The sequence below is a fragment of the Solea senegalensis genome, linkage group LG4, assembly GCF_019176455.1.
Source record: "Solea senegalensis isolate Sse05_10M linkage group LG4, IFAPA_SoseM_1, whole genome shotgun sequence".
NCBI classification, from domain to species: Eukaryota; Metazoa; Chordata; class Actinopteri; order Pleuronectiformes; family Soleidae; genus Solea; species Solea senegalensis.
In genome coordinates this window covers 26422238-26538282 of record NC_058024.1, presented here as the reverse complement: position 1 = coordinate 26538282, position 116045 = coordinate 26422238, and the positions used below count along the sequence as shown (strand labels likewise).

General features: G+C 40.5%; 10 protein-coding genes and 1 long non-coding RNA gene across 13 annotated transcripts in view; 7 read left to right on the top strand and 4 right to left on the bottom strand.

Moving 5' to 3' along the window:
- psmf1 (proteasome inhibitor subunit 1) overlaps positions 1-2811 on the bottom strand; it is a 6242-nt gene extending 3431 nt beyond the window's left edge. Inside the window, exons 1-3 of the mRNA XM_044023403.1 lie at positions 2554-2811; positions 1322-1474; positions 753-835 (exon numbers count right to left, since the gene is read on the bottom strand). Of these exons, the coding sequence (XP_043879338.1) occupies positions 753-835; positions 1322-1474; positions 2554-2682 (365 nt within the window). The 5' untranslated portion in view covers positions 2683-2811. The remainder of the gene's footprint in view (positions 1-752; positions 836-1321; positions 1475-2553) is intronic.
- Positions 2812-3660: 849 nt separating this feature from the next.
- pigu (phosphatidylinositol glycan anchor biosynthesis, class U) lies at positions 3661-15737 on the top strand. The gene is made up of 12 exons (XM_044023402.1): positions 3661-3809; positions 6898-6962; positions 7919-7978; positions 8169-8231; positions 8321-8430; positions 8608-8708; positions 8878-8975; positions 9071-9225; positions 9905-10048; positions 10144-10268; positions 11177-11319; positions 12543-15737. Exons 1-12 carry the CDS (start codon positions 3680-3682, stop codon positions 12654-12656), a joined length of 1308 nt encoding a protein of 435 aa, XP_043879337.1. The 5' UTR covers positions 3661-3679; the 3' UTR covers positions 12657-15737.
- A 647-nt stretch (positions 15738-16384) lies between these two features.
- On the top strand, positions 16385-18808 carry manf (mesencephalic astrocyte-derived neurotrophic factor). The gene is made up of 4 exons (XM_044023404.1): positions 16385-16598; positions 17412-17539; positions 18337-18478; positions 18594-18808. Exons 1-4 carry the CDS (start codon positions 16511-16513, stop codon positions 18776-18778), a joined length of 543 nt encoding a protein of 180 aa, XP_043879339.1. The 5' UTR covers positions 16385-16510; the 3' UTR covers positions 18779-18808.
- Positions 18809-22523: 3715 nt separating this feature from the next.
- Positions 22524-29038, top strand: thoc7 (THO complex 7). 2 transcript variants are annotated; one of them, XM_044024850.1, is made up of 8 exons: positions 22524-22579; positions 25687-25807; positions 25888-26009; positions 26927-27013; positions 27940-27997; positions 28118-28184; positions 28707-28776; positions 28896-29038. In XM_044024850.1, exons 1-8 carry the CDS (start codon positions 22561-22563, stop codon positions 28952-28954), a joined length of 603 nt encoding a protein of 200 aa, XP_043880785.1. In that variant the 5' UTR covers positions 22524-22560; the 3' UTR covers positions 28955-29038. The 2 variants fall into 2 exon arrangements, with proteins under 2 accessions (XP_043880785.1, XP_043880784.1); XM_044024849.1 differs by lacking the exons at positions 25687-25807; positions 25888-26009; positions 26927-27013; ... (2 more) ...; positions 28707-28776; positions 28896-29038 and adding exons at positions 23296-24574; positions 24716-25578 and having other exon boundaries at positions 22529-22579.
- Positions 29039-36457: 7419 nt separating this feature from the next.
- On the top strand, positions 36458-62222 carry LOC122767977 (ataxin-7-like). Its single transcript, XM_044023557.1, has 6 exons — positions 36458-36762; positions 36984-37052; positions 51439-51543; positions 59967-60237; positions 61540-61916; positions 62047-62222. Exons 1-6 carry the CDS (start codon positions 36552-36554, stop codon positions 62220-62222), a joined length of 1209 nt encoding a protein of 402 aa, XP_043879492.1. The 5' UTR covers positions 36458-36551.
- A 599-nt stretch (positions 62223-62821) lies between these two features.
- LOC122768794 lies at positions 62822-65873 on the bottom strand. Its single transcript, XR_006360358.1, has 3 exons — positions 65650-65873; positions 63251-63308; positions 62822-63142 (listed from the first exon to the last, which is right to left on the bottom strand). It is a non-coding gene; the product is annotated as an uncharacterized LOC122768794 (long non-coding RNA).
- Positions 65874-66031: 158 nt separating this feature from the next.
- Positions 66032-75956, top strand: LOC122768793 (uncharacterized protein C6orf132-like). The gene is made up of 5 exons (XM_044025023.1): positions 66032-66110; positions 69638-69726; positions 72425-72512; positions 72800-74747; positions 74860-75956. The coding sequence occupies exons 1-5, from the start codon at positions 66032-66034 to the stop codon at positions 74951-74953; spliced, it is 2298 nt and encodes a 765-aa protein (XP_043880958.1). The 3' UTR covers positions 74954-75956.
- Positions 75957-76660: 704 nt separating this feature from the next.
- LOC122768029 (methylosome protein 50-like) lies at positions 76661-81945 on the bottom strand. The gene is made up of 10 exons (XM_044023687.1): positions 81572-81945; positions 80218-80403; positions 79987-80128; positions 79741-79790; positions 79059-79129; positions 78853-78910; positions 78688-78759; positions 78499-78607; positions 78349-78417; positions 76661-77854 (listed from the first exon to the last, which is right to left on the bottom strand). The coding sequence occupies exons 1-10, from the start codon at positions 81678-81680 to the stop codon at positions 77707-77709; spliced, it is 1014 nt and encodes a 337-aa protein (XP_043879622.1). The 5' UTR covers positions 81681-81945; the 3' UTR covers positions 76661-77706.
- Positions 81946-83461: 1516 nt separating this feature from the next.
- On the top strand, positions 83462-98329 carry pbrm1 (polybromo 1). Of its 2 annotated transcripts, XM_044023685.1 has the most exons (30): positions 83462-83557; positions 85395-85543; positions 85677-85774; positions 85877-86024; positions 86134-86286; positions 86799-86918; positions 87010-87078; positions 87153-87251; positions 87337-87422; positions 87504-87589; positions 87671-87887; positions 89080-89221; positions 89389-89483; positions 89599-89878; positions 89972-90077; positions 90200-90839; positions 90938-91149; positions 91247-91432; positions 91879-92036; positions 92133-92384; positions 92460-92605; positions 92789-92946; positions 93043-93226; positions 93319-93520; positions 93625-93826; positions 93915-94067; positions 94486-94647; positions 94988-95037; positions 95167-95380; positions 97927-98329. In XM_044023685.1, exons 2-30 carry the CDS (start codon positions 85403-85405, stop codon positions 98088-98090), a joined length of 4923 nt encoding a protein of 1640 aa, XP_043879620.1. In that variant the 5' UTR covers positions 83462-83557; positions 85395-85402; the 3' UTR covers positions 98091-98329. The 2 variants fall into 2 exon arrangements, with proteins under 2 accessions (XP_043879620.1, XP_043879621.1); XM_044023686.1 differs by lacking the exon at positions 94486-94647 and having other exon boundaries at positions 93915-93983.
- A 765-nt stretch (positions 98330-99094) lies between these two features.
- On the top strand, positions 99095-108674 carry cse1l (CSE1 chromosome segregation 1-like (yeast)). The gene is made up of 25 exons (XM_044024537.1): positions 99095-99194; positions 99910-100002; positions 100577-100719; positions 101066-101167; positions 101862-102007; positions 102102-102192; positions 102307-102414; positions 102723-102815; positions 102892-103059; positions 103146-103275; positions 103416-103481; positions 103686-103888; positions 103980-104064; positions 104368-104429; positions 104531-104667; positions 105013-105116; positions 105214-105311; positions 105418-105568; positions 105757-105965; positions 106057-106154; positions 106235-106320; positions 106562-106643; positions 106804-106950; positions 107345-107576; positions 108005-108674. The coding sequence occupies exons 2-25, from the start codon at positions 99918-99920 to the stop codon at positions 108092-108094; spliced, it is 2916 nt and encodes a 971-aa protein (XP_043880472.1). The 5' UTR covers positions 99095-99194; positions 99910-99917; the 3' UTR covers positions 108095-108674.
- Positions 108419-111758, bottom strand: LOC122768488 (retinol dehydrogenase 10-B-like). Its single transcript, XM_044024538.1, has 5 exons — positions 111198-111758; positions 109811-109909; positions 109547-109692; positions 109336-109467; positions 108419-109250 (listed from the first exon to the last, which is right to left on the bottom strand). Exons 1-5 carry the CDS (start codon positions 111645-111647, stop codon positions 109130-109132), a joined length of 948 nt encoding a protein of 315 aa, XP_043880473.1. The 5' UTR covers positions 111648-111758; the 3' UTR covers positions 108419-109129.
- Between the last annotated feature and the right edge of the window lie 4287 nt (positions 111759-116045).

Below are 116045 nucleotides of genomic sequence, written 5' to 3'. Positions count from 1 at the left end.
TGTGAAAATGTACGTATATATATATATATATATATATATGTTAACAAATAACCACCCTGTCCTACAGCTGCATGTTTAAAGGGATAGTTCAGGTCAGTTTAAGGACTAATAAGGACTAGTTTACCTTATTGTTCGATACCTTCGATACCAACAGGAAACTGAAGTTTGTGTCACTTTGTTAAAGCGCCCTCTCTCCCACAGAGAAAATCAACATTTTTACAACATGTCACACAGAAGTCTTTGTTTCACCGTTATTTTGTGACTCTGACGTTTGAAAACCTTCAGTGTGATTGACCTCAGTGACACAAATGAAGCAGCTTGACCAGTATGAGCTGAAAACACTGATTTTTCTCTAACTTCTCGAACTGGACTTTGGTGCGGGAGAGTGAGAGATTTACAAACTTCAGTTTCTGACAAAACAAAGCAAACAGCTGAAGATGAAGCAGAGAACATATTATTGTTAAGATGCTGTAGACTTAAACTGACTTAGAATGTATCATGTCCAGCTTTTGCACCACCATGCACAATATGTCACTTAAAAACACCCTGAACTTTCCCTTTAATGAAAGATTATATCTTTACTTTTTCAAGTGTGGCCCAAATAACACAGACACACACACACACACACACACACACACACACACACACACACACACACACACACACACACACACACACACACACACACACACACACACACACACACACACACACACACACACACACACACACACACACACACACACACCAACCTGTCAAATGTGTGCAACTGATCAGCGTTCACGTGATCGCTCATGTTCACCGTCAAGTCTGACACCTGCTGCGTGCTGAGGTTCTACACACACACACACACACACACACATTAAAATGACATACACTTTAAAAACTACCACACATTTGTTTATCAAAAATTAAACATGATTTAAGTCTCATTTGGTCAGAAATAGTGTTTTTTATTACAACAAATGAACGGATCTAAAACGTTTCAGACATTTCAGATGTTGTCTTTGCTGACATCTAGTGGTAAGTACAAGTTCTCACTTTGCTGTGAAAAAGTTAAATAAGAAAAAGGCAGATTATACGGGCTAGAAACACAGTAAGAATGTGTTATTTTCATTTGTTCTAATGTCACATTAATGTACTGAGAATACTCAGTTATTTCATTGTGTTTTCAACCAAATTTGACATATTAAACAATTTATATAATCAATCAACTTTGGCTGAATGATTAATGAGACATTTTCAAAGCTCTTGTTGAAGCTGGTGGTGTCTGCAGTGTGTGTGTGTGTGTGTGTGTGTGTGTGTGTGTGTGTGTGTTTACCATCAGGTTGAAGATCAAACTGGAGTCGACGACCATGGCTTTGAGCAGCAGTTGTGCGTTGCTGTCATTTGCTTGGTATCTCAGGCTGTATATCTCTCTGTTGCTGCTCCAGTCTGAAGGCAGCATCTCCGACTTCTTATCAGAGCCACTGGGCTGCAGGTTTAACAGAGAAAAGAGCAGCATGTTACATTAAACACAGATAAACTCATATGACACTGACAAAAATCAGTGATATACAGCCTATAATGGAGTCATGACTATCTTTACACTCAATATCTATTTCTGATATGAAATAGCACATGAGCTTGCTAAACATGGCATCACACAACAGATTACTGAGTTAAATACACCTTTTGTTTTAGAAATTCAATATTATTTCACCCACATTCTCGTTGCTGCCTTTCCTTCAAACTCATGTCCCACATTTCTTATTTTGAGGGTGATTTTCTATCACAATTCAGTTAAATTATGTTATTGTTTTATTATATTTATTTGAGTAGATAGTGATTATTTTTCACATACCTTGTAAAGGTGATATCTAATCAAGACAGGTTGTCTGATTGACAAAAGAAAGCTATCTCCATGTATGCAGGTGGGTGGTGAATGCAGAATCTCGTTAAAGAAATCTCAAATTAAGTTCTGTTTTGAAGAAAATGGTTCAATATATATTCACTAAAGCAGACAGAACTGTTCACATGTCTGTTGTAAGCTTTCTTCTTCTATTCGGCGCATAAATCAATGACAATGTTGTGTGGTTATTTAGATGTTCGACTCCACGACTTTCAACGTTGTACAAACTGGTTCAACGCAGCATTAAAATGCAGCAGTGTTTTGACTGGAGTTTGATTCGATCACATGTAGCTAGTGAATAAAGACGTTCACATATGATATTCTCACTGTGTCTCCGGTGTCGACACTTCGTCCGTTTTTTCCATATATAAATGCACATAATGCACGCTGATCTATGCAGGAGCTTTGTTATATGCACAATCTCGTTAAAGAAACTCTCAATTTAAGTTCTGTTTTCAAGAAAATGTGTCAATATATTCACTAAAGTAAACAAAAATGTGTACGTGTATGCTGTAAGAATCAATCGTCTATTCGAGGTTCACCCGGAACCAATGTCATACAAACCGGTTCAAAAATGCGTCAGTATTTGACAGGAGTTTGTTTCGAGGCGTCACATCACATATGTCTGGTGAATAAAAGGGTTCAGATAATGGTGTTCTCACCGTGTCTCCGGAGCCGACACACCGGTATCCGCTCTTGATCATTTCCCAGTGCACGAAGCAAACCACGGCGTCGTGTGCTGACCTAATGTTGTCAGACACGCAGGTGAACAAAACCTCCAAACCTGCCATGTTTCCTCTTAAGTGTGTACGCGCCCGTCCAACAACTACAACCTCAACAACCTCAACAACCTCAACGACAGAGCAGTTTCTGTAGAAGCGAAAACGAAAGCGTCAATCAGTCACCGGTAACCGCAACGGTCATTTTTTCCTGTCTGAGCCTTTCAGAGTAAAAGCACAACAGCTGCGCCTATCTTTGGATGACGTAATAAAGTGGTTATTTCTTTTCTTTTTAAGGAGTAAAAAAAAGAGAATACAATAACAATTTTTGAATTACAAAATTAAAACTGAAAATAACAACTGTATGCACTTGTAAGCACTACCCCGTATTTACATTATGTTACATTAAATTGAACAGTATCACCAGTGCACCTTATACTAGAACCGATACGTCTATACTGAGCATCAGTTAAGCTGAATTAAGAAATGATAATAATATATTTCAATCAGAAAAACGCATTAAATAAATAATAAATACAATATATCATAATATATGCATATAAATATAAACGCACAATCATTAACGGAAAACAGTGTACAGTATTTCTAACTTGACAGACCTTTGTTCGGCGTGTTTTGATCCAACGCATAAAGAGTCCGACAGTGAAACAGTTCTCGTGCTTCTTGGTTCCGCTATCTACTAAAGCGGGGAAAAAACATGATCCACAAAAACCCCCAACATGAATAATAACGATAAAGTATTACAATGCCGTTAAAGTCCATCTCTAAACAGATACATTATTTGTAGAAAAATACGTCGCACAAATTCAATGCCAATTCTTTGATGATGACTAATCATTTTTTAGTTTTAGAAAACTACTACTACTACGTATAGTAATAATATGAATATTAATGCTAATCCTTATTTGAAACACTAATCTAATTTTGTCCAGAGTGGCGTTATTATTGTTATTATTCGGGTTGTTTTCGTCGGTACAGTGTACTACAGGGATACTACATTTCCCGTCGTCCCTCTCGCAGGGTGGACAGCTTCAGCTTCCCTGTCAAGATGGCGGCTCCGTTGACTCTGCTCCTGCTTGTGGCCGTCACTATCCGCGCTGCTCTCTTCAGGTCCTGTTTAACGGACTTAATTGCGGAGAGGGTGGAGGTGGTGTCGCCACTGACCGCCTGGAAGAGAGGTAAGCGGACCTTCGGCGGCTTTTTGGGGCTGTTTTTGTCGCTTAAACGCGGCTGCGGTTGCCTCCTCACCGCGGCGCTGTTACCCGGTGACGTCAAACCGGTTTAGCTAACCCGCGGCTTCAGACACTTCAATGAAAGTACCAAATAACACTTCAATTAGTATATTCCCCTGATATTAATTATGTTCGCTGTGTTGTCTTGGGGCTCTCTGTTGTTGCATCAACCGGCGACACCGGAGGCTTCACTGGGGCTGAGAGCAGGTGTACCCGCTGCTGTGTCCGGTTCCTCATCAACCTTTTCAAAGTCTGGTCTCCAACCTCAGCCGGTTCAATCTCTGTGATTGTCTACCCAGGGATGTTAACGAAATCAAAATCTCACGATACTGTAATACCGCGGTAACACCGTCGATTGCATCGATTGGCAGATGCGTTGCTCATTCTTCTTTATCCTCATCATCTTCTTTCTTACACTTACCTTCTGAGAGCACTTTTGAGGGCCTTGTCATGTCCTGAAAACTACATCCTTTTAGGGTGATGGGTGACTGAATTATGCAGAATTTTAATTGGAACTTGGAATTGCAGAGTTCATGGAGCATTCCTGTTCAAGATTCAAGATTCTTTATTGTTATTATGCAAGCATAACAAAATTTCACTTCATTATGACTGGGGTCAGGGCGACAGGACGGAAGTCACTGAGACAGGTGACAGTGGATTTTTTTGGGCACAGGCACAATAATGGAGGACTTCAGGCAGACAGGGACCGAGGAGAGCTGCAGCGACATGTTGAAAATGTCCAGAAAACCTGCTGCTAGCTGATCCGCACATGACTTCAGTGTCCGACCTGACACCTTATCTGGGCCTGCCGCCTTGTTGGTGTTAATCCTCCTCAGGGTGGACGTCACCTGGTGCAGCTGCAGGGTGAGAGGCTGGTGCTGCACCTCTGGCTGAGGAACTACTTTATGCTGGTGTTTTTGAGTGGACAGCAAAGTAAGAATTTCATTGTACAGGGAAACGTGTTTCTTTACTGTGCATATGACAATAAACACTTTGAATTTGAATTTGAATTTGAAGGAAGATGTACAGTCCTTCTGCTGCTCGGAAAGTCGAAGCGTGTGAAGAAGCTGTTTAAGGTTTCAGGGTGTGTGTGAGTGGGGTCGTGGCTGGCCTGCTGCTCACTACGCTTGTAGTCAGTGATGGTCCTGATGCCTTTCCACATGCTGTGGGTGTTGTTGTCACGGAAATGTTCCTCAATGCGTCGCCTGTACCGGTGTTTCGCCAGCTGGATGCCCGTCTTCAGTTCTTTTCAGGCCCTGCTATAAGCCAGTTTGTCTCCTGCTCTGTAGGCTGCATCCCAGGCTTTTAGCAGGGACCGCACTGTGCCGTCCACCCATGGCTTCTGGTTGGGAAAAAACGTGATTGTTTTTGTGGGTAGAACAGTGTCGGTGCAGAAGTGAATGTAGGACAGCACAGATGACGTGTAATCCTCTAGGTCTGCATCCCTTTTGAACACCTCCCAGTTTGTCTGTTCAAAGCAGTCCTGTAAGGCTGCAGAGGCCTCCTCAGTCCAACCCTGGATGGTCCTAGTGGTGGGTTTGGTCCTGCAGATCAGAGGTCTGTAGGACCAAACCCACTTGTACATCTTCAAGGAAGACCTTGTTTTGTTTTAAAGCAAAGATGTGGATTATTTTTTTCTGTTGTTGGAGGAAACACGGGATAGTCCTTGTTCTGTGGATTAGACCCTGTTCTACTCACACACACTCACAGGCAAGCCACAGCGATGCACCTCTACTCATGAATTATTCACTAAGCAGCTGCAGCAGGAAGTTGCATCATTAAAATAAAAGCTGTCGCTGCTTGTTTTTAGCAGAGGGGGGTGTGTGACGACTGATGCTGTCGTTAAAGAAACTCTCAATTTAAGTTCTGTTTTCAAGAAAATGTGTCAATATATTCACTAAAGTAAACAAAAATGTGTACGTGTATGCTGTAAGAATCAATTGTCTAATCGGCGTATAAATTCATTACAAGCAGTGGTTATTTGGATGGAAATTTAGTTCAGCGCCCACGACTTTCGAGGTTTACCCGGAACCAATGTCATACAAACCGGTTCAAAAATGCGTCAGTATTTGACTGGAGTTTGTTTCGAGGCGTCACATCACATATGTCTGGTGAATAAAAGGGTTCAGATAATGGTGTTCTCACCGTGTCTCCGGAGCCGACACGCCGGTATCCGGAGGAAGAGCGGTATTATGTCAACGCGGAGGGACAAGTGTGCTGTTGGTGGCTGCACAGTGGAGCACAGTGTTTTACAGAGGATTTTATATATGAAGCTAATGTGCCGGATAAAGTCAGCAAACGTGTGTTTGCACCACTTCACATCAGTATTTAGTCAGCGACGTACAAACACACACATTGTTAAGAAAAGGTCACACAGAGGTCATAACTGACCATTCTGACACGTCCTAATTAAACATATTTGTTCAGTACGTCCTCCATGACCAGAGCACAGACTCAGTCTGATACAGTCACATACAAAGGTCAGCGGTGGATCAGTGGTGCTGTCCCTAAGTGTTTGTAACTGATTTACAGTTGGACAGTGTTCGGCTCCATCCTTATGTAGGACGTCTCTTCCTGTGACGCACGCTGCCATGTTGATATTGTCAGAGAACTAGTGGAGGGAGGGGGAGAGGAATGGAGCAGAGGGAACAGGAGCTGAGTGAGTGAGCGCTGTAAAGAGGACAAATCAGAAACACCCTGGAAGAAGTGGGCGTGTGTTTGCCTGTGTCTCATTTGCATATAAAGGGACCATGCACGAAAACCGAGTTCTGCGTTCTGAAAGGGGCGGGTTTAGCAGGGTTATTGAACTGCTATGATGCTTCATCCTTATGGTATTTGACCAAAGCATGTCACTGACATGTTCATTAGGACACCAGGGAACTATTTTAATGGGGGAAATAGGGTATAATATGTCTCCTTTAATGTTCATACCAACAGTGTCCAACCTACGTTGTTATATTTAAATGAACTGTAATTGGTTTGTTATTGTATTTTGCACAAACAAACCTTTGTAAGTCTTTTTGTTTGTTTGCAGTGGTTGAAGGTTTGGCTCTGCTTGATCTGGGAGTGTCACCATACTCTGGAGATGTTTTCCATGAGGTGAGAGACACACATACAGACATTATCAATGCTCATTTTTGAACGATTTTAATGAAATATAACTAAATGTGAAAAAAGAGTGGCCACATGGTTGGTGTAGTGGTTAGCACTCTTGCCTTTGCAACAAGAAGAGTGTGTGTGTGGGTCCAAAAACATGCAATATGGGAATTAGGCAAATTGGACACTCTAAATGGACTGTAGGTGAGAGTGGGTAGTTGTCTGTCTCTATGTGACCCTGCGATGGACCGGTGAGTTGTCCAGGGTGTGACCCCACCTATCACCCTATGTCAGCTGAGATTGGCACAACAGGGATGAAAATGTGTAGATTATATTGTTGTTATAACTACTATAACAAAAGGTAACGAGCAAAGTTGTATTTTATTTTGTTAAGTTGTTAGAATAAACAACGAAAAAGATAATATAAAACATGTATTTTATTTGGGGAGAATAACTACTCAAATGAAAGATAATATAAACATTTATTTTATTTAATAAAATAAACAATTGCTAAAATGAAAAAGGTAACATAAAAACAAACAACATCTTATTGAGTAGGAAAATCACTAGTGAAACATAAGATAACATGAAAATAAGTATTTTTATTTTGTAAGAGTCACTACTAAGACAAAAGGTAAAAAAGTGTCACTTATTTTGTAACAATAACTACTAACTTGAAAAAATAAAATCAACAAATGCATTTTATCTTCAGGAATAACTTTTTAAATGAAATAACATTAAAAACATTTTTTTATTATTATTATTTATATTCAAATATATGCCTTTTATTTTCTAAGAATAACTATAAATAAAAGATAATTTTCTAAGAATTACAACTTAAACGCAAAATACAACATTATTCTCTCTGAAATCCCTGAAACAGCTGTAAATGATCTTGACAGGAAGCAGCTTTAGTTTGCACATGTGCAGAACATCCTTTTCTTTTCTCTTTTCTTCAGACTCCTCTCATCATTTACCTCTTTCACTTTGTGGTGGACTACGCCGAGGTGACATTTATGGTGAGTGGGACGATGAAAACATGTGCCTCATGCGTTTGTTTGTTTTCCTTATGATTCGTTTTATATTAATATAAGTGTTTGGTGGTGAAATTGAATACAGTATAATGTAATTAATACCACATTCATGTGATTAAATGGAAGAATACTATTTTCTTCTGGTGCTTATTACTTGTTGTCGTGTGTTTTCTAGTTGGCAGATGTGATCACTGCGGTGGCGCTCTACATGGCCGTGAAGGACTACAACAAACAAGTGGTGAGAAAATCGGAGATTGTGCAGATAAATGTGTCTTATGCTTATTTTTCCGCCGGAATTTAGACTTACTGCGTTGTCATTGATTTCAGTTCAGAAAGCAGAAATTTGCCTTGGAGGCCGACCGCTACCCCCTCGACTGTCTGGAGCTCATCAGAAGCCCCAAAGAAATGTACTACATCCCTCTGAAAGTAGCCATGTTGTAAGTACTTATTGAAAACACAGAAACATCCACTTTACCTGTCTACTTTAGTCCTATCTCCCATGATGCATTGTGTGAGCTATGGGCTCTGTCCTGTCGCTGAAGCAGAACCAGCCTTCATCATTGAGAACCGGCTTTCTGTATTAATTGTAATTCTTATGTTTTTCTTCGCCACAGTTATCTGTTGAACCCGTTCACCATCCTGTCCTGTGTCGCCAAGTCGACCTGCGGTCTGAACAACGCCGTCATCGCCCTCTTCATCCTCTCTACAATAAGGGGTACGTCCAGATTTTAACAACTTAAGTTTTTGCACCTGGAATTGTGTTGACGATTTTGAAGTCTTGTCGGTCCAGTGTGTAAGAACTAGTGACACCTAAAGGTGAGACTGCAGATTGCAGTTTACCGTTAAAACTTCTGTTGTAACTGTTAACTGTGTTTGTGTTGCAGGAAATGTTTTGCTCAGTGCCGTGTTTCTGTCCTTGTCCACGTATCAGTCCATCTACCCTCTCACTCTGTGTGCTCCAGCGCTGCTCTACTTGATGCAGGTATGTTTGTACATGAATGGAAACTTCAGACTAAATCTGACAGCAAATTTACTTGTTGTAAAAAACTTGAACTTGTGTCTGTCGTTGTCTCCCAGCGTCAGTACATTCCCGTGAACTTCCGTCGCGCCAGTTTCTGGTGGTTCATCACGGAGTACGCCTTCATGTACCTGGGCAGCCTCTCCGTCATCGTCTGTCTCTCTTTTTTCCTGCTCGGCTCCTGGGATTACCTGCCCTCAGTCTACGGCTTCATGTGAGTGGTGACCAATTACCTGAACAGGAGGTCATTTATAGCTTGTTGCTTAACAAAAGTCCCACCTATTGAAAGAGTCTTAAGATTTGTTTTTCAAATAAATCTTCTCTGACTGGAAAAACTAAGATTTTAAACTGCTCACCGCCTGCAACAAAGTGCACAGAGAAAATCAGTGATTTTCACATCACAACTCACAGGAGCTGTTGATCGACTGCTGCCTCCATCAGTAAGTTCAAAATGTGTTATTTTGGGACTTCAATGTTTGAAATCCCTTGATCAGATTTAGCTCAGTGACACAAACTGACCACACGGGGCAGCAGTGGAGCAGGAGCTCCTTTGTTCCCGTGAGCTTAAAAGCACTGATTTTCTCTATGGACTTTGGTGTGGAAGAGTGAGCTGTTTATAAACTTCTGCTTCCCGGGAGAAAAGCCTGTGTAATGGTGACAAAAAAGACTCAACGGTGTTCTGAAGATAAAGTAGACTTAAGTAGCAACGGATATTAAGTGTGAAGTGAGTCTTTGCTTAAGTGGCTAAAATCAGTTTCCCTTACTTCCTCTGTAAGCGTCCATGTGTCAATAAAAGCTGCTGTAAATATAAACTTTACTGACGTGAGAGTAAAAGTCTCCCGCTCTGTTGTCATCCTCACTGTGACTGTGTCTGTTCTCCGTCTCCCCTCCAGTCTCTCCGTACCTGACCTGACCCCCAACATCGGCCTCTTCTGGTATTTCTTCGCCGAGATGTTTGAACACTTCCGCCTCTTCTTCCTCTGCGTTTTCCAGATCAATGTTTTCTTCTACACCATCCCTCTGTCCATCAAACTCAAGTATGTCCTCACTCCCACTCTGACCACTGTCCCCCAAGCTGCTCATTCTTCTCTTTATTCTGAGTCGGCCTAATGTACGTGTGTGTGTGTTTCAGAGAGCATCCGGTGTTCCTGATATTCATGCAGTTGGCTGTCATCTCCATCTTTAAGTCTTATCCCACAGTAGGAGACATCGCTCTCTACATGTCCTTCCTTCCTGTGTGGAGTCACCTGCACAGATGTGAGTTTATAAAAACTGTGATCACAGCGTTTTTGCACAGAGATTAATATGTTTACACTTATCATGTATATGTACAGCATGGGGTCTAAATCTCAAATGACCCGAGGAAAAAAAACAGCTCTCCAGATTCAAATGTAATCACGTTATACTGCTAAAATGACATTTGTGATGATATGTCACAGAATTTCAAAATAGATGTGTTTGTTTTGATATGGAGTAACAAATAGTTTACAATAAAATATGTATTTATGATGCAAAATGAATCTTTAAATAAAAAAACCCACAGAAATAACTGATTATAACTTGGTATTTAATGAAAGGGCTGCATTAAATTCTCCTGTAGATTATACTACAACACATATCTAGAAAGAAATCATACTTTCTCATAATCTTTGGCAATTTCTGTTCACAATATTAACCAACATTATCACCGTAATACAGAGTAGTGGCTATAAAATCACAATACTTAGGGCAGCCCGTGGCCAAGTGGAAAGGGAACTTGACTTGTAAGCAGAGGGTCGCCGGTTCAAATGGCACTACTCAGTGTGGCAGCCCACTGCTCCTAATTCTAGGGTTAGGGTCAAAATGCAGAGGAATACTTTCCCTAAGGCGATTAATAAAAACTAACTAAATAGTCTTCACTTGCCTCCTGTAGATTATACTACGTCAAAATAAATATATACTTTTTGGTCATTAGAAAGAAGAAATTCACTGTCAGACATGTTGGAATTATAACCTGCTAATGGAGCCATTACAGGAGCATGCATTGAATGTGTAGATTGAATTTACGCTATGCTAATCTACGAAGACATTTCTCCCTGGATTAAAGAAGTTTAATTGATATGTAATGTGTTCCATGTCATGTTATTTTGATTAAGTAACTCTCCCTGGTTTCTCTCCTCATTCAGTCTTGAGGAACATCTTCCTGGTGTCCTGCGTTCTGTTGGCGTGTTCCGCTCTGTTCCCGGTTCTCTGGCACCTCTGGATCTACGCCGGCAGCGCCAACTCCAACTTCTACTACGCCATAACGTTGCTGTTCAATGTGGCTCAGGTAGGGACACCCGAGTGTGTGCGTGCATGCGTCACTAATAGTCTAACTAACAGCTAGTTCATGTTTTTGACATATGTGTGTCGCTTTGTAAGCCTCTCACTCTCCTGCACCAAATTCCATTGAGAAAGTCAGTGTTTTTAGTTGCCTCATGTGGTAAGTTTTTGTCACTTGGGTAAATTTAAACAAAGCATTTTAAACCCATAAGTTGAAAAAAAGACATATTTCAACTTTATGATGGAGGCAGCAGTGGATCAACAACCCCTGTGAGGTGTAGTGTGGAAATGTGATCTTTTTTAATTGAGGATGTAGCGCTGTTATATCATGCCACTGTAAGACACTGGCTTTTCCAACAGGAAAATCAAGTTTGTTAACCACTCACTCTCCTTCTGCACCAGACTTTTTCTCAATGGAGAAGCTGCTTTTCTCCTGCTGCTTTGTTTGTTATGTTTGTGTCGTTTAAGTTGGTTCGTACGCAGGATTCACAGAACAACACGTTTGAAGTCGCTGGTGGAGGCAGCAGTGGATCAGCAAGTGTGCTGTGATGTTAAAATTGCTCACATTCTCTATGGAGTTTGGTGTGTGGGGCATGAACATGAACAAACGCTTGTTTCCAGTTGTAAAAGTCGGTCTTACAGCGAGAGGCATGTATTTCATATTCCTGGTGTTGCTGCTGGTAGCCATGTTTTCTCTGAGAGTCAGCTCTGGCTCAGTGTCAGTAACTTATTATTATCATTATTATCATTATTATCATTATTAATATGGAGCACCTTGGTTTTTTGTCTGTTTGTAAATAGATTGATGTACTTGATTGATCTAAAAAAAACAGCTTTTAAATATAAGAAATAAAAAATATGATATAAAAGCACATGTGAGTGAAATAACCTAAATTGTTAGAGAAAACATAGATTTTATGATTTGATTCAGGTCTGGAACGATTAATCGTTTATTAATTAAGGACCAAAATGAATTGGTTTTCTTTTAGCCTCTTTTAAATGGATACATTTTAGTTTGTTGACAAAATAAGACGTTTGAGAACGTCATCATTTCCAGGTCTGTTCAACATTTTACAACATTTTCTGATGAGAAAATAGTCTACAGATTAATCGACTATGAGAATAACCAGTATTTGCAGCAATAATAAGCTCATACCATAATTTACTGTGTGATTACACATGTTCCTGTTATCATTCAATGTGAAGTGACTCTAAACTGTGTCCTCTCAGATCCTGTTGGTGTCGGATTATTTCTACGCCTTCCTGAGGAGAGAACACCACCTCACCTATGGACTGTACCTGAAGAGGAAAGACGGCTCTGAGGCAACACTCATTCTGAAATAAAAACACCCTTACACACACATACACACTCCTACAGCCTCCACCAGGAAGCAGGAAGCTCCTCGAGTTCTCACTTTGTCTCAAAGTGAACAAACACAAACTGTGGAGGTGAGCTGACGAGAGTCTGGTGCAACTTCATATGCAAACAAACCCACGTCACACAAAACTAAGGTGGCGGAGGCTGCTTTTGTTTTGAAGATGCCTCTTTTTTCCTCACAGCCACTCCTGGAGACTTTTGTTTTCAAGTCCCCCCTCAGTGCTTTTATTTTGAAGCCCACACACATTGACATTTTTTTTCTCACATTCTCTCAGACTAACGTTTGTGTTGACACTGGCTCGTGTAGCAGCAGCAGCAGCAGCAGCAGCAGCAGCAGCAGCAGGATCAAAGAAATCTGTTGTTTTTGACCCATTTTATTTTGTCATTAAAGCTGCAGTAGGCAGGATGTCGACGATTCTCATCTCCAGGTTGTTAAAAAATAAGTTTTTCAAGATGGGAGTCTCTCCTTCCACCAGACAAACAAGGACAGTTCATTGTCCGACTCTGTTTTAGACGCCTTTTCCTTGGCAGTTTTAAACCCAATGTTGAATTTGTGACTTTACACTTGAAGGTACGTGCGTGCACAGCTAGTAGTAGAACGGCCAATAGGGGGCGCCTTCTCCGCCTCTGAAGTGATCTGTGATTCAAGTCAAAGTCTTCCGTTACGAGCCAGGTTTCTCCAAGGCTGGAAACTCTAGGAGTCTCGAAGAAGGTAAGCGCTGAACAAGTAAATATCTCACAACAAGTGAGCTGCAGCTCAACTTCTTTTCACAACTGATTCTTTTTCCTGATGAATTCATTTTTCTGGGCCAGTAAATGTTAGAACATGATGAAAAACATTGATCAGTGTTTCCCAAACCGCACTTTTAATGATTTCTTCTGTTACACGGAGCAGAGAAACATTCACATTTAACAAGCTGTAAAAATCAAGTAAGTTGAAGTTCAGTGATGGATTATTGATCAGTTCATTACTGCAGCCTTTTTCTCACAGATATCGCAACTGTGTCTTTTCCAAACACAGCTTTCACCTCAGTACTTCTGGCGTTTAAGATTTAAAATAAACATTAACTGACACACTCTGATAAAAAGGATGAGAATCTAAAGATGGAATTAGATTCAATCATGTATGCATTCCACTCAACAATCATGTTTTTCATTTTTTTTACCCTAATTAATCAGATTTGAAAAGGCTTTTTACATGACGTTAAAAGCCACTTAATAAATTATTATTTATTAAGTGGCCATTTATTACAAATGATGCATTTTCTGTTCATAGAAACTAAAACATGTATTAAATATTGAGTTTCGACGTTATTTTAATAAACAATAATGTAGATTGGTGAGACAGAACATTAGTCTCGTACAATAAGTGTTTGCTGAAGTTAAGACTTAAATCTTTTGGTATTTGTTACGGTTTTATTTTATCAGACGGTAAAAAGAGAAAACCGACCCATCGGTCGATCTCAACTTTAAAGCTTTTTATGGAATTATCGATCGCCGACCACGCGTCGCCTACTGCAGCTTTAACGACCGCACTCCATGACATCAGTGTTGCATCATAAGTGAAAACCAGTTGTAACCTCATCACAGTAACAGTAACATTATAGAACACTAACTGCTAAAGAAAGAGTTATGATCCTGACCCATGAGCCTCACAGATTCTCTCCCTACTGAACGGAGAGTGTTGGGACAAAAAAGACGACGACAACAGTGAATGTGTTTTTAATTTAAGTCAAATTCAGAGGCCTTATTTTTCTTTTTCTTTGTTTGTTTGTTTTTGTCGGGTTTCTGAGTTGGAAAATCCGAGTTCCGGGTCCGTTCCTTGACCTTGGAAATTGGAAATGTTATGGGAAACTGGAAGAGTTCCATTGGATCCTGAGACTGAAAGAAGCGTGTCAGATTAGATTAGAATATGAAGCTATCTAACGCAGATTACTGACAGCAGTTCTACAGTCGACACAACCTTAACACCTCAAAAACGTCGCCATGGCTATTTTCCACCACTTAATCCACCCTTGTCAGGTTCTTGGTTGACAGTGTGCTGTCAGAGTCGGCACTGCCTGAAATGTGTGCGCAAGTTAAAACTGACTTTTTTATGTATACTAGGTGAGTCTTTGATAACATTGTTGCCTGTTAACGTCTATGATACAGTAAGAATGCCTTTGCTGCTTTATCTCGCTGTTAGACGACCTTCTTCAACAGGAAACGCATGTTTTGTAAACCAGTCACTGTCCTGCACCAAAGTCCATAGAGAAAATCACGGGGCCGCTGGTTTTCACCCACGGTTTACAAGGTGGCACACACTTCAGTTTTCAGTCAAGAAGAGCTGCCAAACGGTGAGATAAAGCAACAGACACATGCTTACGATATCATAGACTTAAACGGGCGTACATTGTATCAGGTGAGCCTTTTTGGTCAGCGTACGCTGCAGTTTTGTAGGCACAGAGGGCGACTTTGTGTCGATAACTGACTCATCAATTTTCAGTTATTTGTCAATTTGCAATAGATAGTGTTGTATCGCCTTTTTTCAACACTTCACTCTGTCATGCTTATAACCCCCACTAATCAGTATAAGTATAATAAGTTTTTTTAGTTTGGATACGACCAATTACACACAGATCTAAGTTATTGTCAACCTTATTTTTTAAGTTTAAACTTCCTTTGAATACAAGAAAAATAAAGTTGTTGATCGGCGTCTGTGTGAAACTGGGCATGGAATCAGTGATAAAACAGCCAAACATGGACTTTTCACTCATAAACAGTCTGTCCATCTGCATTCTTCAGTCTGCGTTTAAGTTTTATTTTAACCGCTCGGATGAAGTCAAGTTTTGATACCAATGAGTCCTATTTATTTATTTTCTGCACTGAAAACTTTGCAAAGAGATTTAATGTTTGTGTTTGTCTTTATTTTTTTTTCTCCTGTTGTCTCAGAGGAAACATCCCTTCTGATTTTGATACTGTACATAGAAAAGGTGATTTGTTTTGTTACAGATAATAAAGTGGAGGGGTTTGAATGAGTGAAAATGTTATTAAATGACGATTATTAATTTTGAGTTTTTTTCTTTTCTTCAACATCAAATATTGTATTTTTGGTGTCATTTTTTTTTGTTATTTTATGTTTAAATTACAATTCTTCATTTTTTATTTATTCATGTGTGTAAACGCATTCAAATTATATTTTGAAATTCAATCTTCAACAATAAATTTGTTTATTTTTATTCAAATTTATTAATTAGATTTTAGATCTCTAACAATTAAAGGAAAAGAATTCTGAGATTAAAGTCATCATATATTACATACATTTTGCTTCCAATTATTACTTTTAATTATTATTTTTACATGTGGCCCTAATACTCAAAAAATAATTATATGAACTATTATGAAACAATAGGTTTTTGTTATTCGTTATCAAATTGTTTGTTTTTCTTCTACTTTCATTAATTTTAGTTCGCTTTTTAATTTTATTGAAAATATTTATTTTGCATTACTTTTTCGCCGCTTTTCATCACATGTAAATCCGCGATGAGGGCTCGCGGCGGCCGTGGACCAATCACACGGCGCCAACTGGACGTTGTTCCCGGAGTGCTCTGCTCCTGTCCAATCAGAGGAGAGTGCGTGGAGGAACCCGGAAACCGTTGAACTTTCTGACCAATAGGGTCTCGCTGTAAGTGTGACGTGTCACCGGGAAGCCTGTGGAACGATCCCACTTTTACCGGCGTCCGTAGTGAAAGCGGCAGCGGCGGCTCATGAGCCTCACATAAGCGGACTGTCCCTCCTCCAGCAGCGACCTTTTAGCACGTTTTTCTCCCCGCGCCGAATCATGTTGACTCTAAGCGGGTTGTCAGTGGCTCTCGCTCTCGCTCTGGTGCTGGGTGCCGCCGGAGCTCTGAAAGACGGAGAGTGTGAAGGTACGTCCGGCTGTTAGCTCCAATTAGCATCCAGTTAGCATCGCCAGAATGGCTGCCAGCAACTTTGTAAAGATGATGAAAATGACGGAAACCGCCGCAAAAAAAGGCTAGACCTTTTAAGCGATTAATCGGTCAACCGAGCTCTGTTTGTACAACCCTTTTCAGACACGGTGGTTCTCAAAGTGACTCAATTAACACACAATTTAGCGATATACTAACCTGCCACTTTATTAGGTACACCTGTTCAACGCTCGTCCACTACTTGTGTGTCACATTTACATAGTTAGCATTACATTAACGTACTACACACTCGTTTGTTCATAATCTCTTTTAAAATAACACTAATAGTGTAGTAATAATACTAGTCGTTTATTAGGGCTGCATAATTAGACGAAGATAAAAATCCAAAGAAATAAACACAATTTTGCTCCTTTTGACGAGAAAATGTTTTGTTTCTTTGTTTTGGGAGAAAATTGTTGTTACGATAATAGTCAGGTGTTAAAATGATCCGTCGTACCTATTATGAATAATGTCACAGTTGCAGTACAAGCTCTGAAGGCAAAAGTGAGTGCAACCCGGTTCTTAGAAGGTGTGCCTAATAAAGTGGACATGTTACAATACCATTCTAAATCAATGAGACGAGAAAACGCCCCAAAAACAATTTTACCAGTCTGAACATGAGTCAGAGTTCAAGAGAAAGAGAGAAATAATTTAAAATATTACTTAAATCCAACGTGAGAATAGATGGATAAGAATGAGGGTGAATTGTTTGACTTGGTTAAAATGAAAGTACTATTTTCCTTTCCGTTCCAGTGTGCGTCACGTTCCTCGGGAAGTTCTACCAGTCGCTCAGTGACAACAATGTGAAGTTCAACAGCGTGGACATCGAGAAGGCTCTCGTGAAGACCTGCAAGGACGCGAGAGGCAAAGAGAACCGCTTTGTGAGTAAACTTCAATTCTGAATTTGTTAGCGTGCGTCTGTAGTCGGAACTCGGAATTTTCCTGTTGAAGGAACAAACGCCTCCGGAACTTGGATTTCCAGCTCGGAAACTCGGCACAAACTCAACTTGAACCCCCGACACGGGATTCCACACAAACACTGTGAATTTTACTGTTGATATTATCTATTATTATTATTATTATTATTATTATTATTATTATTATTAGAATATATTATCGCCTCTGTTCTGATAATTCAAATTAATAGTTTCTCAGATGTGAATATCTTCTGGTTTCTTTTCATATAACAAAGAAAAGTGTTTTGTCCACAAACAAAAATGATTCAAACGTTGAGGTTTAGTAAACACAATCAACACAATCAACACTTTCTATTTCTTTCTGTTTTGTTCACTGCAGAGACCTGAGATCCTGTTGTACATTTATATGTCTTTCCTATGTTTTCATGCACCTTCTGTTCATTATAAATATTTTTAAAATCCTCTAAGTATTGTGTTTCTTCTTGTACCTCGTGTCCAGGCTGCTATGACTTCTTCATTTCTCTGGGGAATTAATAATCTATCGTTCTATCTCTCTATCGAACACCATCTATCTCGTTTGTTATCAATTGTTCAATCTATCCATCTGTCTATCATTCAGTCTGTCTATCATTCAGTCTGTCTATCAATCGCTAGATCTGTCTGTCGGTCAGTCTGTGTATTGTCTGTCTGTTTGTCGTTCGGTCTGTATTTTCTGTCTGTCGTCCGGTCACAAACCTTCTTTCTTTTGTCTTCCTGTCCAGTGTTACTACATCGGGGCGACGTCTGACGCAGCCACTAAGATAATCAACGAGGTTTCTCGGCCGCTCAGCTCCCACATCCCCGTGGAGAGGATCTGCGAGAAACTCAAGAAGAAGGACGGACAGATCTGTGAACTCAAATACGGTAAGAAAAAACAAAACAAAACAAACTTGAGTGCATTTATTTGCAAACACTGCTCAGGTAGTCAGTGTGTGTGTGTGTGTGTGTGTGACGACTTTGTGTCCTTTGTCCCGCGCAGACAAACAGCTGGACCTGAGCACGGTGGACCTGAAGAAGCTCAAAGTGAAGGACCTGAAGAAGATCTTGGAGGAGTGGGGCGAGTCCTGCAAAGGATGTGCCGAAAAGTCCGACTTCATCCGCAAAATCACGGAGCTCATGCCCAAATATGCGCCAGTGGCCGCCAAAGCACGGACAGACTTGTAACACAACAACAAAAACACACAGACGCACAACTTTGGACTCAGTTTGGACCGGACTGCTGTCAGTGAGGACCACGAGCACCTGACCTCTGTCTGTTTATGTTTGTTTTTTAAAGGGTTACAGGTTTAGACGTGTACATGTTGGTAAACACAGAAGAACATCCAGTAGAGAAGAGAATCCATTTATTTAATATTCATTGTACTCTGAAACCTTTTTGTAAAAAAATAAAAATACAATTAAGTCAATAGAAATATAGGCCTAAATATCAATCTGGAAACCTTTCACGGACGACTCCATGTTCTTCTGTTAAAGGTACAGTGTGTAAAATGTAGGGTTTTTTCTTTTCTTTTTTCGTTTGGCACAAATATTGAGATAAAGGTGTTATACTTCATTTTTTGTGTACTAACCCGTGATTGTATGATTTGTTCTCTTTCATTACCTCAGAATTTGCTCTCTTGTTTTTATGATTACTAGTGCAGAACCCGTACCCGATAGCTCTTCGTAGGCAAAATCATACGATGCTTTTCCATTAGTAATAGGATCAGAGTTTCCAAGCTCGCTGAGTCGATACTAAAAATGTGACGTCGACAAACTGCCGGTCACTGACTGACAGAGTGTCGTCACTGGAAGAGTCATGAGCTCGACATCCGACACAAGAATCGGACCGAACAATGCCGAACTGTACATCAGTTAATAAGACTTAAAAATCCCCGTGCACTAATCTCCTAATGTTTCTGTAGAATCACGACCCAACGTTCAGTGACTGTACTCCACTCGTGCAGGAAGTACTGAACATTTCTGTGAACAGATTTTATTCTTTAATCAACTGATTCTAACAATTCAGTCAATAGTTTGTCGCGTATAAAACAAACAACAAGGCACATTTGTGCAGCCGCTGCTATGATAGGTCCCTCGTGAAGGGGGCGGGGCGTTGGGGGCAAATTTTTCTAAAATAAATGATGTCAAAATCGTAATTGAGTCGCTGCCTCTCAACCAAACTATCGGACAGTTATATGGTTGGCATTTATAGACCGATATCAGGAGGTGGATCAGCTCTACGGACCAGGTCTTGTACGAAGTTTCAACAACACTTGGAAGTGAAAACTGAGGTAAATGGTTTCTAAGTTTTACACACTGTACCTTTTTCTTTTTTTCTTCTCTCAACGGTGTGTGAGCCGTCAGTGGGCGTCGGCTCGGATTTAAAGGATCTTATTTCGTCACTCGCATGTTTCTGAGATTGTTGAGTTGTTTAGTACCGTCACGGTAAAATCTTTTGACATTCTGTGGGAAAACCTGCCGAGAGTTGGATAAGAAGTTTCCTCTCTCGCTCTCAGGTCTTTAACTGCCAATTAGCTTAGCTTAGCATAAGGTTTGAGTGATTGATCTGGTTCTGGGAGAAGCAGAACAAAATCCATCTGGTGTTTTGCCATAGGATTGTTTTTTTTGCTTTTTGTAAAATAACACAATCCTCAAATATTCCACTCTTCTGTTCCACAGATGAGCACTAGGGGGCAGTATTGTCCCAGTGTCAACACTGATTAGCTTTTCCTGACGTAACGGAAAGCAAATGTTTGTTTCACTCCAGATTAAAAATTTGAACCATCTCGTTACTCGAACACAAAGTATCTCGCGTCACGTTACGCTAATGATGCGGAGAACTTGTTGACCTCGCATGTAATCATTTCACGCCAAACGCATTTTTAATGAACATGCGTTCTATGGGTAGGATTAACGAGAATCTACGGGGATGAATAATGTAATCTAATCTTCGTAATTATGTTTAAATGTATGTTTATGTTTAGCTTAGAAACCAAATGCTGCCTCTGGAGAGTGCTCTGGAGAGTGCTTGTCAATTGGTTGCTATATCCAACTTCACCACTAGGGGGCAGTATTTCTCACACACTGATTTTAAAATACATGTACTTTTTTTAAACATTATTTTGAGACCCACTCTCACAAACGTTCACATATTTCATTTTTCTTGTTGCACGTTTTAAGCATTTTATTTATACATTTTTGTCAGAAATGTTTAATAATTTGCTTCTAATTCTAGAAAAATGAAACGATCCAACACAAAAGGGAGTCCACAGTCACGATGGACCATCATTGAAATCTAATAAATCGTAGATTTCAAAACACAAAGTGACGACAAACTGACATTTAAATGACATTATACATGACATGGGAACAGCAGAGTTAGAGGAATGGTTATTAGATATTTATTCAGGTTTTTCTTGTTTTCTTTTAAGATGCTTTCCAGGATTTTTTCGTTGTATTATTTTTGTCTGTTTACGTTGCAGACGGTTTCTGTGCTGTAGCTTTAAATGAAGGGAACGTGTGTGTGTGTGTGTGTGGGGATATGTGACATTTCAAAATAAACACGTGAAAATCCACCAGACAGTGACTTTTGTTTTTTTGATCCCACCACCCGAACTTTCCCTCAGCCACAGACGCATCAATATTCCATTGTTAGACATACAAATAATAATAACGTATGCGTCACATCTCGTTGATGTTGATGATAATGTATGTTATGATTTGGCGCTATACAAATAAAATTGAATTGAAAAAAGTAACTGGTGATTGATGTGATTGATGAGCTGAGTCGAGGCGTCATAAGTGGAATTTGTGTCAACACATATTCAGACGTCGTGAAAATATTGACACAAATCTAATCCCATGCATAACTGTAATTTCTTCTTTTTTAACATATTAAAGAAATCTAGACACCTTCAGATATATTTGATTTAAATAGTGTATTTGGTTTTATTTTGTAGTTGAAAATCAATTTTAAAAACCAAAAGCCATGAAACAATCAACTTGTGCTTGGGCCCCATATAGGCTGGGTCCGGCTCTGCACACATACATAAATACATAAATCTGAACTAAAACCCCGACACTCTGTGGGTCATGACCCAGTCTTTGGGAACCACTGGTTTAGATAACTCTGGTTCACACCAAGTTTATTATATTTCATGGAAACTGAATGAAAATTAAAATTGATCAAAATAAGATATATTTTTTTAACTGAAATACAAATAAAAACTAAAGTTTATTTTAAAAAAGGGGAAAAAAAAGACAACTAACTGACACTAAAATTGTAGAACTTAAATTCATGTCAATTAATTTCACCAGAGAGACCAGGTTAGTTTCAGGCAATCAGTCAGTCATCATCTAACCGCTTTATCCTCCACCAGAGGGTCGCGGGGGGTGCTGTGCCAATCTCAGCTACATGGGGCGATAGGCGGGGTCACACCCTGGACAGTTGGCCAGTCCATCGCAGGGCCACACACAACTAGAGACAAACAACCATTCACTCTCACACTCACTCCTTTAGAGTGTCCAATTCACCTAATCCCCACATTGCATGTTTTTAGACTGTGGGAGGAAGCCGGAGAACCCGGAGAGAACCCACGCACACACGGGGAGAACATGCAAACTCCATGCAGAAAGACCCTTGTTCCAACCGGGGATCGAACCCGGGTCTTCTCGCTGCAAGGCGAGAGTGCTGAACAGAGACATTCAAAAACAAAACATCACTACAAAAGACAAACTAGTCACAAACAAAACAACATGACAAAAAGATAATAAAGAAGTCAACATGTAATATAGGTTATAGGTAAACGTTCATTGATCCAGTTCTCATGACGGTCACTAAGAGCTTCGAACTGTAGAGGGCAGCATTACGCCGGAAATTGTTGAATGACTTGGCTCCATCGTTTGCTTTGTTCACTTCCTGTTGCTCAATAAAGTTTTTTTTTTTTCATCACCTGGGTAAACGCGACATGGGTGCAGTTACAGACGGTGAGTTACTGTTTAATTTAACTCTAGAAAAGGCCACGAGTATAAACATGTACTATTTTACATAGTACACAAATGTTGAATGTGCGAAAATAAAGTCATTGTTCACTCGTAGGTGTAAGTTTGCTCTGTAATAACAGCTAATTCCACAACAATAGCCACGTTAGCTCGCTGGCTAACCGTTAGCTCGGCGTCTCTTTTTGAACTTATCCCGAGTATTTTTTCCACTTTCCCGCGGGTTTAAATACAACTAGACACGGATTCGTGAAAGCAGAGGCTCATGTTCGTGTTCTCAAATGATTGTATTATATAGAGCAGACACAATTACTCGGATCAATCAATTAATCAATTCATTGTTTAATTGATTGATCCGAGTAATTGTGTCTTGAATGGATAATCAATTCAGTGGTTAAAGTGTTTTAAACAAGCTCATGTGCCTTTTCAGCCTCTTAAATGTGAGTGTTTTCTGATTTCTAAAAAAATAAATTAAAGTGACTAATTTAAAAAAAAGAAGACTTTGGAACGCCGTCATTTTTTTCCCGTGGTTTTCTGACATTTTGTGAACCTAACGGTTACTCGATAATTGTATAAAGAGAGAAAAAATGAAACTTTACAGCAAAGTGTCAAGTCATTTGGCTGTGCTTTTTAATGACACAATATAGTCATACAAGTAAGTTAATTACAAGAGGCATCAAGAATAAAGACATACCTGAATTCAGGTGGAGGTACTGGAGGTACTACACCACTGAAGAGGCACTTGAAAAGATCATGGAGCCAGATCCCGAACCCACGGAGCGCCACCCTGTAACGTCGGATGAGGACACCGACACAGACGATGAAGATGAAGACTACCTTCCAGGGGCTGACTCCTCCTCCACCAGCTCATCCGACTTATCTGATAGCGGGGAAGGGGAGACGCTACTGGACCTGTCATGGAGGTCCAAAAACGGAGAGATCCACTGGGCACCCACAAATTCCACGACGCTCCAGTTTAAATCTCCACGTCCAGGACTGACCCCAGGACCCTCCCGCTATGCCGTGGCCAGAGTTGGCGAGCTGATTGACAGTTTTGATTCATATTTCACTGCGAAGATCACAAACCTTGTCACTGAATATACCAACCTGCATGGGAGAAGGACGGTCCCCGAGTGGAAGGACCTCGATGTCACCACCGTGCGGTCTTACTTTGGACTCCTTCTTTTAGCCGGTGTCTATCGGTCCCACAGGGAACCAACCTGCAGCCTGTGGGATGACCAGACGGGCCGGCATATCTTTCGGGCGACCATGTCTCTCAAAACTTTTGTGTTGATTGGTAGAATCCTGCGCTTTGATGACCCGCTGTCCAGACCACACCGCCGGGAAGCAGATAAACTGGCTGCTGTCCGGGAAATCTGGGACCTATGGACGGCCCAGCTCCCTCGAATGTTCAATCCAGGTGTAGACATTCGACTGGACGAGCAACTCGTGCCATACCGGGGACGTTGTGAATTCCGGCAACGCGTTCCCAGGAAGCCATCCAAGTATGGCTTAAAAATGTGGGTCACCTGTGACGCACAAACATCATACGCATGGAGGGTTTGCGTTTACACCGGCCAATCAGCTGATGCGCCGGCCGAACAAAACCAAGGACGGAGGGTCATGTTGGACATGATGAAGGGGCTGAGAGGGGTGACTATGATGTGTGGTCGTTTCTTTTCCTCCTGCGGGCTGGCAGAGGAGCTACTCCGAAAAAAGATCACCATGGTTGGCACAATGCGCAAAAACCGACCTGAGCTTCCCCCTGAGCTCCTGAGGGTACAGGACAGAGAGGTCTTCTCCTCCATTTTCGCATTCACTCCAACTCACACCCTGGTTTCCTACATCCCAAGGGGGGGCAAAAACATTGTCCTGCTCAGCACCAAACACCAGGCGCCGGAGATCAGCAGCGAAGCCAGAAGGAAGCCCCAGATCCTACTTGATTATAACCGCTGCAAAGGACGAGTGGATAACATGGATGAGGTATGTTTACACCTCCATAAACATGTACACGTATGCACATGGTTTTTCAGGAATGTATGTGCTTGTCTGACTATTCAGCGTTTCTTATCATGTAAAAACATGTTTCATCATCTTTGTCTCTTGTCCTTTTTTGTTTTGCAGATGATCTCTGCCTTCAGCTGCAGGAGGGGGACCAAACGGTGGCCCATGGCCCTCTTTTTTAACATGCTGGACATCAGTGCCCTCAACGCCTACATTGTGTGGACGGCCATTGATCCAGCATGGCATCAGGGAAAGTCCCACAGCAGGAGGCTGTTCCTGGAGGAGCTGGGAAAGAAACTGGTCACCCCACAGATGGCCCGCAGACAATGCCACACACCGACAGCAGGGGACGCCAGCCTCGTCTCAGAAGCTCAGGCTGATCTGGATAACCCCACCACAGACTCCACCCACACCACCACACCCAGCTGCACACCCGCCGCCCGTGTGAGGAGGCAGTGTGCGCTCTGCCGTCCACGGAGAATTGTGCACTGCACCTGCAAAAAATGTGGAAAATACGTTTGCAAGGATCATTACACTGCACTCTGCAGCTCCTGCCCCCCCTGAACTGTTCACATAAGACACTGTTCGCTTATGTTGTTCTTGTTATTCAGGTTATGTTCATTTACAGATCGTGTTCTTGCTCTGTTTTAGGGTTTATGTTGTTATAATAGGTGCAAATGTTAGAAAGAATAGGCGAAATTCTTTGTCACAGCACAAAGAATAATAAATATATTAGGACTTAAAAACAAAAATCAAGAAAATAATGTGAGTATTAATGTGAGTATTTGACATTGAGCAAAAAATAATAAATTAAATCAAATTAAAAGTAGAAAACATGCATCTTCTTGTTTTTTTTGATGTGGCAAATGGAGAAAATACCTGCGTTTCCTGATGGAGGGCACTTGCACTTTGATGTGCTGGGAAAGGTCTTGTCCTGAATGTTTGTGTTGCAGATTACTACAAATAAAGCAACTACAAAGTCAGGATGGACTGATGATCTGATTAGGTCAAGCCTGGATTTCTCTGTAACCCTTGATTTCCTCATTTTGCCTTTTGTAAAAACAACGTCTCGTCTTTTGTTCCCGTCCTAGATGAAGTCATCCGCAAACGTCTTCTCATCGACGGGGACGGAGCTGGTGATGACCGCCGCATCAACGTGCTGCTGAAGAGTTTCACTAAATGGTGCAGCTCGCCCGGTCCACCGGAGGAAGGGTGAGTGAGGAGGAGGAAGCTGCTGTGACGAGCTACTTCTCTATTTTATCTCACAAACCTCCTTCTTGTTCTGTTGAAAGCTTCACACAGAGGATGTTGGGGACACTGGCCCAGTGCGAGTTCTCCATGGGAAAGACGATGATGGTTTACAATATGAATTTACGGGAAATGGAGAATTATGAGGACATCTACCGGAACATAGGTGAGTTACAAAAATAACAGGCTTTTACGTTTTTTTAAAATGTCCCTAAACAGACCTGAGTCATTAAAAGTGCTTGAATGTTGTGCAAGAGAGAAGTGAAGTTGATATTTAGGTAAATGTCTCCCTTGTTTGTTACAACGCCACCTACTGTTTCATGCCCTGCGTTGCTTGATGTACGTAGACTAGGCCTACACAGGACAAACTCATAATCACTCGTGGTGTTGTGGACACTGTCCACTGTCTCTCTCTCCGCCCGTTGACGTGAGATTCCGTGCAGAACAATGAGCGAGTAAAGCAACATATAATGTGTGAAAAGGAGAATATTAGCCTCTTGTCTTCAGGCCCGTGTCCAGCTCAGTGTATTAACTGTTGTGATCACTGACCTGGTACTTTTAGGAAGTCTTTTAATACCCAGTTGTTGATGTTACTGTATGTTTTGTTCTTTGCACTTTGGGCACCTTGGTTGACTGACTGAGTGCTTTAACGGGTCAAGTTTATAAACAGCTTACTTTCTCATACCAAATCCAAAATGCCACACATGAACCTGTAAAAGTTGGCAGCAGTGGATCAACAACTCCTGAGCGATGTGATGTAAAATTACTAATTTTCTCTATGGACTTTGGTGTGAGTGAGCGTGCAGTTCACAAAGTTAAGTTTCCAGTCAGAAAAGAGTGAGATAAAAACAGTGACTGTGAGATATTGTTGTCTTGAGCAGCTTACAACCAGTATTTTCACTAAAGCTGCTCTCTGCAGCAGAGAATAGGACACATTTTATAACACAAGTTTATATCCAAGTTGTTGATTACTCAACATAAACACACTTCATATATGTCTATGCAGTCACATACGAGTCTGTCTGCTTCTCATAGCCATTTTTAACACAATCACCCCGTGACCTGTTTTTGTTTGCTCCGCAGAACAAAATATCACGTCTGCACATGAGAAGATCGCAGATTGCAAAAAGGAAATCCAGAGGGCAAAGAGGATACGGAAGAATCGCCAAGGTGAAACTGTTTCCTGGGCTCTCAACTGTCCAAACCCGAGTGTTTGTTTCTCATATACAGTTTACTGACATGTTTGTTTGTGTTCCGGTAAAGAAACAAAATATATTGAACCTAAATGTCAGTTACTTCAGTCGATGAAACAAATACAGGCCTGTGTGTGTCTGTTGCTGGAAAACAGCCTGAGACACTAAAACATGAAAACGTCAAAAAGACTACTTAAGCCCCTTGTCCACCTGTGGTCCCAGCTCACCTCACTCACCCAGTACTGAACAGAAATACAGCAGCAGTGTTTGTGATGCAGTGCTGTCGCTAAATACACCAGAATCCTCTGTTAAATATTGACATTTTAGACATTTCTCTGGTAATTGTTGGAGATTAACCTACGTTTTTAGGATTGTTAAGTCTTTTTAACTGATCTACAGTTTGCCATTGTTCGGACGTCTCTTCCTGTGACGGCACTCTGACCAATCAGAGTGGCTGGCAGTCTGGCGACGTCACGCATGGTATCGCCTCAGCATGCTTGGAACCAAAATAACCATGCCGCGCTGAGGCGAGTCCCCATTAGTACTTTAAAGGGGTCAGGGTCACACGGTGATGCACTGGCTAGCATTGTTGCCTCACAGCGAGATGGTCACTGCTTTCAGATCCAGTTCGACCTTTCTGTGTAGAGGGTTTCCTCCCACAGTCCCAAAACACGCAGATTCAGTCAGAGTTCTGGTTTATGATCGTTATTCTTTAATCTAATTAAGTCCTCCTCCCGTCTCTGTATGTTTGCACTGTGAAGGACTGGTGACCTGTCCAGCCTGAATCCTGCCTTTTGCCCTATGTCAGCTGGCCAGTTTGTGGCCTTACGTGTTTTAAAAAGTTAGGTAAACATATTAAAATTCTTTTGGTCTCACACCCTTTTCTTCCATCTTCCTCTTCAGAGTACGACGCTTTAGCAAAGATTATCCAGCAACACCCAGACCGACATGAAACGCTCCAGTAAGTCACCCCGCGTCCTTTTCATTTCATTTATTCAAATGTGTATTATCTGGGTTATTCTGTAACTCTGTTGTTTCCTTTCATGATAATCGTGATGTCCTTCATTTTTGCCGTGGACAGACAGTTGGAGGCGCTCGACAAAGAACTGCAGCAACTGTCCAACATCAAGGACCGTGTGGACGCCAAGGTAAAAAAAATACAACTTCCCTTTTCAACATCTGTGCACACCAACACAGATGCAGTACAATGGTGAATTTCACTTATTAAAAAGAGCATGGAAAATGCACAAGGGTCCACTCAGTAACGGGATATTTTAAGAAAAGTGTATGGTCACCATGAGACTCCACTTTCTGTCTGGAAATGTTTGTTTGTAAACCGCTTATTCTCCTGCAACGCCGTCCATAGAGGAAATCTGCATCTTTAACTGGTGTGGACACAGGGAAGCTACTGGACTACTGCTGTTCTTGTCAAGTCTGTGTCACTCGGGTTAATCTGAAGGAAGAATTTCACTAAACACTAAAGTCACAAAATAACACACTTCTGACGGAAGCAGGAAATGATCAACTCCTGTGATTTTTCTCTATGGGCTTTGATTGCAGTGAGAGGGTGATTAAGTTCCCAGTCAAAAACAAGTGGTTTAACAACAAGATAAAGAGGTGAACATGTTGTGAATGTTTGACTGAAATGGTTTTAATCTCCCGTTTGTCAGTTGGAGCTGAGGAAGAAGCAGTTCCACGTGCTGCTCAGCACCATTCAGGAACTACAGCAGACCCTTGATAGTGAGTAAACATGGACATGTTGACATCGTTTGTGCTTTTTTACTGTGTTTATGTTCCTTATTCTTATCCTCATCGGTTAAGATCGCCACGCCTCGCTAATCGTTTTTAATCTCCCGCAGATGACGAAAAGGCGGATGATGACAACAATCAGGGGAGTCCCGCAGAGAACGGCGACTGAGCAATGAAAGAAGCGAACATTTTCAATTTCCTTCACATAGTTTTTACATGTTGTTAAATAAAGCTGGATTTTTCTTAAAATTCATTGACACAGTGAGTAACTCAAATTAATTTTTTTACACAATAACACAAATAGTCAATGTTGTTTTCATTCTTGGGAGCAGATTCAGTGAATTTGTTGTCAGATAATACCACCAGGGGGAGCTGAAGCACTCACTTTTTTTACCTGTAGGTAGATTTGTGTTGTATTTTGAAGACAGGGGCGTCCTCTGACATATTTTAATTGTGGATTCTATTCAGACACAACCATGGATTGTAGTTTTAGAAATAAAATATGTGAATAATCACAGAAAAGTAAACAGATCCAAACTAAACTAAAACAGAAGAATAAAAACAAAAACTACATTTCAAACCTTACTCATTCTTAGATCAGGGGTTCCCAAAGGCTGGATCGGGGCCCACAGGTGTGACATTTTTTGGGCCTTCAAACAACTTTTGTAAATTTATTAAATTTAAGATGAATTTGTATACATTTAAATTTTTTTTAAACCTGCATGTGCAAATTGACTCACTAATCTTCAGTGGTCTTCACATGCCAGAAAAGATGCCATTTTTTATTTGTGGTGTAAGGTTTTCAATATGTGACAAACACACACTCTGGCTGGTTTGTCCATGAGAGGCTGCAGAGATGTGGCGGTGCAAGACCCTAACCCTAACCCCGGGGGTGGAGTGGCTCAGTGGTTAAGACCGGTACCCTAAGTGTGAAAAACATCATGGTCGCAAGTTCGATTCCACCCCTCGCTGATTGTACTCAATTCCATTGTAAGTCGCTTTGGATGAAAGCGTCTGCTAAATGACATGTAATGTAATGTAATGCAAGATGGCGGATTCGGTACAGCAAGGCCCTTGTCTGAAATATTTTAATATGCTTATTCTAAAGCTACAAAACCCCAGCTATGTTTTATTTGATCACAAATGTGCACTTATACAAACATACATACGGACAGTATGGTAATAAAACCCTTTCGAAGTGTTGCACACTTGGACCTTTGAAGTCATGCGTCCCATGCGTAATAAGAAGTGTGTGTATTGACTGTCGAGGGAAATTCAAATGTAAACAAGGAGTAGCAGCATAATGTAATTAGAGATAAACAAAAAATGAATGGGAATCATTTTATGGGAATCATTTTATATATATATATATATATATATATATATATATATATATATATATATATATATATATATATAGACATAGACAGACAGACGACTTTATTGATCCCTTTGGGAGGTTCCCTTGGGGAAATTAACAGCTCCAACATCAGCACACAGCACTGTAAAGATTAGAGTCACACTTTTCAGGAGACTGGAAAGAGAAACACCCCAGTTACCAAACACCATAAAATATAGAATAGAATAAAATAAGCTAAAATAAAAATCTAAGAGAATATAAAAAAACAAACATAAATGACCCATGCTATATATATATATATATATATATATATATATATATATATATATATATATATATATATATATATATATATACATACATACACATACACATATACATATATATGTATATACATACACACACAGGTACACACACACCTACAGTTACCCCGTATTGCCCAGTATATATATGTATATATATATATATATTATATATATACATATATATATGTATATGAAACACACAGTGTAAAATAAGGACCATATGAAGGTGACAGTTATTATTTTATTTTGGTGAGACGTTGTGCATGCGTGCGTGCTCGTACACTCTGACCCGGCCGTGACGCAGTGACGTCGCCGTCCCAGAATGCAGTCTGGTAAACAGACATGGAAGCACCAGGTGAAGACCTCCACAGAGGCTGAGCTCCGCTTCACTCGCGCTCTCCCACCGCCTCCAGTCTCCTTCTCCCGGTGCATCCAGCCGAGTCGCGCCCGACCGCGGTCGCAGTCACTGCTGCAGCCTCCAGAGCCGCGGTAAGAGCCGAGTTACCGCCGCTCTCTGACCGCCGCCGCTGCTGCTCATGACTTCTGCTCTGTCTGCTGTCAGTCTCCAACCCCCCCTCCCCTTTCCCTCCTCCTCCCCGCTAACGCTAGTCATGGCTGGAAGGCTACTGCTAACAGGCTAACAGGCTAACGTAGCCGCCACTGCTCTCTCTGCTGTAACGGTTGTAGCAGTCACTCTTCCCCCGCTCTGCGGACATGACACAGCCCGTGAAAGATACTCGCCTTTCCCCCTTCTTTCACACTCTCTTCACTATATATAGACATTTCTTTTTACACTTTTGATGAAATAAAGCTTAACCTCCACATTAGTTGTGTGTGTGTGTGTGTGTGAGGCAACGTTACCTCATACTGTAACCGCTGTTAGCTGCTGCTAAGCTAACTGGGGTTGTCCTGTGAAGTTTTCACGTCAGAGACCAAACACTTTCTGTTTTCATAAACACAACGTCACATTTTGACTTTCATAGTCACTGACACATCCTCAAAAATCCAAATCACTGCTGACTTGAGGCTAAACTATGAGTAATAACATGAATAAAGTAGGGGTGAAATATATTGGACTTTTTGCCGATATATTAGATATTATGAGAGTGCTCGGGCCGATAACCAATATGACACCGCGATACGTCAGCGGCGTTTGCTAGTGTTTGAAACAGGGGAAGCTCGTTTCAGGCCCAATTATTTACACCTACGTTCTTACATTAATTCTGCAAACAAACAGCGAGAACAAGGAGACATGATAATTACGTTTCTTTACAGTGTAGAGTATATGTACAAATAAATATCGCCGAGCAAATAACACACAACGACCAGCTCCCGAAAAGGCTCCGCTGTCATGTATGTTTCTGCAACGCTGTCAGTCAAAAAGTTGCCCCTTCTTTCAGACAGTTCCTCCAATCATCATGTAGAAGCTTAGTATCCGCCCACTGATCCATTGGCTCCCAGACCATTACCTGCGCTCCTGCTCCTGCTCCTGCTCCTGCGGTGGGTGACCCCCCCCAGACAAGACACGTGTTCTGTCACCTGACCCAGTAACCTGGGGTGCGAACTTTGTGGACAGCGAGTGGCACTTGATTTATCCACCGCTGTCACCTCCTGTCGTCATGTGTGTACTACGCTGCTTCTACACGAACACGAGTGAAGACACACATGAACACAGCACCTCGATCCATGCTTGAAAATCCAGAAATACAATCTGGATATGCTTTAAAATACGAGAGTTTGAAGTTGGTTTATTAGCCACAGCTTTGAAATAAAGTATTGAAGTGTTATGCAAATTCAAACCAAACCTAATTAATAAAAGTATTGTAATTAACACACATCAATTATCATTGTATGTCTTTGTGTTTTTTTGCCGAGTCAGGCCGTCGGCTACTACTGTGATTCCATTAACAGAAGGTTATTGAATCAGTTATGAGGAGAAAAATAATGATAATAATAAACATGTCATGGATTCTATCAGTAAAAGGGATTATTGTGGGGTTAGGGTTACTGCCGTCTAATGGACTGGATTACCCTGCGTGACGACAATGTTACTTTCCAGACGTGATTAACTTTATCAAGGAAGAGCAAAAACAAAGAAGCTGACACTGAATCATCTTTATGTGTATCTTTGTGTCCAGGTTTCTTTTCCATTGTGTGGCAGCGAGCGATCATCCAAACTGATGAGGATCGGCTAATTGACCTTAAAATAAGTTCCTTTTTTTGTTTTCTTTTTTTTCTTATTTTTGACGAGGTAAGAGCTCACATATACTATAATCATCATAACTGGTTATGTTGCTCACAAATGTCTGTTTTAGAAATGCATCGGAATTTGCACAGTGATTGTTTCTCAATCGATTTTACAAACAGACTTTTTTATTTTGGTTCCTGGCTTCACTGGTATTTATGAGTTATTTTTTAAATCCATACACTGTACAACAAACACATATCTGATCCTGTTTGTTGATAGAAAATAAGAGATAAACTGATGTTTGCCTCTGTCCCGTTGTGACTCATATGCCTGAAAAAACATCAGAGGGTTTCAATAAAAGGGTTAGTTCAGGATTTTTGATAGTGACACACATGGCCGAGTCAGTATACCTCATAATATAAACAACTGCCTAAGTCTATGACATCTTACGAATTAATCTGCCCCTTTATCTTGCCATGAGACGGTGTTTTACCCACTGGAAACTTGTTTATCATTTCCCACACATAGAGAAGATCAGCCATATTACTTCAAGTAATACTATAAGTTCAAAAGTGTTATTTTAGGACGTCTGCGTTTGAAGTCCTTTGTTTGAGATTTATCTTAGTGACACAAACTTACCAAACGAGGCAGCGATAGACCGGCAGAATCACTGATTTTCTCTACGGACTTTGGTGTGGCAGAGTGAGAAAATGGCTTTTTAACATATTGAGACATATTCTCAAGATATTATAGATTTGAGCTGGCGTCAATATATATTAGACGTTTGCTTCGAATTTTTCACCTCAAATTTGTAAAATGTGTCTCTGTTTTCTGCCCAAATAGAAGTTTAAATGCCACAAATAACTGGTTACTTTTACAAAATCTCACTTTCATTACCTGACATTCAGGCTGACAATTTAAACTAGAGCCAGAGCACATACTGTACATGTGTAGGTGCACAGACACGGGTAAGGGCACAGGTACCTGACCTCACAGCTGGTGTCAGGTTGTGTCATAACAGTCATAACAGTGTTCTGGATTGTTACAACCTTCCTCGACAGGGGAAAAAAAAAGGGGAAGCAACATGAACAGAGGATGGAAATAGATGATGAAATCAAAAGGTAATGTCATACAAATAGAAAGCTTAAAAACTCAAAATGATGAGATAAGAAGTCAATTTTATGAGATGAAGTCACAATTGTGACACAAACTCATAATAAATGAACAAGTTGAAAAAATGACACAAGAAGTCCTAATTATGAGGTAAGAAGTCAATTGTAAGATAAGAAAAGTCATAATTATGAGCTACAAAGTGAAATGAGATAAAATAACTAATTATGGAAACAAAAATAGTAAAATATTGAGATTTTGTAATTATGAGACAAAAAGTCATGATTATGAAATCAAAGGTCTAAGTTATGAAACAAAAAGTCACGCCATTCACCAAGCAAAGTATGGGCTTCCATACTTTTTTAATACTTTCATCACAGCAACTCCAGCCTAGAATAGAACATAACAGCGATATGCAGAAAGTCGTACTAAGAGTATCAAAGAATACTATAATTCTATACCACAGGAATAGAATAGAAATAAAATCCCAATATATCGTATGTAAACAACAGTGCACAGTGTATAAAAAGTACAGAGAAGGCTACAATGTCAGTCTAAAAATAAGGGAACTGGGTTTAACCAACTATATACTCGATTAAATGATAAATATAAAGAATCTAAATTATAAGTAAAACAAAAACCCTAGTCTACTATCTACAGTACACTATCTAACCAAACAAAAACTGTGACAAATAACAGTCACTAACTGTTTAACAAAGGTTCCTAACAGGTAACAAACAATAACCCAGCCTCCAATAATGTCGAGTTAGTGAATATACAGAATAACTGAGTTGCTGTGAAAAGCCCTGTCCTGGTTGCAAAGAGAAAAATGCAGTGAGAGCAAGACACAAGCTGCTGCATTCAAAGATAGCAGTGGATTTCTTCTATCTGGGAACATTGAAAGTCACATCTTGTTTTCAAACGTCTCACTGTATAAAATGTACGCCTGATATCTTAAGAACATTTCTGAACGGGCATTTTCAGCTCACAGCGACACAGCAGTAGCAGGTGTACGGCGCTGCCATTTGGCAAGTTTGTGCCACTTAAGTAAATGGGAGCAAATGATTTCACACACCAAAGTCACAGCGTAATGCATTTAAACCGACTAATGGAGGCAGCAGTGGATCGACAGCTCCCTGGTTTCCTCAATGGACTTTGGTGTGGGAGAGTGAGCCGTTTTAAAACTTCAGTTTCCAGTTGTAAGATGACGTCTAATAGTGAGATAAAGCAATGAACACAATCTCAATGAAAGCGTACACTTAAGCTGGGTTGAGCTCTTTGTAAAGTGGTTAAAATCTGTTTTTACAGGCAGCCATGTTGACAGCAGCCATGCTGCCGTGTCTCAAGCTGCTTTTCAGTGCAGGGTTTGTCCACATCGCAGACTGTGTGTCAGTACGTGACACAACCACAGCCACACAACGGTCCCTTTATCATATATTAATGTAGTGTTTAAAGATAAAACCAAACACTGTGAACTTGAAATGAGCATAAATGGGTCACTCAAGGTTGACAACTGAACTGAGATCAGAATCAGGTCAGACTCAGTACTACAGCACTACAGCGCTCTTATAAAGTCAGAATGACAGTTCAAGATGAAGACCACAGATGTTGATAAGTGAAGTTGGTGTATTTACTCCCTGCCTCTCAGAAATCTGTTTTTATTATTATTTCATAAAATTTTTTGTCAGTTGAGAATGTGGAGCAACATTTCATTTTGAAAGTGAAAGTGGAGAGAGTCTGCCTTCACTTTCACCACACTTGCAAAAACAACAAATAAACAGCCCAAACATGACTCAGCTAAAATGCTTTTTCCTGATTTGTTTTGGATAATATCGGATTTTTTACATTGTCATCAATCCAGTGATTTTGACGAGTATGGGACCGATGCCGATTCCCATTCCTAGTATGTCTAACTCTGCTGTATCCTGCTATAAGCCCAATGCATATTGAGTCAGTTTCCTGTTGACCTTTATGTCACAGAAAAACAAACGTGGGTCTTCTCCACAGTTTTCACTTTCACTGATGCCGTCGTTGATCTTTTCCGGCAACAGTACCGCTGTTTATACGTCGTCTCCTACTGCCGGGTCAGAGACTGGGGAGGACATTTTTGGTGTGTACGCAGAGCGCCAAGTCCCATTCCGGTCTGACTAAGCGTAATCAGACTATGAATCGCATTATCTATCCAGGTATGTTAGTCCGACTGAGACTAGGCCGATTGTAGTCGGACTAACATGTTTTTAGGGCATTAACGACTTCATCACATTGACACAGTGGAGGAACACAGTTGTACAACAATGAGTAACTTTTCGTAAAGTTCTCTGTAACATTAGTCAATATTTATAGTGAAAAATCAACATGGCTAATACCTTGAATTTTCAGATAATTTCAAGTGCACAGCGATCTGCTAGTCCGACCCCACCAAAGCTAAGCGTCCCGGCTTTTACAATCGGCTTTTCCGTCAATGCCCTAGTTGACGCAATATATTATTTTGTTTTACAATATTTTTTTCTAAAGTAAATGTACAAATATGGGGGCCCCTGTGCCCCTATGTACCTTAAAAACGCACCTGTTCAGATTCCATACAATGATGGCAGTGAAAATGTAAGCTAACTTGCTGTTAGTCAATAACATTGATTCGTTATTCGTACTTGTTGCTTGTGTTTTTTAATTTTAATTTTTTTAAACAAAATCAAAAAACAACAACACGCGTTTGTCTGTTTTGTTGTCACTCATTTAAAATGAAAAATCGTATCCCGAGCGCGATCAACGCTGACTCTTGTGTTGTTACATTGTAGCGGAAAGAATGTCGGAAAGGGCCGAGGATGACGTCAGGGGGGAGCAGCGCCGAGCGGCCAGGCAGCAGCTGAAGCAGCAGCAGCAGCAGATCCAGCGGGGAGAAGGCTCCACAGCAATGGCGACTGTTGCGGAGCGGAGATCTCTGCCGAGTCCAGAAATAATGCTGGGACAGCCGTGGAGCAGCTGGGTGGACGCCGCCAAACTCCACGGCAACGACGGTGAGTGCTCTTCCCTCCTGCCCGGCCTCGTGAATAATGTGCGCGAGGAAGAGAAGAGCGCGACAGTTGCCAGTCCCGACCTGTTTTTTGCCGATTGCATGCAGTTTTTTTTTCTTTTTTTGGTGGTGGATTATGAAGAAAGCGTTCTGGTAGCAACAGCGCGAGCAGCCGAAGCAAGTGCAACTATTTATTCTGTGTATTTGGATCGTGTCATTTTTCAGGTGCTGAATCGGAGGAAAGTTTCAAAGACTTGGGGAAAAATCGAGAAGCCATGCGTCTGTGCAGAGAAGGTGAGTGTTATTTTTCTTTAAAACTCCAGGGCCAGAGGTGTATTTTGCGTCTGTCTCACTCCACACACACACACACACACACACACACACACACACACACACGTATGATTCAAACTCTCGGAACATGCAAATATTTGGCGATGGGATAAAGTATTTCTATTCTATTCTATTGTATTGTAAGTAGTCTATACATTGAGTTGTGTGTAACAGGTCTGGGGTAGGTACACATAAGTTGATGTAAATGTGTTGTCATTGTAAATGTTGAACATGAATATAGATATTTACTCACAATTTTAACAACTTAAACTCTGTACTTTTACAGAGGTTGATTTTAGTGGTCACTGCCCACATTTCTGATGCTTTACATGTGAAATCAACAGTAATGTTTCTTATTTAAAGAATTTTACATGTAGTAAAAACACTTGTAACTTTTATCATCACAAAATTAAGGCTGATGAATAATATTTAGGTGTTTTTATTAAAAGTGGACCAAAATAATCGGTTGATAAATGTCACACTTTTTCATTTAAAAGTTACATTTCCATCTTTCAATGACTGGTGTCATGTGTGTAATACTCAGTTAATGCATTATTTTATAGACAAACCATTGAAATGTGACTATTACTCATGTGAAAACAGATATTTACTCACAGTTCTGCTCCTAAAACCCAGTGAACAACTTGACAACTCTAGTTAGTGAGGTTTCAGTGGTCACTGCCCACATTTCTGCCGTTCACGTGTTGTAAAAGCATTTCTACTCCTTATCATAGCAAATTAGAGCTTGTGAATAATATTTAGATGCCTAGTATTCCGTTACTCAGATTAGTTTTGTATTGTTATTGATGGTCCACTAGTGTTGTTCAATAACAAAAAGCAAATTAGGCTCACAGTAGTTGATAAAACTATCAAACAATCTCCAAACACAACATAATGAATGACAGCGCCGGGAATATGACGTCATTGTTTTCCTAAAGTATTGTTTTTGCTGTCGACACGGAAACACGAGGCCGGAAACTTCTACCTTTTTATGGCAAAAGTAGTGTTTATTAGTAATAACATCTTTATATGTTAATGTTATACACTCTATTGTATGTTAGACATTTCTTGATATGTCGCTATATACAGCTGGACTAATTCACTGTTTCGCTGAGCTTTACATTACATTACATGTCATTTAGCAGACGCTTTTATCCAAAGCGACTTACAATGGAATCAAGTACAATTAGCAACAAGGTAGGGTCTTAACCACTGAGCCACTCCACCCCATGAAAAGTTTTCTTTTTAGAGGTTTGTGATTCTTTCAGGACACTGAAAAAACACTGTAAATATTGTAATATAGTCTAAAAATAAAGAATTCACATTAGTGTCACACACTTAACATATAGTTTAGTTTTAGATCATATCTGCTGACGATGATGATCTCAAACCAAAATCATTTAGTGATGTCTTTGTTGATGTCTTTGTCATACGGAGCAAAGAACCGTGGAAATATTCACATTCAAGACACTAAAAATCACAGAAACTTGATTTCATTTTTAAAACTGATGAATTAAGTATCACAATAGTTACGGTTAGTGATCGCGTTGAGTTTGCTGTGTCTAAAATACCTTCAATAATTCACTACGCTGTCAGAAAACCACACATATCTGAGCTGTGCTCGCACTGACAACGTGTTATATACATATATACATACTTTATATGTATATATATATGAAGTATCTAGTGAGCAGTAAGAATGTTATTGATTTTATAACATGCTTTTCGCTGCTGCTGTCCACGTCAAAACAACGTGTCAATCTAGTTCCTGTTCTCCCGTTGTCTTCCTCGTCCTGAACACGGTCTACTGCTTCATTTACTCTAAGAAACAAACAGCCCCTAAACTTGAGAGAAAAAATCAAGACTATTCCGACAACACTGTGATGCTGTAGCTATAAAAAGGTTTCACCCCCTCGTATGTTTTTATTGGTTCAAGAAATTCAATTATGCTCGTTAAAATTGGGCTTTTTTTAAAAGTCGAGTTTTTTACAAAGTAATGTTAGTTAATAAAAAATGATTTAACCTTGTGTTTTCATCGGCGTGCGTTTATCTGTAAAGCACCTTTTCCACCTATGGTCCCAGCTCGACTCGGCACGGCACGGTTTAGCTTGTGTTTCCATTACAAAATAGTACCTGCTCAACGTGGGCGGAGTCATCACTGCACGGCTGCATGAAAGTGCCGTAACTTTGTTTGTTTTCAGTGTAACTGAATCATTAGAATCATTAGAATCAGTTAATTGAAAATATTTGTTCAGTACTTCCTTCATGACCGTAGCACAGACTCCATCTGACACAGTCACTGGACTGTCGCTAAATACACCAGACTCCACTGTTAAATATTGAGATTTTAGACATTTCTATGGTAATTGTTGGAGATTAACCCACGTTTTTATGATTGTTAAAGGGGACATATTATGCAAAATCAACTTTTTAACCATTTCAATACTTATATTTGGGACTCTGGAGGCCCTACCAGTCGCCAAAGTGTGGAAAAAGAATACTCAGTCATGTTTTCGTGGTCCCCCTTAGTGTAAGTATAGGTGATAAAACACTCCATGTTGAATTCCCTGCGCTTATGACGGCAGCATCACCGCGAATGTTACCGCCCACCAGTAAGTTTACTTGGAGAGCTCCACCTTAGCTCCACCTTGTCCCTGCGAGAGTGCAGGCGAGGGAGAAAGAGCGGTATTATGTCAACGCGGAGGGACAAGTGTGCTGTTGGTGGCTGCACAGTGGAGCACAGTGTTTTACAGAGGATTTTATATATGAAGCTAATGTGCCGGATAAAGTCAGCAAACGTGTGTTCGTGTGTTCGCACCACTTCACATCAGTATTTAGTCAGCGACGTACAAACACACACATTGTTAAGAAAAGATCACATAGAGCTCATAACTGACCATTCTGACACGTCCTAATTAAACATATTTGTTCAGTACGTCCTCCATGACCGGAGCACACACTCAGTCTGATACAGTCACATACAGCAGCAGTTTATGCAGCGGTCAGTGGTGGATCAGTGGTGCTGTCCCTAAGTGTTTTTAACTGATTTACAGTTGGACAGTGTTCGGCTCCATCCTTATGTAGGACGTCTCTTCCTGTGACGGCACTCTCGCTGTTTTCTGCTCACGCTGCCATGTTGATATTGTCAGAGAACTAGTGGAGGGAGGGGGAGACGAATAGAGCTGTAAAGCGCTGTAAAGAGGACAAATCAGAAACACCCTGGAAGAAGTGGGTGTGTGTTTGCCTGTGTCTCATTTGCATATAAAGGGACCATGCACAAAACCGAGCGTTCTGAAAGGGGCGGGTTTAGCAGGGTTATTGAACTACTATGATTCTTCATCCTTATGGTATTTAACCAAAGCATGTCACTGACATTTCATTAGGACACCAGGGAACTATTTTAATGTGGGAAATAGGGTTTAATATGTCTCCTTTAAGTCTTTTTAACGGATCTACAGTTCGGCATTGTTCGGCTTGATTCTTGTGTCGGCACTCTGACCAATCAATGTCTATTTTATGACATGAGACAAGATATGCTCCTAGATTAGTCATATCGTGATAAAGTATGTGTGACGGATTTCCCTGTTTTTTAAAGTCTGTTCCTTTGATAATCAAATTGATCATACTGAATTTTCAACAACAACCACACTCCTTTAATTTTAAGCCTAACTATTTGTGTGACAGCAGAATTTGGCCATATTTATGGTCAATGTCATTGTTTCTAAATGTTCAGTGAGTGAGTTCTGCCCCTTTTTTCCCCAAGATAAATTTCTCTTTCCATATCTGGCAATTATTCAACTGTTTAGGAATGACAGTACTGAGACGCTGACGTCACAAATGTGACACGCTGGTGAATCTTTGTCTGTGATTGGACGGAGGTCCTGAGGTTCTACCGTAATGACAAGTATATGAGCGCAAAGCTCGTTTTCTCTGCTTTCCAGTATCCATCCGTTCTCTTCGACTTTATCCTCCACATGAGAAGGGGGAGCTGTGACAATCTCAGCTGACACAGGGCGAAAGGCAGGGGTCACACACTGGACAGATCGCCAGTCCATAGTTTTTGAAATTTCTATGAGTTACGGTAATGAGAAGTACACGTGCCAAATCCTGTTGGCGACGAACGATGGATGGCGATGGATGGCGATGGATCCAGGGGAACAAAATGTAAAGAATGTCATTTGTCTTGGGGGAGGTTCTGTGCTCTCCCATTGATCTTATTGAACCCTAATTTTAGCGTTGATGATTATTTATTCTATATCAGGCAGCAACGTGAAAATGTTTAGTCATGAAACATTAAAAAAAGAAAAGAGCCTGTGATGCAGCCCAGAATCAGGAGTGAGCACACGCGTCACCTGGCTCCTCAGCCACACACACACACACACACACACACACACACACACACACACACACACACACACCTCCCGTGTGTTTTGAAAACACTGTGTACTGCGATTTTATTTTTGGAAAACGCCTCCATTAGCATTAGCTGATTTGTCCTGCTGACAGGATTTGCAGCGTTGAACTTCACCGCAAAGGTCACACATCTGTTACAACAAGGAAGAGGAATCTTGTTCAATCACCTATCGGACGAGTCATGCCGTCGTCTTTCCAGCGTGTGAGGCTGAGGCCAGGTCGAGCCAGGGTTAGTGGTTCAGAGTTGAGAGTGACGATACACTGGAAATACACTCTAAAATAAAATATCTACTCTCTATGAGCTGTGTTACATGATCTTAAAATACAGTTTCACATGGTACCTGGTTTATTTCTTCTTTTTAATGTTAAATGAAGGATGGTAATGTGCATTAGAATGAATGACATTGACTATAAATATGGTCAAATTCTGCTATAACACAAATAAGTAGACTTATAAGTGTCATTACGTGATGTCTTTGTTGATTTTTGTGTATTTCACTAACGTGTTCCAGAGAATATAAGAAATATGATTATCAATGCAACAGGAAAATCACAGATACGTTATCCAAAATCTATATGATATAGATAAAATATCCATATACTGCCCAGCGCTAGTTTAAGTTTGACCTCAAAAAGGGATATTTCAGGTTTTCCTCAGCATTTTTATGAGAAGGACACGCCTCCTGGCCGTCTCCTCCCTCCTCCAGCTGTAGACAACCAATGTGCGACATTTCACCTCGGTCACACTTCAGAAAACTCTGCAGCAACTGAACAACTTTTAGAACTCTGCCTGAACTTTTGCACGACACCGTCACGGTGCAAAAACTAGAACCTAGGAAAGCAATCCTTCTGGAGTTTGATGGAGGGTGCAGTTATTGTTCAAAGGGAAAAACCACGACATATGATTATAATTGTGTTTTATTGTGTTTTTAGAAATCAGGGCAGCTGTTTGCCGATTATTTGTGCAACTTTCTCTTTGTATTTTTGCTCACATATTGAGCCGCTCTGTGAGAAGGGTGAGGTGAGGTGAGGTGAGGTGAGGGAGAACACACAGGTTCAACAGTAGTGTACCGTGGGGTTTCACTCAGGGCCTTCAGTAAAAATAACACAAGCACAAAACACACTATTATGCACTATGAGATAGTTGCTCTGCAACAACCATAGCGCACACACACACACCACTGCGCATCTATAGGCTACTGCATCATTACCACCACATCTTCCGTTATGTCAGTCAGCAAACACAATTTCACAAGCCACTATATGACACAAAAACAAGCTTCCACATAAGCATAGGCGTCCTCGGCACTATTTATGATCAACAGTTTTGTCCTCACCACTTCTAAATGTATGTGATGTACCTCTTGGGTGTAGGTCTTCCTCTTGAAATCATTTCCTTCTTTTCTCCAAACGATGGCCATGAAAAGTGCACACGAAAGAGATCAGAAACATGATGGATCAGTGGTGTTAATGCAGTGATCACAGTTTACTTCAAAACCCGCCAAAGGTTCAAACGTCATTGATGACATCACTGGGGGCTTGCGCCAGACACATCGCTGGGCCTGGGGCGTTCTGTCACTATGATATCACATTTTGATTGGCTGACGACACACGTCAGTCAAAGTTAGAACCAAATAGGAAAGGCCAGCAATACTACTAGAGCAGGTCCACGGAGCTATGATGCGTTTAATGACATCCAGGAAAATCCAGCTCAGCTTCACAAAAAATAACCATATTCTTTACTGTACTGACAGCCCACCACTGCATTTCAATACATGTCTGCACACTGTACCTTTAATTTATCTGGTGTATTTTTGACCTGGGTGAAGCCAGTGTAGTCTGAGTTGGGGGGAGGAAGAAGAAAACAACGACACAGTGGTAGAAGTCGACCGATATGGGTTTTTCTATGACCGATGCCCATGCAGATTTTTTAAAAATCAGGGCAGTCGATGGCCGATAATTATTGCTGATTTTATTAATTGATTCCCTTTGATCTTAACCAAATGTTTTGTGTTCCTTTATCTGATCAAATTGGCTGATAATGGCCTTAAAATGTATTATCAGATACTTGTGATGAGCCGATATGACACTCAGTATCAGTATAGGTCCAATATAGAGTTAACTAACGGTTATTTTCATAATTGAGTAATCTGTCGATTATTTTCTTGCCTAATCGAGTAACCGCTTGGTCCGCACAATGTCGAAAAATATTGATCAGTGCTTGTCAAACCTGGAAATGACGATGTTCTCATGTCGTTCTCTGTTTTTGTCCACAAACCAAAATGATTCAGTTTGAATGATTTCCTAGTTAAATGGAGCAAAGAAATCAGACAATATTCACATTTTAGAAGCTGAAAAATCACAGAAACTCAAACCAAATAATCGATTATCAAAATAGTTGACAATTAATAATCGATTAATCGAGTTACCGTTTCAATCCTAGTCCAATACTGGTCAAAGTCACTGGATCGGATATCGGACAGATACAATATGTATAACGTCATAGTTTAGTATGTCGTCCAAAATGTGACAAAAACGTCATAGTTTAGTATGTCGTCCAAAATGTGATAAAAACGTCATAGTTTAGTATGTCGTCCAAAATGTGATAAAAACGTCATAGTTTAGTATGTCAAAATGTGACAAAATAGTTTAGTATACAAAATGTGATAAAAACGTCATAGTTTATGTATGTCATAGTTTAGTATGTGTCCAAAATGTGACAAAAAAATGTAGTTTAGTATGTCGTCCAAAAGTTTAGTGATAAAAACGTCATAGTTTAGTATGTCGTCCAAAATGTGACGAAAACGTCATAGTTTACGTCATACCAGAAATCCTATATATCGCAGGCTTCACTGTGCACAGACTGTAAATATGTAGAGAAAAAACATCAGCAACAACATTTTAGCTGAGTCATATTGTGGGCTGTTTTTTTTTTTTTCCTTATGGGAGAAGAACATTTGTGTCACAGCTGGAGAATTATGTCTTTGGAACGTATGTGTTATTTAAATCAGACCGTATTGCTAGATACTTGAGGTTGTAATATCGGTATCAGACTCACAAAAGTGTTATCTAATTCTCCAAATGTGTAACAAAGAAGAAGAAGAAGGAGAAATAATAATATAATAATAATAATAATAATAATAATAATCAGCCCACAACATGACTCAGCTCAAAATGCTATCCAGTAACGGTATCGGGCCGATACCAAGTATCATATTGGTTCACCTCTTGTTAATTTATCTACAGAAGAAGAAACTTGACCTCTGTAGTCTACGATACTATCTATCGGTGTTGTTATCGGCACGAGCGCTCTCGACGTCTTGGATATCGTCAAAAAAAGTTCCAACATCGTTCATCCCTGACTGAGTGAGTGTTGTTTGTCATAGGAGCTGTCCATGACAGAAGTGTGTGTGTAGTGGGGGTATTACAGGGGTATGACTACACTCCTCCACCATGACTCACCATCAGACTCCTCCTGTGGTACAACTGTCATCGTGACACACACCGATGATCAACGCACACATTATCACACACACACACACACACACGAAAAACAACACGGCATGACGGATGAATTCACCAACGAATTCATCTGACATGAATATGATATGAATTTGTTTTTAATTTTACAGTTGCCTCATCACAGTGTGTGTGTGTGTGTGTGTGTGTGTGAAGTCAGTGCTCTGCTCAGAGGCAGACAGAGATGCTGCCGTTGTATCTGGATCGTTTGTCACTGCCATGGATGAGGATGCTGAAATTAACTGGGCTCTCGTTCTCCTGCTCACGGGCCCCCCCCCTCTCTCCCCTCTCTCTCTCTCTCTCCTCTCCCTCTCTCTCTCTGTCTCTCTCTCGTGTGCTGGAGTGCAGGTTCCGCTGCTCACTCTTTCTTTGTCTTACCGCGGCCTCGCCTGTTTCTTGGCGTCGCTCTTCTTTCTCCACCAACTTCCTTTTTCTCTTTTTCTCTTAATTGCACAAGAACAAAATGGGGACACAGCGGCATTGGACCGGTCCATTTTTCCTGGTACAGTTCAGCCTCTGCCAATGTATTGAATGCACAGAGTAAAGGTGATGTAGCCAAGCTGCTTTTATAGTGCAGCAGCAGCAGCAGCAGCAGCAGCAGCAACAGCAGCAGCAGCAGTGACTGTTTTGCTGACCTTGAAATGGACTAAATACCCCGATCGTCACTTACAACGTCCACTGAAATATAAGCCCAGCTTCCTTAACCTCCAGTTAGTTGTTGCTATGGCTGTCTCTTTTTGTGAAAATTAAGTTTGAACTTATTTATAATGACCCAGAATTCAATCGTCTACCACTTTATCCTCCACATGACGTGCAGCGCTGGAGCCAGTGATGGATGACGTAGGGTGAAAGGAGTCGGTCACAGGTGGGGGTGACCTGTCCTTTCACCTGTCCATTCACCTGTCCATTCACCTGTCCATCGAACTTTAGAGTGTCCATTTAACCTCTGCATGTTTTTTGGACCCAGAGAAAGCCCTCGCACACACGGGGAGAACATACAGAAACGCCTTCAATCGGACCTGATCACAAACCTGGGTCTTTTTGCTCTTGTGCAACAGTACTAGCCACAACTCCACCGTGTGCCCGACACGTAATTTGTCCGAATAACTTTGACTCCACCCACAATTCTCCGATACTAACTGCACGAACAGCAGCAGCAACAGGTGTCTACAACATTAGTGTGTACGCTTTTATTGTAAAATTCACTTTCCTTCCAAGTCTTGAATTTAACCTGGATTTATTTTGATTTTATGGATGTAGTTGTCAAAAAGTTCAACGAGTGAGTGTTTTTTCTGCCCCTGTAATTTTTCAGAATTACTGAGAACTGAGGTACTGAGAAGCTGACGTCGGTGAATCTCGTCTCTTGATGGTCGTTACCACGTCCCGAGGTTCTACCGTAATGACGATGAGCTCTATTTCTCTGCTTTCCAATCTCAATCAGGGTCAAACCCTGGACAGATATTTATATAGGGAACGTTTTGTTGCCAATATTATTTAAATTTTAACAACTAAACTATTAATAAAACATTTGTGGGGACGTATTTACCACCAAATGAAATTTTGGTTAACACCAAATTTTCAGTCACTCACTCCCGTCCTGGTCACATGACGGTGGACGTTTCTTTGTTGTTGTTGCTTGTGAAGTGTTCACGCCACATTTTTGGATTTGGTATCGTCTTTCAGTGTCTCTTTCTCTGATACGGAGTATCTGAATATTTTCCCCAGAGTTTTCACAGGAAAGAATGAGATGAAAACAGACGTGTTGCACAGAAGTTGCCCAGTATTTTCAGGCTGCTTTCCAACCATAAGCCATTAAGGCTTCCGCTTCTGCGACTGGCAACCAGTGAACACTGGCGTCTGTGCCACATCTCCCCCACCACCACTTGTTTTCTCTGCACAGCAGACAGACAGACAGACAGACCTGTGCTTGTGCACGTCGTTCCACACACAGGCCTTACGACTCGAGTGCTATATAATTTACATTTGCCTTTGTCCATGAAGTGAAGACGTTCTCCTGTTCTCTGTGGCGGCGGAGAGAAAAATAGACCTTTTCACTCGGCTGCCGTTGAAGGAGGCACTTAGCAGCGTGACATCAGACAGTTGATGCACATTTTACAAAAAGCCTCAGTCCTTCCTCACACTGACCACGAGAGAGGAAACCTGCCTGGTACGCCTTCGCTTAATGGCCCTCGTCCCTTTCAGATTGAGCTAGAGATGTTTTGGAGAACCCTTGAAGGCCCTCGCTCAGTACTCGTCTCCTCTCGTTTCCTCTTGCCTTCTCTTGTCTCCTCTCGTCTCCTCTCGTTTCCTCTCGCCTTCTCTCGTCTCCTCTCGTCTCAACGAAACGCCCCAGGCTCTCTCTTAATTAGCTGGTCTGTGGTTTCTGTGCACCGGGGTAAATTTTGATCACATTCTGTTGAGGAGCTTCTGATGTGACACTGAACTGTTGCTGCCGTGCAACAGTTCAGTGTCACGTTATGGTCTTTAATGTTCGTCTGAAAGAAAAGAAAAAAGAAACTCCACTCATATCTGCACTTTGTTCCAGTGATCTTGCGTTCGCGCTCGCTCTCGCGCTCGCTCTCGCGCTCGCTCTCGCTCTCCTGCTGTGAGTCATGACAACTTGTTTGGTGGTCCAGATAAATGAGTCTTTTACTTAAATGAAATTAGGGATGTAGGGGTGGGAATATTTATGTACCTCACGATTTGATTTGATTACGATTCTTGAACGATTCAAAAGTGACTATTTAATTACATCTTAATTAAAAAAGTATAGTTAAAAATCCATCATTAAATACTCCACTGACACTGTTTTTGGTGTATTTATGTGCTCCAGTGTTTTGTGTAGGACTGCAATGATTATTTGAGGAATGGATTATTAACTATTCTGATAATCTATTTAAGTGTTTTTTTTTCAAGAATTAAAAAAGGTTCCCTGATTTTTGCGGCTTCTTTAATGTGAATATTTTCTTCTTTCTTTTTCATTAAAACTGAATCATTTTTGCTTTGTGGACAAAACCAAGACCACTTAATGACATTTTACGGAACAAACAAGTAGAGCTTCTTAAATGTTTCAGGGTTTCAGGGAAAATGATGACAGATTATGAAAAATAATCCCAGCCTGAATTAACATTAACATTTTTATTCATAGAAAACCAAAAGCAAAGTGAATAAAGTATATAAAAGGTTTGAATATCAGTGATATTTTACTTTTTCCTGCGTAGAGTATTCGTTAAAATTTCCAAATTTAAGTTTTTATTTGTCGCCATGAGGCACTGGGTTCCGACAGAGGGGAACATTTAAAGGATTATTCCTTTCTTTTCATCAATGCTGTTGTCTAATAGTAAAAGACTTACTTATTTAAACCCTTAACACCTGTGTCATAAGCTCCTCCTGTACGTGTCTGCAGTCACACACTGGCCTCACTCTTTGATGTGTACATTCTGTAAGTGCTGCTGTTGTTTTGTGTCTGCGGGAGACAGTTGTTCTTTAGCAGCAGCAGCAGCAGCAGCAGCAGCAGCAGCAGCAGCAGCAGCAGCAGCAGGTAACCTTTGGATTACTGGCTTCTTATCACCAGGGCTTGTTTTCTGTTGTTGTTTGGGAACTGATCTGTGTTTGCAGGTTCAGACTCTTGTGCTGCAGGCTTCAAACCTGTTTTTATGTAGGGGGGAAAAAAGCAAGCAAAGAGGCCGTGACTGTGCTGTTGTCTGCTCTGACCACAGCTGAACGTCCCTTCTGCTGCTGGAGCTATTTTCATTCATCTTAAAAAATAAAAGACAGCTTCCTCTAGAGCTGCAACTAACGGATATTTTCATAATCGATTAACCTGTCGATTATTTTCCACAATTAATCGTGTAATTGTTTCAGCTCTAGATTCCACAGATTGAAAACACCACATCCAACACATTCAAATGTATTTGCTCAAGGCGCCGCACACACGAAACACATTCTCAAAATGTATTTATCGCATCGGCAGCTAGCGATTATTTTCCTGATCGATTAATCTGTTGATTATTTTCTCGATTAATCGCTTGGTCTATCACCAGGTACCAGGTGGTTTCAAGCGAGCTGAGCCGCGACGTCAACAGACCGTTGGGCCACTTATTGGTCAGAGAGTGTCGTCACTGGAAGAGTCGCGAGCACGACGTCCGACACAACAATCAAACCCAACTAGAGCTGAAACAATTACTCGATTAATCGACAACTATTTTGATAATCGATTAATCGATTTGAAGCTTTTATTCATGATTAAAACAAGATTTCTGATTGTTTCAGCTTCTTAAATGAAGCTGAAATATTGAATATTATTGAATATTATTGAATATTGTGAATACGTGAATATTTTCTTTGTTTATCATTATAAGTGAATCATTTTGGTTTGTTGACATTTTATGGACCAAACGATGACACAATCAATCGAGAAAATAATTGACCGATTAATCGATTATGATGATAATCGTCAGTTGTAGCTCTAAACCTAACAATGCCGAACTGTAAATGAGTTAAAAAGACTTAAAAAACCTGAAAACATGTGTTTATCTGCGTCATTTAGCAAAGGAAATGTCTAAAATGTCAATATTTAACTGAGGAGTCTGGTTTATTTAGCGATCTTGAGCCCAATCACGACCCGTTCAGTGGTATTTCAGTTCAGTGACTGTGTCGGACAGAGTCTGTGCTCCGGTCGTGCAGGAAGTACTGAACGATTCTATAAACAAATCTTTTTAATCTTTTTAATCAGCTGATTCGTACGGAGCCCCGGACATGACATGGTGAAAAATTGTGGCCACGAAATACTATTTACCGTTGATTCTAATGACTCAGTTACACTGAAAACAACTGTCACTAGTTTGTGTGTTTGTGTCGCAGCAGTTTAAACGCAGCCGTGCTATGATGACTCCGCCCACATCGAACTGTAGAATGGAAAAGTCAGTGACACAAACATCCTCGGCAACAGCAGCTCCTGTGTTCCTGTGTTTTGTGGGGAAGATAAAACAGTGATTTTCTCTGAGGACTTTGTCGGGTGAGAGTGAGCAGTTAATGAAGTCTCCAGCCGGGAAAAAAAAAGAATAAAGCTACAGACACATATTCCTAAAAATATCTTAGACGTAAGCTGGCATATATTTCATTAGTTAAGTGGCCACCATCTGTTTTTCCTTGTGTCCTTGTTGGCAGCCGCACATTTAGTCAAGAGCGAGCGTCTGTCGGTGCTGACAGTTGTGTCAGTGCCACACACAACCACACTTTAAAACTGGCCCACACACAAATACAGCTGTGGACATACATTAGTATGCGTCACTTTTGCACATTATTATTATATTGCTGTTATTTTATGTTTTATCCATAGATAAGGGAACAAATCTTATCACAATGTAAGTAAGACATGGCGATACGGCTTGTAAATGATATCTGGGTCTTTTTACGCTATATTCGGATATATCTCAAAGAGTGAGAGTGACGATACACTGCACATACACTCTAAAATAAGATAGAATCTACTGTTTGTTTATGATCTGTATTATGTGATCTTAAAATACACTTTCATTTCAGATAATACCCGCGTCAATGAAGGATATTTACACGTTTCCAATATGGTCAAATTGTGATAGAACACAAATAATTAGGCTTTAATTCAAATAAACTTTCTTAAGTGATATCATTTTGTTGATTCCATGTATTTTTCTTATCAATATATGTATATAATATTTTGTGTATTTCATCAAGCTGTTCAATATAAATGTGATGATTATCAATGAAATGACCTTTAAAACGAAGGGAAAGTCGTCACAGATACTTTATCACACTATGACGATATCCGCCAATCTTAAGATTCTTATCTTATGTCACCATAGAGAGATTAAATTAAGTTAAATTAGATTTGACTTCATTGATCCCACACTGGGGAAATTCACTTGTAACCACAGCAGGGTTGGGAGCAGATACTAAGTTACTACACTATGATATAACGTGAGCAATATAAAAGAGAAAGCTATCTTTTACATGTGGCTTACTTGAAGCACTTACATACTTCTAGCTCTTGTTTGTACCCAAATGTTGAAATGCACTTAGTCTTTGGATAAAAGCGTCTGCGTGTAATGTAATGTAATGTAATGTAACATGTTGAGTGGAAGTATATAAAATATTGCTCTATATGACGTTGTAAAACACTACGATGACTAGCTCCTGTTTTTTGGGAGCTTATGAAAACAAATGATAATGCCAGCTCTGTGGAACTGCCCTCTGCTGAGCTGTAATATTGTTATGACAAGTCGTGATGGATGTTGCCGTGTGTGCTACAACGGCCCACTGGGCCACGGGGCGATAGTGGGTCACTTTAATTTGCCTCTCCTTGACTTGACTGGTGTCCCGTCTGCCTCTCTTTTTTTTCCTCTCCCCCTGTGTGTGTGTGTGTGTGTGTGTACAGACATGCCCATATTTGGCCAGTGTCCCGCACAGGACGACTTCTACCTGGTGATGTGCAACCACTGTGGTCAAGTTGTCAAACCCCAAGCCTTCCAAGCACACTACGGTAAGCAACCTTTTCACATTTGCACACGTGCTCTATAAAAAGCCTCGCTCTCTTGTCTCACACTAAAATTAGCCGGGGTATTTTTGAAACTCCTGGACTGAAGCTGCTAAAAATAAAGTCTGTCAACACTATTCCTGTTTCCAGCGGTTGTTCTGGTCTGCGGTGTCTTTTTCACCCCTGTGTGAAATTTGACATCGCAAAACCCGCCAGAAACAAAATGGAAGGAGGAGAAAGAATACAATACACAACAATAACACAATGGAGCTCAGTGACAATGTTTAGGTCTTTTAATCAATGAATCGTCTTTTTATGGTAAGACAACAAGTTCTCAGATTTTATACATATATATGTATGTATATATATATATATATATATAAATATATATATGTATGTATATGTATATATCGCATTGCATGTTTTACTGTACACAGCCTGTAAAAATGTAAACAGCATTTTGTGGAAGAATATTTGTTACACATTTGGAGAATTATGTTTGTGAAATGTGCTGTTAAAAGCTTCACAGTTTAAAAAAGAGCATTTACCAGAATCACTAACGGTAAATAATCTTTAATTGGGAAAATAATGAATTGATCATGAACACAATCTCTACATTGTAGAGTCAGATATCGAAATAACAATATTTATGATGACATTTCACATCATTTCAAAATAAAAGTCTTTTGTTTTGATATGGAACGATATAAATAGTTCACAATATAAATACAAAATGAATCTACAGTATTAATAAACATACAGAAATAACTCAGAACTTGATATTAAGTGTGATTTTGAGACCTGGGAGTGAATGCTAACTTAAAAACACTCCCAGTTGTCAAAAACCCAGTTATGCCTGGGATTCAACTGGGATTTTTGTGGACCACTGGTTAATCAGTTGTGCGTCATAGAATAGAATAGAATAGAATAGAATATACTTTATTAATCCCTTGCGGGAAATTCTTTCGTCACAGCGCTCCAGTGTACAAAGGTAACGAATATTGTAGCAGCAAACGAATATTATAGCAGCAATTTTTTTTTTAAAAATTACAAAGTTAGAAACTATAAGAATAAGTAAGAATAAACCTAAGAATAAAATTACAAAGTTAAAAGAAATACGAATAAAATAAGAATAAATTTACAAAGTTAAAAATGTCAAGAATATACCTCAAAACTTGCACCTCCCCCTCCCCCCATATTAACAATATATGCAGAGGAAGTATAAGCCTATTTATCATACAGAAGAGTTGTACAGCTTAATGGCCACAGGCAGGAATGATTTCCTGTGGCGCTCTGTGGTGCAGCGTGGTGAATGTGCTTCTGTGGCTGGTCAGCACATCATGGAGAGGATGGAGAGAGTTGTCCAGTATGGACCTAACCCTGGACAACATCCTTCTCTCTGACACTGCTGTCAGGGAGTCAATCTCCTCTCCAACAACATGGCTGGCTTTGCGGATGAGTTTGTTAAGTCTGTTGGCGTCCCGCACCTTCAGTCTGCTGCCCCAGCACGCCACAGCGTAGAGACCACAGACTCGTAAAACATCCGCAGCATTGTCCGGCAGATGTTGAAGGACCTCAGCCGCAACCTCAGAAAATAGAGACGGCTTTGACCCTTCCTGTAGAGTGCGTCTGTGTTTTTAGTCCAGTCCAGTTTATTGTCCAAGTACACCCCTATTATAAGTACTTATAATCCTCCACTATGTCCACGTTAACCCCACGGATGGAGATAGGGGTCACTGGAGCCCTGGTCCTCCTCAGGTCCACCACCAGGTCTTTAGTTTTTGTCACGTTGAGCTGCAGATGGTTCTGCTCACACCACGTGACAAAGTTGTCCACCACACCCCTGTACTCAGTCTCCTCACCCTCACTGATAAGTCCAACTACTGCAGAGTCGTCAGAAAACTTCTGAAGATGGCAGGTCTCTGTGCAGCAGCTGAAGTCCGTGGTGTGTAAGTCATGCAGAAAGGATACAGACGACGGTTTAATAATATCAGTATTTTATGTCACTTTTATGTAGAATAGAACTAATGATTATTTTCATAATGGATTAATCTGTCGATCATTTTCTAGATGAATCGTGTCATCGTTTGCTCTGTGAAACGTCAGGAAGCATTAACAAAATGTTGATAAAACCTGGAAATGATGATGTTCTCTTTAAAATATTCACATTTAAGAAGCTAAAACAATCAGATTAATTTAGTAATGGAGTAATTGTTTCAGCTCTAATGTAGAATACTTCAGGCATTAACACACACACACACACACACTGAGTTATTATTACTTGTGATTTTCACACCACTTTTCTTTTTTTTCCCTCCCTTCTCCACTTCTCTGTAACCTGAGAGAACCTGCTACAGACTCTGATTTATTTATTTATTTATTTAGACTCGTCGTCTCACTTGTGTGTGTTTACAATTCCCTTGTTAATATTTGATACGTGTCTCTCTCTCTCTGTCTCTGTGTGTGTGTCTCTCTCTCTCTCTGTGTCTCTCTCTGTCTCTGTGTCTCTCTCTGTGTCTCTCTCTGTCTCTGTGTCTCTGTCTCTGTGTGTGTCTCTCTGTCTCTCTCTGTCTCTGTGTCTCTCTCTGTCTCTGTGTCTCTCTGTTTTCACAGTTACAGCTCAGATCAGGTTTGTGCTCTTGTTAGTGCATTCCAGTGCTGAGACGATGTTTGACTGACGAGTGTGTGTGTGTGTGTGTGTGTCGTGTGTGTGTGTGTGTGTGTGTGTGTGTGTGTGTGTGTGTGTGTGTGTGTGTGCGTGCGTGTGCGTGCAGCACGTGATGGCTGCGTCTCTAATCTGTCGCGTCTCATGCAGCTGTGTTGTTTACTCAGGGGGGTCCGCTGTGTGACTTTCTGCTGCTGTGTGTGTGTGTGTGTGTGTGTGTGTGTGTGTGTGTGTGTGTGTGTGTTTTTCACACGGGGGGCTTTGCTTTGAAAACGGCTGTAAAATAGTCTCATTTTAATGACTGTATAACTGGAATGAAGGCCAGGACTTTTCACACGTGCCATTTTTCGTACTAAAGTTTCACGAGGCAAGTTTTCTTAGTTGAAAGAAAGTGAATGTTGTTTAGATTATAAATGTTTGAGTGCGTTTGAGTGTTTTCTGCTTTACTTGCTCTATATGACAAAGAAATGATAAAATCAGATAAGTGTTTGAGAACATCGTCAAACATCATATCCATCGTCAGATCAGACATTTTTCAACATTTTCTGATTATTTTGTGGATCAAACAAGTAAGAATTGACAAAGTAATCAAATAGGATGTAGTAGGTACTGCCCTAATTGTACTGAAAGGTTTATAAGCTTATTAGGGCTGCAGTTATTTATTAATGTGTTGTTTATATAATATATATAAAGTCCATGTCCATATGAAATATATAAAGTTCCCCTCCAAGAACTTTAAATGACGATTCATTTATTAATAAATAATCCATTTGATTAATTGATTAGCCTACTTTACACCAGGAGAATCTAGTACTGTAGAGACTCAGAAGGCAGCGTGTCCTACGCTTGAACCTTTTCTCAGTTTTCTCTTCATGTTTTGTCTCTGTTACATCAGCACCTGCACAGCCTCAGTGCTGAGTCAACACAGCTCAGTGCAGACTTACAAGCCTGACTGGAGTCTGGACCATCAATTATCTACAACAGAATCCACTTTGTTGTTTTTGTTTTTTTTTATTGTCATACACCTGCCTTTTATCTTTTTAATGAGACCTCGGTGCTCGGACCCTAATAATTGCAATAATTAATAGTACGAATAACACTTATTATTAGTACCACCATCATCAAGTTACTGTAAAAAAAATAAACAAATTAAATGTGGAGTTTGAAAACACAGAGTCAGGTTATGAATGGGTTATGAAGGGCCTCAGCTGTAATTGAGTTGACTGTGCTCAATTTAATCAATGCAGCGTCAGAACCCAGAGTGAAAAGTCCCCTGACAGCGATTTCAAGCGAAGGTTTTATAGCCATTCGTCTCCTCTCGTTCTGTAACGTGTTGATACGCAGCGTCCCAGTCGTTTGCTCATATGTTCCCACTGTTTAAGCCATAAATAACTAAAGAGAACATAACTCTACTAAAGCCTTATAATCCCCCGCACGTGTCTGTGTTTAGCTTTTAGAAAAACACTTGAAAATAAGAATCAGTAGCAGCATTTCAGCTGAGTCATGTTGTGGGCTGTGTCATCGTTTAAAAAGTTTTTAAAATGAATCTGTAGGTACTCGGGTTTGTGATACTGATATCAGTAGGTACTATATTGGTATCAGTAGGTACTCGGGTTTGTGATACTGGTATCAGTAGGTACTATATTGGTATCAGTAGGTACTCGGGTTTGTGATACTGGTATCAGTAGGTACCGGGTTTGTGATACTGGTATCAGTAGGTACCGGGTTTGTGATACTGGTATCAGTAGGTACCTTTGTGATACTGGTATCAGTAGGTACTATATTGGTATCCTCGGGTTTGTGATATTGGTATCAGTAGGTACTATATTGGTATCAGTAGGTACTCGGGTTTGTAATACTGGTAGTGGTACGGGTTTGTGATACTGGTATCAGTAGGTACCGGGTTTGTGATACTGGTATCAGTAGGTATTGGTATCAGTAGGTACCGGGTTGTGATACTGGTATCAGTAGGTACTCGGGTTTGATATTGGTATCAGTAGGTACTTTCGGGTTTGTGATACTGGTATCGGGTTTGTGATATGTGATACTGGTATCAGTAGGTACTCTGGTTTGTGATACTGGTATCAGTAGGTACTCGGGTTTGTGATACTGGTATCAGTAGGTACCATATTGGTGCCTATATTTTTCTTCCTGCTTTACTTGCTCTATAGGAGAAAGAAATCAAAACAGATTTGTTTTTATCATCATATCCATGTTTGGGATTATTTTAGTGGTTAAATGTTAAATGCCACTTCCACACACACACACACACACACACACTGTGATTTTCTGAACGGTCTTTTTCTCTCTGAAGTCATGAAGGGAAGACCCCACATGGCGTTAACGAAAAGCACTGATCTCAGCACCAGTGAGATGGTGCGTGTGTGTGTGTGTGTGTGTGTGTGTGTCTTTGAGCGCAGATGTCTCCCATTATTAAATATTTTGATAATCGATTCATTAAATGTGAATATTTTCTTTGTTTCTTTGCTCCAGATAACAAAGAAATCATTAAAACTGAACCATTGTGGTTTGTGGACAAAAACAAGAGATTTAAGAACATCGTCTGACATTTTATGGACCAAACGAACGATTACTCGATCAGTCGAGGAAATAATCGAGGGAAAAGCTGGGGAAGGAAAGCTGTGAGTTCGCCCTCGTGTTTTTATACATTCATTTATGAACTCGTCTTCACAAAGCCTGATTTCCACAGGCTGCTCCGCTCAGGCAGTGTTGCCTTGACTGAACAAAGCCTTGTTTTTGAAACAGGCCACTTGAGCTTTTTTTTGAGCGTTAACGAATAAGAAAGAAATGTTATCGCGTGATATAAATAGACTACAGAAGCTTAGTCTGTGCCAGGTCTTGTGTCTGGTGCCTGTGGAGACAGTAGTAAGACCGGCGTCGCTCCTGCACGTCGGTGTTTCTCTCTCTCACCCTCAGAGTCAGGGATTCCCCTCAGCACCGTGACAACCACTTCACAGAGAATATCAGGGCTCCTCCTCCTGCTCCTCTCGTCTCTGTTGTCTTACTCCTCGATTCCTCTCCCACTCACTGTGAGTTTGTCTGTGGGCTGAGCTGCTGACCTGCTCAGGCCACGGGGAGGAGGAGGAGGAGGAGGAGGGTAAAAGCAAAGGCCCGGAAGCAAAGTCAGAGATTTCACACGTTAGAAAACAGCGGCGTAAAGCAGAGGTCTTCAGGTTCTGCAAATTGAAATGTCTACAAATACACATCATCCACAGATGACTTTAGGATTCACTGTCCCGACTACATGTGTTTAAAAATAAAAACAGAAAGAAGTGTAGACTCCTGCTGTGAGGCTGCTGCAGTACCACTGACAGAGAAAGAGGGAGACAGAGAGCAAGACTGTAGATAAACCAGTATGTTTGATACCAGAGCGTTTACGTTAATATTCTGTACAAACAACAGCGACCTTCACAGGCTTTGGTCCCTACTAAGACATATAAACCAGTATGTATGTGTCAGGATAAGTCTACGGTGGGACCAAAGCATGTGGACGTCTCTTCTCCAGAGCCTCTTTTTCAACACGGGAAATGTTCTCGTTTGTCCGGGATTTTTGAAAAACGTTGGCGCGTTTCCATCAAAATTACCCGGAGAGAAACTTTCCCTGAAAGAAGCACCTGCTCACAACAAGGGACTTTTCAGGCTACGGGTTGAAGAACGCTGATTGATTTGTGGAGCACATTTTTGCAGCTGTATCCATGTTGCTCAACTCAGCGACTGTGTCGAGTATTCAGAAGTCTTTTTCAAAAAAACATTACATTACATGTCATTTAGCAGACGCTTTTATCCAAAGCCACTTACAAAAGTACATTTAAACATTTGGGTACAAATAAGAGCTAGAAGTAAGTAAGAGCTTCAAGTAGAACAAACTATGAAGTGCTATTCATAAGTGCGATGTACAAGTTTTTTTTTTTTTTTGTCGCCTTAGTCGAGGTAGAGTCGGAAGAAATGTGTTTTCTTCTCTAGCGACAAATTTTCTGAGAGACTTTTGGAGACTCTGACGTGAAAGCACGTCAAAAATGCGAATAATCCCATGTACATCAACGCAGTGTGAAAAAACTAATAAAATATCAGGACAAGGGGGAAAAAATCTGCATACGATTTGCGACATCTGAGAGAACCAGCAGAGAGACAGCGCAAAAGTCTGAGCTTAGAGAGAGAAGCAGAGGGAACCGTAAACAAAATAATGTTAATTTTTGAAATTAGTTTTATTTTCTCTCAAATTCCTATTTTTGTTTGTTTCTTTTGGCACAAATCTAATTCCATAATTCATTTGATTTAAATTTTGCTTGATTTAAACCCCACTCCAAATGTCGTATTTAATGAAGTTTAATTGTTATTTTCTTGTTTATTGAAAAGAAACGTGTGTTGGGGAACAAACACGATGAAGCGATTGGCCGTCGTGTTAAATGCTCCTGTGGCTGTGGTGGAAATGCAAACCACACAGATTATCGGGTGTATAATCCATGTCTTCTATATGTTATATTCTGAACAAACATGGAGGCGTTTGTGGACTTTTGTCCCCACTGATGTGAGTTTACCTGTGTGTGTGTGTGTGTGTGTGTGTGTTGTGTAACACAGAGATATTTTGACACTTTGCATCGACTTGAAGCGTAAACTTCACTGCTGCACATTGAGAGGGAAGATTAGTGTGTTGTGAATGGGTGTGTGTGTGTGTGTGTGTGTGTGTGTGTGTGTGTGTGTGTGTGTGTGTGTGTGTGAGACAATAGGCCTCTGAAAGCCTTTTTTTGTCCATGAAACAGGAGATGGATGGCGCTGAACAATGTGAAGTTGTGTCTGCTGGGAGTGGGCGTGTGTGTGTGTGTGTGTGTATGTGTGTGTGTGTGTACACGTGTGTCAGTGTTTGTGCAGCAACAAACGTGTTTGCCTGCCGATCACCTGCTGAGACTCAGTTCAGTGAAAGGTTAGCTAACTAGCCCCGCAGCTCACCATGGTAACCAGCTGCGGACATGTTCCGTCAAACCTCGCCCGTGTCCTGTTATGTTCTTACATCTTTTCTCTGTGGCTTTGTGCACCAGCACGTCCACAGCGGGAGGGGTCAGGCTAACCTTCAGCTTCTCTTTGTGCTCAGCTCATCCGTGCACACGTCTGTGACACACTTGTCTGTCTCTTTTCCACTTATGGTCACAGCTGCGGGAGTGTCTGTCCGTCTGTCCATGTTTGTGTGTGTGTGACCCCTCCCCTTTACTCTGTGACGGCAGCTGCTAAGTGTCGGTGCAGGTTTCAGTAACCTGTTAATTGATAAACGGGACGTTATGATGGCAAAAAATATTACGGGTGTCACTGTATCGTGACAACGCAGCTCTAGAATGTAGAGATGAGCTGATCCAATCTTTGAAATGGCACAAATGTTGTGTTAACAGCTTCATACATTTATAAAAACAATGACTGATTCCTTCACTTAGTGATGTGCAATTTCTCTCCCTTCTATTTTTGTCAGTATCATCCCGAGCTTTTCTTCTGCCTTTTATCAGTTTGCACAGCAACTCTTCTGAGAAGCTCGGGCGGCGAACGAAGCTCTTGACCTGTTCGCTGTTTCTATTTCGGGCCGAGTCGGCATGAAACCTAAATGCTGTTTATTTGTTGTCAAGAAAAACTCAATAAATAAATCATGTTTAAAAAAAAAAAAAAACTCCTCTCCACTGTCACATCTTCCCACGTTTAAAGCTTTGCAAACGTCCACTTCTGATCGCAGCTAATTATGTTTCCATGATTCACGTTGTAGAGAGAAGACACAATTCAGCCAGCAAGCCGGCCTCCACCTCGCCTTTTCCCGTGTTGGGCAGGAACCGCAGCAGTGCCGGGCTAGGGCCCGGGCTGGGCTCGGTCCCTGTAGCTGGAGTGGCGGCGGCAGGCGTCCTCGGCCGGCCTTCAACTGCGGGATCCAACTCTTCGACGTCATCCTCGTCCTCCAATCCAAAACTCCTCAAACCAGCCAAAGAGAAGCTGCCAGGCATTCGGAGACCCGCCTACCCTCTCTCTCTGGATTACATTCGGTATCGTACTGTGTGTTGCTTAAGTTTCACAAAATGGCATTCGTTGTCACCTTTCTATAGCACATTTAAAACCAAACAACACTACAATAGTCACTACAGCACGAGGGATGTATGGGCTGAAAAGCTTCAAAAAGCCAAAGAAAACCGTGGAACTGTATAATGGAAAAGCGGCAATAGTGCATAATAGTAGTTTTAAAATAAACCCTGAACCAAACAGGAAAGTGCATGAGAGCCAGTGAAAAGAATACAGTTTTCACAGTGTGTTGATCTAACATGAGAGGCATTTAAAGACCCTGGTTAATTTCATCACTTCCACTGCCGTGTTGAGCTTAGACTAGTGAGCAGCTTCTGGAAACCTCTTATACACACATGAAGACCACTTACTAAATGCTGTCCACTGCTGCCACCTTGTGGTAATTAGGCACCACAAGTTAAGTTGTCACTGGAGGAGAAAGATTGGTTTTTAGAAATGTGATCACTGACAAAACATTAGTTTTCTGTCTTTTAATATATTACAAATAGTCGCAGTTGGAGTTGAAATCAGGGAATAATCAGAACGTGAGTGTAAAAAAACACAACTGAACTATAGCTGAATTTGACCATTTCATTGTTTCTAACACACGTGAAATATCCTTCATTTAACAATAAAAAGCCAAAGATATATATGAGGGATTTTCTGGTAATATTGAGTGTATTTTAACAATAGATTATATTTTATTTTAGTGTGTTACAGTGAATTGCTGCTCTCACTCTTTTAGAAGCACAAACATCTCAAAAGAATCCAGAGAAACAACCTGTGTGCAGCTTTATATCCACATATGTCTCATATATATATATATATATGTAAATACATATAATATACATATAAAAATATCAAAATATCCTGATATTACTGATGAGCCATATCGCCCAGCCTTACAGAAATATTGATTTCGACACCCACGGGGACATCCATGTGTTACAGTGGACAAAGAGAATAGCAATAGAACACAGTTCTATCCAATCCAATCCAACTTGATTTCCATACCACATACAAATACAGAGAGTTGACCAAACTGTGACGATGGGACTGAAAATCAGTTTCAAACAATGTTAAACCTTAAAAATCTTATATGTATGTATATATACAGTATATATATTTTTTTGATAAGTGATGGATCATATTAGCTCCGTGTTTTGTCCTCCCAGCTCCACTCATACATGCACATCTGTCTCCTACCATGCGTTTGTCACCGGCTCAGTGTTTCTAACTCTCAGCTTCCTCCTCGCTGCCCTCTTCATCTCTGGAACCTTCTCTTGCAGCCTCACCGCGGCTGTCAAGGTGGAGAAGATGCACCTGAGGGTGGACTCGTCAGCTAAGCTGGTGCAGGCCCTACCTGCTCCCACCACCACCACCACCCACCACCACCTCCACCACCTCATCCTCCACATCCCTCCTCCTAGCACCACTGTGAGCTCCAACACTACCACCATCACCACCACCACCAACTCCTCCTCCTCTTCCTCCTCCTCCTCCTCTTCATCAGCCCTTAAACCAGGCCTTAACTGTCCCTCCATACCAAAGCCTCAATTACTGGTTCCGGGTCAGATTCCCAACGGCAAGGGCCACCTGCTGGACAAGAAGCAGGACAGCAGCAGCAGTGCCAGTAGCAGACGCCACCTCAGCAAGAAAGTGACAGGTGAGTTGGATTTCAAACTGATCTGATTTACACATTTCATTTAGAAATGTCTGTGGATAAAACACGACGACACATCTTCCAGAACATGAACATGTTGAGTAACACTTCTTTGCTCGTGTTGTGTCTTCAGAGCGCGAGTTCAACGCAGATCTCCACTGTGGCGTCATGGATATAACGGCTCGGAAACCATGCACAAGATCTCTAACATGCAAGGTAACCAGGCTGTTTGTTGTGCTTTATCGTGTTGTACAGTATATGCTCATAATTCAGATGATTCCAGTTCCAATTCTGCTCATCGTTATTTAGATATCGTCATTGACATCATTTCGTGACTTAAATATCGTGATCATGTTGTATCATGACTTAAATATCGTAATAATTATTGTATTGTGACTTAGGTGTCGTGATAATAGTGTATTGTGACTTAAATATCGTAATCAATATTGTTGTGACTTAGATATCGTAATAAATATTGTTGTGACTTAAATATCGTAACAAATATTGTATTGTGACTTAGATGTCGTGATTATGATGATGATGAGTTCCCACCAAGGACAGTGGAACTGGATGGACCAGTCTGGTTTGTCTCCAGGGCAACAGAGGTTTAGGTGCAACAGACATACTTGGCAGAAAAGTGACTGTAGCCAAGAAAAAAAAGAAAAGACAAGAGAGATAGACAGACAAACTAGACACTGTGTCTGAGAGGACAGAGACATGGATCTGATTATTAATATGTTATTAGGTTCAAGTACAAACCAGTTGTGGTAGACCATAAATACAGTAAAACACTTCAGGTACAAGTAACAGATTCTTCTGTCAGAGTCATCTATCTATCTATCTATCTATCTATCTATCTATCTATCTATCTATCTACGATGATGATGATGATGATGATGTGACATCATTTCTGTGCTGACTGAGGTAAGCGTTTGTGTGTATACACCAGCAGCACAAAAAACAGCAGAATTCTGTTGTGACACGTTTTTCTTGACATAAAACAAATCACAGTGTTGTGAAATCTAAAGACTAAGAAACAAAGAGTCAGCACCGTGAACTCCCACAGCTGTGACGTCATAGCGCACATGTATGATGAGTGAGTGAGCGTTGGTGAAGGGTCACTGTCGGCTAACCCTCTGCCTTAGAGGATTCCTGATCCTCTTGAGCCAGGGCTATTCCACGTCATCTTTACACTTAACCTGCTTGCACAGGTCACGTGCACCACCAACCTTTATGTAAACAAAATATTGTACAACACAATACATTCCAATTATTGTGCTCAGATTTAAGATTGTAATTGAATAAATCAACAGTCTTTGACTCATTCTGTGTCTCACCTCACAGAGCGTTCCTGGTCATGTTGTGATCTGCGTCTTTCTCATAGAATTGATGGAACTAAAGAATAAAACAAGAAAGTAAATAAATAAAAATAAAAGTGCCAGATTCACAGGCATAAAATGGAAAAAGTTCAAGTCCACAGTGTAACTTTTTGGGGAGGTTTTATTGGCATAAATTGAATAAATTACTCATAAGTATGTTTAATAAGTGCACAGTCATCTTTGCCTATAGCCTTAGATGAGAGGTGTCCAACTGGTGGCCCACGGGCCACATGTGGCCCCCTGATCAATTTTACGCAGCCCATGACGTCCTCTTCGCAGCTGCCACCAAAGTGATACTATTATATATTTATAATAGTAATAATAATAGAGACATTCTGTTGTAATTATCACATTATTAATATTAGCTTGTTTTGGTATTAGTATGTCTCTTACTTTGAAATTCGGTGAAATACCATGATGAATATCTTTATTGCGATATCATGATGAAATATTGTGTTATAATTTGAATGTCACGTTGGTCCCCTGCCACTGAACAGTTGTTTTTTTTCCCCTCACTTCAATGAGTGTCTAGTCTGCTCAAGAGGGGGCGATGTAGAGGTAGATATTCACAACGACATGTCACACAATTTCAAAGTAAAAGTGTTTGTTTTGAAAAGGAATGATGTGCACTTCACAATAAAAAATGTATTTATGCATAATAAATCTTAATTATTAAATAATAAAAAGGTAAAGTAAATAATTAAAACACAAAACAAGCTTATATATGTCATTTAATTTTGAATGTAATACATTTAATAATGCTTTAATTACAAACAAATGTGTTATTGTTACTATTAAAAATATGTCTAGTAAATATGATATGCTGTCGTTATTCTATCACCTGAAATGCTGTGTTTAAAGGGTTTGTAACATGATATTAAAAATGTAAAAAAATATTTATAACTTGATTAAAATGTGCTTATTTTTCAGGTCTTTTATATGAAGGCGCTGCTAAGTTACACTGTGCACCTGACACACGTTCATGGTGAGTGTTGATACTTCTGCACGTGTAACACATTCACACGTTCACTGTCACTCAGTCACTCAGACATTCAGTTCTGCAAAAGTATGTTTACCACTGTTTAAGTATAAAAGAGGATTAGAGCCACTCGTGAAATTGTTTTGGAAACAAAATTTTAAAAATATATACATATACAAAAAGTTAACATTTTGAGAAAAACGTCAGATTTCTGAGCGTAGAGTCAGAATTCTGAGAAAGAGATCAGAATTTGAGATTATAATTCCAATATTTTTTCTTAGAATTCCGTCTTTTTTTTCATTTAATTCAAAAAAGATTTCACATGTGGCCCTAATCTCTTTCATATGTTATAAAGAAAAACAGCTAGTGAACACGAAAAAGAACAAGATTAAAGTCACAATTTGAACTCTGTTTCTCAGAATTCTGAGATGAATCAGAAATCTAATCTGAATCCTGAGATTAAAGTCAGAATTCTGAGTCTGGCTTCTTCTTTTTGAAGTATTTTTACATATTTTTTATTTTGTATCCAAAACAATTCACATGTGACTCTAACACTAGTGCTACCTGCTGCTGAAACAAACTGTCATAAGAAAAAAAAAATGAGTATGATGAAATTATGTATTGTACAATGAAAATATGTATTATGTGGGTAATGGGGGCGGGACTAGATAAGCTTTTGCTTCTCCCGCTTTCCCTTTCAGTTATGTGTATTGTGTGAACTCCACTAAGATGATGTGCGATGATGAGTGATCAAACTGACATGACCGAAATAAACATATAAATAAAATAAATAAATCCTCTTACGTATGATGGAAAGAAAATCACAGACTTTTTTTCCCACAGAATTCAAACTTTTCTCTTGAATTCTGATTCTGTGTACTTGAATGATGACGACAGGTGAATTGGCGTTAATTAAGGTCCCTGAGTGAGTGAGAAAGTTGAAACATTTGTGACCTTTGACCCATGGCGACTGCCACATTATGTGTTTACATGTTTTATTTTGGCAGCACTTTAATTTCTAAAGGTTTTCCTGATGACATGTGTGTCCTTTTTGTACGACACAAGAACCCCAACCTTGTTAAAAAAAGTAACTAAGTAACTTTTACTCAGAGTACATTTTAAACAAGATACTTTTTGACTTTAACTTGAGTACATTTTTAGACCAGTACTTTTACTTGTACTAAAGTGGTACTTTTACTTGAGTAGAATATTTCAGTACTCTCTCCACCCCATTAATCCTCTTGAAAATGACAGAATCATTGAATCTGAGCAGAAAGATCGAGTGACTGAGTCAATGAGAGGCGTGAGCGGCGCGTCACACACACACACACACACAAACACGCACAGGTGAAGTTCGTGCTGGAATGTGAGGCCTCACCTGTTTGTTGGGAGTTGCTCAAAAGCAGGGAGGAGGCACGCACACAGTGAAAGGACAGGAGGCGGAGTCATAGTCATAGCTCAGATTTTCTCTCTCTCTCTCTCTCTGAGTGTCTTGCAAAGATTGCACCAAATCAGTGGAGGAGTCAGGTTCACTTTACTGTTCCTGGAGCCCCAGCACTGCTGCTGCTGCCGCCGCCGCTGCTGCTGCCACTGCTGCTGCTCCTGCTGCTGCTCCTGCTGCTGCTGCACCTGTGGTGAAAGAAAGTGTAGCTCGCCTCACATCGGATTTACCTGCTGACCAAAAATGCCTCAGTTGTAGGCTCCAGTCTTATTCTCACTCACTCACTCACAAAGAAAGAAAGAAACACTCACCAGTCACCATGAAGAAGGGAGCTCTGCACTTTTTGGGTCGAAAGAACCAGTCTCTGTTCGACACCAACATCAGACTCAAGGACATGGGTGAGTTCACTGGCCTACTTCAAGAGTTATTGACACAAATGTTCAGCTGGAGGCTAACATGACCTTTGTACCTGGTGTTGTTGGCTTAATAACTTCACTTGTGTTTGAAGACGCCTCACAACACACTGACCACGTCTATCTGACTCTTTATGGAGCTTATGTACTAGATTTATACAATGACATTTTCTAGTCAAGATCTTCACTTGGTATTTGTCAAATTTGTCTCACCAGTGTCTGACAGCACAAGATAACACGGTATAGTAATAAACAATAATAACAATAATAATAATAATAATAATAAAAGATATAAAGAAAGCTAATACTAAAACCCTTAAATACCTCTGCAAAAACGTAAACACTATACATGACACAACTGTGTAAAAGAGCTTAAACAATTACTCGATTAATCGAGTCAATTACCAAATAAATTGTAAAATGAACTATTTTGGTTCGGTTTGAAACTTTTTTTCACGATTGAGTTTAGATTCAGATTCAGAAGAGTTCAGATTGTTTCAGCCTCTTAAATGTGAATATTTTCTGGTTTCTTTGCTCCTCTTGACAAAGAAATCCTTAAAAACTGAATCATTTTTGGTTTGTGGACAAAAAAAAACTTTATTTCCAAGTTTGACAAACACTGATCAACAGTTTCTGACATTTTATGGACCAAACGACGACTCGAAATAATCGACAGATGATGAAAAGAGTTGGTTAGTTGCAGATTGGCAGTTCCTCTCATGGACAGCACTCACATGCACGACGTAAACTTGAATCTGACTCACTTCACTTCAAACCTGACACCCTGTGTGTGTGTGTGTGTGTGGACTTTGTGATTGATGGCTGTAATGGCTCACGCTGCAAACCTCAGCAAATGACATGTGCTGGTGCGTGGAACAATAGTCTCCACGGGGAAATGTGATTCATCCACGAAAAACCTGTTTTTAATGGTAATGCTGTGTTTAAATCAGGGTGGCCGCTACGTCCGCCCTCAACGTGTCTCTGCCTAGAAAAATTCAAAAACATATGATAGTGAAAAAATAAAGTAAAAATACATGCTCTAGGTTGATTAGATGTTGTATTCAGACTGTTCACAGAGAATTATGTAAATATAAACATGCTATCAGATGAGAAATGTAATAGAAATATTAATATACAGTATATATATGATATATATATATGCATGATATATATATAATATATATGCATGATATATAAAAAGAAACAGAAAAAAAGAAAAATAAATAAGCAAAGACACCAAACCAAAACCAAAACTGTTCAGCAAACCATAAACAACTTGATCCTAATTATCCTATTAATCAAATCAAAGATTGCTGTAACTCTTCAAAATAAAAGCCCCCCATCCTACTTCTCAATTCTCAGTGAATCGTTCTCATGTTCATTAATTAATTAATTTTTTAGGACAATGAAAATGAGCCAGTGTCATATGTGAACTATGCTGTCGATTCAACACACCTGCACACACCCTGTATCCACTGTGACACCTGAGCATGTGGGTGAGAACTGTTGGAGCGTGACATACGCAGTAGGAATCTTTGAAATGAACTCACTTTATTAGCGTGTAATCAGTTCTCAAAGATCAGGAAATGAAAACAGAAAAGTCAGGGTTTTGTAAGGAGTTAAAACAAAATGTTCAGCTCCTTAAATGTCAATATTTTCCTGCTTTCTTTGCTCCACGTCACAAAGACACCATTCAAACTTTGATTTGCGGGCAAAAAAAACAATACTTTTAAACATTTTCTGGACCTAAAATATGCGAATAATGGTTAGTTGCAGCACTAAAGTTTCCCACTCTCACGAGTTGGGATCGGCTTCCCGAGAACCTCAGCGTGGTTTTCCATTTCTGCGGTGATTTGTCAGGAAATGAAAGCAAGGGCTATGCAAAGCTGCAACATCTATGAGAGAGATCATTTGTCTATTTAAATCAGACAAGTGTGCAATACAGGACACTGGTTATTATCTCTTGTCACGTTATGTTCAATTTGGTATATTCTAAACATCAAAGGTACAAGGTAATTGTTAATTTTCGTGGCTCTCTTGCCTTGTGGTTGCTCCATCTTGGGCCTCAGTGAAAAGTAAGAGCTGACAGGACACGTCGTCTAAGTGGCTCTCAATGACAAAAGTCTCATCAGTCACTTATTAGACAAACAACATGATTGACAGTGGAATGAAAGGCAAAAAGGAACGAGAGACTGAATTTCTGCTCTCCGGCCGAACCAAGTCAACCTCTGATTTTATCAGTGACAACGTGGTTCAGCAGAACGGTTCCTAACTTTGTTCATACTTTCCTCTTCTGCACCTTCATTTACATGGAATTAAGTTAGACCTCTGTCTTGTATTTTGGTAACTGAAGCTTTTTAACACCGCATGTGCTGCATCAAAACAAACTAATCTGAGTTTCACCGTTATATGTTTCTTTTACGCTGACTCGTAATTTAACTTAACCCTTAGATGAGCCTTCAAAAAAGTGACCTTAACATGCCTCGAGTACCAAAATGTTGTTTTTAATTTTCCTTTATTATTGTTTTGAAACAACATCAGTCCTTTCCATACATATCAAATATTAATAATAAAAAAATGATGTTCAATGTTTTTGTCATGATGAATCTTCATTTTATGGTTAAAAAACCCAAACAAAAACCCAATCAATTATTTTCAATATACTTCATGCAAACTTTTTTTTTTGGTTTCATTATTGCAGCCTGGTATATGTGAAAGATTAGCAGAAACATTTGTTTATATGCATTATTCGTTATACTTCATAAATAACACACGGGAACATATCTAGGGCACCAAAAATGTGCTTGTAAAAAAAAAAGGAATTATTATTTATACAAAAATTGTATAAATAATTACTTACATTATTTATTATCAGTCCTCGTCATCAAACATGAATGCATTTTTAAAGTTTTAGTCACGGTGCCTCAGACATAGTGATTTGAACGTGATTCAATGAGGACATTTTTTGGCGTAAGGTGTGTTAGTGTGAGTATTTTTAGTTAATATCATTTACAATGAACTTAATAAACACAAAATGTGTGTGTCTAGGTCAAATTTGTAACAAGCTGTTTATTTCTATTTGGATGTTTTTATTTCTGTAAATAGGTGAATTGGTGTGGTTTTGACTGCACTTGAGCTTTCAATCAACACAACGGTGAAACATAAATAAAGATTACAGGTGTTGTTTCAGCTGCATATATAGATTTAACAACTGTTTAGTAACAAAAACTATGGGATATCCTGGCAGGGCAGCCCGACTGACGGGTGCTCAAAGGTCACTGTGGTGCATTCAGTATCTTGTTACCTGCACAATGGCCAGAATGTGCTAATCCAAGACGAAGAATTGACAGTTGGGACAGTAATGCCATTTAGGTGCCATTACCAAGGGTAACCATGTCCCCAGCATTTTGTCCTTTCTCACCACATTATTCATGCAGCTGTGAAAGTGAATGGCTAATAATAGGATGGTAATAATAATAATAATAATAACCCTCTGCTTTTAATTTCCCCAGACAACGTGGAGTTGGTGTTGGATTCACCGGCGATCCTTGAGTCGGGGACGGCCAGTGTGCGGGCGAGACCCACGGTCAAACATCACGCTGTGAGTATGAGAGTGAAGCGTACTGTAAATATTCACATCCCTCACATTTAGTCTTTTATGGCGAAGTAACGCGAGACAAAAACAGCCTCGAAACATTTGGCTACCTGCAATGTCGCTGTTACTGATCTTTTATGAGGTTTAATAGGGAGAAATTGAATATAATACCTACAAGTATGTTTGTTTTGTAAGTGTACAATAGCTTTAAAATAGAATTAGAATAAGTGTACTTCAGGCTCTTATGGAGGCCGCCACCTTGTGCTGCTGTGTTTCTACAGCAACCAAAAAAGGCCAAAACAAATCAGCCAGAGTGTGTGTTTTTTTGCATTTTGAATCGGAAACTTACGCCGCAAATGAAGAAAAGTCTACTGTAGTTCCCTACGGATGTCCTTCACTTGTTTCACAGTCTCACCATTAGAGGTTACTTATTTCTATATATATAGTGGACCTTTAACCTTTCAGTGATGTAAATGAAGTGACAGACTAACCCTAACTCAAAAAGTAGTCTAAGTTGCAGTCGCTGGTAAAACACTGTAGTTACAGCATGTGTAAATAGCTCGAGAGCTACTATTGTCTCTCTGACTCAGGACTCTGACAGTAAATCTAGGAGATTCATTTCTATCCCTCAAGAACTTAATCCAGTCAGGAGTGGCAATCCAAATGTCCAAATGCATGTAAGACATGTTAGAGATAACATGCTGAAATTGGAAGCGACCAAGCATCAGAGTGAGTATTTCTGAAACTGGGAAGTTCGGAACATGGAAGTTTTTCTTTGAGTAGTTTGCAGAGATAAACTTCAACTCCCAGCAGTGCATTAGCAGCGTTAGCACTGTCAGGCCTTCCAGTTTATCGCCATGATGCATATATAAATAAAAAAAAAGCTCTCCTTTGCTTTGGTTTCCACACCTTAGTGATTGGGAGTGTTCTGTGAGTGAGTGAGTGAGTCTGTGGCATGTTTTGGATGTGACACACCCAGCAGCACATGGGCAGGTCGGCTCAGACTGCCTGCGACGGATGAAAGTGAGTCATAATAATGATGATGGTGGCGTATAGCAAACTGGATACACGCCATATGTAGCGACACGCCCTTACCCAGAAGTTACAAAAGTGTCCTGTGATCATGAGCAAAGAGAGACAGCGGTATCAGATGGACGACACCCAACTGGTTTTTGGGAGAATTGATTCACTTTTCGTCTTTCACTTCATGTCCTAAACTACGACTGCTTACCCAATGAAATTTGAGTGGAAGAACAATAGCCTCTGCATGTTTATTGATTCTCCTGTAAGGCCTTATTGTGTTATTGTCTTGGCCACATGGACGGGGTTTTCACGGGGAATAAAAGGATTCAATTTAGAGGAAAAAGGAAGTGTGTTATTGCACATTCAGTACAATGAAGACATTAGCATTCACCCAACTATGAGGAAAAGTGATTGGAAAGTCTTGCGACTAATGCGTCTTGAGTACTACAGAAGAGGATTAGGACCACACAGGAAAAAACACATTTGAGTTCTGACTTTATTCTCAGAATTCAGACTTTAAACTCTGAATTCTGACTTTATGCTCAGAATTCAGACTTTAAACTCTGAATTCTGACTTTATTCTCAGAATTCAGACTTTAAACTCAGAATTCTGACTTTATGCTCAGAATTATATCTATATATGTATATATATACATACATACATATATAGATACACATATATACATACATATATGTATATATATATATATATACACACATACATATACAAATATACACACATACACTATCACACAACTGTAAAAATGCAAAAGCACTGTAGCAGAGTCATGTTTGGTGGCTATTTATTTCTTTTTGGAAGAACAATATTTGTGACACAGTTGGAGAATTGTGTCTTTGAAATGATTTGGCACAAATGTGTCATAAATGGTAGATCCTTGAGTTTGTGATTAAAAAAGTGGTATCGTCCCATCCCAATTAAACACATAATATTATTGACTTTTTGGGCGTGTCTATGCCGACTGAGTTTGAACAAAAAGAGTTATAACATTGTTATTTATCCAGAATTTCAGTAATTTATTGACATGTTTAGAAACAAGGCAACAAGAGTATCTGGGGAATATAATCAACCATGGCAAATGAACAACGATGTGCCGTTGAAGGGCTTTTGAAGGGCATCCCACCCCGTCACATCGCACAGACGTTTATTGTGTCAACACGGTCTGTGTTTATCTTGGATGTTTGACGGCGTATGCACTCAGACAATTATTTAAATGACTGCCCAGCCTTTTTTTTTTTTAAATACCAGACAATGTCATGAACCAAAGGTGTAACCACTGATTCATCATGTCTTAACCGTGCGTGAAGTGATGTGAAATGTGACGTACAAAAATGATTCCTGAACAACATGTCACCCACTGCGACTGTATCACAGTCAAACACGGCGATAAAATGACTTTACATACAATAAAACACTACAGAAGCAACTTTAGTTCCCTTAATAATAATTATGTAACACGTGTTACATACACCAATGTTCTTAAGTTAGACTCCCTTTCAAGGAACATAGCTGAGAACTGGTTTGTTCACTTCAGGGAGTGAAGATACGTCTTTCAAGAAAAGGAGTGTGTGTCTAATCGTCACTGTTCTTCAGCCATGCTTTGTGTTTCACAGATAAACAATTTAACATGATTTTATTTTATTTTTATTTTTTTCCTAACAGTCGTCTGATAATTTTCAAGCGTTTGCTGTCCCAACACCCAAAGTCCCCATTCTTCCCCCTGTCGGTGGTCCAAAGGTCAACGGTTCAGGTAAACATCCAACTATGAGATACACACTTTACTTTTTAATATGTCAAAGAAAAAAAATATTTGCCCAAGAAAATTTCTCAATAACTCTCCAGAAATGATCCAAACAGCCAGGGCCAGCTGGCATATTTTCAGAATGGGAGTGTTTGAGTTTCTGGGGAAAAGGTGGAAAAGCTTTGGTGTAATAATAGTTGTGAGCAATTTTGCTGCCTTGAATGTTTCACTCTTTAAAATTAAAAAAAGTGTTTGTTATTGATATACTAAAAACTGAACTCCCTCTTCTTTCACAGTTGATGGAGATAATTTTTCCAACGGATCCGTTATATCCGTGCCTGACGACGTGGAAGGGGAGATATTTATCCCTCCGCCTCCATCAATGGCACCACCACCACCACCTCCTCCCGGGACTTTCATCCTTCCTCCACCAGACTTCATAGGCGACCTCAACAGCCCGGCACTGGCGAGCCTTCAGGCTCCCGCTCCAAAAGTCTCTCCCCTGGCCCTGTCCATGGAAGAGGTCGATGTAGCCTCCCTAAAACCGCCACCGATGGCCCCACCGAAACCGCCGTCTACTTGCTCTACTGGCTCTGGATCATCCATACCCATCACTAGTTCTCCACCAGCCAGTGTTCCCGCCCATCCAAGATTTGCCCCGCCACAACCACCCACTGAAAAGCAACAGAAAAACCTTAAGACACCACCTCCAAAGCCTGTTAGACTGTCCTCTATTTCCAACTTTGACTTGCCACCACAGACTCCGGCCCCACCTCCCCCTGTGCAGACACCTACACGCTCCACCTTCAACCCCCAGAACACGGCAAAGCTTTACAATACTCCTAAAATATCACTTCTCAGCAGGTATGAGAATCATGACACAAAACCCAAGCAGATGTTACTCCTGGAAGACTCTGTCCCAGTGATCGTCCCGGTAGATGGGAAAGCCTCTAATGTCACCACGCCAACTAAACCTGTTCCCAGAGACACGCAGGAACTCAAGGAAAACTTACAAGTAACCAAGCCCTCCCCGCCTTCCCTACCTAAGCCAAACAAGGAGGCTAAAACAGGTACAGTTTCTGCACAGCAAGTAGTGACTAAACCACCTCAGACTCCACCTAAGACTCCACCTCAGAGGTCACCACACATCCAGAAAATAATTAGTCCTCGTTCAAATTCAGAACCTAACAAGGATGAACTTGACGAACCTTCAAGACAAAGTTATAAATTTAGTCCATTATTAGATCGGAAACTACGCAACCTGAAGAATAGTGAAACCACCGGGGCACGAGAGGCGCCCGCTGCGTCTCCACTGGCTCTTTTAATGGCGGCTAAGGAAAGAGAGAAACACAGACCTACACAGTCACTGTCACGGGAAAACAGCGGCAAGAGGGATGAGCAGCCGAGTGCGAGCATTTATGCAAGTGACTCAAGTCCCAATTCCTTTGTCGTTGTCCCGAGGTCAAGGTCAAGCTCGTCGGCTTCGCCTCCGTCTCAAGAGAGAAAAAATCTCAATTTAAATTCTGAACATAGGCAAGTAATTCAGACTCCAGAAAAATCCATCAGCCATTCCCTGGTAAGTGATCACATGCAGTCTACCAGTCCAGCTCACAGTGGGATCTCAGCAGCTGCACCGGTGCATGCAAAAAACCTTGTTGGACGAAACCACAACACAGAGCAAAGCCTCCCAAAATCTGCACAGCCCTGGGATAATAAAGAGGAGGTAAGTGTGCCGTTGCTTCCTCCTCCACCCGAGTTTGACGATTCAGATGAGATTATGGATCCTCCTCCGTCAATCCGTCCACCTGACCCTCCTGTGAAGAAGGCACCAAAACCAGCCGCCAGCCTTCCACCCCCAGGGCCGCCCCCACCCAAACATAAACCCCCAGCCGCTCCAAAATTACCACCTCCTCTCGTCATAGACACCAAACCGAAGCCTCAGAAGGCCCCTACTCAACTGCCGACCCCTCTCTCTCCAAACCAGGCCACGCTTCTGAGCATCTTACAGAAGAAGATGCTGGAAATGGACCACAAAATGGCCCCAGTAAAAGATACAGAGTCCAGTTCTGATGACTGGGGTAGCCCCCTGTCCGATGAGGACAATAAGATCCCCTTCGTTCCCAAACCCTCGTCGCAGAGCAGGAATTACCCTGTGTTCAACAAAACGTCGCTGGACATGCGGGAACTGGAGGGTAAGATGGCCAAAAAGAACCAGGGGATCTCCTCAACAAAGGCTGCCACCAGGTAAGACGTCCACTGCTCAATCCCGATGCATTTACCAACTCTGTGAGCCCAGTGTTTGGGGTGCAGTATCCTCCTAATCCTAATCCCAAATGCCTTCTTCTTCTTCTTTCAGCAATGGACCATCAAAGCATCAGTATGGTATGAGCTTTACAATCCGGCCTGGAACCAAGCAGCCGATTACCCCTATTAATAAACTGGACTCTTGAAATGTGTGGAAATGAAGACACATACACGTGTGTCTGTACAGTGTTGTGTGGTTTTACATTAGAGGGAATTTGGACAACGGGGGGAGGGGGGGGGACTGTGGTTGGCAAGTATGTTGAGAATGTCTCATCACACACAAAGAAGTCAGAAATGTCAACGTCTAAATGCCTTGTGGGTAATATTCAAGGCATATTGTAATATTAATATTCATAGTGTAAGGGAAAATCTATTAATGGAATGCTACTTAATGCTTCTGTTATTCATAGCTGTAAAGTGTAATCCTGATGCTAACATAATGTAAGTTAAAATTATCGCGACACTTGCTCGACTGCATTGTTTATAATGTTCGCTGTTACATGTAAAATATGTACTAGATCCACTGGAGCGGAGCCAAACCGTTCATTTAGTCGAGGCTGATCTCTCATGAGGTTCGTTTCTCATTACATAAATGCTTTTACATTTATTGTCAGACTAATAGACCCCTTGTAGTTATAGATGTACATATGTTTGTATAAGAACTTATAATAACTTAGATTTTGTAATGTTTTGAAACAATAAGGTCCAAAATCTTTTAAACTTCATGGTACATGTCGAGTTTTCGTGATGCGGCTGGGCAGTAAAACTGCAACTTTAAACTATCGCATTACTTTTTTTTTCCCAACAGTTATAGAACAGAGTTCAATATACAGTAAATTAATGTTTATAGATTATGATAACTCATGTAAGTGCTTTGAATGTTTCACTGTTAAGATGTTTAATAACGCAATTAACTGGTTTCTTCAACTTTCCCTCAAGAGCTCAATTCTTGTCTTAAATTAGGACATTCAATCACTATTATTGACATCGCCTCACCCTATTATACAATTAAAATATGTCAAACACACTCTCCATGAAGTAAGTTAGGGTTGTTGTTGTACAGCAACTCCTTCATTTGAATTCAAGCAGTCATGTTTTGTGTGAAGTATCAAATGTTTGTTTTAATATGAAGACGCTTTGATCAGTAAAGTTTCTGTGTATGTGTTGTTTTTTTTTTTGCCAATGCCTTAATGCACATGTCTTTTATCCTGTATTACAACAGAAGCCTTATTTAAAAGTAAAAATCAAAGCCCAATGAGAGGGGGGGGAAAAAAATTGTTGCCAGCCAGATTTGAACAAAGAGGCACATTTTGTCATTCTGCCTCTGTACACAACCACCACCACAAACTTGAAATTAAAGTTGTGGAGTGTCAGTTTTAATGTCAGGGATTGAACTAAAAAGTCGCATGAACCGTTAATGAATTATAAGCGGTTTTATAAAAGTTTTTTTAGACATTTTCAGGGGCTCCAAAATAATAGGACGAGCTCAGATCGCGTTTCCTCCCCGGATATACCGCAGCCACCTTTAGTTGCTGCACGTTTGCTGGTATTTCTGCCATCAGTATGTGTGTGTGTGTGTGTATATATATATATATATATATATATATATATATATATATATATATATATATATATATACACACACACACACACACACACATATATATAATGTATGTACCTAACTGTATATACAGTGTGTCACACACATTGGTGTGTTACACCTTTACCATGAGATAGATTAGAGTTAAAATGACCTTGTGAGTACACTGTAAAACATGCATCCCATCATACAACCAAAATAACACAATGACTGTAACATGGGTGAGTGACAAGTGAGGGGCCACACATGGAACTGACAAGACATGAATGTTTTAATCTTCAGGTAGACGTTAAAGTCTAATTCACAATTCCTAATATGACATTACATTTTTTATTTTTAAGAGTGGAGGGGGGGAAAAAAAAAAAGCTAGAATGGTGCAAACAAACAAACTGAAATCAATCAAAGCTCTACATAATAACCGTCTGTAATAAAAACATCCACATCCAAGATGAAAAGACAGAGCAGGAAGAAACTGGGACATTTGTTGGTGGTAAATGGCTGAAGCACTAATTATTGCACTTCCTGTGACTACGTCAAAATAAGGGTCATTGTTTTTTTTTCCCTCCAAGTAGTAACGTACTTTTAATGGGATTGAAACTACAATCGCAATAATGTAATATTTCATGTCCAGTGTAATCAGTAAAGCTGCTGTGAACCAGTGGCAGCAAATATGCTGACCTTCTACTGAGCTCTTACGAGCCAATTCCTGTGAGGATTTTTGGTCAGATCTCATGTTTGACCATGTTTTTTCGGACGGCAACAAATGTCTTCAACACTGTGGTTCTCACTGTCCGTCTTCCAATCATTTCAGTAGACGATCAAGGACATTGGTTTCCTTAGGAGTCACTCAATGCATTGCGTCAGTGCTATGTGAAAATGCATTAGATTACTTATTATGGAATCTGGTCAACAGTGTGACATAGCAGCTGCTCAGTGACATTTTACCTGCCACTGAATATGCAAATCACATGTGTAACCTTGTTAACGTCTGAGCCGTCGAGTATATAACACACTGTCCTCTCCTTCTCTTCCCCAGTTCTTTCAAGAGTCCATGATACAAAAACCAGATGTCCAAATGCTTATCGCAACATTAAATTACCTTTAATATGAAAGTGGAGACAGAAAGAGCGAGAGAGAGAGCGCAAGAGATGTCTATCAGGCCCAAATAACTGCACACATGAAGCTATGAATGACACTGTAACACTTCAATCCACCTCTTCTCACTGATTTTTTTTCTTTTTTCTTTTTAATATACATGCCACAAAAATAGCCACACCAAGTGGCCATCTGTGTGTGGGTCTAAGAGGACGAGTTGGGAGCTCCAGAAGCCGCACTCACTGTATGGTGAAGAACAAGGTGATCCCAGCCTACAGTCGTGAGAGTGTTGGAGCCACCGTGGCGCCAGCAAACACCTCTGACGTAGTCCTGGTGTCGCCGATCTCTCATTCTGCAGGAGACGCATATACACAGTTAGACTTTTTAAAACACAGTGCTAGGAGACAGAGACGATGTCTTTAAGAGTGCTCTCAAACTGGATGTGTGAGCAGCGTGTTGCAGCTGTGGCCCCGTGTCTTGGAGAGCGTCTCCTTGCTGAGGAGCTGCTGTGGAGCCTCGGCTATGTTTTACATAATGACATAAAGATTTTAAAATGTACTCCACTAAATGCGAGGAGTCTTCAATATGAAGCGGTGCATGTTGGTCCTGCACGTATTTCACAATAAAACGTTGTAAACCGAAATCATGGAAACCGAAGAGCACGTGCTGCGTTTGTGATATATGTGACAGACGTATGCTTAAACGGTTAAGATGATTTTTACTTTGAGTTCTTGCTGTGAGTGTCACGCAGCTAACCGTAAAAAAATTATAACGTGTGCGTCTAAACCAGAGAGGCTAAGGTGTCCAGTGTGAAACAGGCTCTTAGTATGAAGTGCAAAGACTCACATTTCATGGAGTTCAGAGTTCAAAACGGCAACAGAGCAGTCATCACTGACTGTAGCGAGCAACGGAGCACTGGAACGAAAAGAAAACATTATATAGAGAAGAACAGAAAGAGCAGAGTGAGAGTGCAGTGAATGAGTACAATTGTTTTACCTATGTGTGGAGAAGGCAAGCGCACTGACTCTGTGGCTGTGAACGCTCTCCACCCGGGCGACCTCTGTTCCCAGGAAATCCTTCACACTCACTCTACCCAGCTCATCGCCTAAGGCACAATAATCCCCATTAAAAAAAGAATCCTGTAATCACTATCTACCAGTGAATCTGCTGGATGATGATTTTTACCAATTGCAATGGTGCTTCTGTGGTGGGGGTGCCAAGCTACGGTTGTAGCCGAGCAGGTGGGAGCCTCCACACCTGAGACAGAAGAGGCGGTAAAGAGATCCATAATCAGGGAAATGATATGATGTGTCAACAATGTGGCAAAGAAGGCCTGAGCTCTGTGCTCACCTATCCTTGATGCTGGTTTGTTTGGCTTCCTCTTGTCCCACAGCAGCACACGGCCATCCTGAGCAGTGGTGAACAACAACAAGCTGAGTCTGAGTGAAAGTGAGTTTTTTTTTTTTTGCTTTTTTTGCTTTTATGTATACAAGTATGTATGTATATACATATATGACAGACTGCTTCGTAACAATACAGAACAATCAGTATCTTACTTGACCACAGGAGATGAAGAGAGCCTCGTCTGTGGGACTGCAGGCAACGCATACGACCGGCTGTGTGTGCGCTGGAGGAAAAAGCAAATGGAGCAACCGATGATTTTTATGTAATTCATGTCAAAATTAGATGCACGAAAATCCGGCCACAGAAAAATATGCAAAACAAAACCGCCGAAACAGGACGTTGCGATGTCGCATGCATGCAAAAACTGCGGACAGCACGTGCTTGTCTATTCCCGCTTAGAGTCTGTCCAAGATCAGTTTGGAACACCAATAAAACTGTTCCAAAAAAAACTGAGAGCAGCACCTAGAGGCTGGAATGTCTCTATGCGCAAAAGCGAAACTTGGCCGCCTACAGTGCAGATTATGAACTCCCCGCGACATTCACTCGGATCCCCTGCACTTCATCACACGCTATCAACACCAGTAAGACAATTTATTATGCAATTAGAATTTGTTCAACCCTGCACACTGAACATCTATTTAAATAGAAAAATCAGAGATAATTAAAAAGGTCCATGTCACAATTTTAGCAAACAATTTGTACAAAAAAGTAAAGCTGTACCAAAACATAACAGTTGTTAAAATATCCTTCCAAATAAACAGGGGGCAAACGGGGGGTCATTCTTTTTAAACGTCATCTTAGTCAAATGGATCAAAGTTCAAGATGTTGTCTTACCACCGTAGGTAGTGAGAACCGTCTCCTGGCTGAGATCCCATACTTTGATTCTGTAGTGAAGGAGGAGAAAGAGAAAAGAGATGCTGTTAAAGTAAGAGCAGTACAAAGAGTACGTATCTGTCTCATTAAAAATGATAATTCCTGCCCCTTCTCTCAGGTATGTTTGGTTTTAAAAAGGTTCAGTTCTTTTTGTTTAAACCCATCCACTCTCTGTGTGACTGTGAGATGGTTAGAACATCATCAAACCTGCAGTCCATGCTACCAGTGACGGCACCGCTCCCTCCAGTTATGGGGCTCACTGTGGTGGCGATGTCGTCGTGCTCCTGCTTGGTGAAGCGGTTCACGAGCAGGGCCTCGTCCTCTGCCAGTTCCCAGAGCTCCAGGGCACCTGCGCAGTCAAATAAAAGCCAGTTTTAATAAAACTCCAGCCAGTCCACTGTCTGGTTCACACAGTATCTGCTGTGAAAGTGTTTTAACCTGAGTCTGATGCAACAGCAACACCCTTCTCTGTCACCCATTTGGCATCGGTAATGCCAGCCTCAGTTTGCACACCAGCTTTGCAGAATCCCTCACTCGGGGCCTGCTCAGGGTCACTGTAGATCCACACTGATCCCTGCCAGCTCCTGCCAGTGAGGCTGGAGGCACCGAGCATCAGACTGCCATCTGAGTTCAAAGACAATCAGGGAAGAAACAACACGTAAGTACAATCATGTTTACAGTTTAGTCGTCATCGTAATTAAAATCATTGAGCTATGTCAACAACTGCCTGCCTGGTTGTCATTATTATTATTATTATTATCATTGTTATTATTATTATTATTGTTATTATTGTCATTTATAAGATAGGATAGTCCTTTATTAGTCCCACAGTGGGGACCATTTACATTGTCACAGCAGCAAAGAGAGTAAAGATAATAAATAAGAAACATGCACTTCCAAAAAAGTACAATATAGAAAGATATAAACAATGTAACTATAAAAGCTTAAAATAGAAAGTACATTATAGACATTTTCCAGAATATATACAGTATGAGCTTGATATTAACTGTATAAAGAATAAACAAAGATTGAACATGAGATATTATATTGCACAGAGGTGGAAAGAGTACTGAAATATTCTACTCAAGTAAAAGTACCACTATTCTGATACAATTTTACAGTTTAATTACAAGTAAAAGTACTAGCCTAAAAAGTTTCTTGTTTAAAATGAACTCAGAGTAAAAGTCACTTAGTTACTTTTTAACGGTTTGGGTTCTTTCTTGTGTCGCACAAAAAGGACACGTAAACACAAATCTCACATGAATTGTTTTTAATTAAAGGCAAAACTTTACAAATTAACATGCTGACAAAATAAAAATATGTAAACACATAATGTGTCAGTCAAAATGGGTCAAAGGTCACAAATGCTTCCACTTTCTCACTCACTCAGGGACCTTAATTAGCACCAGTTAATCTGTCTTCATCACTCACCTCTCCAGGTATCCAGTGTCTGATTTAATTTGTGTACTCACTAACGGATGTGATTTAAAATGTAGTGAAGCACATACTCAGGGCGTTAAATAACGTGAGTAAATTTGGGGCAGCCTGTGGCCAAGTGGAAAGGGAACTTGACTTGTAACCAGTCGGTAACCCACTGCTCCTAATTCTAGGATGGGTCAAAATGCAGAGGAATACTTTCCCTAAGGGGATTAATAAAAACTAACTTTAACTTTAAATGTAATTCCTTTCCACCTCTGACATTACACTTATGTAAACGTACAGTATAATGCACGTGAGTCTGATTCACGTGAGGTCTAATGAGAGCAGAGTGCTCACTGCGCTGCTTTCTTACCTGCTTTGTATTGCGCTGCGCACAGATGCTTCTCCATGCAGGTGGGGGCGTTGGGGGGAATGTTCCAGGGGTTTTCCTTCACCATGTTTGACTCCACTGCGCTGTTCATTCAGAGGTTGCTCTCGACTTGTGGCTCGGTAAATAACTTCGGCGCGCTTCTTTCGTCGCCGCCGTAACTACCGTCACCGTTTGAGTGCCTTTGTGTGAGCTTTTAAGAAGTGACTGGTTGTACTTTAAAAAGCAAACCAACATAGAGACGTCGCAGAATAAGGCAGTGAAACGTGCTGCTAAAGTTGCTGTTTGATAAATGAATGGAGCAGCAAACAACAGCAACGCATGGGACCGACCTATGGTCACACACGTGCTTCCTGTTCCGGGTCCCGTTTGGCAGATGAGACGCAGCGACCTCGTGTTGCTGCCCCCTAGTGTTAAATAGACCTGAGTCCAGCTGCAGCCCCGGAGAACAACACCCATACTTATGAATAATTTTGTTATGTTCTAAAAAGAAAATAGAATAATGTCCTTAAATAGATACACGATTTCCCTTTCCCCCAGAGATGAAGTTATTATGACACTGCATATTTATGTATAATTATAACCATGGGCTTTAAATAACATTAAACAGAACAGATAGGTAATGTATATACAAACACACAATGTATTTATGTTAACTCAATATATTGGGTATTAAAACTCAGCATACGGAATGGCAATGGCATGAGATATATGTATAATTTTATAATAGGAATATATATATATTAAAATAATATAATAAAATAATTTGAATTATTACTTGTTTAAACTAAACATGTAATAAATAATTCAAATTATTTATTTATTTATTTTATTTTATTACTTTACACACCAAAACATAGATCACATCAACCAATTCTAAATTTTAAATGGAATAATTCCCACTGTGGGATACACTATAACTGCCATAGAAGTTCTTCTTTTCCCCTCTATCCTCACTGTAGTAGACAAAGTTCATCCTTGCAGTCATTGTATTATCAGTGGTGTTATGGGGGTTATTTATGTCATAACTGTGCGTTGGTGGATTAAAGCAGAGTAGACAATGACTGTTGCATTTGCACATTTTAAAGGTCCAGTGTGCAAGAATTAGTGCAATCTAATGGTGACGGTGCAGATTAAATGGCAGACTCCTTCATTCACCCCTTCCTCTCTGAAGTGTGTCAACAACAAAGTGCTGACTCTCACTCCATCAACATAAATAAGAAGTAACGTTGAGTGCAAATACTGGAAAGTTACACACTTGCTTGTTAGGCCTATGGCTGACCAATAATAAACCCAACATCAACAGGAAGAAGCCTTGAACAGGCAGAAAATATCACTTGAAAATAACACATAATTTTAACACCTTTGCTTTGTTTTATTTCTGATACACACTTCTTAACATCTATCGTATATATTTTACACCAATTGAAAAACTGTAAAAATAATAACACATTTATCAATTTCTTTTTAACCCTCATATGACCATCATGATATTCAGGCTGCCTGTATTTATTGATTTAATGGCAGTAGAATTGTCAAAAAATGTAGGTTACTTTCACTTTCAATATTCAACTATATTCAGCTATTCAATTCAGACTTTTTTCCATCCATCCATCTTCTACCGCTTTTTTGGTGTGGTTTTCATATAAGCCTTTAAAGGTTTCTCACATCGTCTATATGTTTTTTAATATTATTTATATGTGAAATAAATTAAACTAAGCAAAACTAAAACTAACAGAAGGGTTAATGACCTTTCACGGCCCACCTGCAGTACCATAGTGGGCCGTGAATCGCTGAACTGGACTTTTAACTACGTCAAAAAAAAATAAAAATGATTCCATGCTTTTATTGTGAAGTCGGAAGTGAGGCCGCTGAGTTGTCGCTGACTTCACACTTGTATCTTTCTGTCTGAAATCGATAAGTGATTGGCTTTTGCTGGTGGTAAAACTGTGGTGGGCGCGGTGACAGAAGGTAAGCGCACGTGAACGACTGCAGGTCAAAGTGAAATGTTTTCCGCCGACTGTCGTCGATGCGCGGTTGTTAGCGGCAGCGCTGTAGCGTCACGGTCGCCGCTGCGGTGATGCCTTTGTCTGGAACGTTAACTGATGCTGAAGGCTAACGGTGGCTAACGTTAGCCGCGCCGCGGTATGTGTCTGACTGTTTCCACTGAGGGACAGACTGACTGTGTCCACTGGAGACATTTCTCACCGAGACATGACAGCATTCATGTTGTCTGTGTCTGAAAATGTCACCTCAGGTGTTCTGCGTCAGCTGGTGGTGTTGTCACCGTTAACATTTTCCACTGTACAATATTTCCTTTCGCTGTGCTTAAATGTGGGAATGTTCCATCCCTGTTGTCCCATTATGATGATTTCACTTTATTTCTGTTTTTTTTTTTTTGTTATCATCATAATCATTTTGCTTTGAAATGGTGTGCAATGGTGTCCTAAATAGTTTTAATAGTCTTTACAACATCATGATGGAGTATCAAGATGTACATTTAATTACTAATTACATTATTAATAAAAAAAAAAATTAAACAGTTTTTCACTTGACCCACCCCCTCCTGACCAGACTAGAAGTTCACTGGCCCTGTTTGGGGGTGTCACTGTGAAGAAATGTGGTTTTGTTGATACTGCTTTTTTGACCATTTAGCTCACCCTGAGCTGTGATTTAAGACTGAAATTAATGTGGAAAATGTGTTTGTACACAACTGTCAATATACATATGCAGAAATATAATTGTTAAATCTAACTTTGAGTCAAATGATTGAGTCAAATAGATTATAGAATATAAATATCACAAAGACAAATTTTACCATTTTGTCTAACAAAATGTAATGCAAATGTAATATATTTATTAGGTGTGATTAAGATTTGGGTAAAATATTGAATAGCATTTTCTCTGACATGTAGTTTCTATATTAAAGCATCTGGTTAATATTTACTGTTATAGTTTTAGAATAAGATGTAGCGTAAACGTGCAAGGATGAGAACTTTAGGATAGAAATAGTTTCTGAAATGTATGTACAAAATATTTTTAATTGACATACAATGCAGTACTATTGAAAATGCATAGCATGATGGATTATCAATATATATGTTTAATTTCTAATTACTAAACAGTTCATTTTTTAAATGGTGGATCTTTTTCACTTAACTTGCCCCCTCCTGACCAGACTAGAAGTTCCACGCTCCCAGGTCATTTTGAGATTGAAGCCCCTGCTTTCCACTATTTTGATTTTACAATCAAAGTTTAAAATCGGTATCAACTCTGTATCATATTGAACCAGTTGTCTCAATGGCTGAAATTACGCTGCAGGTCTTGATGCCCAAATCTGATACGTGGCCTATATCTGATCAGTTTTTTTGGACGACCTGCTTACATTGTCTTTCAAAAGTGACATATCTGATCTTAGATTGTAGACAGGGATGGGGATAATACCACTTTTTTGTGTCCAACAAGATGCCGATATCACAAACTCATGTATCTACTGATACCGATATTAGTCTGATGCAGTCATTTTAGACCATTTATGAACATATGAAGCTGTCTGATATCCGAGCCAGTGATTTTGACCAGTATTGGACCGATACTGACCGGTACAGTTCCCATCCCTCATTGTAAAACATAACTGATTTGTATCTGGTTTATTTCCACATATGAATGAGGCTTGGATCTGATCTGACGACGTCTGAATCCACGTTCTTCTTCCCCCCACTTACATCGTCATGGGTCATATTCACACGTGCCAGTGTTAATGTACTCTTTGAACTGCTAATTGATCAGACTTCATCTTTACCTCAAGGGTTCGTCATGGCCTTGAAAAGGAGACGGACGACTTCCCCCTCTAGCAGTGTGAGTGGAGGAGATTTTGACGATAACCAAACTTCGTCGTTAGTGTCTTCAATTGGGAGAAAGAGGAGAAGGACCTCAAACATACCGACTGTGGATCCTGTAATTTTACAAATTTGAGTTACCCTCTTTTTAAACCATGCTGCCAGATTTTTGCTGTCAATATAGACTGATGAAGTTGTTGATGAGGGAGAGGATGTGGATATTTTTCAGTGTTTGATTCCTTGCTTTGTAGATCGCTGTTTGTCACGAACTGTACAACACAATCCGAGATTATAAGGACGACCAGGGCAGGATGTTGTGTGAGCTGTTCATCAGAGCTCCTAAACGCAGGTGAGGAGAGCGACGAGTGATTATTGGATATGTGCTTATTAATGCATCCAGAAATTCCTGTAATATTGGCACAGAAAACTCACAGGTCTACAATTCTCACAGGAATCAACCAGACTACTACCACGTGGTGTCTCAGCCCATCGACATGATGAAAATCCAGCAGAAATTGAAGATGGAGGAGTACGACGACGTCGATCAACTCACCACTGACTTTCAGCTGTTATTTAATAATGCTAAAATGTATTACAAGGTAATAGTTAACATGTTTAAATGTCTGTGTGAGGGGAAATAAAAAATATACAGGGTTCTTTGTTTGCATGACACAGAAAATGATGATACTGTATGTTGCTTGTGTGTAGTCCGAGAGTCCCGAGTACAGGGCCGCCTGTAAACTGTGGGACCTTTACCTGCGGACCAAAAATGAATTTATCCAGCGAGGGGAATATGATGACGATGACGATGACGACGGGTACGACGCACAAGACAATCCTGTGGGGACCACTGAAGATGAGGTGATTTTTTGTTTTATCATTTAGCACATGGTGCTTCTAAGATCCGTCCGTCCTTGTGTTAAGAAATGTTCGTCATCATCAAGTCATCTTGGTAAAAATAAAAAGTATTTGTAAAATGTGACTTTAAAGGTCCAGTGTGTAAGAATTGGTGACGTTTGACGATGGTGGACTCGGATCATCCCTCTCTTTCCCAGTGGAACTAAGGTGGTCTTATTCTTTCGTTTGTGTCGTAAGCTGCTGCTTCAAAACATGATGGCACAAGATGGTGGCCTTCATGAAGCAAGGCTTTTGCCTAAAGTATATATATATATAATGCTTATTCTAATGCTACAAAAACTAGCCTATTATTATTTTTAGAGTGATAATACCTATACAAGTATCTGCCAATAAACCCTCCTGAATGTTACGCACTGGACCTTAAAAGTGGACATTGTTGCAGCTCAAGTGCATCAACATAATTCAGTTGAAAGCTGAATTTTGATTTTTGGTGTCTGTGCTTGTACTGTATATAGCAGAGTGCACCTACCTGCCTGAAAGAGGTTCTTGAGCAGCTCCTCGATGCTGTGGTAGCTTACACCGAGCCCAGTGGTCACCTGGTGAGCGAGCTGTTCCAGAAGCTTCCCTCCAAAATGGTACGAGCATGTTCAGTATCAGACATTTGACGTCGTCGGTGAACCGTCTGTCGTGGGTTTTGATGCGTAGTTTGCCTTTTTTACTTTAAAGCAATACCCCGACTATTATGCCATCATTAAGGAACCGATTGATCTGAAACTTATTGCTCAAAAAATCCAGGTATGCTATTACGCTTCATATATTCATTAACTTTACATCATTTGCCATTTTTAATCGGATGTATTTTCTGTTAGTTGGGCCAATACAGGAGTGTCAATGTCATGGCCAAAGACATAGATTTGCTGGTCAAAAATGCCAAAACTTACAATGAGCCTGGATCACAGGTGTTTAAGGTGAGTGTGTGATTGAGAATAAGATACTAGTACATCACATAGTATATTTGAAATGCATACCTTTTAACAAATGTACATGTTTCAGGACGCAAACACCATTAAAAAGATTTTTACACAGAAGAAGTCTGAGATGGAACACGGAGAGCCGATCAAGTCCAGCATTCGCATCAGGTAAAGTGGAACCAACAGCAAAAGTAATGTGGAATATGTTTTTTAAACTGTTCCTCATATTGTTCTGTCTGTTTGGGCCAGGAATAGGAGGTCTGCCCAGGGAGACCGCCTCTCAGCAATCACTATGGCTCTTCAGTATGAAAGTGATGAGGAAGGCATACTCTCTGGTACATCTTTACCTCAGTATAAAACACATGTGCTTCCACCGTGCAATATCTTTGTGAATGAGGTGTCCCATATTTCCTCAGGGTCTGTTCACTATGATGAGGGCGAGTCTGAGGCAGAGAGCATGACGTCGAACATGGACATGAGTAACCCCATCTTCCAGCTGTACGAAGCTGTGCGAGGTGCTAGGAACAGCCAGGGCCAGCTGATCTCTGAGCCTTTTCTACAGCTGCCCTCCAGGAAGGACTACCCCGACTACTACCACCGGATTAGCCAACCCCTTTGCCTCCATCAGATCAAGTAGGGCACAAATACAGCTGTCCTGATTGTATTATTGTCTGTGCCGTACCAGTGTCATTGTCACCATTAGCAATCATATGGTTTCATATTCTATAACATTTTGTTTAAAGTCCCTGTAAAGCAGGGAAACAATAAAATACTGTGGAGTAAAGCTGACACATCAGAGCCATATTCACATAACTTCTCCTCATTATAAGGATATAAAAGCCCTCAGTGAGCACGTGAGTTACTGCACCTGCTCCCACACGACTGCCTTTGGTTTTCTGAGCTGAGATGTCTTTGTCCTAGAAATGTCTTCCGTCGATGCAAAAACACACAGAAAAGCTCTGCCTCTTTATGTAAGAATAAAAAAAGAAGAGCAGGTGCTGCTGATAGAGAGCAAGAGGTAGAGAGAGAGGGTAGAACTGCAGCTGAACCAGTTTGTATACCGTATATCGTTAAACTGTGATACTGCGACCAACTTCTCTACGTGTTTTTTAAACAAGTAACTTAGTCAGTAGCTTAGTCAGTCGCTGTCAATCAAAAACTGGTTCTGCCTATCAGACAGTTCCAACCTCCAATCATCATGCAGAAGCCCAGCGTCCCACCCGCCCACTGCTCCATTGACTCCAAGAGAAGCTGAGCTTCCCTGGAAGTGACGTTTTTGTCACATTTGTCCAATCGCCGCCGAGCTCACCGCAGTGAAACAAATCTATTCTGTGTCGTCCCATAGAGAACAGTGGTTTTAATGTGGCGGCTGCTACGGGATCCGAAAATCGTTAAACGATCCATGATGAACAGCTGATACTGAACGAACTACATCAAAGCACGTTTTAGCGCTCGTGTAGTTTTGAAATGTAATTACAATACAACACAGTACACATTAGACGACATTTCCCCACTGCTTTACAGGGACTTTCAATCTTTAAAAACCTATTTAGTTATTTTCTATTGAATTGACTCAAGAGATGAATGGATGAATGGATATTTCTAAAACTCAAATTTTCTGACATACGTCGTTTAGAGATGTGGTTGTCCAACAGGAAAAGACAAGAATTTGCTCTCGTTTTCATCATTGTTTTGTTTTGTTTTTTCTTTCACCAACATTCTCTCTTCTTATTTTCTACCCCTACGGCATCACACACTTTCACTGTACAGTACAGTATTTCTGTGCTCTCCTATCCAAATGTGAGAGCCCGTAAATTCCCCACAGGAACAAGATGAAGAACAATGAATATGAGAATGTCGAGCACATCGACTCTGACCTGACGCTCATGTTAGAGAATGCCAAACGTTACAATGTCCCTCACTCCTCCATCTACAAGCGTGCGCTCAAGCTCCAGCACATTCAGCAGGTCAGTGCCAACCTCCACCTGCACTTCTGTGTTAGCTCTGCTTTTGTACATGTGCTGCTGAAGGCTCTAGATTGTGCACATGTTTATGAGATCAAACGACGTGTTTTTCCTGATGGTAAATTTCAAACGCCAGTGTAATGAATAGAGTTGCCTGTTATTTTGTCTAGATGAAGAGAAAGGAGCTTTTACACAGAGATGATGATGATGGAGACAGCATGCTCTCATCTGCCACGTCTGACACCAGTAGTACTAAAAGGAAAAGGTGCACTTTGTCACATTTTTACTCACTAAACTCTTGTTCGTTAGTTGTGTTTTTTTGTTTTTTTTTTAAATCCTGGGGAAGGAGAGTGACCGTGGACTTGTTGTGTTTCTCCCAGCCACAAAAAGAATACGAAGAAAAACCGAATGAAAGCTCTCCTAGCTGCGGTGACTGAGGCACGACAAGCTGGCACCGGTCGGAGACTGTGTGACCTTTTCATGGTCAAGCCCTCGAAGAAGGACTACCCCGACTACTACAAGGTCATCCTGGAGCCAATGGACCTCAGGACCATTGAGTACAACATCCGCTCAGACAAGTACATGACCGAAGATTCAATGTTGGAACATATGAAGCTGATGTTCCGCAACGCACGACATTACAACGAGGAAGGCTCACAGGTGAGGTCGACTTTTTCAATCCTCAGTGTTTCGGTTAGAATGGCATTTGGATTAAATGAAGCCTGGTATAAAACTCTATTTGTTTGGTTCAAGGTGTACAATGACGCAGACATCCTAGAGAAGATAATGGAAGACAGACGCAGGGACCTTGGACCAGCGACTGATGATGATGACATCATGTCCCCCAAGTTGAAAATAAGTACGCCACTCGGTTTTTACTTCATTTTAAATTGAATGGAAACAAATGATTGGATGTTTTTCCCTGTAAATACTCAGAGATGTTGTTTACTAATCACACACGTACACTTTATCTGACTGCAGGAAAGAATAGTATTACACTGAAGAAGTCCAAGTATCTAACACCCTTACAGCAAAAGCTGAATGAGCTTTACGAGGCTGTCAAGAACTACACAGATAAACGAGGCCGCCGTCTCAGCACAATCTTCCTGCGGCTGCCGTCTCGCGCCGAGCTGCCCGACTATTACATAGCTATCAAGAAACCTGTGGACATGGAGAAGATCAGGAACCACATGTTGGCTAATAAGTACCAAGATGTGGATGCACTAGTGGAGGACTTTGTGCTCATGTTCAACAATGCCTGTACTTACAATGAACCTGAGTCTCTTATTTACCGAGACGCTCTGATGCTGCACAGGGTGCTTTTAGAGAGGAGGCGTGACCTGGAGGGAGGAGATGATGCTCATGTGCCCGATGTGCCTCGCCTCATCCAGGAACTCATCCGCAGCCTCTTTGTTTCTGTGCACAGTCACCAAGATGACGAGGGCCGTTGCTACAGTGATTCACTTGCTGAGATTCCTGCCCTAGATCCTGCAAATCCTGAGAAGCCACAGCTCAATTTCGAGATAATCCGTAGGCATGTAGACCGAGGACATTATAAGAGGTTGGATGTGTTTCAGGACCACATGTTTGAAGTGCTGGAAAAGGCCAGACGATTGAATAGGTGAGGTACTGGTGAGCATCACATCAGAGCATTGATATTGCACGGTTATCATCATAAAAGAAAGATGGAGTTAGTGTCACACCTTTTGCTTATTTCAGGACCGACTCTGAGATCTTTGAAGATGCTGTGGAGCTGCAGCAGTTCTTCATCCGTATCAGAGATGAGCTGTGTAAGAATGGGGAGATTTTGATGTCTCCAGCTCTCAGCTATACCTCCAAACACTTGCATAGTGATGTGGAGAAGGAGAAGAAAGAGAAGCTACCCAAGGAGTTTGAGGAGGACAATATCAAGAGGGAAGAGGAGAAGAGGGGTATGCGCTTAAATGTTAAATCTCCTACCATGCATTGTGCTGGTATGTATTGTATATAGTGCAAATTTACTTACTTGAGTACATTGTGAATCCCTAGAAGCTGAGAAGAGGGAGGACTCGGCCGGTGGATCGTGGCAGTCTAACCTACAACGCACATACAGCCAGGACTGCAGCTTCAAGGACAGTATGTACCATGTGGGAGACTACGTGTATGTGGAGCCTGCGGAGCCCAACCTCCAGCCCCATGTCATCCACATTGAACGCCTTTGGGAAGATGATGTTGGTCAGTTCATAGAACGAATCATAATGTGTTTATAAAAGTGGTAACCAGACATTTGAAGTCCTGTTTATAAGCCTCGACATTTGCAATTTAGCTAGTGCCATGTTGAAGTCCAGACCCAGGCGCCGATTAAATGATAGCAGCTGTCAATCACACACACTTATGTGCTGTACTTTATTGTCTATTTTACACTAGTGGGAACATGTTTAACAAAATCTACACCGTGTGCTAGTGAAGGGGACCCAAAACTAGCAATTGAGACCATTAACTCCCCTTTTCAGAGCCAAGGGAGGAAACTACAGTAGAAGACTACATCAATGTTTTTTTGATTTTTTTTTTTGATAGTAAATAATATACTGTGTTATTAGTATTCGCTCTAGTAAGACATAATCTTTATGAAGATTGGATCTAATTAGGTCAGTTTTCCCTCCTATCTCTCATACATGCAGGTGAGAAATGGCTATACGGCTGCTGGTTCTACAGACCAAATGAAACTTTTCACCTTGCTACGAGAAAGTTCCTGGAGAAGGAAGTCTTTAAGGGTGACTATTACAACAAAGCTCCCGTCAGCAAGATCCTGGGGAAATGTGTGGTCATGTTTGTGAAGGTAAATGCCTGATTTGCCATCTGCAGTGTATAACGTGTTAGCCATAGCAGTTTGGAGTGAACGCTGACCAGGTTTTTATGACTGATTCTGTCAAAGGAATATTTCAAACTTCACCCAGACGGCTTTAGAGCGGAGGACGTATATGTGTGTGAATCGCGCTACTCTGCCAAATCCAAATCCTTCAAGAAGATCAAGTTGTGGACCATGCCCCTGAGCTCTGTCCGGCTGGTTCCCAGAGAGGTGCCCCTACCTGTGGTCCGCGTGGCATCCATGTTTGCCCCCAAACAAGAGGAGAAACCACTCGAGATTGTTGATGAAAGCAAAATGATTGATGGAATAGTGGACAAGGTAAATGCCACTTGGTCATTTCCACTAAATTGAATTAATACATTTAAAATTGCAGAAAACAACTTGTGTCTCTAGGAGAGGGAGGACGTTCCGATGGATATGGCCAATGCAGACCCTGGATGTCAGTACTATGAGCAGCTCTGCTACAACAACCACTGGCTCAAAATGGGAGACTTTGTCTACATTGGTTCTCATGGACTAGTGCGCCACCGAGTGGGCAGGTAGAGCTACTGCTTTCAAATTCTGAACATATTTGGAGCATGTTAAAGTTGACTTTTTTTATAAAAACGACGTTTTCCCATGAATCTTCTCTATAATTTTGCATGGTTGGAAATGATGGCATACAAACACCTTTGAACAGGGGCATATAAGTCTGTTGTTGTGTGTTGGTTGGGGTTGAACAGGATTGAGAAAATGTGGATGCGCGACGGAGCAGGCTACTTCTTTGGCCCCATATTCATCCATCCAGAGGAAACAGAGCATGAGCCCACGAAGATGTTCTACAAGAAGGAAGTGTTCCTCAGCAACCTGGAGGAGACGTGTCCCATGACCTGCATCATTGGTACCCTCAAATTATGTCAGGTTGAACTGAATACCAAAAACTGATATCCCCACAATGCAATCACTGTTTGTTCATGGAAACAAATGTGTTCTATAGGAAAGTGTGTCGTGTCATGCTTCAAAGAGTACCTGTCATGCCGACCCACTGAAGTCCCTGAAGAGAACGTTCTGCTCTGCGAGAGTCGCTACATTGACAGTGAGAAGCAGATGAAGAAATTCAAGGGGCTTAAGCGCTTTTCACTCTCTGGGAAGGTTGTGGAGGATGAAATCTACTACTTCAGGTGAGCGACCTGCACATTTAGTTTGTTTGTACCTTATTTCCGAAATATTTGTTTTGAAACTTCAGAGAAATTAGCCCAGTATAATCTTACAGAAAGCTCATAGTGCCTCAGAAGGAGCCATCACCACTGCTGGACAAAAAGATTGAGGAGCTGGAGGCTAAGTTTGCTGACATGACGGATGAGGAACTAGAGGACCTTGGGGATGATGATGGCGAGCTCGGGGACCACTCTCTCCCGCAGATGCAGTCTTCCATGTCTGGTGACATGGATATCATGCCTTACACTCCTCCACAGGTCTGGGTGGACGCATTTAACTGCAAATGTAAAATTCTGCCTTAAACTAATAAGTGAGTTAGTACATGATAGCCATTCCTGTATGTGTGTGTGTGTTTTTGCAGTCCACACCAAAATCCATAAAAGGCCTCACAAAGAAGGAAGGCTCAAAGCGGAAGATCAACATGAGTGGCTATATCCTGTTCAGCAGTGAGATGCGTGCTGTCATCAAAGCCCAGCACCCAGACTTCTCCTTTGGGGACCTGAGCCGCCTCGTTGGCACAGAGTGGAGGAACCTGGAGAGTACCAGGAAAGCAGAGTATGAAGGTGAGAAGAAAAAGAAAAATCTATATATATATGCATATATATGTGTATCAATATTGTGCAAAGTGTAATGTTGTACCTTTGGTTGCAGAGCGAGCAGCAAAAGTGGCAGAGCAGCAGGAGCGTGAGCGGGCCCATCATCAGACGTCCCCTAGAGCAGGTACCCCAGTAGGGGCACTGATGGGGGTGGTGCCTCCCCCAACCCCCATGGGGATGCTAAATCCCAGCATGACGCCTGTGTCAGGTAACCCCTCATAGATGCAGATGGCTGTCCAGTTTGCAGTAGACGGCTGGAAATAAGAAGCTGAACTGCTAAATTTGTTCACCTTTTTAAAATTTCTAATCATCATCATCATCATCATGGCAGCATGTATGTAATGTTGCAGCATTGTGATTTGATTTTATTACTATTTATTCCTAAACTTTAACATCTTATTACTGACTCCACGAGTCAGTATTTGATGCTTGAGCGTAGTGCATGTGCACCATATTGTTTTCATCCTATGTATTGGTTCTGTTTTGGCCTTTATTCCCATTAACCTTCCACAAAATTACCTGTTGATAGTATATTTAACATAACAATGCGTGCCTGGTAGCGTGGTAGCGATGCATGTTTGACCGATGCATGTTGCTGTTTTGTGTGACTACTGTCCCCTCCGTAGAAGATGTGATGGGTGCATATAGATCATCTATGATGCCCCAGCAGGGCCATGTTGAAGGCATGGTTAGTATGACTGGCATACCACCACATCTCATGGGGGTGCCTGTCTTTCCCCAACATCTTCTTCCCGTTATGCCTGGGTTCCATGGAATGCCGTCCTTTGGTAAGAGTGCTACCACTGCCACTCCACCCGCCTCGCAGATGCTTCCTGTCTACCAATCTGACTTGCTGGAGGGGATACCTGTACCTGTAGGCTTAGCCCTTAAGTTGATAACCACTCAGTTGAGGAACTATAACCTCAACGGGGCCATTAGCACATGGCCTGTGGGTAATGTGGCACTGAAGTGAATGAGCAAAACCTGATATTTAAATTTAAATACCCATATTGGCATTCTTAATTGTGTTACATGTAGATTAACTGTAACTTGGAATTTAGTATTCGTAAATGAGAATGAAATTGACTGCTGCACTGTTTGACTGTGTCTCGATGTTGAATGCCACAGGTGTCAACGGCATGGGAAGTCCTGGACAAGGAAATATTCATGGTTCACAGGTAATCCATTCAGACCTGGTCCTGAAAGCCTTAATCCACAGACCATGTACAACTCTTGTGGGTGTACACAACAGTGTGCAAATCTGGGGTTGTGCAAAAAATCTAACTTTTTGATATGATTATTATTAGATTGGTTTGATGGGTTCGGGACAGCAAGCTCCACCACCATATCCAGGACAAGGCCTGATGGGACAACCTGCGCTCCAGCAGCCATCCACCCCACTGTTTGTGTCCCCACCAGCCAAGACTCAGCGGCTGCTTCACTCGGAGGCATATCTCAGATACATTGAGGGTCTTTCTGCAGAATCGTCTACCGTGAGCAAGTGGGACCAAGCTCTCTCAGGTGAATTTAAAGTGCTTTGATGGCCATATCTTTCTTTTGCTACACTTTGCTCTATGTGATGGTCTCTGAAGGGCAAGACATACTGTATGCAATGGAATGCTTTTAGTGTAATTAGCTAGTATCCATTTCACTTGTTGATCGTTTTTGTTAACAAGTTCATTAAAACACCCTATGAAGGGAATGCCAGACCACTATTAATCTTCATCATGCCTCTCCCCTTGACGAAACCTTGACTAGACTTTGTACTGCTGTGGTCAAACTATCTGACACTGAATTTTAACGTCCTCCTTACAAAGGCTTTTACGGTAAAACAGTCATCAATAATCACTCCCAGCACTTTGTACTCACTAACCCTTTCAATGTCCACTCCATTAACTTGTATGTTAATACTTTTCTTACGGCCTTTTTTCCCATACAGCATATATTTAGTTTTCTGTAAATTTAGTGATAGTTTAAATAGATAATTTTGTGTTAGTTTTATTTTAAACCACAGATGAAGGCCATTTCATTATTGACTGTCCCCAGAACAGAAAATATTAGTGTCATCTGTTAATAGTATTAATTTCAGAATATTGGATACCTTGCATATGTCATTAATGTATAGTATAAACCGTTTTGGACCCAGTACTGACCCTTGTGGGATCCCACAAACTATGTCCAAGCAAGTCGATGTGTTATCGCCCATCTTAACGTATTGAGATCTGTTGTGAAGATAGCTCTTGACCCATTCCAGTACTATGCCTCTAATACCATATCTCTCCAGTTTAGCTATCAAGATATCATGGTTGATGGTGTCAAATGGTTTTTTTAGGTCTATGAATATTCCTATTGAATGTAATTTCTGGTCAATGCATCAGTAATGGTTTCCACAGACTCAGTTAAAGCCAGCGCCGTCGAGTGGTTTCTTCTGAATCCATATTGGCTATCGTATAGCAGATTGTGTTTGTTAATAAAGTTTTCTAGCCTACCGTTAAATAGTTTCCAGAATTTTTGACAGTTGTGGTAGTATTGAGACTGGTCTGTAATTAGTAAATTTGTGTATGTCCCCTTTCTTGAACAATGGCACTACTTTTGCCACTTTCATTTTGGTGGGAAATGTCCCAGTTTGAAATGACAGGTTGCAGATATATGTTAGAGGTGAAACGATTCCATCTATTACTTTCTTGATTAGCTTCATGTCGAGGTCATCAACATCCGTGGATGTTTTTGCTACGCATTTGTTGACCAGGTGTCTAATCTCTCTGTCCTTCACTGGGGTGAGAAACATTGTGCCGGGGTTTGTGTCTCTGTCCTTATCAAAGTGGCCCCAGTGAAGGAGTGAGTCAGGGATGTTCTTCGCCAGATTCGGCCCCACATTGACAAAGAATTCATTAAATCTTTCTGCTATGATTTCCTTGTTATCTTCCTATCTATCCTCTCTCCTTGAAGTAGAGAGGATAGCCAGGTTTTGCGTTTTTGTTTTTGATCACATCGTTTAGAATATTCCATAGTTTTTTAGTATAGTTCATGTGTTCTGCTAGCAGATTACTGTAGTATTCTTTCTTGCAATCATTTAGGATGCTATTTAGTTTGTTCCTGTATCGTTTGTATCCCATTTCTGACTGTTCCGTCCTTAATCTCATGTATTGTCTATACAAGGTGTTTTTCTTCTTGCAGGCATTTATCAATGTTTTTGTTAGCCATGGTTTCCCCTCCTTATTCTGATTTGAGTAATAATCAGAATAAGGTTTTTAGCCTCTATGTTTTAGAGGCGTAATAACTGGACTTTGAGCAACTGTATAAAGCGAGTTCTGAATAAGAATGAAAATGTTGTGTTCAGCACGTTGATATCTACTAGTGTACTGGATATTATTACCGTACAGTTATAGAGACATTTCAAGTTGAAAGTCCCTTATTTGAAGTATCAAGTCTGAGACGTAATAAAAACTCAAATTTCCATAGGTTCTGGACAATACTGACTCGGTTGTGTTCAGGACATCTATGATTACTAGCATACTGCAAATCAGATATTTCTACTGTACAGATTTTGAGGGATTTCAAATTTAAACTTCTAAGCCAGCAGGGATGACTGTGATCAAATAGTATGAAGATAATGGAAGTATTAAAGATGTTTTATTTTAAAAAGTGGATTTCAATGTCCTTACAAATTAGCCTGAGTCATTGGATCACAGGTATTTTACCATAAAAGCCTTTGTAAGAAGGGCGTTAAAATTCTGTGATGGATAGTTTTAGACTGCAGTTTTGAGCTACTTACGGCAGATATTGAGTGGTTTGTCTCGTGTATAATGGTGTATGCAAGGGGAGCTCATACTCATGTAGCGAGATATGCGCATTATGTACACTACATTCTTGTCAACAGGTCTGTGGCAAACAACCCCATTGAAATACAGTAAACTTCTAACAAGGAGGCCTGATAGAAACACAAAGTATGAGAGACGTTTGAGACATTTGTATTGGACTATATACAGTATTTCAATTGTATTTTTCTTGATATGATGTAGTTTGTTTCATATTGCACCTTGAACGTTTTCTTTCAACTGTTTCAGTTAAAAAACAAGATGTGCGCCTGACAAAAGAGCAAGAGAGCAGACTACCGTCCCACTGGCTGAAGAGTAAGGGCGCACACAAGACTATGGCCGATGCACTTTGGCGACTCCGTGACCTGATGCTGCGAGATACCCTAAACATCCGTCAGACGCACAACCTGTAGCATGTTCACATTCTGAGCCTCTGTTCCCAAACCTGTGAGACAGGAAGACGGGTTAAGCTCACTAAAAGTGTCCACTTTGTATTGTCATTTGATATGTGTTTGTGGTAAGGTGCCTTCAGTGTTGAAGCTGTTTTTTTGTTTAACATTTCAGATATGCTGTTCCAAATATGCTCTTGTTAAAACTGTCATTCTGTGATGGATGCGCTCACACTTTCACAATTAAAATGTGAACAGTTCAATTTGTCTTTATTCACTTATTTAGGATACTGCGACCTGTAAAGAACAATAAGGAATAAATTGTGGCCACACAGTTGCTATTGTGGTTAGCACTAGCACTAGGGCCTTTCTGCATGGAGTTTGCATGTCCTCCCATGTGTGCGTGGGTTTTCTCCGGGTTTTCCGGACATGCAGATTTGGGGATTCGGCAAATTGGACACTCTGCTCGTCTTTATGTGCTGGGGGATTGGCACCAGCACCCCCACAACCCTCATGTGGAGGATAAAGCAGCAGAAGATGAGTGAGTGACCGAGGATATAAATTGAGAAGGCAGGTCAAAGGCAGTCATGGTACAGAACACACCACTAAAGACAACTGCATGAGTCCTCTGCTGGCTCAGCATTCTCAACTATACATTTCTGGGAAAACGTCTGAGTTTCAGTTACTGTAACCTTTCCATCATGAAATTTGTTCAAAATCAAAATCAATTCAAATAACAACAGAAAACAGTATCTGAGCTGGAGAATGAGGAGATGGGTGGATGAGAAAGAATTTTGAACAGTGGGGGGCAACATTACACCTCTCAGTGTACAGCTTGCCGGAGATTCTTATTAGAGGACGAAATATTACAGCTGGAGAACGCGGCAGCAATGTTTAGCTGATTCTAATTAATAATTACTGTCAGTTGAAACAGATGTACCTAATAAAGTGACCGGTGAGAGTTTGGCAAGGGGTGTGTCTTCCAGCGTTCGCTTTACATGTACGCATGCGCAGTGTACTGACCGCGCAGTTCCGTTTGCTCTGGATTTTTGAAAGCTGGCACCGTGAGCACGTCTGTTCGGTCTGTAGTGCCTTCCCATCCGACCGCGACTCAAAGTCCTTGCGTCGGTAAGAATAAGATAAAATCGTTGCCTTTTCAAGAGTTGAATCCGATATTTAGACTTTCTGAATGAATCGTGGTCTCGTGCTGTGTCAGTTAAACACGCAGCGCTGGTGTATTAGCTAAGTTTATGGTTAGCAAATGTGCAAGCTAGCGCTAACAGTAGCAACCGGGCTTGATGGGAGCTCGGCTCTGGATCGGACTAAGCACTGGCACCTGGGTTATTGCTTTCCATTCTACGTTAGGAAGTTTAATGTACCCCGTTGCTCGTTCTAAACAAAAAGGGGGTTAAATATATTCAGTTTAATATAACTTTTGACTCTACATACTGTTTAGTTTGCGTGTTTTCCTGACTGTGTTAACTTTAGCCGGCTAGCTCAGGCATTATGCAGCAAGCCAGCAGAAGCGAGGTTGCTAATGTCAGTGTAGCTATGATAGCTGGCCGCTAACAAGCTAACGTAAATGACATGCTCTAAATGTATGAATGAGTGAAAGTAGCTCAGCGCTATGAACGTAGAATATAGAGCATAGCTTTGACTTGTTTGATAGAGTAGTAAAAGTCTAAGATAAATGCCTGAATAATTAAATTGGTCGCAAATTTACGACTTTTAAGGAGCATGGTATTGCATGAAGTAGTACAGGTTTTGTGCATATTTACTCAGCGTTCAAATAAAGTCAAATATTGTTCTTTAGCCATTTGTTGTTGTTTTTTTACACCCACAGTTACGAGCATGGAGCTGAACGATGATAACCTTCAAACCCTCACCGAGTTCCTCAGGAAAACACTGGACCCAGACCCAAATGTCAGACGTCCAGGTAATGCAGCCTAAAGACATGATGCTCACTTGCATAACAAAGGCCTAATTCCGGCTGTCTGAAGAACAGGAGTAACAGTAACTTTCTGTCATCATGTCAATATTCAACTGTCATAAAAGTAAGACAAGTCGATGTTGTGTTGTGAAAATCTTAATTCAAATCTCATTTGGAGGTGTGTTTCAGTCAGCCTTTTTACATGCACATTTTTGATTTGTGCATACAATACACATTCTGGTGTTTTGAGATGTTTACTATGCTTGAGGGAAGTGGAAAAGTTGGTGTATGAGGATAAAAGGTAGATGCAAATGAATGCGCTGGATACGTACTTGGCAAGTAAAAAAAGGACATTTCTCCTGCTTACACATTTCACTGTATTGCTGTGTCACACAAATCTGGTTTGAATGATTGCCGTCTTCCTGAAAATGTGGTTTGACAAAAAAACCATCCTATTTTCCTGCAGTCCGAACACTGCTGTAATGCAATTCTCTCAATGCTCTCACTAGCCAATTTATGCAGTCACTAGATGATCTTGAACATGTGTTTTCCATTTGTCTTTTTTTTCTCCCTTCCTTAGCTGAAAAGTTTCTTGAGTCTGTGGAGGGACACCAGAATTACCCACTATTACTATTAACGCTGCTGGAGAAGTCCCAGGACACTGTGATCCGTGTCTGCGCTGCTGTTACATTCAAGAACTACATCAAAAGAAACTGGCGCATTGTGAGTCTTAGTTTAAAGTTTAAATGTTATTGACTCTGCACATTTCTTCACTTTCAACAGAATACACTTTGTCCTTTCAACTTTTTACTAAGATTCTATTATCAGAAAACCTAAAGTTATTGTAAGCTGCCGGGCAGATAAAACACTACAGCTTTGGTAGAACACATGTCATCTTGGTTTGAAAACAATGAATATTTATACTATTGCACTTTTAGCCCTGTGTCAAGCAGACTGTTCAGTTTATGTTAAGTGTGTTTATTCATAGCTGAAGACTTTATTATTGTCAAATTGCACAGTTTGTCCCACTCAATGTATACACTAATATTTCTTTTCTGTTTTACTACAGGTTGAAGATGAACCAAACAAAATCTCTGATCCAGACCGATCAGCGATCAAAGCAAACATTGTGAATTTGATGCTGAGCAGCCCCGAACAGATTCAAAAACAGGTAGGTCCTCACATTTCAGTGAGTTAATTCCTCCGTTTCAAGGGAGGATGCTACACCAACTAGGGATGTCACGATTACTTGATTTCACAATTAATCACGGTATTCAACGCTACTGTATATAAATAGTAACATTTCCTCAATACTGTCAGATTATGCCGGATAAGCGTGTCATTTGCAATTAATTGTGTACGACGTGTTCGGCTTTCAGTGTAACGTGACGAGTTAAACGGCATTCACTTAATATGTTATAAGTAATGTGGGTCCGTTTCATTTATTACAAATGTATTTGTGTCTTTAAACATGAAATGAACAAACTACAATAATTGATACATTTTACATCTGGCCACATACAAATAGATAAATTATTAAAATAAACTTAAACATTTTGTATAGATTACAATTGGTGACTTAAATAATTTAAACATTTCCCCTGGAGGATTAATAATTGTTCCTATATAATAGTGTAGTGTATTTGCTGCATTATTTTGTTATGTTGTCATCAAAAGATATACATAAATGAAACTTTAAGACCTATAAGCAGTGTTCATGTGATTTTACATATTCATAGTGTTGTGATATCAATTAATGCATAATAATTGCAATATCGTGATTAATTCTCTGACAATAATCGTACCAAGAAAATCTATAAATCGTGACATTCCTAAACCCAACTATATACTATGTATCTCCACAGTTGAGTGATGCCATCAGTATCATAGGAAGGGAAGACTTTCCTCTAAAGTGGCCCGACCTTTTAACTGAGATGGTGACCCGCTTCAGAAGTGGAGACTTCCACATCATCAATGGAGTGCTTCGCACTGCACATTCTCTCTTCAAGAGGTTGAGCTCACTATTTTAAGAGTTTTAATGTTATTGTTCTAAATTATTTTTATGCAGACATTTTCATATATTCTCTGCCCTTTTGCTTTTCAAGGTACCGCCATGAGTTCAAATCAAATGAGCTTTGGACAGAAATAAAATTAGTACTGGACACATTTGCTCAGCCTCTGACGGAACTGTTCAAGGTTTGTGATGACTGTGCATTTACCATAACACCTAGAAGTAATCCGATTATAATAGTAATAACGTTTTTCTAATGCATTGTATGATATTTATTAATTTTCTCTTATTTGGTATAGGCCACTATTGAGTTATGTCAAACTCATGCTGCAGATGTCAGTGCCTTGAAGGTCCTCTTCTCCTCCCTCACACTCATCTCCAAGCTTTTTTACAGCCTTAACTTCCAAGTAAGTTGACTTTGGTCTCAGTTTGCTGTTGTGTTTGGTTTTCTCTTTCCTGACTTAATCTTAATCAAATATGACAACCCATCATATACGACCTCCTGTGCTTACTCATGACACACAAAATTGGCTAAAAAATGTACACTTGATATTTTTAACAGTGGAATTATCACATTGTCATGATAAATGTGAATAGACTGTTTGTTTTTTTTATTTAGGTGTAATTTTTAATTGTCATAGTGTATATCTTCTGTATAGTCGTTTAGGTCAATTTAAGGTCAAAATTTAAGGATCTTCTATGCATCATTTCACAGGACCTTCCAGAGTTTTTTGAAGACAACATGGAAACCTGGATGACCAATTTCCATGGCCTATTAACGTTGGACAATAAGCTTTTACAAACTGACGTGAGTTGTCTTTTACTTCTTTTGCGTTGCGTTTTGCAAAATCTGCTTCACTTAAAAGCAATTCTTTTGTTATTAGGATGAGCAGGAAGCAGGTCTTTTGGAGCACCTGAAGTCTCAGATCTGCGACAATGCTGCTCTTTATGCTCAGAAGTATGATGAGGAATTTCAGCCGTACCTTCCCCGCTTCGTCACAGCTATCTGGAACCTTTTAGTCTCAACTGGCCAGGAAGTCAAATATGACCTGGTGAGAATGCTGCTGGGTTTTTTTTTTGTATTCTATTTTAAAATTAACTTTCCCTGATCTAACAGTATACCTCATCTTTGTTACAGCTTGTTAGCAATGCTATCCAGTTCTTGGCTTCCGTCTGTGAAAGGCCACACTACAAACATCTATTTGAGGACCAGAATATACTCACTAGCATTTGTGAGAAGGTCATTGTGCCTAACATGGAATTCAGAAGTAAGTAAAAGTTTTTTTTCTGAGTCATTACAATTTTACAGTTGCCATCTGTTAACAGCCTCAGACTGACTCTGGGCTCTGCCTTTCCTGGGGACACATATGCAGTGTTATCAACCAAAATGCTTGTTATGCTTGATCAGGTGCAGATGAAGAGGCCTTTGAAGATAACTCTGAGGAATATATTCGAAGAGACCTTGAAGGATCTGGTAAACATTGGGATAACTTGATTGTTACCTTTTTTCAAATTCAAATTATTCTTATGACATGATGGTGTTTTAACACATGACATGAAAGATGTCCGTCATATATATATTAATGATGTAGTTAATTAGTCAGTTTGGTTGATGTGATTGTTTTCCATCCAGTGAACTTTCAGTGAAACATACTCCTTTTTCCTCATCACTCCTCAGATATCGACACTCGTCGCAGGGCAGCCTGTGACTTGGTGAGAGGCCTGTGTAAGTTTTTCGAGGGGCCAGTGACGGCAATCTTCTCTGGTTATGTTAACTCAATGCTCGGAGAGTACGCCAAGAACCCTGGCAAGAACTGGAAGCACAAAGATGCTGCCATTTATTTAGTCACATCACTGGCGTCTAAAGCCCAGACCCAGAAGGTATGATTGAGATTCATATTTATTTGAGTTTATTGCAGTGAGTGATTATGTCAACTTATTGCTTAAATTTACCCCTTTTTTTGCACTCTAGCATGGAATAACACAAGCCAATGAGTTGGTGAATCTGACTGAATTCTTTGTGAATCACATCCTCTCAGACTTAAAGTCCCTCAATGGTAAGAATCTTGTCTTATATTGCATATACTGTAACCGCCAGTGAAAGATGGCTCACATGGCTTTTAAATGTTATATTTTATATTTTAAATGTGTTTCTGGAGGAGCTGGTATTGAAAAAACAGTGACTACAGCCTGTTTATAAAAGCCTGAAATTTAAAATAAAGTATAAGTATGACAGGGTGACGTGAGGAGCCCTTCCTTCACCCGTATGAAAAGATGCTATTAACTAGTTGTTTTTTTAATTGATTGACAGTCCTGGTAAATGCACAAACTCATGCAAAGCTCCTCCTTTGTTCCTGCAGTTAATGAGTTCCCAGTGCTGAAGGCAGATGCTATTAAGTATGTTATGATCTTCAGAAGCCAGGTATCAACTCTTGAATTTGCCATAATTTGAAAAACAACTACAACAACAAATCTAATACTGATACTCTAATACTTTTTTTTTTTTTATCTCCTGTGGCGTAGCTTCCGAAGGAGCAGCTGCTGCAGGCAGTTCCTCTACTCATTGCTCACCTGCAGGCAGAGAGCACAGTCGAGCACACTTATGCTGCCCATGCTTTGGAAAGGCTATTCACTATGAGAGGCCCCAACAACACCACACTGTGAGTATTAAGCAAGTAGATGAATGATGCCTATTTAAATCATAATTATTGAAAATCAGATAAAGTTTTAAATGTGTTCTTTATTTTTAAAAAGTCATAATTCATACCAGCGATGATTGCAGATGATATTCACCTGCTCATAGTTTGACTTGTACATATAGACCACACTGTATGAAGTTCTTTTTTTACTAAACATATAAAGTTTACCAGTAAATGAAGCAATTACTTGTATCCAATGTTAGGATTTTGCCTATTGATGTGCTGAAGTCCTTCAAGAGTTTTGCAACAAGAGTTCTACCTGTGGAAAAAATGGGATGACACAACATTTCTGTGCACGTTTTTCAGTATCACTCCTGCAGAAATGGCGCCTTTCACTGAACAGTTGCTCAACCATTTGTTCAAAGCACTTGCTCTCCCCGGGTCTGCAGAAAATGAATACATCATGAAAGGTAACCAGAAACTTTCTGTCATCTAAAATAAATACTCCTCAGTCAGTATCAGCCCGTTTATTTTCAACTTTTTGTTTATTTTTTTACATTTTTAAAGCCATCATGCGCAGCTTCTCTCTGCTGCAGGAGGCCATTGTTCCCTATATCCCCACTCTGATTGGTCAGCTTACTCATAAACTCCTATCAGTCAGCAAGGTAATCCATGCATTGCTCTTATTTATGGATGTTTGTTCAGGCACAATTTTGCTAAGATCTTTATTTGGTGATAATGGTGAAAACCTTTTGTGTCGCCTATTTCCAGAACCCCAGCAAGCCTCACTTTAACCACTACCTGTTTGAGTCTCTGTGCCTGTCTGTCCGCATCACCTGCAAAGCCAACCCCACCACCGTCTCCAGCTTCGAGGAGGCTCTCTTCCCAGTTTTCACTGAAATCCTTCAGAATGATGTCCAGGGTTTGTGAAAGATGTTAATATTTGTGTACATCAGTCTAGGGCTGCACAATGAATAACAGCATATTGCACATAAAAAAGTGGCTTTAAACATGAAATTTTAAATGAACAGCCCTAATATTTTAAATATTTAAGTGTTCTGTAAAAGTGATGGGTAAGCTGGATAACTCTCCCTTTGTCCTCTGTTACAGAGTTCCTTCCATACGTGTTCCAGGTGATGTCTCTCCTCTTGGAAATGCACTCCAACTCCATTCCCGCTTCCTACATGGCTTTATTCCCTCACCTGCTGCAGCCTGTGCTTTGGGAACGCGCAGGAAACATCCCGCCTCTGGTGCGCCTGCTTCAGGCTTACCTGGAGAAAGGAGGTGCCTCTATTGCCAGTTCTGCTGCTGATAAAATAGTAAGTCATTGCGCTGTTGAGTGATAGGTTGTTGTTTTTTTGTCTCTTTAACAAAGAGTATTGACACTGTAATCTGATTTCATCTCCTCAGCCCGGTTTGCTTGGAGTTTTCCAAAAGCTTATTGCCTCTAAGGCCAATGACCACCAAGGTTTTTACCTCCTCAACAGCATCATAGAGCACATGCCCCCGTGAGTTGATTATGGTCATTCGATGAGTTCAATTATTTATGTTTTCATTTTGTTGACAATTTTTGTTTTCGTCCTGCCAGAGAATCGATCACTCGATACAGGAAACAGATCTTCATTTTGCTCTTCCAGAGACTTCAAGGCTCCAAAACTACCAAATTCATCAAGAGTGAGTTACATCATCTTTGTTGTGTTCAGACCATTTCACACAGGAACAAGACATTAGTCACTTGTGTCAGTTCTTGTTATATTACATTACATTACATTACATGTCATTTTTAATCCAAAGCGACTTACGATGGAAATGAGTGCAATCAGCCAGGGGTGGAGTCGAACTTGCAACCATCTTGTCACGTTTTCGTTAACTTTCAATATAATATCACGTGTTAATGTTTGCTGCGTTTTCACAGGTTTCTTGGTGTTCATCAACTTGTATTGTGTCAAATATGGAGCTATTGCACTTCAGGAGATCTTTGACAGCATCCAGCCAAAGTAAGTGTTGTTTTACTGCCAAACAACATGGTTTTGCAGGTGATCTTGTGATCAAAGATGTCTGAGTGATCATACATAGAAAACATTTTCTAAAATTTTATGGAACAATCAACTAAATCAAATTGTTGAAAATAATCCTATTTTCTTTTTGCGTTTGCAGCATGTTTGGAATGGTGTTGGAGAAAATAGTTGTTCCAGAGGTGCAGAAGGTTTCTGGAGCAGTTGAGAAGAAGATTTGTGCTGTTGGCATTACCAAAGTCCTCACAGAATGTCCCGCCATGATGGACACCGAGTACACAAAGATCTGGTGAGGACGTAGATGAATGAAAACACAACCATGAGCTTTCTATCCATTTTTTTTTATATGACATTAGGGTAAAACAATGTCATCATTTGTTTAATGTTTTCATTTACAAACATGAATAACCCACATCTAACTGCCGAAAAGACCAATTAACCCTGTATTTTGACATCATTCATTCATCTGTCCAACCCTGTTGACCACAAAAGGGTAGATCAGCTGACCCGTCAGAGCAGACTGGGCATTTAAGTTTAAAAAAAGGCACTGCAGTAATATACTGTATGAGACAAATAATGCTTTTTTGAATGTTAAAGCTGATTAAACCTGTTCTGTTTAGAAAAGTCTGTGTTGCTTATCCTAAACTAATGACAATCAATTGGATTGTCACGTTTCCGTTCAGGACGCCCCTGCTCCAAGCTCTCATTGGTCTGTTTGAGTTACCAGAAGACGACAGCATCCCCGACGACGAGCACTTCATCGACATCGAAGACACACCGGGATACCAGACGGCGTTCTCGCAGCTGGCTTTCGCTGGGAAGAAGGAGCGCGACCCAATTGGAGACGCTGTTGGAAATCCTAAGATCCTGCTGGCTCAGTCCCTCCACAAACTGTCTACTGCCTGTCCAGGAAGGGTATGTGTACAGTTTGTACCTTTTTTATTTTACAAGAAAGAACATTGAGACAGAAATCTGTGGGATTGGGGAGACCTAGCACTTACTATGTATACAAAACAGTTTAAATATGAAAGGACAGACAAATACAGTGACTTTTATCTTGTATTAAAAACTGTTTTAGTTTAGGAGTAAATGAACTGTTAAATTTTAAGTTATCAGTCCAATGGTCTCTAATCCAGGGGTCAAATGTACAGCCCGCTGAATTAAATGTAAAAGCAACAATAAGCTTGTTGTCAATAGATTATTATGCTGTTATTTGACTGGTCCGGCCTACTTGAGAAAGTAATTGAAATTGTGCCACATGTGGCCTCTGAACTTGAAATGAGTTTGACACCCCTGCTCTAGTCAGTGATGGTTTCCCCTTGTGTCCATTCCTTGTACTGCAGGTTCCTTCTATGCTGAGCACCAGTCTGAATGCAGAAGCCCTCCAGTATCTGCAGGGATACCTGCAGGCAGCGTCTGTGCAGCTGGTTTGAAGCTGAAGTGATGGGCGTTCACATGGTAGGAGCAGACCACGATACACTGGCAGGAGTAGCCACAGCGGCCCTGGGTCACATGACACTTGACAGACCAGACCCGAGTCTTTACAGATTTGGTTTGACTTGACAGTTATTTGATGGATTTACCAGAGATATTCATAATTTTGCCTGAATTGAAGGTGTGTGTGTGTGTGTTCTCTGGAGAAAGTTATTTTTTAAAGGGTTTTTAAAAAGGACATGACCAAAAATTGACATAACTGAAGCACTGTTTGTGTGGGCACGTTGTTTGTTGTGGCGCAAAAGACAAACAAACAAAACAAAAAAAAATTGTCAGTTTATTTAATCAACAGCAGCAGCAGCAATGGAGGCAAATTTAAATGGAACATATGGACAGGAGGGGATGAGGATCAATCATGAGAGGGATTTCTTTTTTGTATGTTTGACTTCCTTTTTATGAAGACTGTAATCTGGCTCAAAATAACGCTTAATATGTTCTGTTGCATGTTTCCTGTAGATTAATTTGTCCAGTCCTTGTTTCTGCACTGTTTGTTAATGTGAATAAAAAGACGCACTTGTATATATCTGGTATTTGTGGATTCATCCACTATAGTGAATTCTACTGGAATCTACTCATGTAGATGGATGGAATTTAAAATTGGGGGAAAAAAACTCACAGACTGAGAATAAGGTTGTGAATTTATGAGATTAAAGTCATAAATGTCAATAAAAGTCATAATATTGTAACTTACTTATGACAAAGTGATGCTGATGATCTCCTTGTTTGTGAACAATTCCAAGATATGCTCCACCACCTTTATTTTAACAAGTCTCCTCTATTCTCATAAACTTTATTCTTGAAGTCTGTGAACACATTTTTTTCTCAGTGTGGTCCTAACACTCCGGGGAACCTGGTGTGGTGAGATACCAGGTTAGTGTAGATATTGGGTTCTCCCTTCAAATGAATGTTTATTTGGTAAAAGCCTTTGTTATCCAAGTTGGTCCGTTACTTAAGAGGAAGAGTCAGCGGTGGCTTTAGGAGGACTTGATATGGCCGTTGGAAGTCTTCATTTCAACATTCTTGATGAAAGGTAACATGCACTTGTCTCCTCCCATGAAGCGATATGTTGCCACGTTTGCCTCCCAAGGTAACAACCTAGAGGGAGAGCCAGAGAGAAGACGTCAATTTGAGCCTCTGTTGATACAGAACATGTTTCCTAAGTAACCAGATGAGTGCTTACGCTCGTGCAAGGAAGGGGATGTACATCATGCGAGGAATGCAGATCATTTGCTGTTCGGCTAAAATGGCTTTCATGGACTGTTGTACGGTGTAGAGGGGCTGCAGAGGTGGAATGAGACTCTTGAGCTCCTGCCTGTGAGACGTCAAACCACAAGTCAGGAATATGCTGGAACTTTCAGGGTCTTTACCGACGACATATGAGGGCATCTCACCTGATCTCACAGCCTGCAAACATCCCCGTGTCCACAATGTAAGGGCACACCAAGGTCGTTTTTATGCCCTCCAGGTTCTCTGCTAGAAGCTCATGAGTCAGAGACTCGTGAAAACCCACGGCTCCAAATTTACTCGCACAGTAATCCTGTATGTGGAAAACACAAACACAACCAGCCTTTTAAAAGAATTAAGTCGCATATAAAGTATGTAATCGAATGGATTATCCTGTCTGTCTGTTCAGATCATCGTCTGAGGACGTTCACCTCGACACACGCGGTGCTGAACAGTCCAAGAGCACTGGCGATGGTGACCATGTGGCCGTGGTTCTTTGCTTTCATCTGAGGCAGGAAGGCTTTGGTCATCTGTTGAAAGATGATATTAATACATTTAATGCGGTTAATGTTGGTATATTTTAGAATGAATACAACGTTGATGGCCTGAATGATTCAGAAATGGTCCTCCGGCCATTTTTAGCCGGCATATGTTGTGTACCTTCAAAGTGGATATGGCTGACTCGTCCTGCGTGGTATTTTTATGTGGACGTGTTACACCCACCGTTGAGTGAGATGACGGTAATACTAATAATTATAATGAATCCATTTTATTTATAGAGCACTCTTCTCAACAAAGGTGTTTCACAGATGGAGTAAGGTACATACAAAGTACCTACAAGCCTCACCAGAGCAAAAAAAACAACCACTAGGTACTATCCCTAATGGAAAAGTAAAAAAAACAAGTACAGTCAAGCTGAGACAGACAGACAGACAGACAGATGGCAGTTTCACTGATGCATCACAATCCAATCAATCTGTTAGGTTGGATGGTGTTTTTACAGACCTGTCCGCTCCATGTCTGACTGACATCATTACAGTCAGTTCATCGAAGCAGAAAGATGATTTTAAGCGATGCATTAAAAAAATAAAATGCTCTAGAAAATGATCTCCCGCCTTACCTTTAAAGCGGGGGGTCTCAAACTCAAATGACCTGTGGGCCACTGACTGTCTCTTCATCATCATCATCATCATAGGTGTGTTGGTGAATTTAAACGTCAAAGCCACACTCAACAAAAACCTCTACACATCTCTCTCTAAAAACCTTTAGATTTGGTGCTAATGAGATGAACTTTGTATGTTAAGAGGATCAAGTGCAGAATCACATGCCCTCTTTACTGGTGGGCCTGTGTGTGTGTGTGTGTGTGTGTGTGCGTGTGCGCAGGCCTATCTTTTCTCCGTGGATGAGTTTCCTCACAACATTCCTCAGACACTCAGTATAGAATAATAATGCATTCCTGTCCTGTTATTCAAACCTTAATCTAACACGAACCCAGTTCTAACTCTAAAACTAAGTCCCTAAGTTGTGAGGAGCAGACAATATGTCCTCACAAAGACAGGTTTGAACCAAAATATGTCCTCACAGCCTAATACAGACATGCACACATACACATGTATATACACGCGCGCGCAGGGGCATCCCTGTGATGCAACATCTGCCCCGCGGCACGCGCTGCTCTGGTCCCTTCACGCATCAGTGCCAGGGACCGGAGTGAACAGATGTTACATAATCCGTGTCAGACAGTGAGGCCGCATCAGCTCCGTCTCTCTCAAGTGTTTGTGCGTAAAAGGTGATGTGCACGTGCGCGTCAGATCTCACCCAAAAAAGCGCGTGGCAGTTGACCAGCAGAGTCCTCTCCAGCATCTCGTCCGGACAGTCCAGCAGCCTGCGCCCGGCCACCACACCCGCGTTGTTGACCAGCATGGAGACATCCCCGACCTCCTCTCTGACCCGGTCCGCCGCCTCATAGATGCTCTGCCGCTTGGACAGGTCCACCGTGTACGCGTGCACCTCAACCCCCAGCTCCCGCGCCAGCTCGGCGGTCTGCTCGTTGGCACTGGTGTTGCAGTCCCACAGCACCAGGCGCGCTCCCTCTTTGGCGAACTCCAGGGCGAACAGGCGCCCCAGCGCGCCCCCGGCCCCCGTTATCAAACACAGCTCTCCATCAACGCACTTGAGCCTCGGACGCAGGAAAGTCTGGATCATCGCAGCCAGGATGGAGTAGGTGAGGTCTATGAGCATCAGCACCAGGTCCACGAGAACAATCATGATGCGCGCAGCTGGAGAAGTTCGACAGCAACTCAGGCAGCAGACCGCCAGGATCTGGAGGAGTTCTTCCTCTGCGTGACGTGGGGGAGTCAGAAAAGCGAGTTTATGTAACTGCTGTGTGTCGGATTAGGAGGCAGAATGATGGTGGCCACCAATCCAGGGGCTTTTTGTCTGATGACTGAATGAATCACTGTCATAAAACACAATGTTGTTGCGGATTAACTCAACATGTCCTTAGCCAGAGTCACCATAATATATGCATTTATATATATATATGCATTTATATATATATATGATATATATATATATATATATATATATAAGAACCTATGCATATATGTATAGGTTCTTTCTTGTGTCGTGCAAAGAGGACAAGGGAACACAAATCTCACATGAATTGTTTTTAATTAAAGACAAACCTTTACAAATTAAAGTGCTGACATGAATAAAATATATAAACATAATGTGTCACTTAAAATGGGTCAAAGGTCACAAATGTCATTCACTCAGGGACCTTAATTAATGCCAATTCACCCGTTCTCATTTAACTGTCCTCACCTAGGTCATCTTAAAACATGAGTTTAATTCTAACCCAGCCGAACACAATAAACTACTTTACTAGGAATATATTTAGTATTCACCTGTCCTCATCATTCATTCACCTGTCTGTCCTCATCATTCATTCACCTGTCTGTCCTCATCATTCACCTGTCTTCATCATTCACCTGTCTTCATCATTTACCTGTCTGTCTCATTCATTGTGATCAAAATCCTCTTAAACATTTTCTAAGGTGTTTTTCCCCCCAGATAAATATTCATATACAAAGTTATTTGATTTGCATAATGTCTTTGATCCATCAGCTGACCGGGTTAAAATTCTTTACGTTTTTTCATCTTTTTTTAAACTTTAACTCTGCACCAGCTGACCACGATAAACTACTTTCACAGGATGGTCAGTAGTTATGTGGACATTCCTTTCATGTGTTATAGAAGGTTATTTGTGATCCATGATGTGAGGTGGATTATCCAACTCAGAGTAAAATGTTACGCTGAAAGTAAAGTGCTTAGCATGTGTGCACAAATCCCTAATCCATAACATAGTTTTTAGAGCAGCTTTGCTATTTTTGTTAGTTTTTATATTTTGTTTAGTTTTTAGTAGTTTTAGGGTTTTTTGTAATATGGAGAAAGCAAGATGCAAAAAGGTCATAATAAGTATTGTGTGTCATCAAAACCCCCCATTTTAAAAAATGTGTGAGGACAAATGAACAACCATCGTACTATATCGTAAATATAACATCATGATACTGCTGAGGTTGGATGCAGTCAGAGGGTCAGGTAAAAATCAAATAGCCAACAGACTACACACACATGCACACACACAAACATAACATAAATAAATAATAATAATAATAATAATAAATAACCCTCATGAGACACATCACAGTGTTTGTGAGTCAGGAGCCTCAGGGAGCTCAACAATAAACCCAATAAAAGACCAGAGGTTTGATTCCCTTAGATCAGGGGTGTCCAAACCTTTTTCTATTCTTTCTTTTTTTCTTTAACAAGGGCCAGATTTGATAATGTGAAGATGTTCAGGGGCCAATGGTCACTTTAACAGTAACTCTTACATACAAATGCACTGTTTAATTCAAATTGAACATTTATAAATGGCAATGTAACCACATCTAGACCACCTTCCAGGAGTGAAAAAAGAAAAGCAACTGTCACAGGTGGGTTTCAAACCCGGGACTCCGGTTCAGAGCACAACTCCTTACCAGGCCTTAAATAATACGTCATGAAACCGAAGCTGTGGGCTGTGATTGGCCCGCGGGCCACACTTTGAACATCTTTGAACATCAATAACTCAAAGTCAACCCAATAACGAATGCCGTGTTTCACTTGCACAGCCCTTATGTCGCACATTGTAAACAAATACAAATTGAAAACATTTTTAAATATGAAATATTATATAATACAAACACACATCTCATTAGTTTTCGTTAACGATCATAACCTCGGTCTTGTGAGACTTTAAATATCAAGAGAAATCCCAAAGCTATGACCAGGTATTGACTGTGATGTAATCCCCTGCACTACTGCAGTTATTATGACATAATGTCACATACCAGCAAGTATTATATATACATATATGTATATATATATGTATATACATAGGCCTGTATATATATATATATATATATGTATAAAATAGCAATAATTGTGAATAAGTCGCAAAATTAGACCTTATTTCTTTTCTTTTTGTTCATAAAAAGGAGCCAAGTGAACTTTGAACTGTGACATATTTCCAAATTTCCCAAAATTCAATCCGATTTTAAGCATTTTGAGTACTTTTTGCTCAGGTGTGTTTATGTAGTTGGTGAAAATTAGCTTTTTTTCAGCAGATTGCCTCAGTTGTGCTGAATAAAAGGATATAAGACACTTTCTGAAGTTAAGTCACCTGAAGCCTCTTTTACTCCTGACTCCTGACTGCACAGGTGAAACTCACCTGAGACTGATTGGTAATCAGATCGTTGCATTTTTGAAGGTCAACATTTCTCTGGTAAGTTTCTGTAACATTGTTGAGTCTCACTTTGGTGATATTGGAGTGAGTTTTTACAGTCTGAAGTCATGTTGTTGATGCATGAGCTTTCATTTCTCCAGATCTGTGCAAACATACTCTATAGTTCCATTTTTGTGTTTATAAAATGGGCGGAGAAAACCTCCACAGGATGGCGCTGTTGTCTAAGGTTTGCAGGCTCCGTTCACAGACCACAATCTCAGCAGCTGACTCATGTTATGTGTTCAGTGGTTATTCACACACAAAACAAGTGAAGCTCATAGAACCAACTGATTTCAATTTTTGTCTTTTATTAAGCATCAGTCGGTAAATCTGCTCCAAAGGTTTGCTCACCGTGGATCTCCTCGCCTACAGTTTCTTTAGATGATATTTACAGGTTTCACAGGTTTCAGTGTGACAGCGAGGTTTTTTAATATAGCGCTACATGTGTCAGGAAACCACAAAGACAATATTCTACAAAGTCAACTGGTACAAAGTATGAAACCCTTTACAGAACAAACAAAAACATCTTCTCCAGACACAAGTACACACAAGTGCAGGCAGCAAACAGACGTGTGCCGCGGAATCGCCTGCGTTTGGCTTAAACCTCTTGTGCTTAAAGATTGTGAGATTTTTAACTTGTGCTTTTGAATATTGGAACCAGTGTGTGTGTGTGTGTGTGTGTTTGTATGCTGACATTTTTGGACAGCAGAGGATTTACTTCAGAAAAAGAAATAAAGTGCAAAGAAAAGGTAGTTTAAAACCATTTAAATAACAGACTATGGCTTGTTTTTTAGTTTGTCCACAAAGAGTTTTGTGTGATGAATATTAATGAATCTTCTCTGTTTCCTCTGTTTCCTTTGATTAAGCATCACATTGGACACACCAGTGACTGTGTTCATGAGGTTTGTGCTCTGAGTTTGTCTGAGTCGCTGTGACGTTGAGTTCACCACAGACGACTTTTATTACAAAGTTTGTTCCTCGGGATTCAGTGACACCGTCTGGCCAAAGACTTTCCTGTAACTGAGCTTTCCCTGCACGGCGCGGGGATGGTATTTATAGCATTGCAAGGAACGAACACACATCCTCAGAAGGATGCCTTAACCCCCGTCTGACACTTCTGCTTTGTCATTCTGAGTAAAAACTTAAAGGAACAACGGCACGACTCTGCACTTTGGGTTTTTGCTTTTCCATTAGCGACAGTACCTGGTACTTGGTAGTTTTTTTTTAGTACCTGCTCTGACGAGGTTCCAAGCGACTGAAATGTGACTTTGACAGACTGCTCAGACAGATCAGTTAAAAGGACGTAAGAATCGTGAAAATGGGCGTTCATCTCCAACATTTAGTAAAGGAAGTGTCTAGAATCTCATCACTGAACAGAGGAGTCTGGTGTTTTTAGCGGCCGCGCTTCTGAAAGCTCAGTGACTGTGTCAGACGGAGTCTGTGCGCCGGTCATGGAGGAAGTACTGATCTCATCCTTTTAATGAAGCGATTCTAATGATTCAGTTACACCGGAAAACGACTGCTTTACAAGACGCTACTCACTCGTGTGTGTGTGTGTGTGTGTGTGTGTAAAATGTTGACTCCGCCCATGTTGAGGAAGTACTACAGTCATGGAAAACCAACCAAACTGTGTAGAGTCGAGCCGTGCTGGAACTGTACAGTGGAAAAGCACCGAGAGTGGATGCTCTTATTAGCGGTTGCAATAATATTACAGGACCTGCCCACTGACCAAAAACCTCCTGAGCTGTAAGAAACCAGCAGAGTCATTGTCACATATAAAAGAGGCGTGTGTTTGTCTGCGCTCACCTGGTAAGAAGAGTTTAAAAGAGAGAGAGCTG

Coding starts and splice junctions, on each gene's coding strand:
- LOC122768029 (XM_044023687.1), bottom strand. CDS start 81,680: ATGAACAGCGCAGTGGAGTCAAACATGGTGAAGGAAAACCCCTGGAAC. Junction 78,418..78,498: donor CTTGCCTTCTCCACACATAG/GTAAAACAATTG, acceptor TTTTCGTTCCAG/TGCTCCGTTGCTCGCTACAG. Junction 77,855..78,348: donor AACTCTGAACTCCATGAAAT/GTGAGTCTTTGC, acceptor CGTCTCCTGCAG/AATGAGAGATCGGCGACACC.
- LOC122768793 (XM_044025023.1), top strand. CDS start 66,032: ATGAAGAAGGGAGCTCTGCACTTTTTGGGTCGAAAGAACCAGTCTCTG. Junction 72,513..72,799: donor TCCAAAGGTCAACGGTTCAG/GTAAACATCCAA, acceptor CTTCTTTCACAG/TTGATGGAGATAATTTTTCC. Junction 74,748..74,859: donor TCAACAAAGGCTGCCACCAG/GTAAGACGTCCA, acceptor TTCTTCTTTCAG/CAATGGACCATCAAAGCATC.
- pbrm1 (XM_044023685.1), top strand. CDS start 85,403: ATGGCCTTGAAAAGGAGACGGACGACTTCCCCCTCTAGCAGTGTGAGT. Junction 91,150..91,246: donor GAGGGAAGAGGAGAAGAGGG/GTATGCGCTTAA, acceptor GTGAATCCCTAG/AAGCTGAGAAGAGGGAGGAC. Junction 93,521..93,624: donor TGCCTTACACTCCTCCACAG/GTCTGGGTGGAC, acceptor GTGTTTTTGCAG/TCCACACCAAAATCCATAAA.
- cse1l (XM_044024537.1), top strand. CDS start 99,918: ATGGAGCTGAACGATGATAACCTTCAAACCCTCACCGAGTTCCTCAGG. Junction 103,276..103,415: donor GCCTAACATGGAATTCAGAA/GTAAGTAAAAGT, acceptor ATGCTTGATCAG/GTGCAGATGAAGAGGCCTTT. Junction 104,065..104,367: donor AGACTTAAAGTCCCTCAATG/GTAAGAATCTTG, acceptor TTGTTCCTGCAG/TTAATGAGTTCCCAGTGCTG.
- thoc7 (XM_044024849.1), top strand. CDS start 23,345: ATGGAGCCAGATCCCGAACCCACGGAGCGCCACCCTGTAACGTCGGAT. Junction 24,575..24,715: donor GAGTGGATAACATGGATGAG/GTATGTTTACAC, acceptor TTTGTTTTGCAG/ATGATCTCTGCCTTCAGCTG.
- manf (XM_044023404.1), top strand. CDS start 16,511: ATGTTGACTCTAAGCGGGTTGTCAGTGGCTCTCGCTCTCGCTCTGGTG. Junction 16,599..17,411: donor GAAAGACGGAGAGTGTGAAG/GTACGTCCGGCT, acceptor TTTCCGTTCCAG/TGTGCGTCACGTTCCTCGGG. Junction 18,479..18,593: donor GATCTGTGAACTCAAATACG/GTAAGAAAAAAC, acceptor TGTCCCGCGCAG/ACAAACAGCTGGACCTGAGC.
- LOC122768488 (XM_044024538.1), bottom strand. CDS start 111,647: ATGATTGTTCTCGTGGACCTGGTGCTGATGCTCATAGACCTCACCTAC. Junction 109,693..109,810: donor TCAGCACCGCGTGTGTCGAG/GTGAACGTCCTC, acceptor TTCCACATACAG/GATTACTGTGCGAGTAAATT. Junction 109,251..109,335: donor ATCCCCTTCCTTGCACGAGC/GTAAGCACTCAT, acceptor CTCTCCCTCTAG/GTTGTTACCTTGGGAGGCAA.
- pigu (XM_044023402.1), top strand. CDS start 3,680: ATGGCGGCTCCGTTGACTCTGCTCCTGCTTGTGGCCGTCACTATCCGC. Junction 8,976..9,070: donor CGCTGCTCTACTTGATGCAG/GTATGTTTGTAC, acceptor GTTGTCTCCCAG/CGTCAGTACATTCCCGTGAA. Junction 10,269..11,176: donor GTGGAGTCACCTGCACAGAT/GTGAGTTTATAA, acceptor CTCCTCATTCAG/TCTTGAGGAACATCTTCCTG.
- LOC122767977 (XM_044023557.1), top strand. CDS start 36,552: ATGTCGGAAAGGGCCGAGGATGACGTCAGGGGGGAGCAGCGCCGAGCG. Junction 51,544..59,966: donor AGCCTTCCAAGCACACTACG/GTAAGCAACCTT, acceptor TTCACGTTGTAG/AGAGAAGACACAATTCAGCC. Junction 60,238..61,539: donor CTCTCTCTGGATTACATTCG/GTATCGTACTGT, acceptor CTTCTCTTGCAG/CCTCACCGCGGCTGTCAAGG.